Source organism: Microchirus variegatus (assembly GCF_963457635.1).
Source record: "Microchirus variegatus genome assembly, chromosome: 10".
Lineage (NCBI taxonomy): Eukaryota > Metazoa > Chordata > Actinopteri > Pleuronectiformes > Soleidae > Microchirus > Microchirus variegatus.
In genome coordinates this window covers 14727839-14870046 of record NC_139811.1, presented here as the reverse complement: position 1 = coordinate 14870046, position 142208 = coordinate 14727839, and the positions used below count along the sequence as shown (strand labels likewise).

The 142208-nt window shown below is 40.3% G+C and overlaps 14 protein-coding genes across 15 annotated transcripts; 5 read left to right on the top strand and 9 right to left on the bottom strand.

Annotated features, from left to right (window-relative positions):
- Positions 1-155: 155 nt before the first annotated feature.
- LOC310932966 (transmembrane protein 180-like) lies at positions 156-4363 on the bottom strand. Its single transcript, XM_083896382.1, has 7 exons — positions 4082-4363; positions 2469-2783; positions 1948-2376; positions 1633-1787; positions 1398-1481; positions 1120-1263; positions 156-602 (listed from the first exon to the last, which is right to left on the bottom strand). The coding sequence occupies exons 1-7, from the start codon at positions 4238-4240 to the stop codon at positions 461-463; spliced, it is 1428 nt and encodes a 475-aa protein (XP_083752508.1). The 5' UTR covers positions 4241-4363; the 3' UTR covers positions 156-460.
- Positions 4364-6193: 1830 nt separating this feature from the next.
- On the bottom strand, positions 6194-9363 carry LOC310932923 (transmembrane protein 180-like; the record flags this gene model as incomplete). Its single annotated transcript, XM_083896327.1, has 7 exons — positions 6194-6335; positions 6685-6828; positions 7024-7107; positions 7192-7346; positions 7415-7837; positions 7932-8246; positions 9205-9363. The coding sequence occupies 7 exons, from the start codon at positions 9361-9363 to the stop codon at positions 6194-6196; spliced, it is 1422 nt and encodes a 473-aa protein (XP_083752453.1).
- Positions 9364-9767: 404 nt separating this feature from the next.
- Positions 9768-15615, top strand: cdr2a (cerebellar degeneration-related protein 2a; the record flags this gene model as incomplete). Its single annotated transcript, XM_083895815.1, has 7 exons — positions 9768-9849; positions 10860-10972; positions 12453-12601; positions 12955-13131; positions 13983-14291; positions 14390-14666; positions 15334-15615. The coding sequence occupies 7 exons, from the start codon at positions 9768-9770 to the stop codon at positions 15613-15615; spliced, it is 1389 nt and encodes a 462-aa protein (XP_083751941.1).
- Positions 15616-19430: 3815 nt separating this feature from the next.
- Positions 19431-30640, bottom strand: sdr42e2 (short chain dehydrogenase/reductase family 42E, member 2; the record flags this gene model as incomplete). The annotated part of the gene is made up of 11 exons (XM_083896849.1): positions 19431-19670; positions 22898-22971; positions 23083-23146; positions 23348-23413; positions 23823-23960; positions 24503-24585; positions 25878-25953; positions 27490-27608; positions 27691-27748; positions 28648-28743; positions 30212-30640. 11 exons carry the CDS (start codon positions 30638-30640, stop codon positions 19431-19433), a joined length of 1443 nt encoding a protein of 480 aa, XP_083752975.1.
- A 12527-nt stretch (positions 30641-43167) lies between these two features.
- On the bottom strand, positions 43168-57414 carry mosmoa (modulator of smoothened a). The gene is made up of 3 exons (XM_083897064.1): positions 56821-57414; positions 50509-50721; positions 43168-44554 (listed from the first exon to the last, which is right to left on the bottom strand). Exons 1-3 carry the CDS (start codon positions 56924-56926, stop codon positions 44370-44372), a joined length of 504 nt encoding a protein of 167 aa, XP_083753190.1. The 5' UTR covers positions 56927-57414; the 3' UTR covers positions 43168-44369.
- A 1190-nt stretch (positions 57415-58604) lies between these two features.
- Positions 58605-63315, bottom strand: uqcrc2a (ubiquinol-cytochrome c reductase core protein 2a). Its single transcript, XM_083896374.1, has 14 exons — positions 63212-63315; positions 61757-61858; positions 61489-61638; positions 61322-61386; positions 61152-61208; positions 60938-61062; positions 60749-60846; positions 60588-60645; positions 60286-60381; positions 59996-60195; positions 59830-59910; positions 59650-59726; positions 59422-59575; positions 58605-59027 (listed from the first exon to the last, which is right to left on the bottom strand). Exons 1-14 carry the CDS (start codon positions 63242-63244, stop codon positions 58944-58946), a joined length of 1380 nt encoding a protein of 459 aa, XP_083752500.1. The 5' UTR covers positions 63245-63315; the 3' UTR covers positions 58605-58943.
- Positions 63316-63946: 631 nt separating this feature from the next.
- LOC310933402 (kelch-like protein 24) lies at positions 63947-69951 on the bottom strand. The gene is made up of 12 exons (XM_083896884.1): positions 69940-69951; positions 69302-69603; positions 68337-68471; positions 68047-68238; positions 67530-67673; positions 66575-66761; positions 66235-66381; positions 66021-66149; positions 65600-65776; positions 65187-65333; positions 64914-65079; positions 63947-64717 (listed from the first exon to the last, which is right to left on the bottom strand). Exons 2-12 carry the CDS (start codon positions 69581-69583, stop codon positions 64561-64563), a joined length of 1863 nt encoding a protein of 620 aa, XP_083753010.1. The 5' UTR covers positions 69584-69603; positions 69940-69951; the 3' UTR covers positions 63947-64560.
- Positions 69952-71347: 1396 nt separating this feature from the next.
- On the bottom strand, positions 71348-74239 carry anks4b (ankyrin repeat and sterile alpha motif domain containing 4B; the record flags this gene model as incomplete). Its single annotated transcript, XM_083896160.1, has 2 exons — positions 71348-72470; positions 74079-74239. The coding sequence occupies 2 exons, from the start codon at positions 74237-74239 to the stop codon at positions 71348-71350; spliced, it is 1284 nt and encodes a 427-aa protein (XP_083752286.1).
- A 1486-nt stretch (positions 74240-75725) lies between these two features.
- slc25a17l (solute carrier family 25 member 17-like) lies at positions 75726-80800 on the top strand (the record flags this gene model as incomplete). Its single annotated transcript, XM_083896159.1, has 9 exons — positions 75726-75800; positions 76540-76600; positions 77279-77345; positions 77591-77745; positions 78466-78582; positions 78675-78820; positions 79510-79605; positions 80490-80572; positions 80653-80800. The coding sequence occupies 9 exons, from the start codon at positions 75726-75728 to the stop codon at positions 80798-80800; spliced, it is 948 nt and encodes a 315-aa protein (XP_083752285.1).
- Positions 80801-82641: 1841 nt separating this feature from the next.
- Positions 82642-89121, bottom strand: dxo (decapping exoribonuclease). The gene is made up of 7 exons (XM_083896384.1): positions 89025-89121; positions 86626-87089; positions 85585-85811; positions 85275-85494; positions 84054-84189; positions 83498-83592; positions 82642-83425 (listed from the first exon to the last, which is right to left on the bottom strand). The coding sequence occupies exons 2-7, from the start codon at positions 87081-87083 to the stop codon at positions 83290-83292; spliced, it is 1272 nt and encodes a 423-aa protein (XP_083752510.1). The 5' UTR covers positions 87084-87089; positions 89025-89121; the 3' UTR covers positions 82642-83289.
- A 451-nt stretch (positions 89122-89572) lies between these two features.
- On the top strand, positions 89573-91482 carry LOC310932600 (inactive serine/threonine-protein kinase 19-like). Its single transcript, XM_083895927.1, has 7 exons — positions 89573-89667; positions 90014-90112; positions 90203-90345; positions 90437-90675; positions 90801-90898; positions 90992-91139; positions 91365-91482. Exons 2-7 carry the CDS (start codon positions 90016-90018, stop codon positions 91408-91410), a joined length of 771 nt encoding a protein of 256 aa, XP_083752053.1. The 5' UTR covers positions 89573-89667; positions 90014-90015; the 3' UTR covers positions 91411-91482.
- Positions 91483-92070: 588 nt separating this feature from the next.
- On the bottom strand, positions 92071-98262 carry rac1b (Rac family small GTPase 1b). The gene is made up of 6 exons (XM_083896977.1): positions 97978-98262; positions 95675-95746; positions 95104-95221; positions 94762-94824; positions 93665-93824; positions 92071-93556 (listed from the first exon to the last, which is right to left on the bottom strand). Exons 1-6 carry the CDS (start codon positions 98010-98012, stop codon positions 93426-93428), a joined length of 579 nt encoding a protein of 192 aa, XP_083753103.1. The 5' UTR covers positions 98013-98262; the 3' UTR covers positions 92071-93425.
- A 957-nt stretch (positions 98263-99219) lies between these two features.
- On the top strand, positions 99220-101142 carry smim10l3 (small integral membrane protein 10 like 3). Its single transcript, XM_083896897.1, has 2 exons — positions 99220-99605; positions 100446-101142. The coding sequence occupies exons 1-2, from the start codon at positions 99426-99428 to the stop codon at positions 100464-100466; spliced, it is 201 nt and encodes a 66-aa protein (XP_083753023.1). The 5' UTR covers positions 99220-99425; the 3' UTR covers positions 100467-101142.
- A 9237-nt stretch (positions 101143-110379) lies between these two features.
- Positions 110380-142003, top strand: cyth3b (cytohesin 3b; the record flags this gene model as incomplete). 2 transcript variants are annotated; one of them, XM_083896086.1, is made up of 13 exons in its annotated part: positions 110380-110511; positions 130635-130717; positions 131044-131108; positions 131487-131553; positions 131643-131761; positions 132135-132215; positions 132724-132836; positions 134261-134409; positions 135094-135205; positions 137732-137808; positions 138327-138398; positions 138544-138698; positions 140883-142003. In XM_083896086.1, 13 exons carry the CDS (start codon positions 110493-110495, stop codon positions 140953-140955), a joined length of 1185 nt encoding a protein of 394 aa, XP_083752212.1. In that variant the 3' UTR covers positions 140956-142003. The 2 variants fall into 2 exon arrangements, with proteins under 2 accessions (XP_083752212.1, XP_083752213.1); XM_083896087.1 differs by lacking the exon at positions 110380-110511 and adding an exon at positions 122981-123011.
- Between the last annotated feature and the right edge of the window lie 205 nt (positions 142004-142208).

Genomic DNA, 142208 nt, shown 5'->3' with positions numbered 1-142208 from the left:
CAAGAGCTGATGTATAGGCCATAAAGACATATCATTTACATTAATAAAGTAAAATAACAGTTTATATCACTTCAGTTCCATTTGAAGATTGTGCCACAGTGTGTTTTGGTCCACTAAGGATTAAACAGCATGAGCATATAAAGTGCTTGTCAAAAGCTTAATAGTTGGCTTTTGGAATCCACAGAATTACTTGCAATGATCATCAACATTCATTTCTCCATTTTTGTTTCCCCTCATGTCAAAATGTACATTTACATTTAATTTAGATAGTGACCCACAAGCCCACAGAGAGGAATATTTATCTGCATGAAAACATACATTCATAAACACCATTACAACCCAGGATTCTGCAAACATTACTTTCAACATGGTCTCTGAAAAGTACTTGAGAATTTTCCCAAATGCTGGTTTAGGGATTGTAGAACAGCTCAGCTGCCTCCGAGAGTTGAGTGCACAGAAGTTAGCCATCGATATACTTTGCTTCGACTGTGTGACTTTGCCTGATAGAGAAAGGCTTCCAAGCCAGGACTTGTGCTCCGGCGATAAACATTGGCACCACACACACCAAGTAGAACATCACACTATGGAGGCTTTCCAAGTCACTGGAAAGAAGAAAAGACTCAGTGTTGGTATGTTTACTTTGTAGCTGCACTGATTTAGACATCACAGTTGTAGTTACTACCTCTGCCAAGGCCTGGGTTTATCTATAAGTTTGTTCCTCTGTTAGCAACTTCCTGTCCATAGTTTTTGATGGATCAATTTGCCTTTTTGTGATAGGTTGGCGATCACCCAAGTATGCTTCCATTAAATTTAGGTAAGAATCTACCCACTGATGATGTCACAAAGAGGGCAATAACATTTAGTATTTGTAAGTAGGACCAGACTAAGTTTAATTTGATAAGATCCAGACAACAGATGACTCCCATTACAAGTTCATATGCATACAGTATATCTCAGCAACATCTTAACACATCAGGATTCATATCAATGGATCCATATGTAAACATTTCAGGTGCAAGTAAGTAAAACTCTTACTTGTTTAAGTCTTGGCGGAGGTCCGTTTGAAACTGTAAGTGTGACCTCTATTTGGACATTTAAAAAGCAATAAAGTGTCAGTACCTTGGATTTGCATCCTTTGCTAAGTCCTTCAGCTTTTCATATCCAAACTGATTGACGATACTGAGCACCAACATAGGAGCCAGAGAATGACCTGGCTTAGTGAAGAGAGCATTTGTCCCAAACACCATAGAGGAGAGAGGGGCACTGCAGAAAAAAGAAACGTCGGATTAGACATGTTTTAATTTATCAGATAACCACTGTTCAATTTATCTTTAAATAGGCAGAAAATGCTATAATCATAATCATGCATTGTGTGTTGATGAGCCAGTTTTCTTTACCTCCGCTTGTACTGCTGCATGTCCTTGTCAATGATGTCAGCCAAAGGCAGCCCAAAGAGACTGAAGGCTGCTTGGATTAGGACCCTGCATACAGTAGAAGATGAGGGCGAAAGAGCAAATATGATTCAAGTGAAGTGACACAGTGAACATATATATATATATATATATATATATATGTTATTTTTATTTAATTATTTATTTATTTTTAAATGGACCTATGTCAATAAAGTCTTACATGTTGGTGGTGAGAAAAAATGCCAGAATGTAGTAGTGCTGATGGCCAAGCACTAGCATGACAGCTGCCATCCCTGCTTCAATGTAGAAGGTGTAGAGGATAATCTGGTAGTAGCCAATGCTATGCAGCAGTCTCTGACAGCTCAACACTAACAACTAAAAACAAAAATCAGAGACAACAACGTGAGTGAAGGACATGCAACACGGATGGAATTAGCCATGTGAAATTGTCAGTATAGACACATAATTATTATTATAGTTATTACTGCAGCACCAGCGCTATAACTCCTATTATTAGTGATTGGCAGCACAATACCTGTGGACAGATGAATCCTGCTCCATACATGATGCTCTTGGCCAAGGGCGGAAGCACATCTGGAGGAATCAAGTGCTCAGCAAATATCATTGTGAAGTTGTTAAAGAAAGACAGCATGAAGACCTGGAAGAAGTTCATGAGCACAAATAGCTGAAAGTCCCGATTGGTCAGGATTTGCCAGATTTGTGTTCTTAACATGGAGATGGACAACACTGATTTATGGGATGTCTCATCAACACACCCAGAAACATCGGACTCTGATCCTTTGTCGTCATAGCGGCTGTCACTGTGGAAGCCCGTGTAGAGCATGCAGACGCAGCTTAGGACAGCAACTAGCACTGTGAAGGCTTTGAAGGATTTGAAGTCCTCCATGTTATTGGACAGCACACCACAGAAAAGGACACTGGAGGAACCAATGAGCGATGCCACCTGGAGAGAGGGCATAAAAGAAGGCTGAAAAGTCATACTTTGCTGGTAAGCGGGGCCACACAGACGGAAAAGGACATAAACAAAGTCCTTACCTGGCTGTACTTTATTAGTCTTAGTCGGTTGTTATGGTTGCTGGAAATCTCTGCGAATAGTGCACATTGTGCCAACAGCACAAAAGTCAGCATGCCATCAAAAGCACAGAGCGTCACCATCAAATGTAGGCCACTCATCCAGTCCCCAGGGGTGTAGGCCCGCCATGGGAACCAGGCTATAAGAAAGGCCAGTGAGTAGAAGGGAGCCCCGTACAGGATGGACAGGCGTCGCTGAGAGCAGCAAGGCACTTTGGAGTTATCTTGCAGATATCCGAAGAGAGGGTCATTGAACGCATTCCACACCATGTACACCACCTGTGGAGAGGACGTGCAAAACATGACTTGAGATAAATTTGAATATTGTTAAAATAATCAATCAATAAATTAATAGTTTATAAGGGGTCATACTAACCTCTATATCAACAACAATTAACCCTAACTTCATTCACAGAGAGCCGCTTTGCAATTTCCACATGTGCGTACAGTTGTGTCCATATTTAAAGCCCAAACTCTGCTCAATGTCTGATTTTGAAAAAAAGGCAGATGAAGTGGGCCGAGACCTGCTTAAGATAGAGCGGGAAAGAGGGAGAGTGGCGCAGTGAGGGGACGTCGTCTGGTAGTGGAATCAGACACCGAGTTGCAGCCTTCTTATGAGGTGCTGCTCACACCTTGCTTCCCATGGTGGAAAGAGAAAGGTGACAAAGCAAGAGCACCTGCGGTTAAAAAACAGGGAGGAGTCTCAGACAATGAGCCTCATGCTTTTTTTAGACAAGAGAGTGATGAAAGAGAGCATCAGTAAACTAGTCGGTGGCAACATTTGAATGCAGTAGCTGGTGTATGACCACAGAGGCAATAGATGTGCCGTTTTTTTGTGTGTATGTGTATAAGTTATAATTTCAATACCTTACACAGTCATATGACAAGTGGTTTTAACATTTAATCATAGACAGGATATTCACTACTGATATCTGCACCGTCAAAAATACAGTTTCAGATATCTGCAATTCAGAGTCAAAATTATGCCACTTTTGCCGTTGATGTGTATGGGGTTTGTCATTATAGATATCTGCAATTCAGTTGCGGATATCGGTGACTGAATTGTAGATATCTCTTATTCCGATATCTTGAATGTCATTGTGACTTATTCACATTCAAAATATCTACAACTTCCTTCTGACCATCTGAAACTTAATTCAAGATATCTAAAAAGGACAATGTAGATATCTGAAAGTGGAATTAGAGATATCTACGATTCATTTACAGATATCCACAACTGAATTGTAGCTGTCCATAATGACCAACCCCAGGTACATGAATGGCAAAAGTAAGTGACGTCATTTACACTAGTAAAAAAAAAAGTAACTGCAGATATCTGAAACTGTAATCTCGACTATTTATGACGTCACAGATATTTACAACAACAGTACTCGTCACAATGAAATGACGACTAGTCAAAATGACGTCACATATACAGTATGGAGGTGTGCACGGATTCGTTGCAATGTTCATGTTGTGTTTCTTGTGCTTTTATGAAACAGCCCTCGCTTTTTTTCCATCTCACTCAATTCATTTACCAAAAAAACACAACAACAGTACATCAGAAAACTACTCACTTGTGATTGGTGGAAAGCTCCCTCTGAGATTTGGTACTTGTTGAGGAAGAGTTTGACATAGTAGAAGCTGAATATATTGTTTATCATGCTTGCTCCCAGTGTGGTCATGGCATAGGCCAGAGCCGCATGATTGATCCCGAAGTGTCTGAGTGCCTTCATTTTTGCACAGTGCACACCTGAGGTTGGTTTCCCTCCACGGCCACAGCAGCTCAGGTGATTTTATAAACAGTCTTGGAAGCAGGAAGTGTTGTCGCTGCACGCAGATGTTGCTTAGCATCACTGTTTAAAGCTATCCACAAAAAAAACAGAGAGTTTGCTCGTTAATCCTAATAAAAATATGTTGCAGCTGCCTTGTTTCTTTGAATATCCACGCATTAAAAGGAGAACGTTCGAAATAACCTCGTCCTAACCTGTTAAACTCGATTTGTATGTGTGTGTGTGTGTGTGTGTCGTGCAGCAGGGCGGAACCCATATCGTAAAAGCAAACACTTGATTGGCCCGAGCCGCAATGACGTTGCACTACTGCTTTGTGATTGGCTGATAGAAAATGCCAATGAAATGAAAACAGGAAGTAAAGAAAACAACCGACAAAAAGTATTTAACGATGTTTTTTCAGACTTCGGGGTAAGTGGTGGTAAAATTTACGTTGGTTAAAATTTAGAAATAATCCAAGATTCATTCATATAATAACAATAATGATAATTACTATAATAATTTCTCACGGCTGCCACCTACCGGATGTTGTCGTGTGTTAGGTTCTTGCCACGTTGCTGTAGAGACTTAACGCCCCTCTCTCACCGGTAGGCTGCAGTTTTTCTACACACAGGGCAGGCTGTCGGGCAACCACACACTCACACACACACACACACACACCTGTGTGTCAGGTTTCAGTCAGGTGGAGTCCTCACTTCAACCCGAGGCTGTATTTGGAGGAATAGTTTGACACGGATGGAGGATCCTGCTGACACTACCCACAAGATCACGGTACACGGTAGGAGCTGCATGTGTGTGTGTGTTTGTGTGAGTGTGTGTTTGTGTGAGTGTGTGTGGTCGCACCCTGTCTCACACTGACCATGTCAACAGCTGCATATTAATAATATAGAGGAAAACACACCAGTTATCAGCTGTGTGCTATTTAAACAGCACACATATATATATATGTATGTAGGATGGGGTTACAAGCCAATGAAGCAAAACTAATAAAGTGATTTATGTCCATATCCAAACAACTAGAAGAATAAACTAAGAAGAAAGAAAATAACAACTACAATGTTTAAGTAAACATCAGCTGCTGTATTGTGTTGAAGTGTATTTGATTAAATTAGTAACAACGTGTCTTATTGTAGTTGAGTTTGTCAGTGAGGGATGGTTATTACTGAAGTCATCCAATGATGCATACGCACAATAACAAAGGGGGGAGAATAAAATAACTAAAGTTTTGCTACACACCATATTGTGGCCTTTAATTTGAACTTTTCTGGCATTATTTATTTATGGATACTTTCTCCAACCTGGCCTGTGTAGACAGGAAATCTAAAACATCCAGTTCAACCACGCACTGATTTTTCAAACCAGCTGCAAAGGAAGTGAAATAATTATCCCTCCGTTCTTCTTATACTGCTTTATCCTACACATGAGGGTCACACGTACAGTATTAGTCCAATTTACCTAATCCCCAAACCTGCAATCTGTGGGAGGAGACCGGAGAACTTAAACTTACAGTGCAAAATTTTCCTCTGAATTCAAACAAAACTACTCAACAACGACAAATGAACACAGTTCTGTGATGTGCTGCTGGAAATTGACAAATTGATCACGAATCAGTCACAGAGTGACAGGTGTTACATTATTGATGAAACACAAAGAACGTCCAAATGGACAGATTAGCGATCCACAGTACATTTACTTTTAATTTAGATAGTGGTGCACTTGTCCATAAACCCACAGAGAGGATCATTTATCTGATTGAAAACATTATACATTCATAAACACCATTACAACCCAGGATTCTACAAACATCACTTTCACCATGGTCTCTGTAAAGCAATTATCAATATTCCCAAATCCCAGCTTTTAAGAATTGTAGAATTTTGAGAGCACTGAGCACAAAAACTAGCCATCAATACACTTTGGTTCGACTGAGTGACTTTGGCGGATAGAGAAAGGCTTCCAAGCCAGGACTTGGACAGCAGCGATACATATTGGCACCACACACACTAAGCAGAACATCACATTATGGAGGCTTTCCAAGTCACTGGAAAGAAGAAAACACAAAGTGTTGGTATGTTTACTTTGTAACTGCACTGAGTTTGACATCACAGTTGTAGTTACTAATTATATATATATATCATTAGATTCAAATGAAATTTGGTGTATGCATGATCTGACTCTGTTTCATTCATATATGATCCAGATAACAGATGTGGTGGCAATTTAATTTTAACATTTATTTCTCCTGGATTTAGTGGATCAAAATGTAGACTTTTCAGGTGCTGGTAAGTAAAACACAGGTGACACAGAATGTTTACGCCTTTGCAGAGGTCTGCACTCTTTGAATGCTCTTCCTTGAAATGGTAAATGTTACAACAAGAAAGTGTCAGTACCTTGGATTTGCATCCTGTCTGAGGTCCTTCAGCTTTTCATATCCAAACTGATTGACGATACTGAGCACCAACATGGGAGCCAGAGAATTAGCTGGCTTAGTGAAGAGAGCGTTTGTCCCAAACACCATAGAGGAGAGAGGGGCACTGCAGAAAAAAGAAAATTCAGATAAAACTTATTTTCATTTATCAAGTAACTTGTAACTTACTTGCAATGATCATCAACAGCAAGGTACCCAGTCCCCCATTGCTGCCCGGACAGACAATGCTACATCACATTGTATGTGAGTGTGAGCGATGGCTGTGCTTTTGTAAGTGTGCTGATGAGCAAGTTTACTTTACCTGCGCTTGTACTCCTGCATGTCCTTGTCAATGATGTCAGCCAAAGGCAGCCCAAAGAGACTGCAGGATGCTTGGCGTAAGACCCTGCATAGAAGATAAGGAATGAAGTGATACAGTGATTTTTTTTATTTATTTTTTTTTTAATGGAGAGTTTTATGAAAGTCTTACAGGTTGATGGTGAGGAAAAATGCCACAATATAGTAGTGCTGACGACCAAGCACTAGCATGACAACTGCCATTCCCGCTTCTATGTAGAAGCTGTAGAGGATAATTTTGTAGTAGCCTACGCCTTGCAGCAGTCGCCGACAGCTCAACACTAACAACTAGGAAGAAGAAAATGTTGTCAGATTAATACATTAAATGCAGGTGTTAGTGATTGGCAGCACAATACCTGTGGACAGATGTGTCCGGCTCCGTACATGATGCTCTTGGCCAAGGACGGAAGCACATCTGGAGGAATCAAGTGCTCAACAAAGATCATCATAAAGTTGTTAAAGAAAGACAGCATGAAAACGTGGAAGAAGTTCATGAGCACAAATATCTGAAAGTCCCGATTGGTCAAGATTTGCCAGATTAGTGTTCTTAACATGTAGATGGACAACACTGATTGATGGGATGTGTGATCACACCCAGAAACTGAATCTGATCCTTTGTTGTCATAGCGGCTGCCACTGTGGAAGCCCGTGTAGAGCATGCAGACACAGCTTAGGACGGCAATTAGCAATGTGAAGGATTGGAAGGATGTAAAGTCCTCCATGTTATTGGACACCATGCCACAGAAAAGGACACTGGAGGAACCAATAAGAGATGCAACCTGGAGAGAGGGCATAAAAGAAGGCTGAAAATTCATGCTTTGTTGGTAAGGGGGGCAGAAAGAAGAAAAAGAAGGACATAAACAAAGTCCTTACCTGGCTGTACTTTATTAGTCTTAGTCGGTTGTTATGGTTGCTGGAAATCTCCGTGAATAGTGCACATTGTGCCAACAGCACAAAAGTCAGCAAGCCATCAAAAGCACACAGCGTCACCATCAAATGTAGGCCACTCATCCAGTCCCCAGGGGTGTAGGCCCGCCATGGGAACCAGGCTATAAGAAAGGTCAGTGAGTAGAAGGGAGCCCCGTACAGGATGGACAGGCGTCGCTGAGAGCAGCAAGGCACTTTGGAGTTATCTTGCAGATATCCGAAGAGAGGGTCATTGACCGCATTCCACACCATGTACACCACCTGTGGAGAGGATGTGCAAAACATGACTTGTGATAAATTGTAGTATTGTTAAAATAATCAACCAGTAAATGAATAATTTGTTTTAAAAATCTATTCTAAATCAACCTCATTCACGGAGAGCCGCTTTGCAATTTCCACATGCGCGTACAAGCCAGCAATTGTGTAACTAAACCGACTCTCTACAGCTAACTCCGCCCAATGTCTGATTTAGAAAAATGCCAAATAAGTGGGCTGAGAGCTGAGTGAGAGAGAGAGGGGAGCAGTGATTGAACATAGTCTTGTCGTGAAATCGGACATCGAGCTGCTCGCACCGTGTTTAGGGATTTAGTTGCACTTTACACAAGGGTCCATGTCGGAGGTCAGTCAGTTGTTCAAAGTATGTGTATTCAATCTCATAATTCCAGTTGTGGTGACGTATCACAAGGAAAATTGCTAACTTAATTATTAGTATTTGAGCGATGACTTGCGCTACCTGTGTGGGAACTGGCAAACTTCAACATACAAGCTAAAGCAAGGGCGTGACACCAACTGAACTGGAGGGTGTTCTGCAATAGGAGGCGGGGCCAGCTCCTCACATGGCCAAGAGTCGAATCGAGTGTCTTGCCCCCTCAACTGGGCTGCTACCCCAAATCAAAATTTGGGGAATTACCAAAAGTGGAGAAAGAAAAAAGAAAAAAATAATCTTTAAAAAAAATTCAAAGTCTATACTATACATATTGTTGAGCCATGCAGAAAGCAGCCTGTATGTTACATAAAAGAAAGAGCAGTTTGTTGATCTTGGTCCGTGGTTGTATTTGTATTGACATTTTGCAAAGGTAAACAGGAGACTGTTGATATAGAGAGTCCCGATCATGCACACGGAATTTTAAAAAGTTAGAAAATGATGTTTTGCATATTTAAATGTATTCATTGTTCACCGGTTTGACCTCCAAAAAACAAAATCCAGAAAACTACTCACTTGTGATTGGTGGAAAGCTCCCTCTGAGATTTGGTACTTGTTGAGGAAGAGTTTGACATAGTAGAAGCCAAATACATTGTTTATCATGCTTGCTCCCAGTGTGGTCATGGCATAGGCCAGAGCTGAAGGATTGATCCCGAAGTTTCTGAATGCGTTCATTTTTGCAAAGTGCACACCTGAGGTTGGTTTCCCTCCACGGCCACAGCAGATCAGGTGATTGTTATCAACAGTCTTGGAAGCAGGAAGTGTTGTCGCTGCACACTGATGTTCCTTAGCATCACTGTTTAAATCTATCACAAAAAACAGAGAGTTTGCTCATTAATCCTTTTCCGTTCCTCCCCGTTTAAGGCTACAAGAGAACTGTGCATGTGCAGGGTGAGACCCACAGCTTATAAGTAAACACTTGCCACGTTGCTTCAGAGACTTAACACACCTCTCTCACCGGCAGGTTGCAGTTTGCTCTTCCTGTTCACACGGCAGGCGGTCCAGCAACCACGCAACACACCTGTGTTTCAGGTTTCAGCCAGGTGGAGTCCTCACTTCAACCCGTGGCTATAAAAACAATGTTGACTGACATGATTTTGGAGGAAGAGTTTGAAACGGATGGAGAATCCGGTTGGCACAACCCACAAGACCTTGAACACGGTAGGAGCTGCACTGCTCTGTGAGTGTGTGTGAGTGTGTTTGTGTGCGTGTGTGTGGTCTCGCATTGACCCCACAAACAGCTGCATAATAATATAGAGAATACATGTACATAATAACAAATGGACTCACACAAACAAATGTAGAGTGGAAGTAAAAGGAAACTAAATTGCATTTAAGCTGGGTACTTTGTCACTCTCTAGTGAGAATTTACTATCATGATTATCCTGCTTAACATAATTAGTGATTGTGTATGTGGTTGCAAAAATTGTAAAAGCATGTACTAATATAGTTTTGTTTTTCTTAGATTCTGAAACCTTCATTTGGTTTGTCAGATTGTTAACAAAGGAAAAGAGATTATCTATAATGCTTCTAATGTCAAGTACATCAACAGTAACAGTGACTTAAATAAGGTGATTGTATTCATGAAGTCACAACCGGAATGATTGGAAATATGATAATAATATATAAATAAATAATGATATACGATATACTAGCTGCTGTTCACAGATGAACTAAGTTCATGGTTGCACAGACTCACAGTGGTCATGTGGTAAGAGCCGAGACATCCTGAGAGCTCTATGTAGCCAGGATTTCCTGAGGCTCTCACTGGTTCTGTGTGGATTGTTTTCCATGAATTGTGAGCTAGACACGCAGATGGTGCACTTCATCAGCGACAAATGTAAGTAACACAAGTTGGACACAATAACAAAGACACACGGCGCTCTAATGTGCATTGAATGTAGCAGAAAATATGAATTCACACACTCTCCCTGAGAGAGAGTATTGGGGGGGAAGGGTCACACAGAGATCCCAAGACATGCCTCAGATTCCCCTGTGATTCACCAGTGTCAAATACGAACAGCATGAGAACAATTGCTTGGGTGTTTTATTGGAAAGTCGTTATACACGTCATTTATAATCACCTACTTCTATTAGTTGCCTGTGTTTGGGCATCGAAGCTGTCTTATGTGTCTCATGTTTACATTTCCCCCCCTCTGGTGCTCTGTCAGATCTCCACCTGGCAGCAGAGCTGGGAAAAACCCTGCTCGACAGGAACCATGAGCTGGAGCAGGCTCTGCAGCAGATGTACTCCACCAACCAGGAGCAGCTACAGGAGATCGAGGTGATAAACGTTAGGAAAGGAATTAATCATTGATGAGAGAGAGAGAGGCATATGCACTTAACAGGATTTATATTTGTGGTTACACTTTCCCCTGTCTAAGTCTGTGGATACATGTTTTAATTAGTCATTTAGTAGAACTAGAAAATATATTATTGTGAGTTTTGTTGTTTCTTGAGTCCACCTTTCAAACAACAGGGCCCAGTTCTTGGTTCGCTCATGGGTTGTCAGTTATAGCTTCTACATAAATACTATTATGCTTCATATTTCAGTCTAAGACATTCCAAGGACGTAGCATTGAGTGGGTCAGCGATGATAAGAGCCTTAATTTGTTTGCATCAGTGAGAGGGCCGGTGGCTTCGGGATTTATTGAGGTTGATATGGTAATCCCCATATGTGTCTCTGACCTTCATCCTCATTCGCTGCTGGTCTTAGTCACTTCACTAATGACTATGTGTCAAAGCCGTGCACACACCTGAACATGGTAATGTGACATAGGGCTGAGCTTCTCTCTGTGTACGTCGGACAAAATGGTTGTATTGATCTCCAACCAGACAAAAGTAATTTAGCCTCTGCCATGAACTCGGCACGTACAAAAACAATTACAAATCAAACTAGATAGATAGATTTTGTAGCATTGGTGCAAATTCGCCAAAAACGTGTCCGTTTTCGCGCTCAATACAAAATGGCGGCCTTCCTGTAGGATTCACAGGACAGTTGTCGCCGACTTTTTTTTATGGCCCAACCTAATGAATGTGTGTACCAAGTTTCGTTCATGTACGTTAAACCTGTCATTTTTTTTTGCCCCTCCCACTTCTAATTTTGCACATTTTTTTTACTGAATCTTTTAAAGACGTACATTTTCACCAGGATTGATGTGGTCGCAAAAATCCATGAGTTTTGGGGTATGTTCAGGCCCTCAAAAATGCGATTAATTTGCCGGAATAAAAAGAATAATAGTAATTCCTTCAGTTTCAAGAGGGTTCTACACACCCTTGGTGCTCGAACCCTAATAACAGGCAAATGTAACCCAGACCTGTGTTTTCTTTCCCTTATGATTTGCCTTTGACTGTTTGGTGATAAAACAAATCTGTCTGGAATGCAAAAACTAACCTTTCAGGTTAATATTTTGTCATGTGTGTGAGGCTACAACTAATGCTAAAGTTTCATCATCAGTTAACCTGTAGATTGTTTCAAATACTTTTATTTATTTATTTTACAAATAAATAAAAATAAATGATATGGCATATGATAACAAAATATAAAATTTTCAGCATTTTAGAGCTCAAGTTAGTGTATTCTAATGACAAATTTTCCCTTACGTTTGTCCAAAAATCCCCTCCAAAAGGCTCAGTCTACAACTATTTAGATCCCAGAAACCCAGTTAAACATGAAATTAGTGGGAACATTTATTTATGCCACAGAGTCATTTAGTCAGGATACCATAACTAAACCTTTGCTACTTCCATCTCTTGTGCTCCAGTACCTCACCAAGCAGGTGGACCTGCTGCGTCAGATGAATGACCAGCACGCCAAAGTATATGAGCAGCTGGACATGGCCGCCAGGGATCTGGAGCAGGGCAACAGGAGACTAGTGCAGGACAACCGACTGTCTCAGCAGAAGATCCTCAGGTCAGTTTATTTGTTAAATTAGATAAAATGACCCTTTTATCTAAATCAGAATTAGAAATCCTTTTGTTTGGTTTCCAGCTACTCCTAATGTCTCACCATCAGCTCCACGTGACTCTCAGTCTGCGGTTTTCTCAGTATCGTATATAGTATATAGCAGTGTTTTGTCGCCCGTGACATTAACATGATACATGCATTTTGTGTCAGCATCTACACATGTGAAGCGAGACTGCTGCAGATATACAGTAACTGATGCTTAAAATGACAAGAAACAGTTTTCAAAAGGTTAAAAAAAAGAAAGATAAACCTAGATGTTCAGGATGACTTCACAGTCATTTCTCTGCTTTTCATCGCAGTCTAACAGAGACCATCGATGGACTTCAGACCCACATGGACGACCTGCAGACAGAGGTGGATGAGCTCAAGGTCGCACAGGCAGAGAGACAAAAGAGAGAGCTGTCAGAGCAACGACGCAACCTCGGAGCACAGAGTGTGTCCTGTCTCAAAGAGCTGTATGATTTACACAATGACAGGTATTTTTGCTTGTGTATGTGTTGTTGTTACTCACCTTGAAATGGTTGTCATGTAGAAATACAGTTTCTGCTGACAACAGGAGCCGTTTTCTTCCTTTATAATAGACCAAATAAGCAAAGGATATTTGAAAGCAGCTCAATACTAAAAGCCTTTTTTAATTATACATACACTACTGTTCAAAAGTTTGGGGTCACCTATACCATTTTTGTGTGTTTTCCATTAAAAGTCACACTTTTATTCATCCAAAGAGTTGCAAAATTAATAGAAAATATAGTCAAGACATTGCACAAGGGTTTTCTAATCATCCAATATAGCAAACCCAATGTACCATGTACCACTGGAGAGATGGTTGCTGGAAATGGGCCTCTATACACCTATGTACATATTCCATTAAAAACCAGACGTTTGCAGCTAGAATAGTCGTTTACCACATTAACAATGTATAGAGTGTATTTCTGATTCATTTAAAGTTATATTAATTGAAAAAAATATAAGCAAATTTCTAAGTGGCCCCAAACTTTTGAACAGTAGTGTATACATTGTTGCTTTAGCTGACTGCCTTTCAAGCCATATACAGTATTTTGGTGTGCTGTGGAAACAATGGTCCACCTAAGATCACACTTTGATGTTGTTTGTTAGGATTATTGTATTAGTAGTAGTATAACAAAAAGGATTTTCAAATGCAGTTTAAATGTTTTCATCATAAATACAATAACACTATATTCAAACTTCCATCATACTATTACCATTGTTACTGTACTTTGACATAAAGTGTTTCCAACGTGATGTCGTTTTTTCTCTTTTTCAAATGTTGGCATTACTTGTCCGTGACCTACCTGTCCTGTCTCAGGTCAGACGCTCTGCGTGTGGACAGTCTCTGGTCACCTCGGGGGTTTTTCCACGACCGAGACGTGGCCTGCCTAAACCCAGAGGAGGAGAACGCAGCTCTCCAGCGCTCCATCCAGACCCTTCAGGCTCAGTTAGCGGTGGAGCGGAGCCGCAGGGACTCGGCAGAGCGGGAAAGTGAGTTGACAATCAGGGAGAACATGAGTCTGGAGCAGCGGCTGTCTCTGATGTCGGGCTGCTGGGCCCGGCAGAAGGAGCTGGAGGGCGAAGTGGAACAGCTGCGGCTTCTGTGGCGCACCGACTGTGCCAAGAGGTCAGGACTGAATTAATTTGTGGACTGTCTCGACTCTCTTTCAGTTTATTTTACAATGTAATGCCACCTTATTTTCTGTTATCTATGTTCTGTGTCAGAATACCAGACCAACTTCTGCTGCCAGACACGGTTTTCTTTGCCTCAGAAGAAAAGCCCAGCCCAATGCAGAGTGACGCAGAGGAGAGGGCGGAAAACGACGAGGAGCGGAGGAGATTGAGTCGACAGAGGTGCAACAGTGACGGCGTTTTGCGAGCTGCAAACCCGGACGACATCCGCCGGGGTCATGAGCAGCTGTGTATAAGGCGAGCGGAGGCAGTGAAACAGAGGGGCATCTCTCTGCTCAATGAGGTGGATGCACAGTACAGTGCCCTGAAGGTGATGTATGCAAGTCATAATAAGATGGTGTGTTGTACAGCATGAGCCTTTTATTATGTCATTCTTCTGCTGCAGACTATGGTTTAAACTAGGGCTGAAGAAAAATGTGAAATTAATTTATTGGAGAGGGGTTTTTTTTAATGGTGATTTGAAAACATATCGTGATATTCTGAAGAAGAAGTTAAAAGTAGCAGTTTTATTTGAAGCACGTTAATTTAATGCCAAAGCTCACATTTGTGGTGTTCTATTCATTTTGGCCCAGGATTTTATTTCATTTTCTTACAGCACCAGTTGGCAAAGCTAAAAATAGACAATTTATTTTGTACTTGGACCTCATTTGTATTTATTTCACCAAAATGTAGCAGTCGACAAAAAACAACAAAAACAACAGTTGTACCTGTTATATGTCACTGTTCCATTCAATGTAGATAAATGTCAGACTATTGATTTTGGAACTATAACTTGTGGGTTTATCGTCTCAAAAAATGTATAATTTAATTGTGATTTAAGGTGGAAAAGAAAATAGAAAATTGCAAAATCAGCACCTTGGTATCCTTTTACATTTGAATTGTGAATCCTCTCAGCTCTAGTTTACAACGGTTACAAAAAATAGAAAGAAAACCACTTCCCTAATATATGAATGTGTGTGTGTGTGTGTGTTTTCTAGGTGAAATATGATGAGCTGCTGCTGAGATGCCATCAGGCTACAGACGGACTCAGCCATAAAGCTGTGCAGACATCCCATATTCCCTTTGCAAGCACCCGGACACGCCGCCGCCTGTCCAGTTCGACCGTGTTGTCTGATCTGACGGTGGCTCTGGAAGACGGCCAGCAGCCCGAGTACAAGGCCCTCTTCAAGGAGATCTTCACGTGCATCCAAAAGACCAAAGAGGACCTCGGCGAGAACAGACGTGCAGACGGGGATAGTATTTATCAAAGCTGTGCCTAGCGATCGCATTTGTTGTTTGTGTCTGTCGACGTTCTTAACGCAGGAAAAACCGCTTTGTGCAGCACAGTGCAGATGCATTAATCGCAGTCGGTGCTTGTGCGTCTTTGACACGCCGCAGTCCTCTTATCTGCTGTCATGTCGATGCACCTATACTTTTGTTAGTCAGCACTGTTCCTTTAATTCCGTCCTTGTGAAACAAACAAAAAAAAAACTCAGTGTTATACAAAGCAGCTGTATGTGTGATGCAAGAATGCAGTCCAGAGTACAAAAAATATCAGAAAGCTATAGAGAGTAAAGAAAAGTATTGCACAGGGAGAAATTTAAGCTTGGATTAACACGTACTAACAGAACTACTTGAATAACTTGATCTCTCTGTATTTGCAAGTCTTACGCTCAACGACGACAGTGTTTAGAGTTTATATAATGTAATGTAACACTTAACCCTTATGTAAACGGAAAATGTTGTAATAGGATAAGAAAAAAATGTGTGTAATAACTAACAGTTTACAGTTAAGTACAGCTTAACAATTGGTGTGAGTTGGGTTTTGTACGTTGGTTCACCAGTTTGAGGGTCATTGGTATGTAAACAGAAAAAATGTTGGTGGACACTGGTGTATTGTTTGCCTGTGTGTGCACTACTTAGGCTCATATGACTGTCAGTAGTACACTGAACAACCCTGCACTTTCATGACTGAAACACAGTTTGTTTTATTTATTTTTACGAGGAAAAATTAAATGTTATTTATTTTCTTTATTGCTTAATCTTTAGAGCAGAGCGTTCAGCTGAGATTAAATGTACACTGAGGTGCTTTTTTTTTCTTCTGTGGTTGTAAATATCCACTCACACAGGTGATTGATAAAAAAAAAATAACAGAGGTAAATGGAACGGCAGACAAAGGTTCACGTGTTATAAATGATTCCTTTTGCCTCAAATTGTTGTCATATTCATTCATTCATTCATTGTTTACTGCTTTATCATCCACATGAAGGTCGCGGAGCCACTGGAGCCAATACCAGCTGACATAGGGTGAAAGTTTGGGGGTCACACGGATAATTCACCAGTCCATCACACAGTCAACGCACAGACAACAACCACTCACTCTCACATTCGCACCTACTGTGTCTTGGGCAAGCCATTTTAACTTTTAATAGCTAGACTGGATATGTATTGAATGAATGGCAAAAATTACGTAATTTGTCCAAGGAAGAATGACCTTGTGGATAGGAAGAATTGAATTACAGATATCTGTAATATATATCCAGTCTGGCTATTAAATGTTAAAACGGCTTGCCATACTGTGTCCACTTAACCCCTGCATGTTTTTGGACCATAGGAGACCAACGAACAGGGAGAACATGGTTGTTGTAATAAAGTTATGTTACCAATAGCCACAAACAAACACATGACTCAGCCTTTTTTGCTGAGCTCGTCCACAGTAATATAGACATTTCATAGTATTTTTATTTCACTCTCACTATTACCGTAATGCGACGCTCATAAGAGGGCGAACCGTTAATGGTCAGTGCTGATGTGGCATCAGAGAAAATCACAGTGATGTTTCAACCTGTTCTGTTTCGGCCTTCCAGCTGTTTTGTATGCTGCAGTGTGAGACTTGCATAACAACTTACATAAACCCAACCTACTTCCAAATAAGTCCATTAAACCTGACAACAAGGCAATTGCATACCCTGCATCAGCTAACCATAGTACAACTTGCCTTCATATGCATTATGGATTCATGAGAAATTATACAACATGGAATCGTGTAAAACACAGAAAAGGTGCAATTATTATCGACCTGCTTTTGGTTGAATATAAGTTAAGACCGAGTTTATTTGGCGGCACTGAAAACAAATCAATTTATAGCAAGCTTTCACTGACACATCTTTTTTGGTTTGTGAACACATTCTGCTGCGATCACAGTCTCAATCTCAATTTCACCCGTCACATGATGCATATACAATGACACACTGCGATCTAGTGGTGGGAAATGTATGTATGTATTTATGGTCAACGCACCGCCCAAGGCATAAGCGAACTAAGGCACTGCTTAGGGCCCCGTGACCACTGGAGGGCCCCCAAGAGCAATTAACTCACAAAAAAAAAAAAAGAATTAGAATTTTTCTCCCCATTTTTACCAAAGCATTTTCACAGTTTTTACATAGTTGTCAGATGTGATTATTTAACTTTATATTTTATTCATAAACCATTATTATTACCTTGTTCCAGGTGCCTCTGTTGATTTACATTATTATTTAAGTATTTGTTTGATATGTATTTATTTGTTTATTTTATTTAATGCTGGGTTTTTTACATATAAAAGAATCTTTGTATTACAGGAGTGTATTTTGAATCCCCCCCCTCATCTGGCCCCCGGGCCTTGAGTTTGACACATGTGGTTTAGGGTCTATTTGTGTCCATAAAAAAGGAGTCTGAGCAGTTAATAAAAAGAAAGTCTCTATCAAACAAGTGTAGGAGCCAATGTGGGGTTTAGTTGATGATTAGCTTCGTTGCTAATTTTGCCCTTTGGCTAAAAGGCACCATGGGCACTTTGATGTCTTTGATGTCTATGATATAAAGATGCACTGAGATATGTGTACTGAGAATACCTAGCAGGTCATGTTTTATGTGTCCGTGTTAGCTCACTAAGTTAGGTGTAATAAGGTTTTTTGACCGTGATATTGGATTACGTTGTCTTACTGTTTGAACCAATTGATCGTCATTCACAACCTGGAGCATCAAAGGAATATTTCCATTCATTGGTGATCCTGGACATTATGGACAGGCTTGGATACATGTGAACAGGAATATAACTTGGATGTACGGCAAGTGGAAAATAAATGGGGCAACTCCGTCCACAAAGCCTCTGTTATTTCTATAACTATGAACGTCGTTTATCGACTTAATGACGTATACGACTTCATGCGCACGTGGGTAGCGTGGCCGAGTGGTCTAAGGCGCTGGATTTAGGCTCCAGTCATTTCGATGGCGTGGGTTCGAATCCCACCGCTGCCAGAATGTTTTTGTCTTTTAAAAAACGACATTAGTGTACAGTACATTCACATAAAGTACACACACACACATACGCACAGGCTTTGTGAAAGCAACAACCTAATTCGCTGAGTATGTTTATCTGCATCTCACCAAAAAAATAGGCATTGGCGGTACAACAGCGCCCCTCTGTGGTGAAACGTATCTGTCATATATTGTATGCCATGTTCACAAAAACAACTCCTCAAAGACGCCATGCTGTTCAAAATGTCATGACAAATAAATAGCACAGTCTTTCCTTAGAAAATGCTTCCTTTTCAATCACACGTTGTAATCCAATTCGCTTGTTATGGACATAGAATGGTCATTGGCATTCATTGCTCATGCTTTTATTTCTAAAAGTGTACAAAATTGCCAGTTTAAATATTAATGAAACTCCAGAGACAAAATCCCAACAAAATGTTTGCATAAAATCAGAGCATGCGGCACTTTAATATAACAGTCTCAATTTAAATATTTGTATTTAAAATACAAACGTGCCTTAGTAAAATCACAGTAATTTAAATTCTTGATAATAGAACTCAGATTAAATACTTTTTAGCAGCCTGAAACTCGGACACACACACACACACACACACACACTATATATAACAGCTCATGTACTTAAATCAAAGGGAATTACGTTACAACCTGACATTCTAAAAAAAAAAAGAATGAAGCAAAATTATGAATAAACTAACAAACAAGTCAAGTATCTAATTTGAAAGTACAATGCACAGGGACAGCCTGGAATAAAATCCCTCAAGTTAGAGCATGGACTGCTTTAAAGTATGCAGGAGAACATGAGGAGCAGCAGACCGAGACCCATCAGCATCAGCAGCAGAAGATGCTGGGGCAGCTGGGAGGTCCAGCAGGCGCTGAAAGCAGATGAGGTGGAGCGAGGTTGTTGGGACCTCAGATACTGTTCCACACAGTCCACCAGGCAGTACGGCTTCGGGCAGTAACCCAGCTCGTGATGGGCCTTGTCAATTCTGAAAGTGTGGCTCACCGCTATGTTCCTCACCTACAGGTGGAAGACGAGAGCTTTTTATTTATAGATGAAGACAAGAATCATGTCTAGAATCTCATTTAGGTGTTGCAGACCCCAGAGGTGCAGCTTGTGAACAGGCAAGGCAGGCAACTGCTTGGGGCCCCCGAGCTGATAGGGGACCCCTGACACTCGGAGTCTGAGGGCTGTTTTTACTGAAATGTGCAGTGACCAGCCGCCTCACCGTCCCCCTTAAAAAACAATGGGCAATTTGCAATGACATCTCAGTAGGAAACCTCCCTAAAGGGGCCCCACCTCACGTTAACCTGTGTGAAGTTATCGTTCTGCAAGTTGGAAAATGAAGAGGATTATTTGCAGTGTAATGCATTTTTTTAACTAAGTTTATATCGTTTTTAAAAGCTATTTAGAGTATTTTTTATTATTCTTTACACATACTTTTTAATTTAATTTTCACATACTTTTTAATCATAAGGTTTTTCCATGTTATTTCATTCATTTCCCAAAAAAATATTTTTTTGGAAATCATACATTTTTCGTTGGTCAGATTATTTATAACATAATGGTGGAAGGGCCCCCTGGGAATTTTTGCTTAGGGCCCCTACAGACTCTAGAATGGCCTCTGGCAGACCCAAATACCACGTCAAAAGTTGGTTCTGAAAGTCTAATGGTTCAGGTTAACGTCAGCTGTGACTGATGGGTGTCTCTGGTTATCTTACGAGCCGTGGGATTAGGTGTCGCATGTGAAGTGGACACCGTGAAACATGAAGAGTTTTCAGCTTTTGGGCTTCCCATCTTCTAAACACCTCTTCCTTATTCATGTTTTAAAAACAAAAAAACAACTGTATCAGATTCCCTCTCCGTGACTCATTCCTGCCTGTCGTATGACAACCTGCGAGCATGAAATCACGCTTAGGAACGCCGACGCTGGTCCTGCTCATCCTGTCTGACCTGACGATCATGCAAACACGACTATATTTATCTCCCCGTGGCTTGTGATGCTTCACACTGCCCAGATAATCACACAGACACAGTATATTCTTTAAAAAGCTAATGTACCTGTTGATAAACTATTCTGTTAAGCAATTTAACTGATAAATGTAGAGTTACTGTAATCAAATCTGTGCCGCGTTATTATTAATGCATCACTGCTGCATTGGTGTGATGCAATTGTGCACGTGTTTATTTCAGTGTCCAGTGTGTGCTGCTGCTGCTGTGTTATCTCTTTAGAATGTTGTCTCGCAGCTGATTATCTCTCCGTGCTCAGTCTTGCAGAGCAGCAGGTGTAGGGTAGAATCTATAGGAGAGCTATAGGGCTCTTGCACAGGCAGCCTAACGGCCAGAATGTCATCTCTAATTTAAAAAAAAAAAAAAAAAAACGAATGCATATGGAGAAATACAAACGCAACACTCTTGCATCCAGTGCCCAGCGCTTCAGTGACGTGTATTTCACAAACTATAGTGAAAATTGGAATTCTGTGGTCATTTCAATCAGGGTTTCACAAGCATTATACATAGTGACTCCCTTTTTTTAAAGATGACAAACTAACTTTCCTTAACTTGTGTTAACTAGAGCACTCTCTACTCCTGACTTTCCGCCTTAAACTAAACAAGTACTTATTCTACTATTCTTTCTATTTCTAGTCTCCCTCAAATGTACATAGTGTATTCCTATTGTCACCTCTGTAGCACCTCATATTATTTTGAACTTCATTTTGTGCACGTGCATTTACGTGCATTGTGCACGTACACATACATTTACAATATGGAACCAATGTGCATTGTTCCTTTTTTAATGAACATAAACAAATAAATGTAAACAGCTTGGTACAACACAGCAGTTCATTTATGTTTTAGAGACACAGAACATCGCCAAACATTATTATTTAAGCTTATAGAACTCCAAAAAGGAAAATGCAGTAATACTTTTAAACTACATCGCCCGAGGAAAACCTCCTCTGCCTGTCACGCAATTGTACAACCTGAGAGTTAGCAGCAGGATCATTTGAGCCCGGCCAAAAGGTTTGCCCGGCTCACCTCACCTCTGTAACAGAGCCAGTGTACTGAGGTCACTTCCTGTAAACGCTGTCTCTGCACTTCCTGTTCTGAGCCGCAGCAGTTTATGTTTTATTCACAGGACAATCATCGATCCCCCATGGAAGCAAGCAGCTGTCTGACAGAATGAGCTCCAGGTGCAGGCCCACGGCACTCGGCTTTTGTTTCTGCCTCATCACACATTCATGACGACCTTACGGGCCACAGTGACGGCTCCTTAAGATGCACCGAGAAGGCTCTCACCTCGACGCAGTCTAATCGCTGTATATTTGAACAGTGCTACAGACTGACAGATTCAATTACAGGGCCTTCCTTTGAACGTGGCAACTCTGAGATAACTCTCTTAACTTTTCTGCCAATTATTATTTAGTTTCACTTTGGTTTTCCATAATTCATAATGAAGAGACAGCAACAGACACAAGGGGGGGGGGGGGCAGCAGAGGGCAGATGGGAAAATACCTGCCCTTCACTGCTGTAGGAGACTTAAACAAAGATCTTCTGATTAGGAAGCAGGTAACATGCTCTCCCACACACAAGACACATACTTTCATTTAGGCATGCATGCATATACACAATCGTTCAAAAGTTTGGGGTCACTTAGAAATGTCCTTATTTCTGAAGGAAAAGCACTTTTTTTCAATGAATATAACATTAAATGAATCAGAAATACACTCTATACATTGTTAATGTGGTAAACGACTATTCTAGCTGCAAACGCCTGGTTTGGTTTTTAATGTAATTTGTACATAGGTGTATAGAGGCCCATTTCCAGCAACCATCTCTCCAGTGTTCTAATGGTACATTGTGTTAGAAGACTATTGGATGATTAGAAAACCCTTTAAAACCCTTGTGCAATTATGTTAGCGCAGCTGAAAACAGTTTTGCTGGTTCTGTGACGAAAGCAAAGTTTGAAGGGCAAAATGATTCTAATCTTGTCAATGTCTTGACTTTATTTTCTATTCATTTTGCAACTCTTTTGATGAATTAAAGTGTGAGTTTTAGGGGAAAACACAAAAACATTGTATAGGTGACCCCAAACTTTTGAACGGTAGTGTATGTTGACATTTTCATCAGGACACCTTCATCTAAAGTGTATCTCAAGCAGGTCACCGAGGTCACACAACTAGTAGACATCTATGATATAAAAGTCACGAGAGGCAAGAGAAAGTATAAACAAACAACATAATTACCTCACTTCTGGTAAAAAGGAGAGGGACTTTTATCGCCGGTCTTAGAGCGACATGCAAGTATTCCACCAGGATGGCTTGAAATCAAAGATAAGCACAGATGGACACATGGATTTTAGTGATGTTAAGGAACTTGACACATTTTGGAACATCTGGAAAAGGACAGAGATTTAGAGAGATAGTGCTACCTGCTGAGTAGACCAGTGAAACAGGCAGATTTATCAGAGGCCTGCTGTAGCCCAGCTTTTCAAACTGCAACGCAGAGAGCAAGACAAGACAAGAGGAAGTCAAACCTTTCAGCTCTTTTTTGAGTGATTTTGTGAGGAAACTAACAAACATTTCATCGTTCTGTATTTTTTACAAAGTGTTGGGTGCTGGTGTCTCCATGAGATCTGTGGACAACAAGAGAAGACATGCAATAGATCATCACCATCATCCTTTGACTCGACTCACCAAAGGCGTCAGCCACTCAAACAAATTGACCGAGACTCCGTCGTTAATGAAATAGGCCTGTCCGCTCTGTGAAAGAGGAGTAAAAAAAACGTTTTTGTTAGTCAAGATCACAGTGGACACAAGACAAAAACATTTAGAGAGGGAGACTGAGACAAGAAGAGTTCACAAGGTCATCTGCTTCACGCTTTGACGTGTTGTTAGTTCAGAGATGTAAGTAAACTCTGTCTTCTCCATCATTTTGAACCTGTCAGGCCATTCTCCTCTGACCTCTAGCATTAACAAAGCATTTTCATCCCTCATTAAAACTGGGAGTTCATATTCTAATAGTGAAATCACTACCAGTTGCCACTTGTCCCCATTATGACATATAAAAGATTTAGGGAGAATCTGTTCGGCCTAATTTACTCCGTGTGTTTGTTGAGTTCAACATTTTCTAAACACGTGAATCTCGCAGCCGAACAACAGTGCGACTCACAGCGACGCCGCTCCTCTTCACGGTGAGAGCGTCAGCCGCCAGCGTGTGAGCCAGCACCAGGTTATCAACGTGCACCCAGTTCATCCTGGCCTGTGGGTCGCCGAACCGGAAACTGAACAAGCGACGCTCCACGTTCACCTGAGAGAGGAAGAAACAAGTTTTTTTTATCTCATTATTTCTTCTTGATATTATTTCAGTTTTGGGTTTTTTTTCCCTAAGTGAGAAATGTGATGTGAATAAACTGAACTATTGTTTACAGCGAAACTAGGATTTCAACATGTTTCTTTAATCTCCGATGGCATCTCAAGGTCATTTTATGACTTAACACAGTACATTTGTTATTGTAGTACTGTAATAAACTGAAATTACAAGCCTTAGCCGTTTTAAAACCTCTGATTTTGTGGTAAAACGAATGAGACTGAAGGCGGAAAATTCAAATTCAGCTCACTCTGCCGACAGTCAGCCCTGTAGTGCCGAGCAAAGACTGGAAGAAAAGGTGGTTGTAAGTGGACACCTGGAGAGCTCCATCAATAATGTAAACACTTGAGGCTGCATTCTGCCACAGAGGCTTCAGACACTGCAAGTATACGTATATTTCTTTTTTTCTTTTTCCAGTGCCAACACAAAAGGAATGAATCTTTGTGATGAAAGAGTTTTTGTTTTCCCTGAGTGTCCCTCACCATCACTCTGTGGAGATGTCGCCTCTCCTCAGGTCCATAGATGCCGCAGGGTCGCAGGACACAGGTTCGCAGCAGTTCTCCGCCTTCACAGGGCAAAACACAAGCCTTCAACATGCACAGCTCAGACAGTTTGTACCACAACCATCTCTATGCTGACGACATTCAGCTGTACTGCTCATTCAAAGCCGCAGAGCTCCATAAACTGTCCTCTTAATCGACCGCTTGACTAGAATCAAACGGTGGTTAAGTGACAACTATTAAGACAGAGACACTAATTATTGCGCCCGATGATAAAATCCCTCGGATTAAACAGCAAATTGGAGCTTTAGGCTCATTGCTCCAGCAGAACCTCAGGAACTTAGGTGTTATTTTTGACCCAGCAATGGTTTTTTTTGAAAATGACTCAAGACAACTAGAGAAATTGCTTCTTCCAGCTGATGAACATTGCCAAATTAAGATCCCTGGTGTCTAAGGCCGAACTTGAAATGACTATCCATCCATCCATCCATCCATCTTCTACCGCTTTTATTTTTATCCTCCACACGAGTTTTGCGGAGGAAACTGCCGACATAGATAGGCGGGTACAAACAACCATTCACTTTCACACCAACTGTAATTTTTAGAGTGTCCAATTTGCCTAATCCTAATCCCCATATTGCATGTTTTGGACTGTGGGCCGTAGAACCTGGAGAAAACCCATGCACACACAGGGAGAACGTGTAAACTCCATACAGAAAGGCCCTTGTATCTAAGTGGGGCTTCTTGCTGCAAATTTGAACATGATTATTCATGCTTTTAATTCCTCTCATTTGGATTACTGTAACAGCCTTTTTACCCGTTTTATTAAGAAAGAGCTCCACCGTCTCCAGGCAGTTCAGAACTATGCTGCAATGGTCCTTACTTTTAGAGCCTTACAGGGACAAGCTCCTTCTTACATCTCTGATGCTACGTCACAAACCCGCCCGCACCCTGAGGTCTTCAGGTCAGAGGCTGTAAGTTGTCCCCAAAACAACCTTATTATTTATTAATCAGGCTGCATTTACACATGGCAGCAGCACACAAGTAAGTGCAATCCACTGAATACCCTTAATGTTTAAAAGTAAATGATTTTGTTCTAAATTAACTCTTATTGAACTTGGATTCTTATGGATCTTATTGTGTGTGTGCCTTTTTTTTTGTTGTTGTCGAGTTCTAAATTTAAACCAGTGTCAGTTTTGTATTGGACTGCACACCACAGGTTTCCATGGCTACCGTGGCCTCAGTTTTTCTCTGCTGCTATTTCAAACAACAACAACAACAACAACAACAACAACAAAAAGGGTGTTTTACACAGAAACACACGTGATCCTGTGGTAACGCCGTCATTGCTTCACACCTTTCAGGGAGCATCCGTTGGCTGAGAGGATCATCTGCTCTGCAATCGCTTTAGTTCTGGAGTAGTGGTCAATGTGCTGGGGGAAAAAAAGAAAAAGAAACATACAGTTCATCTCTGCTCTTTTTTTTGGTTGTTTGTTAATTTATGTACAAATTAGTGGAAGACACTTAACGCTGCAGTGCAGTGAGGTTTGCTTGATTCTGTTCGTCTGCTGCGTCCTGCATCTGATAACAGGCTTTTGTCAAAGAATTCTATCAGAGAGCCTTTGTGTGCAAACACCACAGCAGTGCAGGGGCGAGTCGGGGGCATCTTAGTCTCCATCTTTCTTGTCGTATAACAAATCTGTGTGTGTGTGTGTGTGTGTGTGTGTGCAGTGCAGGAATGTCACCAGGCAACACAAGATCTAAATGCCGCAAGACCGAGATACACAGACATAGACACCGTGAGAAGCTGACAGTCGGGCCGAATTTTCAAAAGCAAGACATCTAGCGGGGCCAGACATTTTCTGCAGCCAGTAAGCAGCAGCAGGTGGAGACCACCTGGAAATTTGAAGAATACATCAAAAAAGTGCATTAAAAATATCATAAAATTAAATTATTTGGCTCATACCTCAAAGTGCATAAAAAAGGAGCACAGTATTAGCTGTTATGTCAACTCACGTGCAAATTGAAGGTGCACAATATTAGCATAAATATGTCATATATGACCCACAAACATCTCAAAGTGCCTTCGACAGAATACAAAACAACTACCACTGCCATCAAACCTCATCAGACGACTGTAGGGATGTATGTACACTCTTAGAAATAAGGGTTCCAAAAGGGTCCTTCTACAAGGGCTGAGGTTCTACCTGGAACCATTTGCTTCTTTTCAAGGCTTCTTGGTAACACTAATGGTTCCAGTAAGAACGATTTTGATCCAGAGAACCCTTTAAGACTCCTTTCCTGAATAAAGGGTTTTAAAAGGGTTCTTAGGGTTCCAGGTGGAACCTTTGGACAAGCCAAAGAACCTTATATGGTTCTACTTAGCACTTTTATTAAGACTGTACAATGCACATTCTGCCAAGGCAAATATTAATATTTTAATGAACAAATGAAGGCTCTCTAATGTGAACTCAAATGTGCTGCTCAAATCAATGAGATTAAACTTAGGTGGAAGTCAGAACCATATAAGGTTCTTTGGCTTGTCCTTATAGGAGAACCCTTTTTGGTTCCACGTGGAACCCTTTATTCAGGATAGGAGTTCTATTCGACAGAATACAAAACAACTCACACTGCCATCAAACCTCATCAGACGACTGTATGGAGGTATGTACACTCTTAGAAATAAGGGTTCCAAAAGGGTCCTTCTACAAGGGATGAGGTTCTACCTGGAACCATTTGCTTCTGAAAAACCCTTTCTTCGAGAAAGTCAAAGAACCTTATATGGTTCTACTTAGCACTTTTATTTTTAAGAGTGTAGGAATCTTTGAGAGACAGTGAAAAGTGTCTAAATGGAGTTATTACACAGTTATCTCTGGTGGAGCCACAGGTTGTGCCATGAAGAAGTTGATTATGGGCCGCCATTTGAATAGACTTGCGTCAGTTAAGTCGCTCTGATTCCTTTCACCTACCACGTCAGGAGACACGTACGGCACCGAAGCCTCGTCACCGTCTTCAATCGGTTTCCCAGCAAACACCACGTTGATGGTGCTCGTGTACACGAGGCGGGGAATGCTCCTCTCCTTACACACTGAAGCAGAGCACAGTGGATTTAATGTGATGCTGCTTCAGTAAAGGAGAGTGTTAGAGGATTCAGCTGCATGTATTCTTACCATTTATAACATTATTTGTCCCTCCAACGTTGACAGACTCCACCTGCTCTTTCTTCAGCTGGAGATAATAAAAACAAACAAAAAAGTCACTTTTTGTTTTATTAAAGCTGCTGCTTGAGCGGAACTGACTTGGCCTGAAAATGTATCAAACATCTTAATCAAAATAATCTCATCTTATCATTGTGGTGGATTGTCACAACAACATACACTCTTAGAAATAAGGGTTCCAAAAGGGTCCTTCTACAAGGGCTGAGGTTCTACCTGGAACAATTTGCTTCTGAAAAACCCTTCAAGGGTTCTTGGTAACACTAATGGTTCCAGTAAGAACCATTTTGATCCAGAGAACCCTTTAAAACCCCTTTCCTGAATAAAGAGTTTTAAAAAGCTTCTTGGTGGAACCCTCCAAAGGAAAGAACCATTTGCTTCTGAAAAACCCTTTGTTCAGTAAAGGGGTTTTAAAGGGTTCTCTGGATCAAAATGGTTCTTACTGGAACCATTAGTGTTACCAAGAACCCTTGAAAAACCCTTTCCCCAACCATTTAATGGTTCCAGGTAGAACCTCAGCCCTTGTAGAAGAACCCTTTTGGAACCCTTATTTCTAAGAGTGTACTGCATGAGGATGGAAGATGATATAGCGACAAATCGATACTTTGACCCACTTCCTAGTTGGAATATTTGCATAAAGTGTTTTGATTGGCTCATACTGTTGAACATATCTCAACTTCTCGGCCGAGAAGAAATTTACTTTCCTCATTGGAAAAAAAAAATTAAGGTTAAACTCTGTCATAAACAAAAAAACAGGACCCACAATGCAGTATGGCAATGCTTGATGCTCTTGTGTTACAAGCAATAACAGTTGAATTAACACAATAGACTTCATATCATATTCAATTCCATAAAATGTGTGAAAGGACTTATCTTATCTTATGATTAAGATGATTAATGAAAGGAAGTCACCTGTTCTGGTCCAGACATGCCATACGACGCCGTGTGAAATATACAGTCAACACCTTCGCACACTTTATAGAGGGCAGGATAGTCTCGAATGTCACTCTGTAAGAGAGAAAGAGAGAAAGAGAGAGAGGGAGAGGGGGAGGAATTCATTTCAATCTCGAGTTAGTTCTTTCTACTGACGAGGAGCAGGAAGTTTGTGCTCGCACTTTTTCACACCAGCTGTTATTGTTCTTACTACGAATATCACTAGCGAACAGGTTGGAAGCAGTGCACAGTGATCTCCAATAACTATCTCATTAAGGGACACTTATAATTAAGGTAAGTGTGCCATGAGGCCTGTCGGTGAAACCCGAATCATGTCTCCACCCTCTGCGACTCAGTCAGCAGCTGGCATTCTGGGTCAGATCACTCACCTGTGTCTGTTTCCACCCGGCACGCAGGCGAACCAGGGAGGCGCAGTGACGCAAGGAAACGCTGGAGTTGGAGTTGGCATGCTGTTGTATTTCATGCCATTTATATACCAAAGCAAATGCACCTGCACAGGTTAATATTCAATTAAAGGCTTAAAGAAACCCCTAATGACGGATGGATTTTAAGACTGTATTGACTTCTCTCATGGTTCTCCATGAGTACAGTGTATCGCTGATATTTGAGTACCACATGTGTAAGAAATTCTCACATATTCTTTCTTCACAAACGGGAACCTTCAAAGGCACCAAAGGCTGGGTGCCTTTGAATGTTCCTTTGATTCCATCTCATGTCCTGTATTGCTTTTCATGTACCCAATTCTTAGTTATTATTATCTATATTCGTTATTCCATGATGTCACATATAAAACCGACAGAGACCAAGATTAGAAAACAAAAAAATAGTCCTTTTGGACACTGTAAAGTGTTTGAACAATTCTGTATTATTCTGACTAGAGGTTGGTTAAAGGACGTGTTTATGATGACCTGAACCTGGGACAAAAATGGTCTGCCTGAGAGGGAAAACAAAAAGCTGTTTCAACACCCTGATCCTCTGCAGCACAGTCAGCCACAGGCTCATGCAGCCAAACTTGTATGTGAGTAAAAGCCACGTGATAATCGCACCACATAATAAAAGGAAGTATACAGATGCACACTAATTGAATACATTTAAATAGCTCTCAAGTTAAACTGGGATTAAAGGCTAAAAATCATAAATAATCTTCAAAGTAACATGAAGAACCTCCTTTCCAGGACTGGGTCACTGAATTAGGCAAAGTAGTGGCATATGAAAGAATGTCATATAGAATAAAATGTGGAGTTGTGATGGACAAGATTTAGCTATTTGTTCTGGAGTTATTTGGCCAAACATATTTATTATTCAGTGTTTATAATATAGTACCACTTTTGGAATTTATTGAAGATATTCAGCCAACATACCCAAAGGAGCGACCCCTCTTTGTTGTGGTTGGATGGGGGAATTGTTACTTGGTATCTTTCCTTTTCTTTTCTTTATTCACTGTTCAGACTATTTGGCTGACATGAATCAAATCTGTTAGCATGTGCCCTCAAAGGTCAGGTGTCTTTGCCCTGTTCCATACCTGATAGAAGGTTGTTCCGTCAGGGACCTCAGAAGGAGGCTTGTTCATGTCCAGGAGGATCACTGACATTCCCTGGCGGGCCAGCTCCTTCCCCAGCCTGAAGCCGAAATATCCTCCTCCTCCCGTCACCAACACCTTGCCCGTGGAGGCGCCCCGTGCCAGCGCTGCCTCCTCTCCCAGTCTGGAGGCGGCGCACTCCGGGCTGCTGCAGCTGGCAGCCATGGCTCCATTGACCCTGTGTCTGAGGGCCACCGCCGCACTGGAGACGAGGGCCGGGGTCGTGTGGTTGACCCAGGGCTGGTGGGGGAGGTTGTGCGCGTGGTGTCCACTGGCCTGCAGGCGACACAGGGGGACACTGTGACTGGGCAGCCGCTTCACCTGGCACAGAGAGCCTCCACTCTCACTCATGTTGGGGCCACACAGCTCCATCGGTGTCCTGATGAGCAGAAGATGTAGGGGGAAAATAATGGTCATTCATTTGGTGTCATTAGGGTTGGCAGCAAGTCTCGTCTTGTTTTTAAGGGACATTTGTGTCACCGAGAAAGAAACAATTCATTAACCACAGCAGTGAACAAAATCAAGATGTCTTTTTAGGAATCTAGATATTTGTATTATAAATGATGATAGGCAGAAGTGCAAACATAGACTGTATGACTGTGTGATCACTGGGGCTGCAACAAAAGGTTATTTTCATCATTAATCTGTCGATTCTTTTCTAAAACTAATTGTTTGGTCCATAAAGTGTCACAAAACATGAAATCTGTAAATGATGATGATGATGATGATGTGCTCAAATGTTTTTGCCCACAAACCAAAATGATTCAGTTTTAATGATTTATTTGTTATGTGGAGAAAAGAAACCTGAAAACATTTAAGAAGCTGAAAAAGCAGAGAAACAGAAAAAAAAAACCCACAAACAATAAATCTATGATCAAAATAGTTCACGTTTCATTTAGTAAGTCAATGAATAACTGATTAATCGAGTAATGGTTTCAGTCTTAATGATCAATACATGTTGCTTTTCTTCTTCTAGCTTTCACCTTAATTTTGTTCATTTTGACTCAATACCCTCTGGATTATACACTGGTGTTATTCACCAGAGAATAACCAGTCCTAGAATAATCTGTACTATCATGTGCACATCATTGCACAGTTTTGTTTTTTCCTTAGAATTTTAACTTTAAAAGTGACCTTAAGTGTTCAATGTTCAGCCTGTGAGTCACTGTAGGACAACACATGACAAATTGGAACAGGAACTCATCTGTTTTTTTTCTTCCGAAACTAAAAGCGCTGAAGAGACGATCATAAGTCAGAGAGATGATCTAACGATACGAGGATCCGTCTGCCATCACGTGCCATAGAGAAAAAAAAAAAAAAAAAGGAAAACAAAGAAAAAAAATTTTTTTGAGGCTTTAATTTAAATTGTTCATTTTCTTACCTCTAAAACGCTTTCGGATCGCTCTCATCCACGCCTGTACCGGCTGACTCGTGAAATAATCCTGCGTAAACCTTCCCTTTGTGCCCGTGGTTCCTCCCGACGCGTCACCTCGCTCACCTGTCAATCACCTGCACCTGAAGACTCCACTCACGATCCTCTGGATTTTACGCACCAGCCGCACGCGCAATGGATACATCCAAAAAAAACTGGGCCGGCTGATTTGTCCTCATGAGCAGCTCTAAAAACAAAACAAAAACGCTTGTATGGAGTTATTAATAATCTCACACATAGAAGAAGTCACATTATTACAAATTTACAAAGTCTATGTCAGCCTCATCTCTTCGACTACTTTAAAGGTCCATTGTGTGTAACATTTAGCAGCAGTCTGAGTAGCTTTAGTTGACATAGTTTGCATTTTCAGCAGGGTGCGACAATGTTTGAATCACTTGATGTATGAACAAGATACACGAGAGGACAATGTCTGTGACGTTTTTGTGACACGGACCCAAAAGTAATGTGTATGTAAAGGTCGTCATCGTCAAAGAATGAAAGAATTGGATCTCAACTGACTTACCTGGTTAAATGAAGGTAAAATAAATGAGCGACAGGTGATAATAGAAACTACTAGAGACTATAGACCATTTTCTAATGCAACCACAACTATATGCATCTATAAAGCAGATATGATCTTTCTTATCCACAGACTAGATTCTTTGCTATTCTTTGCCTCCACAGAGGCTTGGGTCACGTTGCATACCTATAATGCTGATCAAATAATTTGATAATATAAAAAAAAAAAAATGGGAAGTTGGTCTTGGGTATAGTTTTAGTGTTAGTATAATGTTTCTCTAAGCTTTTGTTCTGTTGGTTTTTTTTCCCAGTGTATTGTTTTTATTATTATTATTACTTTTTGTATTTTTGATTGTCTAATTAGGCAATTGTGGTATGTATATTGTTCTTTGTTTTGTTGGTCTTGTTGTTAACGACTGTGTAATCCTCAACAATCCTTGGCAAGTGTACAATCCCAAATATAACATACACATTTCTATAGAGGACACTGTGATATTTATATTAGAACTCCTTTTTACAAATTAATACATTGAAATGACACAGTCATTAATCCACACTAGGGCATCAAATTATGTAACAGATGTATCGTTGGCATGGCGACGGGCAGTTAAGCAGCAGCAGCAGCAGCAGCAGCAGCAGCCACCTCCTGAGCACATGTGTTTTTGGTGAAGGCAGAAATAGATGCTTCATATTTTATTTAGGACACAACAGACAGACTGACACACCTGAGCTGACACGCAAACACATCGCACATATCAGCTAATTAAAGAGAGAGCCAGAGGTGGAGGTTTCTTTGGAGTGAAAGCAATTTCACCAACAACAACATCAAAAAATCAATCTCCTCTTCTTTCTTTCTTTTGAAAAGTACATGATGTGTTCACTCAATTCAGATTACATTTAAACCTCATTTGGCTTTAATGGCAATTCTGGCAGTGAGCGCTGTTGTGGGACACCTTTTGGGGACACCTAGTGTCTCTTTGAGTATTTTTGTTTGTAGATACACTTATATTAAACCAATGTTAATTTTCATAAACTAATAAAGGTCCAGTGTGTAATATTTGGGAGGCTTTTTAGGCATACAAATCATATGAATGTTAGGATAGTTGTACATTTACTTATATAATAAAACCTGTTTGGTTTTTGTAGCCTTAGAATATGTCTTTTATATGGACATTGATTTACAGACATGTTTCTACTGCAGCCTGACAGGTGTGCATTTTGCATTTATAGATTCAAAACTATACTTGGAAATACATGTTGCAGTCTCACCATTAGATGTCACTAATTTTTACACACTGGATCATTAAGTCATTGGTCACATTAGGTCTTTTCTAATAAGCAGTAATTGTGATGATTAGGATTTTATCAGACACATAACGTATGGTCTAATTCACGTGTCAAACTCAAGACCCGGGGGCCAGATGTGGCCCACCACATCATTTTATATGGCCCGCGGGTGATTAATTGGTCTTAAAAATCTGTGTTAAAATAGGTCTATGCTACCATAAACTATATTTCCCACAATGCAAGAACCCTTGAAAAACCCTTTCTTGGGAAAAGGGTTTTTCAGAAGCAAATGGTTCCAGGTAGAACCTCAGCCCTTGTAGAACCCTTTTGGAACCCTTATTTCTAAGAGTGTACCCACAAAGTGACGGCACCGCCACTGGATCACAGTGTATCATTGTATATGCATCATGTGACGAGTGAAATAAGTAATAAATACAGAAAGGTATTTATCAATATGTTATGGAGTAGTTACCTTTATTTTAAAGTATTTTATTATTTATTATATTTGGTGACATTAAGTTACATTTATTCTGTATGACAGTTTCATCTGGCCCTTTGAGGGTAACCATTATGCTGATGTGGCCCTCTGTGAAAATGAGTTTGACACCCCTGTATCTAATTCATGAATTTAACATTGTACAAGCACAGACTTAAAAAATAAACACAACCGTCTGAGGATAATCAGAAGATAAGAAATATTTGAATAAAAAAATAGTTTGGAAGCAATAATAAAAGTCTTTAGAGTCTTAAGAGGCAGTCCATACATTATAAGTGGAAGCTCGTAGACACTTAAAAATACTAAGCCATTTTTCTAAACTTGCCTGCTGAGAGTAAAATGTATTTCAGCAGGGGGCGCCAGACAACTGCATTTAAAATGAGTGAGTGTGGGTGAGTGAGTATGCATCCACTCTTTAAACTCAAATTTTGAAATCATCTTTGTGAAATGGTGTGTAGGCACCATGAATGTCAGCGGTGTAATAAAATAAAGTTGCCAGTGATTCCTGGTGTCATAGACAACTGACCACCTTTACTGCACAAACCCCACCGTCTCCCTGCAGGACTCCCATTCCCCCTCAAAGCAGTGGTATTTTCAGGGTAGTTGGTACAATCAACCAAAAAATGGACTTGCAAACTGCTCCAGCAGCTGATAAAAAAAAATAAACAAACAAAAAAAGCATTAGTTAAACATGAATAAAACAGTTATACATGTTTTACTTGTCCCATCAGCTGAGGAACAGTGTCCAAATAGCTGCTGTACTCAAGCAGCCAATCAGCATCCACCTCCAACAAACAAGCTCTTTGATTGGCACGTGAGTAAAACTTTTATAACTGTGATTATAAACTACATGCTAATGAGTATTCATGCATTGTAAATGATGAATTCAATATTTATTCATGCTTAAAGGTGCATTATGTAATAAATCTAAATCAACTGGCCATAAAATCCTCCTAATATGTCACAAAGACTCAGGAATAATGTTCATAAAACAAACTGAACTCACCAACAACAACACTTCAGCCAAAATATTTGCATTAAAAGAAACATTTTGCAGACTTCAAATCATGTTTCTGTTTTGAAATCATGTTTTGGCATGTGGCGCCACCTACCGCCGTCTACCAATCATTGCAGTCAGCAGAGTCTCAGCTGCCGAGCAACCACGGGTTGCCAGTTACGTCAGAAGACGAAACCTAAAAGACCTCGGTATTTTGAATTTGAATGCAGTAACCGTTTTTGGACACATTTTTACATAAATCACCTTTAACTAATGCTAATAGTGTGTACTTATTACAAAGTGTTACCATGGGACCTCATTCCCAGAATGTAAACAGTGTCCGCCATCTTTGCAAACAGTTACGCTAACAGGGCCAAGTGTCACTGGTGGGCAAGTAAAAAAAAAAAGGAATGAAGGTATTTCTCAACTTGGGGGAAACTGAGGTCGCGAATCACAATTTAAAAAAAATTTGACCTATATTCTAGTATATACAAAGTTAAATGCAAATCGGCGAAGTACTCCTTTAAAGCGAGCTGCTCCAAAAGTAGCTGATTGGCCTACGAGAGAGGGAAAGACACCATTCACTTTAAATAAGCTTAAAACATCAAAGTAAAATACACTGGAGAAAGTATCGTTGTGAACAAAGGGTTAGAAAAGGGTTGAACGGCAAAAACAGACCACTCACAGAGGCTATCAGCATGGCTCCAGGGAGGCCCCGTCCCATCCTTTTATCTTCACCGCTTGATTGTTGAATTGGAGGCACCTGTGGAACAAGCAGAGTGGGCGGAGCCACGAAGCAAACACAGAGGACAGGGACGTCCCACACACAGCAGCACGACAAGTGATGAGCGTATGGACGAGGAATCTGTGGAATCTCTGGGCTGTCTGCTCACTGTCTGTCTCTCTCTCTCAGAGATAAAGGAAATTGACAAGACAAGCACATCAGCCCTTGGAAGACAAAATGAGAGGCTTTTGACAGAGATGATGGCACTGCTGCTGCTGCTGCAAATACACATGCAATGAGTGGGCGAGGGGAAAATATCTACTTCTGTTATACAAAGGTTTGTACAACCTACTTATAGTAGCTGAGTAGCAGAGAGTATGATGGAAACCTACTGAGAGAGAGATGAAAACCTTTATTAGGCAAATAAACATCTTCCAAAACCAACACCGCTCGTCTCCATTCGATCTGGAGTTTGTTATTTCAGCCTCTTCCTGCCATTCAGTGTGATTCAGATGTTGCTGGCTTAATCGCCCAAAGTCAATATTTTACAAAATCTCACCATAAGGCAGCAGCAGCAGCAGCGAGACAAATAATACCTTTTTTTTGGGGAGATTGTGACAAACAGCAAAAACAACAAAGTCTGCTCCCTTTCAGGTCAGAGACGAGCAGCCAATCGATATCTGGCAGGTCGTTACCTCTCGCTCCGTTGCCTCGGAGCCCAATCGGCTGAGTAGCTGTCCTGATGCACCTGATGGCACCAAAGGGGGAGGATGGAGATGTACAGCCTCAAACTTTAATCTTATCTTTTACTGCAGCTGAGGATAAGGCATGACATAAGTTAGATAAATAAATAAAAAAAGAGAAGAAGACAGGAAAGATTATCTGGCCATAGACAGAAATTATTGTACAGCTGTCTAAAGAGAGTTTTGTAACAAATGAATGGTTATAGAACTTATTACAACATTAAAATGTGGTTAAAATATGATAAATGTGATGTTTTAAAGGGGTGAATATTGATGAAAATGTCTTGAATATGTACACGTTTTCAAATGTTGTACAATTTATGTTTGTTGTCACACACTCTTAGAAATAAAAGTGCTAAGTAGAACCATATAAGGTCCTTCGGCTTGTCCTCATAGGAGAACCCTTTTTGGCTTCAGGTAGAACCTTTTTATAAAGGTTCCACCTGGAACCCTTTTGGAGGGTTCCACCAAGAACCCTTTTAAAACCCTTTATTCAGTAAAGGGGTTTTAAAGGGTTCTCTGGATGAAAATGGTTCTTACCGGAACCATTAGTGTTACCAAGAACCATTGAAAAACCCTTTCCCGAAGAAAGGGTTTTTCAGAAGCAAATGGTTCCAGGTAGAACCTCAGCCCTTGTAGAAGGACGCTTTTGGAACCCTTATTTCTAAGAGTGTACTTCAGTTAAGTTTATGTTGTCATAAACAAGTCACATTGTGGGTTAGGGTGAAATTAATTTATAAATAATTAAAATCATAATTATGTGAATGAGCCGTGAACGGATGGACCGTATATTGACGTTGTGGTTCATTTTAATTTCCTTGCATTTTTTTTTACGATAAAACAAGTTTGATGAGCAAAAGAGAAATAAACTACCACAGACATCAGTGGCGATAGCGATAAGCAGGTAAACAGAAACACAAAATCTTCTGGATCCAATGGATCAAAATGTCAAAAACGTCAGGTGACAAACAGGCGTGTGCTCTTCTGAGCGCTCTTGTTTTCCTGCGTGACTGAGGAAAAAACCCAGTGGGATCAATTAAGTGTCGCGACCACATGCTGAGAATCATTGCAGTCATTTTCTTTCCCCTTCCCTTGAACATGCTGTGATGTTCTGTTCAGCGTTCCATGAAGTCACTGCTCTCATGATTCTAATCTATTATGATTATCATCTCAATCATTAGATTTACATTTCCATCAGGCATATGGCCAAACAATACTTTTAGACGGCTCGCAGCTTGCAGTACGGTGTTATAATGTATTATTTATAGCCAGGGACAGACTAGGACAGAATATCAGAATTTTTCTGCATACGACACATTTTAAACACCACAACAACAACAACAACAGCAGAGACATGTCCTGAAACCAGAGTCCAGGGTTGGGAGACAGATGCATGCATTCACCATCTGCAAAATTGTTATTGTGAAAGTAATGTCCTGTATGACTTGGATATGGTTGCATTGCAAGGGATGTAGCAGTTTATATATTGCAGATATAAGTAGGTGAAGATTTAATTACGTGAGTGTGGCTAAAATAATTTTTTCCTCAGTGTCCAAGACTCAGGCTGGTCACTCAACATAGCCTGTGTTAATAATGTGTCAATATCTCTATTAACCGCATTTCAGAAAACCTTTAAATCATTTTAAAAGAACACCGACGTCAATCAGAAGCTTAATTCCACATCAACCAGTGACGTAGCGATGTCTTCACAGCTGCAGGACACAGGGTCCCTTCAGATCACAGCTAAAAATACCATGTTCCCTTTCACTATGAATGTACATCATGAGATTGCACCGTGATGCAGATTCTGAATCACGTCGAGTGTTTTATTTAATTTAATTTTTTCTACCGAACAGCTAAAATGTTACGTAATATAACGAGCCGTTGTTTGTGATTCATATTCTTGTTTTCATGGATTTTCTTTTTGGCATGAACACAAACCCCCTCCCCCCCCAAAAAAAAATCCATGTAACACCTTTGGTTATTCAGCATGCTATGATGGAGAGGAAAAATCACTCTGCTGAAAAAGCAGCATACAGTCAGTTAACACAGTATGTGAACAACCACTGATAACTGAGTTTAAACAGATATTTAAAGTTAACAGAGGTTTCCTTTGAAAAATGGTTCACTCAAATAGACGATGGTGCATTTACACTGAGCTATGATGATGATGAATGTAGCACAGGTGGAAAGAGTACTGAAATATTCTACTCAAGTTAAAAGTACCACTAGTTTTATACAGTTTTACTTAAGTACAAGTAAACATCCTGGTCTAAAAATGTACTCAAGTTAAAGTAAAAGTTAATGTTTTAACAAGGCTGGGGTTCTTTCTTACAAGGGGATACACATCTTTTTAAAAAACCTTTTCAAATTAAAGTGCTGGCAAGATAAAATATGTAAACACATAATGTATAGAATTGGGACACCACTATATATATATATATATATATACAAATTAGCATCGTGAATGTAACAAACGTGCTAACCTACGTCACAATTCCACCGGTGGAGCGTGCTACTATTTTCATTCAGGAAAATAGCCTCTGCAATAACTCGGCAAATAGACGCTAGCTAGCTAGCTAGTTAGCTAGCTGCTTTCATAAAGCGTTAGTTAATTTCTGACATTAGTGTTCAAAGCTCAACGGTCCTTTGGATACACATCAAACCAACATATTCCAACACATTTTGACATTGTAACGTGTTTGTTTTGCGAAAAAATATACCGACAACGAAATTGTTGCTCTGCAGATGTGGCCGCCATCTTTGCACAAAAAAAAAATCAGCCGGCTCACTGAATTCGCAAAGCATCATGGGTAATTTCATCTTCCACTTCGTTTTAAGCCTGCATCAGCACTCACTACATTTTGAGGGTTGATTATAATATATTATATACACTCCCCGTGCAACATTTAGGGCTCGGGCAAAAATTAACGGTTAGGGGACGGGGTCTTTGTTTTTTTCTGTAGCTGATAAATAGAAGTTAAACATTGACTCTCACCTTTGCTATGTTTCCGTCTCCACCTCTCTTCTCCCTACACTGCTTCTGAGGGAAAAGTCATATTTTTAAGCAGCTAAAAGCTCCATTATGATCTGTACATGAGAAAAGCAACAGCAGAAGGAAAAACATTGAGGTAAAGATTCTTCCTTACGTTTCTTGAGGCCTCAGCGGGAGCGCGTGACAGATGCTGAAGAGCAGCCGTGAGTCTGGAAGGAAACTTCGGTGCATTTCCGGCTGCTGCACCTATATTTACCACCTACGGCGGGATCAATACTGAGGGCAGCATAAAAGCACTTCACAGCAGGTGCTGACCTTTCTAACAACGTTAAAAAGAAGCAGCTAAACACAATTCATTCAACACTGGTGAAGTTCTCTGACCAATTCGAACACAAATAAAGGTTTCCTTCCTTTCATTCATGTTTAGTTGTTGACATCGTAGACACATTTTCAAGAGTATCCACATCCAGTATTATGTGGATGTTGGTTACAATATTGCAGCAGGGCGAGAGCTGAAAGGTGTAACAGTTAACATATTTTAAACTGGGAACACAAATTAAAAATATCATTAAAAACTATCAAATTACATCTTGTATTTAAAGTCAGCTGATTAGAATACAAAATGATGGGCGTGGTGTAACTACAGGGAGGGATTTTACACTTACACTCAAGATCCATCACTGCATGTAACTGAAATACTGTAAAGGATTTTAATGATGAAAGTGTGCACTTTCTCTTTTCCGTTCCAATTGCAAGAAGGAATTATTCACCTCGTGTAAAAATGTAGGCAGATAAAATTGGCAGCGATCAGCTGGTGCTGCAGCGAATTATTCATACTGTTTTGTATTATTTGCCAGACTGATGATTAAACAGCCTTTCCTACCTGGTACTGATTGACCACTTTTCAGTTATCAAAGTTAGATTTTTTATATATTATATATATTATTTATATAATATATATATATATATATATATATAGGCCATTATTTATTTAAAGCTCACAAATTAATGTTGCCAGTTCATACACCTGACTATTTTCCTCCTTGTTTTGATGGAAACATAGCGAAGATTGAGTTCGAGTCTGCACAATTGCAAAGACCTTGTCTGAAATTAAACATTAATCAAACCAATTTCCCCTCATTATTCTGTGCGTATACATCCCATACACATCAGAATCACTGGTGCATGTGTATAAAGTAAAGTAAATATCAAGCCTTTCAAAACCAAAGTAAGAAGAACTGTTTAAATGACTAAAAACTGACATTTTGAAGGTCAAGCTGCCACAATGTTATGACAGATGATGTTTTTTGTTTTTACAGCTAAAACTGCTTTGGCAGCCGAGCAAGGTCACTGCATGTCCTCTAAGCAAGCATTAGGATATTATTCTGAGGGAAAACGTTAGCTGTACGCATCGAAAGTCTCAAAATCACTTCATTAAATGTCACATTTCGACCAGGCAACACCAGTCTGAGAACGGATATCAAGGTCAATGTGAGATGTTGACAGTGTTCTAGCACAGGAGGATGCTGCTTTAAAAAAAAAAAAAAAAAAAACACTGATCAATCCTTGACTGCTGCTGTTAGTTGGTGTTGTTTTCTCAGATTTAAATGTCAGATTAGAAGGACTTTGGGCCACATCCTGGAGAGGATAGCGTGATAGAACAGTATTTTTTTTAATATTTTTTTTTTAAACACAGTAGGCTGGGTGTGGACTGTGCCCGATGGCTCCGTCAGCAAGACACTTCCATCAAACGGAACAACACTGCGGACAGCAAAGGGGGACTTCCAGCAGCTTGTTTTTGAGCTTCAGATCATAACTGCTGATGAACTATCAGAAAAATACCCTAAGTGTTAAACACCACAGCTTTAATTCATTAATATACAAATGTAGCACACTGACGCGTTTGTCCTTAAACACTAGTAGTATAAACTGTATGATATATATGCCAATAAACCCTCCTAAATGTTGCAAACCGGAGTTTTAAGGTGAATTTCCTGTATTAATAACCTGACGTTGCTACCACATCCTTTCAAATAAACCCAATAAACCACTCAGACTTTGTTTAAGTCACACACCCATTTTTATCTCTTTTTATTCAGTGATAAATAATTTCCTATGATCATAGGCTTTATGTGTAGACATCCGATCAAGGTAAGAGACAAACTGGAGGGCACACCATTGCCACCATTAGAAAATAATAGCAGAAACAAAAACAATGAGGTAAGAAGTTTCTCTTTTTCTTTATACATTTGTGGTGCTTCTACTTCTGTTACCTATACTGCTTAATGCACAGTGCTTTCTAATACAGAAACTCTGCCTTTTGTGTCTGTACATTATTAAACAAACAAAAACAAAACATGTCAGGGCACAACACTGAACCACCCAGAGACAGGGCGCTGCAGAGCGTACAGCTCATCAGGAAACGTCATCAGACCGGAGAGGAAGAAAAGCCAAGCAGGAAACAGAAATACCAAAAAAAAAAAAGTCTTAAGACTTTGCAACTGAACTTAGAGACCGATTCAAAACACACACACACACGCGCAAGTATCAGTAGTGTGTAAATTTGTATTGTCTCAATACTTAATGTGAGACTATTTTGATAATCTGTTGATCACTGATTTAATGCTTTTCTGTCTCTAAATTGTACGTGACACTAAACTGAATATTTTTGGATTTCACTCGTTCAAGAGAACATCTGGAGATATTAAAGGGGACATATTATAGCCCATTTCTCCAAGTTAACCTAGTTCCCTGGTGTCCTAATGAACATGTCTGTGACATGCTTTGGTCAAAATACCTTAAGGATGAAGCACCAAAGCAGTTCTATCCTATGAGGCTGGAAGTTTGTGTTGGACTCTGTGCTGCACTGTGGAGCCAAGAATAGAACTTTTCTCGCGGGTTTTACGGACACAGCGGAGCTCCGCGAGACAACAATTCCAGGAATTTAGTTCATTGTGACATAGCAATGAGCGTGGAAGTCAACATCATGTGCTTCATCTCCTGTACTTGGACTGAGGAGGACCACAAAAACATGACGGAGTCATCTTTTTTTCACAAATATAAGAATTTAAATGATTAAAAAGTTGATTTTGCATAATATGTCCCCTTTAAATCAATCGTTTAATGGACACATTAAAGCTATCCAGGAAGTGTGTTGTTGTTTTTTACCTCATTATGATGGTGTGAATGTCTTACAGAGAGGGTTACAGGGAGATTGGGAGGGGCTGTCTCCGCTCACTCCTCCGACCGCCTGTTAGCAGAAAGCCAGCCTGGCAAGATCAGAACTGCTGACCAGGAATCCTCAGAATCAGGGAGGCCTCACGTCACGACGTCTGGGGAGACACACATATTGCTTCACGGCACATAAATATGACAACTGCGAACAACTTTGTCAAATCTGGCCACGAGTGCATCAGACATTTGGATAAGACCACTTATATCTGGTCAAATTTGAGTTGACAGGCTTTATAATTTTGTATAATTAGACTATAGCATATACATGTGTGGCACGTGTGTGTGTGTGTGTGTGTGTGTGTTACATTCACAGGCCTCATGAGCACTGAGGCCCAGCCCCTCACATGGGCCTGACCTGCAGTCCCAGTGACATCACCGTTTTCTTCAAAAAAAGAAAAGACAAACACAAAGATACTCCTGGCTCGGTTCTTTCGCGTCATACATTAAAGGAGAATTCCACCAACTCTGAGCATTAACATGTTATTTATTTTTTTTATACACCGATCAGAACTTAATCTTCTCTATGTGGCAAAGTAATACTGTTTGCAGTAATGTTATGAGTTCAGCTTAATGCAACACCACAGAGATGTATGTACATCTTTGAAAATACTTTGCAGGTCACTGAGCTGTTCGTACTACGAATACAAAAAGTTTACGTTTGGATGATTATTCTCTAAATTCACAGTCATCTAGTTACTGGCAAAAACATGTGCATCAGTACTGTGGGTTTAGCTGTCTTTGATACATTATTGCTGTCTATATAAATAACATTATGCAAGGTCTTAGATTGAGTGGCATTCTCCTTAATGGTACTTGATCTGTTCTGTTTGCCCGCGTGGTCATCCCTCACCGCCACCTGCTCCTGAGCAGGAGGTGGGTGAAGACAAAGAGGCGGCACACCTGCACTGACCTCTTGCCCGCGGCCGCTCGTGCGTCGGCCCGGACAGCTGGGATTACAGCTGCGCTCTCCGACCACACATCTGAACAAGAACATACCTCTGCACTGAGACCCTGCCCCCAAATATCCCTCAATAGGGTTTAGTTCAGTGGACCTCAATTACACTCACACTACTTCAGTGGAAAGGTGGCAAGGGGTGAAAAAAAAAAAAAAAAAAAGAACCCCGAAATGTACAACAACAGAAAAACACACAACTGAAATAGCTAAGAGGAGCCAAAAATAGCAACAAGAGCGGACGTGACGGTGCAAATGTGTGCTGAGGGCAGCAGAGCGGGCAGTAGGGAATCAGAAAGAGTGGCTGTAGTGGTCCTCAAGAAATGTGCGCCAGCACTGTGGCCACGGACGCCATGACAACGGCACAGTAAGCACCCTTTCAGAAAGAACAGGGACAGAGAGAGACAGCCATATTTTAAATCAAAAGTGACAGGGTGCTTTGACAGCCTCTGCTGCCCTCTCTTCAACTTCACTCTCCACCTCATTGCGCCCATAACCCCCCCCCATTAGTGTTTTGTTCATTTATTTGTTTTCATCTTTTGGTAGTTGGATACTCCATGGTGCTGCCGCCTCTTAACACATGAGCAGAAAACTTCCCCCCTGTATCAGGCTTCTGGACAAAAGTTCATTGTCTTTCATTTTCAGTCTTTGCGTGTTTCTGTAAATCCCATGAAATTTTCAGAGCCTCTCGTGCCAGTCCGGAGGCGAGCGCAGTCAAGTCCTCAGCCTGGGAGGCACACTTTGCCTGCAAACAGCAGTCCCACTATGGTGAAGAAGATGGAGAGGACGAAAAGTACATACGAAGAGCCGACCACCGTGTTGTTGGGCAGCTTGTACGGTTGGCCTCCCACCTCGTTGATATAGAAGCCTATAGGGAAGATGAGCGCTGCCATACAGAAGAGGATCACTGGAAGGAAGGAGCAAGAGAAAAACTATTAATCTTTGGTTTACACATACAGATCATTCTGTACAAACACCTCTTAAAGGTCTCATATTATATCCTATTTCTTCAAGTTAAAGTAGTGAAAGGATGAAGCACCACAGCAGTTCAATCACCCTGCCAAAACAGCCCTGTTCAGAACGCTCTGGGACAGGAAATGACATCAGCCACAGAGGTTATTGGGAGCTAACAACAGTTAGCATTTGGAAAAGTGATCATTTGCAGGCTCGAGCAGGCACATTGCCGTCATATATAACATGTATGCACTGGGCAGATAAATCCTCTGAGGCTGGAAGTTTGTGAAGGACTCTGGGCTGCACTGTGGAGCCAAGAATAGAACTTTTCCCGGACACAGGTATGCTGGTTATTTGTTGCGCTGCTCTTTTCGTTCAATAAACAGACCGCCCCACTTCAACTGTAGGCTAATGGCGCTAAAGGAGCTAACTGGTAAACGGTGCCTGGACTCCAGTGCCGCGGCACTTAAACATGACGAAACACACGTCTTTTTCCGGTCAGCGGTAATGGAAACGCGCCATTTGCTAACGTGCGTTAACGTCGACACCATTAACCTGCCCAGCACTAGTTGAAATCCAATACGCAAACTATATCAGATGGATTTTTTAATAATGACATAATGTTTGTAATACACAATAATATAGTTGTTTGTGAATAAGCGGTATTAAACTTTGTATTAGTCACTAACAAAAAAGCTGTGATGATGCATAAGGGGAAATAAATAAAATTGTGCGTAAATGAATGTCCGTCACTGTCTTTATATGTTTTTCTATTAAAAATAATGTTATTTTTATGCTCGTCTGTGACAAAATCAGGGAAAAAGGGTTACTAAATTGAGATTCAGCATATGACTCAGCTTTGCACACAATGCAGGAAAATTAAGCATGAACACAGGCAGCTCGGATTGAATTAAATTGTTATAACGTAGAATACAATAGAGCCTTTCAAACTGCTTTGAAGCAGCAGTTTTCCAAAGGCAGATACACAGAATGGATGAACAACAGTGTGACAGTCAGCGACAAGAGCTGTCCTGTAACTTTAAATCATTTGTCAGACTATACAACCTTACAAATGTACACAAATCTTGCTTTGTGCAGCTGCTGAAATGACAGCTCATGGGCTTTTTCCCTCATTATAGCAGCAGATTAGTTTTGTAAGACTTCTCGATGTTGACTTAATTATCGCGGCAGAAGCTCGGGAAACCCAAACATCTGGCACCGTCTGCCAACAGAGCTGCACAATATCTCCTCGAAATAATGATGAACCTTATGTGTGAACACATTTCCCCAAAGGCGATAGTTGTGTTAAATTAAAACTTTAGTCACCGTGTTCTTTCATGTCAGTCACAGAACATTAGATAACACCAAGCACCAACTAAAGACACACTGGAACAATGACTGTGATTACTACAAAATAGGGCTGAACAATTCATTCAAATTTGATTGAAATATTTTAGATTCATCTTGATCTATACACATCTTATGCAAGAGACTGAAAAGAACCTCATGAATCTGCACAAATATCACACAGTAATCATTTTTAAAATGTGTATTTTTTGAATAAAAATTAGAAAAATTATGTAAAAATTACCATTCCCTCTGATATGGAGAATCATATCGCAGTCGCAATTCCTGTCAAAATAATCGAAATTATTCAAAATGGTTCAGCCCTATTACAAAATTATCAAACTGAAAAAGCTAAGAGATAAACCACAGATGCAATGGTGCATGGTATTGGTTAACATCCTTTGGTGGATAAAACCCTTTCACATGAAGAAACCACTCTGCCTTGCAAATGGTACGATCCACAGTGATAGAGTGATGCTTACACTTCTGGTGGAAGATAATTCCCACAGAGCTTGTAATTGCAGATATATAGTCATTTTTGAGCAGGGGCTCCCAAAAAGAGGGTTAGGGATGAAGAGGTTAACAGGTCTTTTTTTGTTTGTTTTTTTGCAACCTTAAAGCTCTGATCTTATAATCACCCCTGGTTTACACTAGGAGGGGGAATCACCAAAGTCACCACGATATTATCACAATATTTAAGTCACAATTACGATAATGAAATGTCAATAGATTTTTTTTTATGCTCATCCATAAAAGGTTTATTGAATGTTTATTCGTGAACATGAGTAAAAACATATTATATTTAAAAAAAAACAAAAAAAAAACAATACTTGGTGTCTGAAAAGCGATTCAATATCACCATGTGTTTATGTTCACTACTGCAATGCTGGATGGAAATGTTGAACCCTTGCTGTCAGATGACGTGTCTGCACACATATCAAGTGTTTGCTCCTGTGGAGCTACCTTTGCGTGCAGCATTGTTGAGCATCATCGTCTCTTCTACTAGCTGCTGTTTCTGGCTGAAATATAGTGTGTATATATCATGTTACCTGCAAAATCTATCAAAGATGGTGTGTGGTTAAAAACAAAATGCAAGGATATGAGGATATACAGTGTCACATAATTTTGTAACAGGTTTCCAGCTAGCAGCATCACTAAAAGCAAAAACATGGGGAAAAAAAGTACTTCTTGGAATTGGACATGTACTACATCAGAAACTGACAAACTGGGACCTCTCACTTACAAATGATAACTGGGTTATTACAGCACATACTACTCATACTCCCCCATCCCTTTTAAAAAAAGTGAACACACTGTGAAGTTCTGACTCAGTGCGTCTTAGTTTATATGTTTACGTCACTGGTCTCAGGATTCTAATCAAACATGATCATCATCTCAATCATTAGATTAATTTTTATCCTGAATGCTCCAGACGAACATGGCTACTTTTTCATAAATCAATATAAGCGGTCAGACAAACATGTACTTAAATATTGATCGTAACATTTCTTTTCAAATGAAATTAAAAAAAAAAAAAAAAAAATGGTGTTGCATTTTTTTAACACACTTTACATTAGCATCATCGGAGCGACAAAGATCAGGGCGGTTGGTAAACAAAGACGTCTTCAAAGTTAAACGTGGCTGCTTCTATTTTTCGCTGACCTCATCTCTGTTGTAATCTATGGAGTAACAACTCATGACGGCCATTTTTAGCTTCACATTACTATCCATCTTGCAAAACTGTTCAGTACCTGATATAGCACAGCCATTTGAACACTGGGCAGAAAGTACTTTCCCCCGCCTGTATCCTGCTGCTGTTAATCGGCTAGAATTCAGACCAGAGATGATCTATTTCATAAGAACTGAGAGATAAAAATGTAAACATGTAGCTTTTGATAAATCCAGTTATTTAAATTACTGTAAAATCGAAACGGTTTAACAGTATGGGTGTGAGACTACATTACAGAATACACCACTGACGTGATACTGTATCAATTCTTTGAAGTGCGATATATCGCACATAATCTAGTTAGTGGGTTTGTTTTGGATTTAAGCCTCTGGCTGCTCGTCGGCACCAAGTTTTCCGCCATTTCTCCCCCCTCCTTAAACTCGACAAAGAAAACGGTGTACTTTGTGTACTATATTGTTATATTTTTACCACGAGTGCTTTTCTCACAACATATATATATATATATATCTCTCATATCATAACCCATGTATCAGCATACGTATCGTATCGCCAAATGTGTCTCGTCATCCAGATTTTGTCGAGCGATGAAGTGAAATGAGGACAGTTTCTAAAACGGTCTAAACTCCAGAGTAGTAGAGTTATTTTGGGCAGTTACTGTAAACTTTTACTTATTACCTCAATAACACTCCACTCCCACATTTAACAGTTGCACCTTGGGGAAACGCTGCTGCTGCTGCTGGTGCTGGTGTGTGTATATAGACATACACACAGAGGCAGGCTGTGCTGTCATACAAAGATGCCCATTCAGATGCCAGAATCCTGGAGCCAAATACACTACAGACGGTTCACCCTCTTCACCTGTTTGCCCCAAATGAACCACCTTGTTCTTCCTCTCTGCTCTTTTATTCGAGTCTAAACTTGCATCCAGCTCTTTCTTACTAACCCCCTGAGCAGTTGACCTTAACCCACATGATTGTTCATTCAGCTCGTCTTCCTCACTCAACTCTTCAAGAGCCCCCGCACACTACCTCACTTAACCTCTTGCCCTCTCCCTCTGCCCGTGTATCCCACAGAGCAGAGAGTTGTTCACTGAAGCTCAGGTTCACCAAAACCAGGGAAAAAAGCCTCAGCTTTGTTCCATTTTTGACTAAAACAAGAGGATTTCTAGCTGACCACAAGTCACTGAAGTGTTTAGCGATCCACACAGCCATAAAATACACACATAATATGTGCACCATATCCATCACATCCAATAGCAGTTTTTCATAAACCAGTCTTGCGATGTAGACTACCGATCAAAAGTTTGGGGTCACTTAGAAATGTCCTTATTTTTGAGGGAAAAGCACTTTTTTTCAATGAATCTAATATTAAATCAATCAGAAATACACTCTATACATTTGTTAATGTGGTAAACGACTATTCTAGCTGCAAACGTCTGGTTTTTAATGGAATATGTGCATAGGTGTATAGAGGCCCATTTCCAGCAACCCTATCTCCAGTGTTCTAATGGTACATTGTGTTAGAAGACTATTGGATTAGAAAACCCTCATACAATTATGTTACGACAGCTGAAAACAGTTTTGCTAGTTCTTTGACGAAAGGGCAAAATTATTATTTTGAATAAAAATATTTTTTTCTAATCTTGTCAATGTCAATTTTGCAACTCTTTTGGTGAATAAAAGTGTGAGTTTTAATGGAAAACACAAAAAAATGTATAGGTGACCCCAAACTTTTGAACGGTGTACCGGTCTTCTGTATGAACCCATTTGCCACCCAGCACTAAACGTCTCTAAGAAATGCATTAAAACTGTAGGCGGCTAAAAGCGGAGAGGAATTTGAAGACAGGTGTTGGTGTGGGTAATTTTCTCCTGGAGAGGTAAACAACTCAGCTTCAGCCAAGGTCTCTCTCTTACACAGTGTTAGTATTTTTAACGTATGGTGTGTTTTTACGATTTCTCATTGTCGCTCATCTCTTCTCAATGTCTTTCAAACTTGTGAGACAGATTTACAAATGAGTTAGCCGAGGGGTTTGGGATATTGTCAAGTCGTGATTCACTGGGCATTTGCAAGTGATTAAAGCAAGCTACAAAACATCATGAATCTGCATTTGGTCCAACGAGAAAACAACTTGGGTGCTTGTTCAAATCCTTGGGCTATGTTTCCTCCACAGAACAAAGAAGTCACAGTGTCATGAAAAATGCACCAAGCTTTGAAACAATAAAACTGCACAGAGCATTGTGGCTTCACATGCCACTGCTCCATCTGTACAAGTGTGCTTGAGGCCATCTTTTCCCTTAACTAACCAATCAAACTCAGCCACAAAGCCTGAGATGGTTTCTGAGAGTTATTAAAGGTGTTGGAAGCGCATCAATAGAGAAAATCTTGTTTGGAAGAAAAAATAAGGGTGCAAAAATGCTCAAGGTTAAAGAGGGAGAGGAGAGAAAAGCTGTAGCACACACGCCGCCCACTCAGGTAACAGACGAGCTGCATTACTTAATAAATTAGCTTCAGGGATCATGAGAAGTCAGCAGCATGGGAGAAAAAAAAAACACTCATTAACATGCACACACCACACACATGTCCTCAAGTCAGAAAAACAAAAATCAAATACAGATGTATGCTTGTAAATTATCAGTGCACAACTGCACTGAACCCAATATGTCACACTGATTCGTCCTAATCTCTTCTACCGTTTTCTGCCCCTAAGAGAAAATGTTTATGGGTAAACTAATGTAGCAAAGGAGACTTCCAAAAGGTTATGTAAAGAAAGATGCAGTGGGACATGGAAACCGTGAGAAAGCTCCAGGGGAAATGTACCGACAGCACTTCCAGTAAAGCACAACTCTTTCCATGCGGGGCGATTCACTTACTGCCAGTAAAGGCAATCCAGCGGGCGTATTTGGTAGCCTCTCTGCGCCAGTGTGATGCCACCAGCAGTCCACAGGTGACTGTGAGGGAGATGATGCCCATGATGATGAAGAAAAGTGTCGTGACCCACTCTGGAGGCAGCCGTGGTGGAATACAGGTCCTGTCTCGTCCGTGGATGGTCTGACATTGCCGAACTAGACCGACTGTAAGGGCACCTGCAGAGAGAAAGAGAGAGACTTAACATTAATGAGGTGTGTTTTATAAAGTTTAGGGTCCAGACACGTCAAATATTTGGATTTTTAAACAGAGATTAGGCCTTCGATCTAGCTTTAACAGGAAAGGCTGAAGTCCAATAATCAAGACAAACAAAGCAGCTATGAGTGTGTGCATTAATCAATGACACTGTCCAGAGAGGGAAGACCACAGCATAGCAACTCATCTCCTGCGTAGGAGGGAAAGGAGGTGAAGGAAAAAGTGTCCTTTAATTTGTCACCTATTCAAAGCCTGCTAAACTGGGCCAAAACGTGCAAGCAGCCAACATTTTTTTCCCTGCACTGCAACACTCGCTAAAAGACAGCACGCACTATATCACTCCTGCCAATTAGTGAATCCATCCCACGTAGTCATGGCACTCAGACACACTTCAGATATCAAGCAAATGTGCAGCATTAAAGGTATAATAATCTCCATAGATGTACTGTGTGATTAAGCCTCCTCACATACCCAGCTATCACCACCAGCTCTTTTATAATCTTCTCACTTGGTCTCCCAACCTCCACGTATTCTCTCGAAGTATTCTGTAAATGCATAGCTTTGCACATCTGCTTTCACAAAACAAAAAATGACATGACTTAATGTGCTTATCCCTCACTGATCAGACAAATGGACTCATGCCTCACACCGAGTCATGGAAGCCAGTACTGACACCAGAAATATGCTCTGGTGGTGCAACCTCTCTGGAGGGAAGTGATTCAATTAGAGCACATATACTTGAGGGAAATTTCACCCTGAGTAAGCAGAACAGTGCCACATCACTCAGGACTCTGCTGATCACAGAATGTAAGGAAGATGGACCCTGAGCAATAGATGCAATAGGACGGGACATCTTAAAGTGAAAAATGGGCAGGGTTGTTTTTCACATTAGGGTGAGATGAGCTAACATATGTTGATGCGCAGTTTCTTGAATAGTACATCACTGTCACACACCCTGGTGCCTTTTAGTTGTCCACAAATAATAAGAGACATTGGACGTTTTGGAGTAGAGCAGCGACACCTCTTTATGTTTTTTTGGTGTTTTATAAGTCTTTAATGTTTTAAATCAAACTGAGCACTCACAATTTGTTGTGTATTATAACCGATTTTAGTCTGAGTGCTCAAATTAGACCGTTGAACCGATCACGGTTAGTGAAATGGCACCAATTACAAGCATCAGTCATAATACCGGTAAATAGGAGTGACGCATGCGAGAGACTCGTATGCCATTAAATCAAATGCTTGCTCAAAGGGTCTCAATAGGATCTGCTTTAATCTCCATTTAGAAACCAAATGCTGACATGGCGTAAAGAAACCAATATACTCGCTTGGCACACAGGTCCACACAAAATATTGTGTCCCCATCTGAAAACTTCTGGAACCTACAGTTTCTATAGTACCATATTTTTGTGGACCTGTGAAGACAGAGTGTTGGGATGGGGAGGCTAAGCTAATTCTAAAACTGATGTTTAAATAACTCCTCTCTGCTTGAGCTATAAAATGAAAAAAAGAGAGCAACTGATACACCTTCATTCTACAGCCAAAAAGTAACAAATTGTTTAAATTACAAGCCTACGTGCTGTGGGCAACATTATAAAGGTTAAACAGTGGCCTAAGCAAGACAAAAGTAAGCAAGCTGGAGTTTCAGAAGGTAAAGTATGTTATTAGGTATTCATCACAACCCGAGTACAGACAATTATTACCCGTCTGTAACAACCTTTGTATATTCAAACAACGATTATGCCATGCAGTGAATAGCCCCACTGAATATCAAACCTCTGAAACAAAAAGAAAGCAAAGCTTGTGTGAGAAATGTGCTCCAGGGGTGCGGTGGGTTGTGCAGGTTGTCCAGAGGAAATCCTGTCCCATTTATAACAGGCAGCGAGAGCGATAACCAAACACACACTCAACCCTTCCAAATCCACACAAGTAATGCCAGAGGTTCAAAGAGAAGTCACTCAAGAGCATACGTTAAAGGTAAGCTTCATAAGCCACGGAAGCTGCAGACCCTATGGCTTAAGAGTTCCTGCATAAAAGCTACCTCAATAAGAACCACTTACACCCCACACATGAAGATATACTGACATTTGAGGAAACCGTCTTCAGTTTTCACGTTAGGGTCTTTAATATTATCTTGACTCATCTCATGACAAAAATACAAACACTTTGTACCTGCAGATATTACAAAGCAACCTTGAACAAAGGTAATAACAGGAGATAAGTGATGGTTAAAAAGCAGGGATTGGTTCTGGGAACAGGGAAATAATAGGATAAAGTTTAATAGCGTTGGTTAATGGCACAGGTTTAAGACCATTTTCCCTGGATCATCTTGTCTCCTGTGGATAAGCTGTAGCTCATAAATGCAGGTTAAAAACTGAACAGGCAGGGAAGCAGCGACAGAGCGAGTGAAAATCTGAGTCAATATTCAAACATGCGAGATGCTGAGTCACGTCAGCATTAACTAGGACTAGCTCACCAAATATTGAAGAAGAATACATATAAGAAACAGTCTGGTAAAGAACAGATTATACCACTCGTGTATCTGTTAAATGGCAGTGCAGGCAATTTACACATCATAAAAAGCTGTTTTTGTTATTGTTGGCATATTTGTGAGAATTAAACACAGACAGCCACGCTAGGTGTATCTCGCTGTCAGTTCTTTTTGCTAAGCTCTGATAACTTTTTTCAGCTGAGCTTGCCTCCTCATTTTTAGTGAGAGCAATATTATGACTGACAATGACTGAATCTTAATGAATCCAAATAAGCTGTGGGTGCTTTATAAAGAAAAAGGTCAGTTGCTACACAATGCAACAAGTTGGTGTATCACAATTCAGTTGTGCGTAAAAAAGACATTTGGTTAAGTGATATAGCATTTATCTTTATAATGGCCCTTATTTGCAGTTGCAAACACAGTGCATCCATTTATTACATGTACTGCATGTCTGCACACATTCATATAGTGAAAGCTGAACAAAGACGACAACAAAAACAGGCCAGTTCCCTTTTTACGCCTCCATCATGCCGTTAGCCTGCAGTCAGCTCTTTGCTCTCCATGATCAAAACACTCCTCTCACCATGCATTGGCTCAATTTGAGGAAATGAGGCCAGTGTCTGTCTGCTCATCATCAGCATGGTGATGCTGTCATTAGTGGAGCATAGTGGTGCTGCTATTTGAAAGCTCCTGAGGGATGACTCACACAGGACTCTGGACTTCGGTGGACACAAGTAAGTAAGCAAGCTACAGCAGCCAACAACAGCTTACGCCGCTGGTGGTGATGCTGTAGGATGTAATGTTTTAAACATTAATAATGATGTGTGGGGGAAGAAAAATTCAACCATTCACCTGCCAACAAAATTTTCCTCAAAACCGATTAAATAATGTGGCAGTCCAGCAACATGCTCCCATGTTTGTTGGGCCATTAGACTGAACCAGCCAGTAAATGTAACAATCAATTGAGAGTGTGATAACCTGCAGCAAAAAGCAGATTTCATTGCAAAAGAAGCTGTTGAAATGCCTCCAACTATGGCAAAAAAAACATTTACAATATCTATACTACAATGTTAACACTGCTCACACCCATCGGTTCTTTATAACCCAACTCTTTTTCGATATCAAAACTACATATTCTATGGCAGCTACATCTATATCGACATATATCTATGAACTGGTGCTGTGGTTTTTGTCATTGCCTGTTGGTGGAAGAGGCTAGATCTTGGTTAAAACTGCTGGCTCTGCAGCTGTGTCACTGGATAATATTGTATAGTGTGGGCCTGGTTTCACTTGCTTTGTATCAATGACACGACGTGTCCTTGTGCTTTGAAAGGGGATACCAAAAATAACCACACTTAACATTCTCCTATTTTGTCTTATTTGAATGTTGTCAAACTAAAAAAAAAACAGTAGCAGTTCCTGAGCTGCAGTGATTATGAAATAAACATTTATTTCCACCCATTTCATCGTTTTTGATTAACACAGTCCAAAGCTATTATCCACGACTAATACGTTAAGTGTGTCCACTCCACTGTCTGAGATTGTGATTACATTTGCCATTAAAATACAGTCAAAAAACAAGCCTACAAGTAATAGTACATCAAGAGCTATCAGAGCTTGTGCTTTTATGTTGTTAAACACTTTTCTATCTCGGGTTGGGCAATGCGAAGCGGCTTTCCAGGGATGCAAAACACAGTAAGTATGACCAGGCACATTGAATTGTTAGGGGGATGTGTGCAGGATGTGCACATCCTGCAACTGAGTAGCGGTTTGTAAACGTGTTCACTTACTTATAGTCACTACTAGAAAATGTATATAAATGAGCATTACATGAGTATACAGCATTTTTAGAAGTTATTCAGGCTGTAGAAAACGACATCAAAGGTGGGAAAAAGTGTCTGTGAAGAGGGACAATCATGGGCAGAGCTGCGAAGAATCTCAGTCTTTGTCTGACTGTTGCAACAATGGCTTTTGTCTTGAACAGTGGCACAGGAAATCAGCTTTTGCATCGACTGCCTGAGGATATCACACTGAAGTCAGGAAAAAGTCATAGATGCTGTCATTAGCACAGGGTGACATCAGCGTGACATTTCCTTCTTCAAGTAGTAGTATCTACAGCAATTTGACTGTGTGTAAAAACATGACTGCTCGTTTCACTTCTTAAGCGATACAGACCAAATTAAAAAATCTGTGCAAAAAACTGAGCAGATATAAATCGGAGTGGCATTGATGGAGGTTTGCACCCAAGTCAGTACGTTTCCATGTTCCACTTTAGTCAATTGGACTGCTGCCCTTGTCCCAGTGTGCAAGCATTAGAGGGGAAACAATTTATTGAATGAAGTGTGACCGCCTCGGCTAAGCAAGGGGCACTACACCCCCGTTAAGCTTGTTGGAGTTAGGCAGTTATCTGTTTAGGTAGTTTGCAACTAGACTTTAGCATGTTAGACACCATCCCAACCATCCATATCCAATTATTTAAACTGACAGAGCATAAACTCACTCTCTCACTCCTCATAAGTCCAAAAAATATGCCATCCTGAATTAAAACCTGCTTTCGTTGCTATTTCATTCGTCCACATATCGGCTTCTTCTATCATTTTTTGAGGGTGGAAACTGTGGCGCATGCACAGAGAGTCCAGGCCAGCTTGAATTTGACTGAACAAATAAATACAGTAATTATTCAACTCCCAATCACATTATCTGGGTGTGGTAGTCCAACTTGAAGACATTTGATTTAATACAATTTCAGCCACTGCCACGTTTACGAATGTATTTTTTCTAATGCAGTTTAGTTGGAATAAGACAATTATTGTTAGAATTGTAAATTACTGTTTTTTAATAATGAAATCCACTGTTTTCTGCATCGATTAATTTAATCAGAGCACATCACTGCTTTACAATTTAATCAAGAGTTGAGCCACCAAAATATTTCACCCATCCTCAAACCCAGTGCAAGCCCATGTTGTTGTTGTTTCTATTTCTGTTGGATTCATTGAACATTTCAATCATGAATTTGCTGGGAAAAGCTGTTACCACTTCGTTTCCAAGAAATGTATTCATGAACCAACTACTTCAGCCATATGGCAATTATGCAATTCACTGTTGCTTTTCAGCTTCTCGTGAGTTTTCGTTGGTTTTCTCTCTCTGTTTTACATAACTGAAAAATGAGATGCCTGTGTTCTTGACAGCTGTTTCAACAAATTAAACAACATGAGGGCACCACTTTGGGATCTAAAATATTGAATCAGTCCTTTGTGTCTATTTTTAACTATTTATCTGTTGAAAATCTCCAATGGATAGCATTCCTAGGACCAACAGAGAGCCACAGAGAGAGAGAACTTTGAGAGGTTTCGTTATCAATAATTAGAAGCAAAACAGACATACAATGGAAACATCTGCTACGGAGGGCAAAGGCTGCAGATGAGAGCATCCACAGACAAAATAGGACATAGCTTTGTTGTGGAGATTATCTGCTGTGCTTCTTTGACAGATGATTCAGACAAAAAAAACCTGCTAAACACACAAAACAAAACAACAGATGTGAAGGGCAGTTGTGGCCTGCTTTATTTACCTGCTGATTCACCCGTGTTGATCCAGTCTGGGTTTGCAATGCTGGCTATTGCAAAGATATCTGCTGCCAGAAACAGGCACCCTGAAATTATTGTTAGTTTATCCATATCGCCAGCTGATAAAGCGGTGAAAGATGTGGCGGTCGATGTCCAAACGTGACCCCGAGAGTCGGGAGACACAGGGTGGGCTGTTATCTGTCTAACCTCGCCCCCGTCAACAGAAGCCTGCTGTTGTGGTTCCGCTGTGCATTTTGCAGCAACGTTAGCTCCTTCGTATCGTGCAAGTGAGAGCCTCCACCTACGAAAGGCTCAAATGCAAGGCACAAACGCATCACATCTCAAACACCCACTGTAGTCCAGGAAGGTAAAACAAACGCTCACTGAGTCCCTGAACCGCGCGTGTTGTCTGTGGGATCCGTGTAGCAGCAGCAGCAGCAACAGCCGCAGCGACAGGCAGCAGCATCGGGTACAGCTGCGGCTAGCGGGTAGCTAGCTAGCTACTCCCCAGATTCGGACTCGGCGAGCCGAGCTGCGGCCCAGAAGCTGCTCGACGGCCGAGACCGCGGCAGCAATACCATTTCAGACAAAACGCAACTGAAGGGAAGATGCGGAAAAGGCTTAACAAGTCCCCCCACAAAGCGTTATCCGTGTTTTCAGTCACCAGTCAGGAAAAAGAGCACCCATCCCCGTCCCGTGCTTTATCCGTCTCCCTTCCCTTCTGGAATAGCATCTGGTACTTTGAATCCGTTAGCTTCACCTCATCCTCCTCCACCTCCTCCTCTTCTACGGAGCACGGTGAGAAGCTCGTCAGGCTGCGTACCTTAACCCGAAAGCGACCATACAAATCCCGCTGAGGACGGTAAAGCTGAAACGTTATTGTTGTGCTTTTCTGTCGTGTGCCCCACCGTTAGCTCAGCCTCCTTGTCTACCACCAAATGACATCAGGCGAACACCCCCACGCAGCGCCGTGCGCGCGCACGCACCCATGCACATACACAACTCACGTTCTGGGGTGAGCGTTGTCTCCTCGCGATACTATGTTAAAAACTGGGGGGTCGGTTTGTCCTGTGTCCTGAGTTTTATGATGCACTGATATTTATGTTTTCTCTGCAGATTGTCCTTCATTTGTCTTGGTTTGTTTCTTTCTTTCTTTTTTGTGTTTGATTATTTTACAAGCAATTAATGTTGATTTTTACACTGCTGTGTAAAAACCTAAATTAAGTGATGTTTAAAAAAATCACAGAGGCCTCCAGATAGAACAAGATGGGCAAAATTATTGAGAAAAATCTATTTCAGCACATTGTTTTTGTGTTCTCTGCTTCCTTGACGTTTTTTTCTTAAATGTTTTTGATTTCTGTGATGAGCATTTCTCAACAGAGTAATGTAGACATTAAGTGACAAAAAGTACTTTCATTTCACTTATGAATAATTCTTTGCTATCAAAGTATCTCCATTATTTTTGCTTTATGTGTTCCACTTTGTTATGCATACAGCGCCAATCAGCAGATTAATATTTGATTTAGTATCAGTTAATAAAATATGATGCAGGGCTCTAGTGCAAGTACTACAACTTCACATGCTGCAGTGTGGTCATTTACTTTGATACAACTTAAGCATTTATATTTGAAATGCATATATTTACTTTAAACATTGTGGTCTTTTTAAACGGACTCAATTGAAATAACATATTGTACTGCTGTTTTATTGATGTACACCAGATGAATTCATGTTTGTGTTTTTGTGTCCCCCTACCGACAGAGGAGGGGAACAATTCAGTATCTTCTGTAAGGTGCTGAAAATGCTTGCTGGCAACAAAGACCATCTTGAGACAAAAAAAAATCTACAGGAGTACAATTCTAAAGTCATCCCAGCATACACAGCATTCACCACCAACCATCTGTTATTACTGTCAACTTTAATTTACACAGATGTACAGTTAAACCGACAAAACAAAACAAAACAAAATTGCATTGAGCTTCTCTGGCTCCTTCTTTGATCTCATTCATTCTGCAGAGCAGAAAACCCATGATTGGTAATTTGTTGCAGGAAGAGTGTTGTTTTTCCTTTTCAGGCATCCAGGCACAGCATGCCCGAATATAAAATCAACAGTTTTTGAATTTTATTTTCATACTTCATCCACAAATGGTGTATTAACGAGGTGTCCACTTGCTGCCATTGTCTTCTTGCCATCCATAAATTTCTTTGCAGCCTGGAAAGAGAGGAGAGTCACTCTGATTTGATTTTTTTTTTTTTTTACTTCAATTCACTGCTAATTTCCTATTGTTACACAAAACTCAATATTCCCTTCCTTTTAAAGTTGTGTTTCCAATTCCAGTAACATACAATGCTCACTATGTATAATGTATACATATTTAAAATAATCACTTTCAGTCATAATCCCGGAGGAAATGCTTAGATAGACTCACAAAACCCCATAAACACTGATTAAAAACCTCAACATTTATCTTTTTTGAGCAACACAACTGATTTAGTGCTGTAATGTTTCACACAAAGAGCATAGTATGAAATAAAACATACAACGTAATTTTGATTGATTTAAAGAAAGTCCCACTATCACAAACATCAACAGTGAAATCACTCACTTTGACCACATCATCGTGGCTGACAGCATCTATAGTCTGGAGAACGCCATCAGGTGGCTGGTAAGCTGCAGTGGTCAGAGCCTGAGCACCGATCTCTTCCATCAGGGTCTCAGAGCTCTCTATTGACATCAGGTACTCTGCTTTCACCTGGTTTCTGCACCACACAAAAATACACAAATCTGTCAAATATGCATTAACAATAACATGCATAAAAAAAAGTGCACTTACTTTGCTATGGTGATGTCAGCCTCTGACACATTTCCCTCAGCTACACCACAGACTTGAGCAATAGCAGCTTTGATCACCTGTGCAGAGGATAAAAACAAGCAGTGATATGCACGTTATGGTCTCCAAGCACATTTGAGATGTGGTTATATTTGTCTTCGAGGCAGTGTATCTGACTGTCACCTCTCCTGTAGAATCAGCTTGTGCAACTGTATATAGACCAAACAGGCCAGAGTCAGAGTAAGAGACATTGAAGGCTGTGGCCTGAAAGACATTAGATCCCATCTGACATTAGGGTACACAACTCTCTGTAAAGTAAAAACAAATTCCCAAAAAATATTTATCTTACATCAAAGGGCTGTGCGGTAGCTTTGGCAATACCCTGACTCAGTTGGCTAGTGAGGTTGGAGCCTCGTTTTACATGTGGACCAGCTCCCAGGATCCTTTGCAGCACAGTGAAGGCATTAGCCTCTGTACTACCTGTCACACCACCCTCGCTGGCAATCAGTGCGTGGACCAGAGCATCGTTGTTCTGCATTCTCAGCTCACCTACACACACGTGCATAGCAACACAATAACAACAATGCATTTGTCAGGCTTAAAATGTGTGTATTGTGAGATTCCATTGCATGTTTTTACCTCCACGGTACACAGATTTGACCACAGGTCCTCCTGCCCCGCTGTGGACACTCAGGAGCCTCTCACCCACCTGCCTCAAGACAGAGTGCTTCACACCTCAATACAGAAATCAAAGAGTACAGACATTAACATACAAGTGAAGTGGAACAAAAAGCAAAAGGAAAAAAAAGCCATATAGTCCTAGCATTTAAACTGCTATTGGCATGATGTGTCATCACACAGGCATGATAAGCTTGATGTGTCATGAAAGCTGCTGCAATGAAGGGACACAACCAGGCCGGATGCCTCAAGCAGACACTCACCTAATCCTACAAGAGCCATTCTGCCAGTGGTGAAGTTTTCTTTAACAAACGACTGCAGCTACATGGAAAAAATGAGGAGGAGAGGCGAGTAAGAGCCACAAACAATCTCACAAATGTCCAATTTTCCTGTATAGAAAAAGAGAACACTACTAAGGCGCTACCTGTTTAGGGGAGACACGGCCAACCATATAGTCAGGGCAGTACAGAGAGTTGGAAAGAGTGTTTTTGTATGCTGCTTCATGTAACTTCTCTATAACACCTGTGGTACAAAACAGAGAAGACCTGACTTTCATAAGCTGGGCTTCCAAAAGGTAAACACAAGAGACTCAAAGATTGCTGCTGTTACTGACTTATTTGAGGACACTGCTGAGCCAGAGCATTGTCAATCTTCACCCTGGACGTCAGGTCGTCTACTTCCCACGGGCGAAACTCCTGTGCTGTGGTCACATTGACCAGAAACTCCAATAAAGTATCTCTGAACACAGACACAAGACTGATTAGGACTGTTTGTTATTTATGTAAGATCTTAGATGTTTTTTAATTAAACACACATAGAACACATACAGGTGATCTCTGGGACAGTCTGCAGTGTAGACCATGGTCTCTCGTGATGATGTCACACTGCAGGTAAACAAAAAAAACAGTTGGTTCTAGGGTTACACTGGTATTCTGCTACTCAGTGGATTTATAGCAGGACTGTCAACGTAAACATGGGCAGAAGAACCCTCACTAACCTCAGGCTGCCTCCAAGTGCTTCCACACCACGACAGATCTTAAAGGCAGATACATTCTTGGTAGTCTATAGTAGGGGAAAATTATTGATGAAACAACTTCATGTAAGAAATACAACCTTAAATAAATGTGATTAAAAATGCTTGAAACAAAATGATTTTAAAGTTACCAGGTTGGCTGCCAGTCGTAGCACATGAGAAACACCCTGGTTTTCCACAGTCTCATAACGACTCCCAGCTTTCACAAACAGACCCACGCTGCATAAGGGGGAGTAGTTCTCAAGTGATGCTATCACCAGTCCATTTGGGAGTTTGGAGACCTGAGGCAGTAAATACAAAAATGGTACACAACAATCAATCTTTTTCTGATTAAAATTAGCCAACTCCGTATTACAGTATGCAGTATTGTTGTCACGTGTAAATAAAAGCAGCATATACCTGAACACTTTGAGGATGGGGTGTTGCAGCTGTGGAGGATTTCAGGCCTGCAAGGGGTTCAGTCAGAGCTTCACTCCTCCTTGCAGCTGCATAGCAACGTTTCTGTGGGAAGAGTTTGAAGATCATAAGCAACTATTCATCTGAAAGTGTCCTGTTTGTTGTTAAAGGACATTAAGAACAAGACAGCAATGAAACATACAGCAAGTCCTAGAATGTGGTTGATCTGCAAAACAATAGTAACAGCCAGTTTTGAGTCAAAAACGAGTTTCCTGTGGTGCAACCTAAAATTATAATAGACGTGTTAATTAAAAAATAATCTCTGTAATTAAGACTCTACTTAAAAACAATGACTTGATTTTGTTGTTGTTTAACAGACATTTCAGTAAATAAACAATGATGATTTAATTGCATCTAAGTTAGTCAGTCTTAATTGCAGTCGATTATTCTTCTTCAGTCTCTCAAACATCATAGCATAATGCTGTCAGACACATGCACACATCCTGTATATAGAAGCTACTTTAAATCGAAACAACTTCATGCCAGGTGAATGCTATATTTTCTATCACCATAACCTTTGCAACTTTGTTATCTAACTCTGAGTAGCACAATGAACATGTGTTGCTCTTTTGACATGAATCAAGAAAATACATGTGATCTAATCAATTCGCTGCTATTTCAGTGTAAAATTCTGCTCTTCTCTATATTGTAACTGGTCACAATAGGGAAGTATTGAAAATAAAAACGGTGGCATTACCTATTGGGTTAGCTCATGAAGTAAACAAAGTAAAGTGCATATTTTGTTTGTTTGTTTCTCTCCATTGATCCTGATATGTTTGATCCTGCAACTGAGCAGCACCTGAACATGTTTTGTCACTAAATAAATAGAAAAAGTGTTGTGAGCAACAGATATCATACAGTCGAAATCAGTAGGTTGAGAGTATAGCTCCTCATACAGATAAAGAATGTAGGACCTGAGATGACCCCTGCCATTTACTACACTTAAACATGACCACATTTCATGTGTCCTGTGAACAAAAACGGTGTGTGTTTCCTGTGAGAGTGTCAAAATCTCAGGCCACCCCCCCCCCCCACATTATTTATGGTACATTCTGAGGAGTTATTGGTTTAAAGGGGCACACACCTTCAGTGGTGACCTTCAGTGGATACAAACACAAAGATACGACAAACGGAACGAAACAACATGGGACTTCACTGCATGCAACATTCGCACCGTGACACTCTCAGTGAATGTGTGCGTAGAAAGTGTTACTTAACGACACTGTAAAGCAGTGTAAAGCTTTCGTCAACTAGCCACCTAGTTGGCTAACTAGCAACCGTAGTAACTACGGCTAAATGCGGGCTTATTTATCCAAGCTGTTCGAGAATAAGAAAAGGGAGGTTTCGGTCCTGTTAGTGGCGAAGCGCACTCCAAACTGGTAAATAAACAGGACTCACGGGAAGACTGTAAAGAGAGCGGATTCCTCTCATGACTGTTTCTCCTTCAGCCGGTGACAGCTATGGCGGCGCTGTTGACGTCTTACCCACAATCCCCTGCTCCGTGTGCTGTGAGATGTTTTTGTACATCAAAGTGATATTAAGGTGTTGTAGCATTAAAATTCTTAAAGAAGTATTTTTGAAAACCATTGTTTAGGGGAGTCCAACTTATTCTTTTTCTTGATAATATGAATATAGATAGTCCTTGCTCGTAATGCCACACAAAGAGAAACTCAGACAACTGGGAAAAAAATATAATCACTTAGTCACGCAAATTAATCAGTTGTCTAAAGTGTGAAATAACTTGATTGCTTACAGTAAATCCATCAATTATATCAATAGATAGTTCAGTAGGCTTACCTAGAATACGAAAATAAACAGACCAATAAAAACAGGTAAGGCTTCAACATACAATAAGTTAATCAATCAAAGGCAACCAGTGGAAGCAATTACTTGGTCAAATGTCAATTTAAAAAGCACATGAAGAGGTTTAAACTGGAGAAAGCATCTAGAGAGCACAAACAGCCACCAAGGCTGCTCAGTGTCCGACAGTGGCAATACATGCTACTATCTCACATCAAAAAACAAAACGCACACAAATAAATAAGTGGACATCTTTATTCAAACATAGCTCCATTTATATTCACTGAAATGCATGACGCACAATACATTACAAAAATATACTCAACAGGTTGCAGCTCGTAAAGACTCATTTAAAACGTACAAAGTTAAATTACAAAAAACACTGCTCACATAAAAGCTCACACAAACACATCATTTACGCAGGTAACCTTTGACATTTCCACAAATCAATTATTTGGCCCTCAGAGTTTCTTTTAATAGAGCAAAATGTTGACCTTTCTTTTTTCTTCTTGTTTTTAAAAAGGTATTTTCACAGCTTGTCACGCCTCAATAAATACATCCAATAATAATGATACAAAAATACACTATATTGGCTGAGACAATCTTCACAGATTTGAGGTGATTGGACATAAAGACAACATTCTACTGTTCACATCATACAGAAAATGAGCTCAGTTTGCTGACTGAGCTGTCCATCACAGTAACTTGGAGATCATGTGTGTAAACAGTATCTTTTATCCACGCCAATGGAGGGACTCGGGTTATGAGATTCCCTCCAACAGCTCTCACAAATCGACTACTTCGCCATCAGTAACAGCTCAAAGGGCGCTGTGCAAATCCAGGCATAAACTTCTCAGTTTGCTGGTCTCTGCAGCTCTGAGCTTTGTAGTGCTATGATCCCTGAAGAGGGTGCAAATAGAAACCAAGAGATTCCTCCATGTCCTGCTTCAGTTGTCATTTGGTGTCCCAGGACAGCTGTTTATGTGAATGTCCTTCCTCAGCTGGAGAGAGACGCAGCTGAGCCAGCTGCGACTGGTGGGCATCTCCCCAACAATCTCCCACGTGTCTGTCTCATCACAGTACCTCTCAATGGTGTCGTGATATCTGCGTGTAAAATTGTTAAGTATTAAACTGCTGCTAATTCAAACACATGAACATTGTTGTTCTGTAAGAAAAGAGACCAATTAAATATTGTATCTACAGAAACTGAACACACAAATCAAAAGCCCTTTTCGCAAATGGTCCCTGAGGTTCTGGAAAAACTATTACAAATTGATGCATTTTCTGTATTTTCACTTACCTGTCCCAGCCTTCTTCTCCTCCCAGGACATAAATCTTTCCATCCACCACAGAGGCACCGGGTCGGTACCTTCGTTCTTTCATTGGGGCACACATGGTCCACTGGTTGGTCTTGGGATTATAACACTCCACCTTATCCGTGTTCTCTGTCGAGGCATGCCATCCACCTGGAAGAAGGAATGAGAGATTAAACAACAGAAACACACCTTTTTTTGATCAATATAAATCAGATGTAAATCTAGAAAAGGTAGAGGTGAGTGCAGAAACACCATACCTATAACATAGATCTTTCCTTTGAGTGTACACGCTGCCGAACCAGAGCGTGCAATCTGCATTGGGGTGATATCTGTCCATACTGCCGTTTTAGGATTGTACACTTGGGCAAGGTCTGTACCATCACCATCCTCTAGAACTGCACCACCTACCAAGACACAATGAGAAGCATGAACACATTTAAAACCAGATAAAGCATGCAGAGAGTGCAAACCTTCACCAAAGCCACTCAAGTTTTCCTGTGTCTCAATATCTGAATAAATATAATCTCCTTACTTCTGTGGACATTAACCTACATCCTCTAAAAAGCATCATCCAAAATCTTCAGACAATCAGGTGGACAAAAGAATAATCTCCTTGGCAGAAGCAAAATAAATAAATAGCACTCCCTCTAGAATAAACTTTATTTTATACCAGTAACATAGAGGAGTCCATCCAGGGCAACCACGGCAGGACTCGTGACGGCCATTTTGACAGACTCTGTGAACTGCCAGGAGTTGGTGTGAGGGTTGTAACACTCCACCGAGTCCAGACGAGAACCACCCTCCCACCCTCCTACTGCATAAATGAAGCCATCCAGCATCACCAGGCCTGAGAAGAGAAAGAGAGGTGGGACATAAATTGTCACTAATGGTTAAGACATTTCATGTAAGCACAAAATACATAAAAATCTACATATTTAATTAGATTCAATTTGCTTTGTTTTTTACTGACCCCTGCTGTGCTGATATTTGTGACCCAAATGAAGACTGTAAAGCTAAATTCCAGCTATAATATGACAAAACATTCAATAAGACGCAGTTGAGGGAAAAATAATAAGAGCAGGCAGCCTAACCTAACTCAGATCGAGATACATTCATCGGGGCCATCTCCATCCAGTAGTTGAAGCAGGGGTCATAGCGCCACATCTCTCTGCTGGCTGAGCCGTCGGGAAACTCCCCTCCGGCCAAATACAGGGTCGAGTCTACAGAGGTAGGTGGAGAAGAGCAAGGAGTGGATAGAAAGAAAGGGGAGCTGGTAATGAGTTTGAATTAAAAGCGTTTCCTCACCTGACACGACCAGCCCATGTTTGCTCACAGCAAAAGTCAGGAAGGCCAGATTCTTCCAATGATTCGTTACAGGATCGAAGCTCTCGACACTACGCAGCACCACCTTGTCGTCCTCCCCTCCAACTGTCACTATCACTTCAGCTGTCCCTGTTGCCATGGCAACATGAGAAGAGGAAAAGAGAGGAGTGAGGTGAGGCATGCCCCTGTAGGATACAATGCATGCAATGATGTGTAGGACCTGAACGACTAGCTTCTTCAATAATCAGTCTACTACTTTGGCTCTCAAAATGTCTGAAAAATTCTCAGTTGTTCCGATCATGCTGGTGTTAGGTGTGTTTACCTGTGGACCTGCGGGGTCTGGCTCTGGGGCAGTAGAGTTCTCCTCGGCGGTCCTTCAGCAGCAAGTAGTCCTTGGCCTCAGAGATAAGCCTCTGGCAGCCCTGGTTTTCTTTCACCACATCCAGAGACTCAATCACATCATGGAGGTAGTAGGGGCTGATGAGCGGAAGTCGGATATGCTCGAGGACCTTTGAAGAACAAATGAAAGGAATGCAAATCTTCAGTGTTGAAATTATACATTTAAAAAAATGTAAGTGTATACTTCCTCTGGTCAAACACCAGCTACTGCATTCAAGTTTTGCAATTAGCTTTCTCAGTACACGTCACTGGGACAAAAAGTCCCATAATCATTTACGTCGACTACAAAAATTTGTTGATGCTAAAATGTAAGCGTCTATGCATCGTGTTGTTGTAAATCACACACCCAACAACAGCTGTTGAATTGAGGACTTGAACATTGGCAGATCATTCACCTCTACAGGTTATGTTTGGATTTTAGTCAACTCAAACAATGAATGCTAATAGTAAGTTAACTAGTAATAGATGGGGCAGGTGTCTCAGTTTCTTTACCCATTGCCAAATGTAATAATTTATCCCTTGGGCAATAGCCTAAAAAGTAATCTTAGTCTGTTGTTTACTTTTTGAAAACCACTGGCAAAAACACAACTTAGTAATAACCAGTCTCAAAATAGATGATGACCCTCAGAGGTCAAATACCTGGGATTTCTGAAGAGTCGGTTAAAACTGAAGAGGCTTCATGGAAAAGACGAGCCATTGCTTCAAGAAACTTTAAAAGTCCAGTTGCCAACAGCTGCATACAACTTTTACTTTTATGAAATGAACAAAAAAACGTTCTGAATATTTACACAACACATTTATGATATAGTTAACAGCACCATCTCTACTAGCGTGCAAACAAAAAAGTATGTTTAAGCTTGTGTTGAGAAATGTCTGACCTTTTCAAAGCTCTGTTTTCGAGAGGGGCACTTATTCAACCACAGCATGGCGGCCTCAAACACCAGCTCTTCTTTGGGCACATTGAGGTGGTCACTACCAATGATTTCTGTCAGTTTGTCCACACACAGAGACAGGAACTCCTCCTGGGGGAGAAAATAGAAGAAAAAGAATAGGGTTATTGATTTACTCTCAGCGATGACTTCATAAACACACTAATGGTAATTGAAGTTAACTAGTTATAGGCCTTTGACTTTCCGCTGACTTTGTATGTACTGTATGTGGCTAGTGCTAAAAAATTAAAAGCCTAAGCTGATTTGTGTTCTGCAGTCGATCAGAACCTCTCTCCACCCAGTTAATAAATACTCCAGTGTGGCTACTTAATCTATAAACTAGTTCTCATTCGACTCAACAGAAGTCTCTTTAGTTGCAACTTTATCACAATATAAAACATATTGCAACACAGGAATCAACTCTGAAGGACTAAAATGACAATATATGGCTCCGTCAGCCTCTCACCTGCTGATAAACACTACTGAAGTGCTCAAGGACATAGTCCATGCTGCGTTTCTCCAGCACCTTACAAGAGTGGGCCTCGGCGAAGCAGTGAATCCCCACACAGTTCATCTCATCCATCTGACGCTCCATGAAACGACAGCAGGCCTCTCTGACAGCCATCACGTCCAGCAGGTTGGCTGCTGCCAACAGAGCCTAAGATAAATCGATAGTGTTCAGCACAAACGTCGTTCAGGGGAGATTAAAAAAAAGAAAAAAAGTAGGCACTGGCTGGGGATGAGAGTTTTCTCTACCTGCACATTAGCTTTCGAGATGTAGACCTCTGACGTGTAGGCATAGCTCACCAGCATGCCAATCATCTGAGGTTCAACTCCATTGATGGCAACTCGGTCCTGTTTGGACTCTATCAGGTCAGTTGAAAACATCGCCTGTGGGGACACATTATTCGATTCACAGCTGTTTACATGTTAAAGTAGTAAGTAAGTAAAAAATAAATTTTGTATTTATAATACTACAACACATGTACAATATTTATATATCTACAACTTCCTTCTGTCCATCTTAAACATAATTCAAGATATCTAAAAAAACATTGTAGATGGATATCTTCAATTGATGATAATTATAAATATCTTGAATTTGAATTGTAGATACCAATAATAACAAACCCCATACACAGGAATCACAAAAGGAAGCCATCATGAGAAGTAAAAACTGAATTACAGATATCTGTAACTGTAAGAATGACATCGAGTGAATATCCTGTCTATCGATTAAATGTTAAAACTGCCATATCTGTCTGCATAGGGCAGAGGTCTCAAACTTGCAGCCTTACATATGATTTCATGTGGCCTGCCACTTAATGTCAAGTTGTAATGAAGTATTTCTGCATGTGCAGTTAACTTTACAGATTCATTTTGCATCGTAAATGGGAACTATATCGTTCCAATTGAAATGCAGACTTTCATTTTGAAATTCTGGGAAATATTGCAACAAATATCATTATTGCAATATCACGATGGAATATCGTGAAGCAATTCTAATCTTATATCTTCTATTAAATGTCAGACTGTTTATCACTTGACTGAACTCCTGACCAGACTGGACATTCAGTGGCCTCATGGTCATTTGAGTTTGGCCATAGGGTCAGCGTTGACCAATGCAGACACGGCCGAATGACACAGTGTATGTCCTTTTGGGACACTCAATATCGCATTGGCTCCTACCAAGTATCTAATCCCCCCTCCCCCGTGTTTACCTGAAAGTAAGAGCTGAAAGAGGCCAGCACGATGCGGTGACACGGGAACTCATGTCCTCCGCAGCACAGCGTCACGTCACAGAAGGCGTTGTTGAGCCGCAGGCTGTTGAGGCCCTGCAGGACAGTGTTGGGGTGCCTGGCCTCCACAAACAGGTAGTCCTCGCTGTTCAGGGTGGCTGGAGGAGCGGTGGCAGCGGCGCCGGCGTCCTCTGGAACCCGGAATGTGACGTTCACAGCGGAGAGAGACTGCAAACCGGCGTTAACGGAAATAGTTACAGCCATGTCTCCCTCGTCATATGAGCCTGAGAGTCAAAACAGAGGCAGTTGATACACTTTGGCGCCCGTTTTTCAAATCAAAGTACTTTAGTAACCGGACACTTCACTTTCGGCAAACTATCTCCTGCGAATGCAAACTTAGTAGTGAGAAATTACAACAATAAAAGTCTTAAAACAGACAAGGAGGCAAAGACAGAGAGAGAGAGCGAGTCCGAGATTGTCTCTGAGCTCACTAATGAGGCTTAGTGCAGATTAAGTGGCTCAAACGAACCGTTCTACACCGAGTCGCTCTAGTGAGCTGTTCGAGGAGAACAAACACGGTGGTCTGAAACATTCAATAGCTTTAAAACGGACACACACACCTGTTTGACATAATCGTGACTTCCCCACAGCGAACACACTCTCCCACGATTAAAAAACAGCAAGCCCCGCCTACCGTAGCAGCACAACAGGGTTGCCAGGTTTGCCACCCAACAACAACAAAAGCACACACAAAGGAGAGTTTATTAGCAGACATAAAATTTACTACCCATAACAATATTTTATTAAACGTATGATCACGCTGAAGTAAAAATCCTCTGGTTTATGCAGCCTTAGAATTATCCTTTGTTTTTTTTTAGCTAATACAAAGGCAGCATTCTTGCTCCATCATGTTTCTACAGAAGCCCAAATGGACAAACCTGAGCATCTAGCCTGGTCAGAAGGGGGCTGGTCAAGCAAAAAAAAAAAAAAAAAAAATTTTGTTTGGGGAAGGGAGATTAAAAAGCTTAGAAGCTTAAAATTATACAATGATATTCCATTGTGATATTGCAGTAATGATATTCATGACGATATTTCACATAATTTCAAAATAAGTTGGAAAAAAGGGGTTTGTTTTGATATGGAAGAATGCATAGTTCATCATAAAAAGATATATTTGTGAGGCAAAATGATTCTGGAAATAACAAAAACACACACATCACTATAAATTGCATCTTATAGAGGGCTGGATTCAATCCTTTTTTATTATTATTGTTGTTGTTGTTTACATCACTTGGTTATTTCATGTATGCAAAACAGGTTTACGCAAACTGCAAACAAAAAAATCCCCATGTAATCATGTCAAAAGTAGAAGTGACGAAAAAACTGCGGACATGGCAACCCGAAGCATAGAATGAGATAATTCAGCCCTCACACTTCCTGCTTTGCCTTGGGTTGCAAAATTCAGCCAGATTTCAGGTTTCCAAGTTGATCAGGCAAATATACAGTATCAACACAACAAGCAGACATGGAGAAACTCTCAAGTAAAGCAACAGTCTCTGTCTCTTACTCATATTTTTTTTAACTTTCTACAAAATCAATGTGTTGTGTTCTTCTGACCATTATATCTAAATCAAAACTGTTTTGTTGGAAGTGATTTATTTTAAACTTATAATAATAATAAAACCATGTTGTCTTGATAATGGATACTTTCTGTATTAGTGATATTGCTGATTTAAAATCAAGCATCCTGTCAAGCATAAGATTATTTTATTTTAGATACTTTTTATTCCATACCTTTTCTACCAGACATACAGACAGTGGCCTATCACTGACACTTCAGGTTCCGACTGTGGACATTACAAACAAAGCAGTGCACACGCCTCTATAAACAACTTTATATGCTTTTGGTGCAATGATTTGCTGAATGATTTTAAACAGAAAATCAAAAATCTCTCTTTACAAAACATACAGATGAAAATTTTAAGATAAATGCAAGAATAAAATTCTCTGTTCATGCTTATTTTTGGATCACAAGCAGCTGTCCTTCATGAGTCCAGGAGATTTCAGCGTGTTCTTTCTGCGAGCAGCAGCTTCCAGGATCTTCTTCCTGGGGCCAAGCTGGATGCGAATGCTTTTCAGGTCTTCATCAGAGCAGAGCATGAGCGCCTCCAGGTCCAGGTGCTCTCTGTGAAATGCGAGGGCAAACTCCGGGCAGGAAACAGCAGACAAGAAAACATCCAGAGGAGAAGTTTCATCGTTTTCATCATCATCCAGACCCAGATCTTCCTGATCCCAAGGCAGATTAGTGTCACCGTTCTCCTCGTAGCCATCGGCAACTTCCTCTGTCTCAAACAATGTGTTCTGAACGAGGTAGCCAAGGTTCTCATTGTTCTCTCTGGCCACATCATCTGACTCCAACTCCATCTTATTCATGAAAATCAGACCTCCAAGACCAGGACGGTTGAAGATCGACTGTTTGACTTCACCTGGTTCTTCACCATCACCATATTCCTCCATTCCTTCCTCATCAAACATGTTCTCATCATGCTCACTGAAGACACCCAGAAACTCAGGCTTCTCCGATGTTCTGTTATCCGGCTTGAGGAAAATAACATTCCCATCCCCTTCTGGTCTCTGCAGCGTGCCTTTATCTTTCCTTCCAAGCTTCTTTTGGAGGGTGCCTATCACCAAGCTTTTAACTGAGCCAGATTTAACCTTAAGCTCAGAGAACTGTTCACCGATGCCAGACATGGTACCACCGTTTGAGAAGGATGACGCCATGCTGGCCTCTGACACAGTCCCAGCGTTGCCTGCGCCATGTTGCAATTTCTCCATCTTGCTCTGGTGTTTCTTCTGCACCTTCTCACAGAGTTTAACTTGTTTCTCTGCTTCCTTCACAGCCTCCTTCTTCAGAGTGGCGACCTTCCTGGGATTCTGGTTGGTCTGCTGTGACGCAGCAGCGTCTAAGAAGCGCACGCAGTCCATGCGGTCGCGAGAGGCTGCCACGTCCATTGCTGTGTGGAATTCATTGTCCAGGGCAAAAACGTTGGCACCAAAGTTGACCAGAAAACTCAGGATGTGCATGTGGCCGTTCGCTGCAGCGTGGTGCAACGGCGAGTTTCCCCAGATGTCGCTCTTGTTGGGGTCTCCTCTGTTAAACAAAAGCAAAAAGATTCATTGAAAATAACAGAATGCAACTTTATCATTGTTTAACTACTTTCTGTCACCTATAGTCATTTAAAACAGGTTTGTGAGAGACTCAAAGCCTTTATTGCAGTGATAACCAAGTAAATGTGGTCAAGGGACAATATCTTTGGAAGCATTTTAATATTGGGACAAAACATCGTATCTTCAGCTGTCAAAGAGCCTTAAAACACCTTCAGTCAGTAACAAAAACTCATGTTTGCTGCCTCAAGCTAACAATAATGTGGATGTTGTCTTTAATCACCAGCTTGTTACAAAGCCTCCTGCAAACTACAAGCCTAACATATGCAGGTAGTTATTTTTATGGACATTTACTTCCCAAAACCTCGCAACAGCAGTTTTTTTTTTTTTTTTTTTTTTAAACTAAACATTTAGTTTCAGTTCACTGTCAATTTGAGCAACAAAATCTATTTGAATCAGTTCATTTGTTTTCAGGATAAAAGCTCTGAACTCAATATGACATTTCAGACACGACAAGATCAGATTTGTTTTGGTTTGAAAAATGAAAATGAAAACACTGCTGTTGTCATGGACAGCCAGGTTTGGGGAGTAAATGTAAAATAACTATTATCATATGTTAGGTTCAAAGAAGAAACAGTAATTCTTAAAATTGAAATGATGCACAATAAATATTAAACGTACTCATATGTATCTCACACACATTTGTCTCTGTAACAAGCTGCTGATTAAAGACAACATTTAAAGGTTGTTTTAAGGCACTTTGCCTGATAAAGATGTTTTGGCCCAGTATTCAATTGCTTACAAAAAAAAAAGACCATCGGCCACATTTACTTGCTGATCCCTGCCTTAAGTGATACTTATGGTGCTTATTTTGCTGTTTATCTTTCCTGTGATATCAATCCTCTTTTGAAAATCAATGAAAAGTGTCCATCCATTATTTCATTTTGGCCCAAATACAAAATATAACAAACACAGTTTGAAGATAATTAGTAAACTATTAAGAATTAAAGTCCTCCTCTGCTGTGTCTCATTGTCACAGCTATAAAAGTCTCGATTGCTGTAAAAACCTTGCCATAAATCCCAAAGGTAATGAAAGCGGAAATGCCTCACTTATTATGTTAGGCCTCACTCTTACTGTATTTTTCCCAGACAATGTCATTTTTAGTTGCAATGCTGTGCTATGTTTTAGTCTCTTGTTGACTGAGGTCGGGGGTGGGGGGTAGAGATAAAGGGCTTTTTGTTTCATGGTATGGTTGATTAAACATTTGGCTCAGTTCATTGAAGAGGGGAAATAAAGTTTCATCTCATTAGGGTGCAACATATGCTTTGAAAACATAAAAAAAAAATCATATAAACCATTGTTTTCCGGCAATTACATAACATTCACAGTGGCCTCAATAGAGATGACTTTACTTTAGAGAATTTTACATGAAATATCAGATATTAAATGAGATCACAATGTCAACATGTGTATGTCTGAGTGTCACATTGTCTAACATACTTTGAGAAGCAGTTAAATGAAATACAGGATATTAAATTAAACTTGTTATAAGTGGTTATAGGGATAGAGAGGACTGTATTACACACTGCTTACCCTCTGCTGCAAATCAGCTGGAGAGCATCAACATGTCCATGGAAAGCAGCCAGTAAAGTGGGAGTCATGCCGTCTTCGTCCGCAATGTTCAGGTCCCTCCGCGTGGCCTCCTTCAGCAGGTCTAAGTAGCCGTCGACCGCCGCTTTGTGGTACCGAGACATCTCGAACAAGAACCTTCTCCGGGCAGACGCACAGACTGACACAAAAGCAGACCCAGAGCAAACAAAGTGCTCACAGGGCGTCAACGTATCAGCAGCTCAGAGCCATAAAACAAAAGCAAAGTCCAGAGCGGAGCTGTCAGCCGCAGCATTTCCTTTGAAACACCACTGCTGCCATCACTTACTTACAGAGCCTTTAATAATGTAAAGTGACATTCACAAAACCACATTTACTCATGTAGCAAATTATGAAGGAACAAATGCATCCTTTACTTTTTACACCTATAAACACTATATGTAACACGAACAAGTTACATATGTATAAGAAACAGCCGAAAAATGACTATTAATATGATTTAAATTACCCAAAGGTCAAATATGTCAAACAATTAAATGGTATGTTAACACACTATATGAGTATTCAGAATAATAAAGTAATGAATACATGAATACAATTTTTAATCAGGGACTCATTTGGTGAAGTATTTTTGCATGGATTTATTAAATTAAATTAAGGGCTAAAGGCATTTAAAAACACACATACCAATGTCTTTGGTAACCATCTGTAAGTGGCTTGATTTTGATGAAAAAAGTTTTATTTTTTATTTTATTTACCTTTATTTAACCAGGAAGTTCCAAGTGAAGTGAGACCTGGCCATACAAAATCAAAACTATATAAAACTAATTTAATAGACCACCGCCCTATGTAAATTAAAAGCATTGGTAATTATCAGAATAGTGTAATGGTTAAATCACCAGTATGTAGAAGCACTTTAACTTTAAACAATATATATTTATTTTTATTTTATTATTATTATTATTATTATTATTATTATTATCCATTCATTTTCAAATGATCTATTTTACAGAAATGGATTAAGATGTCAAATTATAGTTATTTACTTAGCATTCCTGAAGAGAATAATTAGTTTCAATGTGATGCTAGATTAATTTGTGTCTTTTCAGAGAAGAAGCCCAGTGAGCCGGCTCAAATTTGGGTATAAAAAGGTGAATTCAGTTTATTTGCCAAATTAATAACAATAACATTCTAAAATAGTTATGTGTTCATGGTCTAAGAAATGTATTATATTTGTGTACATGATACAATAAAACAGAAAACAGGTTGTGTTAAAGAGTTTTGAGAAAAAGTGGAAAAGTTAGTGCTTTCGCTTCCAGACCAGTAGGTGGCAGCAGTCCGGTTTGGGTAGGGTTTCCTTAGCTGAAGAAGTTACTGTCAACCTCTGACCCACTAACAAATGGGATCAAGTTACTCTTCAGTTTGTCTCTCATTAGTTGTATCCTGTCTTTCTGCCTCGAAACTTGTATAAACATGGATGTGTAGCTGTTGACATTGGCTCAGTCGTTTGTTTTTTGACCTTTTCCACAGCCTGCTTTTCTTCTTCCACCCACATTTCTTCCTTCAACGGGTGAAAGCGCTCTCACTTCCCGGGACTTTGGTGTGAGGCTGTGCAAGGCAGACGGAGCAGAGATGTCGGGGAGCGGCGGTTCGACTGTCGGTCTCCTCTCTTACGAAACGCTGGTTCATGCCGTGGCAGGTGCAGCGGTGAGCACAGATAAAGCCTGTATCTTAACATTATCACGATAAAAAGATACTGATAATTATCGTGAAGAATATGGTTTTGTACGTAAATACATAGTTTCTCCAGAGTGGCAAGTTAACTGCTTTTTCAGCATCTTAAATGTGATCCTTTGCTCCATATAACAAATAAATAATTAAAAAATGTTTTTGGATTTTGGGCAGAACAAGTTAATCATTTCCAGGTATAACAGTCGAGAAAGTCATTGACAGATTAATCGATTATGAAAATAATAATTAGTTGTAGCCCTACCGATGATCTTCTGAAGGAACCAGAACTTTGTAGTTATTAACTTATCCCTTTAAATAAATGTATTGTGGTCATTTTCCATTAAAACCAATAATATTTCACCTGAATGACTTAAAAACGTACCTCAACAACACACAGCCCTAGTGATTTATTTTCAAATGCCACAAGGGGGAGCCTGTGTCTTATCATTTTTGGTTTTCACTTCAAAATATTCATGTTTTTGTAACAGTAATGTTTTTTTTATGAGATTGCAAAAACCTAGGTATTATATCACAATTATCACATAATATTCCGAATTATTTTTGGTCACGATAATGGAATTATATTATTCATCTGTATCTAAATACTGTTGACGTAAACACCTTAATCCAAGTTATGTCTTATTCAGAATGAAGTCAGGAGTTTGGATTATTTTTGTCCATGTAAACACAGACATATTTTTGCTTTGTCCTTAAGGGGAGCGTGACCGCCATGACCGTCTTTTTCCCTTTGGACACGGCCAAAAGCAGACTGCAGGGTGAGTCTTATCATCTCGGACAGAGGTTACCTGATAGCAGCGGCTTTAAACACATGGTTATGGAGGGTGATACTTGACAAACATAACATGAAATCACTGGAACTGCAGTTCGTTATATATCATTCTAAAAGTTTAAGGTGTAGTCATATTGCGTATAGTGTCATGATTGAGATGAGATAAGACCAAGATTACCTCCATACACATAACAATCTGATTTGTCACAGATTGGATTGGATCTCACAGATGTTTTTTGCAGCAGATGAGTGCAAAAATAATGATGATGATTTATCTCAAAGAAGCAGTTTAACTCTGACTGGTCTGTGTATTTTTTCCCCATTTTTCCAAGATCAAACGAAAATCTGTGTCTTTATGACAGATTAGATAGATTGGTTAGTTTTAATGTGAAGCACTTGTTGATATTCTGCTCCTGAAATGTGGTACGTCTTGTTCTGTAGTGTAGAGATCTCCAGATTAGCCTGAGGGCTATAAATGATGATGATGTCTCAACACTCAGGCTGAGATAACCTTGAAGGCATCACCAGTGTTATTTATTCAGACCTTATAGACATTAGTATAAGCCAAAGTAAACTTCATTTGCATGTTTTCCATAATCATGACAGTTTAAATTGAACATTTGAACATTTAGCTTGTTTTCTTTTCTTCTCCCCAACCCTGTAGTGGATGAGAAGCGAAAGGCAAAGACCACACCCATCATCCTGGCTGAAATAGTGAGAGAAGAAGGCCTGTAAGTAGAGATTTGTGCTGCACTTTAAAGGAACCTGCTTTGCTGCATTTCTGCTTTAAATTGTTTGATTGTGTGTAATAATTTGCAGCAGATATTCATGACGATTAAGATCTGCCAGCGTTTTCCTCTGCAAATGAATTGGCAACAGTGATGAAGCCTTATTTTCTGACATTATCGTTGTCGCATGATGATGTTCCTGCAGTGAAATTCTCCTGATTCAAATGGCCCTTCACCACTTCTCTCAGTCAGTCTCTGTACAGAGGCTGGTTCCCAGTCATCTCCAGCCTTTGCTGCTCCAACTTTGTCTACTTCTACACCTTCAACACGCTGAAGAAGCTGATGGCTGCTGGTGCAGTAAAGTCCAGACCTGGCAAAGACCTGCTCATGGGGATTGTAGCAGGTAAACACAAATACAGTCACACAACAGTTGCACTGTAAGTTCACTGTAAGGTCCCAAATTATGCAAAATCAACTTTTTAATCATTTACATCCTTATACGTATATATATCAGTCTGCAAAGTGTGAAAAAAGATGACTCACTCATTTTGTGATCCTCCTCAGTCAAGTACACGCAATGTTGACTTCCGCACAATGTGCAAAATTCCTGGAGCTCCAATTTGTCACTATAAAACATGCGAGAGTGCTGGCGAGGGCAACAGTATCCGAAAACCGGTAGTCCGCGAAAAGTTCTATTCTTGGCTCCACAGTGCAGCACAGAGTTCTACGCAAACTTCCAGCCTCAGAGGATTTATCTGTCCAGTGGATACATGTTATATATGACTGTAATGTGCCTGCTAGAGCCTGCAAATGATCACTTTTCCAAATGCTAACTGCTGTTAGCTCCCAGTAGCCTCTGTGGCTGACATCATTTCCTGTCCCTTAAGTTTCATTTTACTTTTTTTTAAGGTGGACCTAAAGAGATACTACTAAACCGGGTGTTCTGAACAGGGCTGTTTTGGCAGGGTGATTGAACTGCTGTGGTGCTTCATTCTTATGGTATTTTGACCACAGCATGTCACAGACATGTTCATTAGGACACCAGGGAACTAGGTTAACTTGGAGAAATAGGGTATAATATGAGACCTTTAGACTTTTACTGATAATCTGTTGTTTACCACAGGAGTGGTGAACGTGGTCCTGACCACTCCCATGTGGGTGGTCAACACTCGACTGAAGCTGCAAGGGGTGAAGTTCAGAAATGAAGATCTCCACCAGACGCACTACAGGGGCATATTTGGTGCGTGTGATGTAAACACTCACTTTTACCTGTGTTAGTTTGTTCTTTTGTGCAACTGTGGAAGTCTAACGTGTTTGCCGTTTCCCTCTCAGATGCGTTCTCGCAGATCATTTCCAACGAGGGAGTAAGAACTCTGTGGAACGGCACTCTGCCCTCGCTCATCCTCGTCCTCAACCCCGCTGTGCAGTTCATGTTCTACGAAGCCATGAAGAGGAAAGCGGGCAGAGGAGGGAGAAAGGTGAAAGCGGCAAATCGATGACATAGTTGATTGTGTCTGCGGTCTCCCATGTTTTTAAAATCAAGTCAGATTTGAAAATCCTCTAGTGTGGGGCAGGCTTTAGACGGAAGCATATAATAGCTGTGTGTATTGTTTTGCTGGAAAGGAATCCGTTTTGAGATGAGACAACATGGTTTTGAATTGAAAATTGAGCCACAGCTTCTGAAAATGTGTTTCATTTAGGGCCGCCACATTCAATCTGTTAGGTTTTCTTTGCCCCACATAACAAAGAAATCATTAAAACTGAATAATGTTGGGTTTGTGGACAAAAACAAGACATTTGAGAAGATCAATCAACCATCATTAAATAAATGAACTGATTAATGGAAAACAAAAAGAGAGATATGGCAACATATGTTTATATTATATATATATTACTACATCTACATATTCCGCAGTCGGATCAGAAACAAATAGTGGCTAAAGAAGCATTAACATAACATACATCAATTGATATTTTAAGGGATAAATCCATGTATTTACACAGACAATTATCAAATGTGTGTGTCATTGCTTTTTTTAAACTGCCTCTCACTTTGCCAAGAGAACAACCACTTTCGTTTTAAATCGAAAAACAATCATTGTCCTATCAAACAACCGTTTAAAAGGGTGCACCACAAGTGAATAAAGTCTCTCGTCTCTTACCGCAGATCTCCTCGGCGCAGATCTTTCTCATCGGAGCTATCGCCAAGGCCGTTGCCACGACAGCAACGTATCCTCTTCAGACCATTCAAGCCATCCTGAGGGTAAATATTGTCTTGTGTCAAAGGTCACCTTTTTGTTTACGCTACCAAGAGATCTCATACATTATAAATATATATCGATATATCTATCTATCTATATAGGAATAGATAGATATAGATATTACTGGTTTACATTCTTGTGGTTATATAAAACATGTTAGAATTAGATTCAAGAGTTCAGGGTTAGATTAGGGCAGTCGTTCTCAAATAGTGGGGTGGGGTGGGGCCCCCTGAGGGGGGTGTGTGGGTGTGGGTGTGGTGTGACCCCGGGGAACATGCCGTTTTTGCCGTACTAGAATAAAGTGTAATGGCACATCCACATCCACAAATTGATGCACTTTAAATATTTTCTGTTACCGACTAAAAAACAATGTTAATAAAGTTATTCTTTGTTGTAAGTTGACCTATATTTTGTTTTCTTTAATGTTAATAAGCATACAATGTAATGCAGAGGTGTACTTAGCAATTTTATAGACAAATTATACTATTTATAGCCTTGGGGGAGAGTTGGGGGGAGGTGCGAAATGTGTTCTTCATCCTAAAGGGGGCATAACAGAAAATAATTAAGAAGCACTGGATTAGGGTTAGGATCATGGCAGTAGCAGTTATGGATTAGGGTTAAGGTTAGAGTAAATCTCCAGGAAATATATGTAAATCAATGCAATGTTGTCATGGAAACGCGTGTGCATGTACCACACAGTACCAGTGTGTTGTTGACAGACTGTAACGGATTCATAGTATTTGGTTTACTGAAAATAACAAAATGATAGTTTTGAAGCGCTTTTTAGCTTTTTGTGTAAGCTACATCATAAGTCTATTTGAGAGCAGGCAGATGTGACAGAAGCTGTGAAATAAGAGTGTATTTGTGCCGTGTGTTTTGTCCTCAGTTCGGTCAGTACAAAGGCGACGGAGAGGGCAGTGTGACCGGAAGCCTCTCAAACATCGTCTCCATGTTCATGGAGAAGCTCAAGTGAGTCGCAGCCGCACTGACAAATCCACATCCACTGACAGTGACGACAATGAGACATGAACGTGTTCTCTTCTCTGCAGGAGGAACGGCGTCCTCGGTTTGTACAAAGGCCTGGAGGCCAAGCTGCTGCAGACGGTGCTGACGGCCGCGCTCATGTTCGTCGTGTACGAGAAGATCACTGCGGCTACGTTCAAAGTCATGGGTCTGAGTAAGAAACTGAAGCAGTGAACACGCACACCGATTCCAGCACCAGTGCACTGGTGTGGCATTTGACGGCGGTGAGCTTTTCATAATGCAGTCGTGTAAAATGGATGGAATCGGTGCCTTTAGTGCAACATACCTCCCTTTCTCTTCCTCTCTCTTGGTTTTTAACCTTTAACTTAGCTCATATCTCCTAACATCGTGTTCTCACAGGAGCTGAAATTCACTGTAGCTTTTCAAGTTTTGATGCCTAAACCAAATACATACTGAGAATGTCTTTAATTCCTGTCTGTGTCTGCTAAACCTTTAAAGGAGAAGCGGTGCTGCTAATAGCTAATGATTAATTTGCACAATTTTACAGAGATGAATTCACCTATGATCGTTTAAGTAGATAAACATTCTGCCATATGTGCCATTCCATGTTTTGTAAAGGAAAAGTTGGGTATTTGGGGTCCAGATCGCAACTCTCTATGCATCCTGAACGTGTCCTCGGATCAGCTCACAGGAACCACACAGGGACGTGGTTTGAGGACACGTTTGTCCACATTCGTGAGCTGCATGGAAGCAATCTGTCCTGAATTAGAGGCCCCAGCTCCTCAGCTGATGTCATGTGATCAGCTGTAGTTTTTTTTTTTTTAACGCTAATTAGCAAAGTTTATATCACATTACAGTGTGAAAATACTGGTAATTTGGTGCTTCAAAATGTGACGCATCCACTTTTCTTATTTTTTTGCAATATATGTGTATGTGTGTACATGTGTATATATATATGTGTGTGTATATATATATATATATATATATATATATATATACATATACATTTTTCTGGTAGATAAACGTTGTAGCCATGTGACACTTATCAAAATATGAATTGCTGTGTATCCAATCACAAGCATAAGGAATTCAAATGCGTGTAAAGCGACACCATTGTACCTTCAAGGCCAAGCAAATTAAAGTCAAAGTACTTTGTTAAACTTGGTCGTTTCACAGAAAACAAGGGAAATGACGACGTCTGTTTTATAAAGTGTCAAAACAAAAATCAGTTAAGTGTCAACATAAAAAATGCTGGAGAGACTCCGGGGATTTTTTGGGGAGAGAACCAAGAAAACATTCTGGTTTACAACCGTATTTAAACGCACAATAACTAATAAATAACCTGCAAATGTGCTCGTCAGGGGATTTTGTGACTTTTTGGACAGAGTCGCGCTCTGCCTCGTTCCCTCGAATGCGAATGAGATGTGACCAATAAGGCACCCGCTTGACCATTTCTCATACACTCCGTGGAAAAAGGGATCATTTGGATTAAATGTGTGTTAAATCTGCATTTTTTTCCAGGATAAAAATTTAAATTGTTTTAATGATTATATTAAGGTTAATATAAATGTAACTAGGAATGATACTGCAGTAAGTGTATCTTACAAAATGGTATCACAAAAACAGTACTATGAACTGTGATTATTGATGGTTTACACTGTTGTTTTCATCATTGTACTGGTCAGTATTCTTCCTCACTAGTGTCTTGTTCACTGTTTATCGCATTGTCCCATTGATTTACAGTATTTACTAATCACTGTCCTCTTTCTGAGTCAGTGAGTGGATGTTTACTCAGCCACAGTTGATCCACTCGTGCTGCTGCTGTGGTCTCATCATTTGTTCGTTAATGAAGCTGTCAGTCGGTGTACGGCGTGTTTGGTTCATGACGAGAGCCGCTGCCCTCAACCCCACTTTAAATATCACGTGTAGGAGCTTCAGTCTTTTTGACAATACTTTATTGCATTAATCAGTGACATTGCTGCAAAAATTGACCAAAAACGTATGTTATTTGTTTACTTGATTTAAAATCCTTTGCCATTACATATTAAATGAGCCTGGTTTTGAGTCAAGCATCTCCCCTCCTGCTACCAAACAACTGTACACTGACTAAAAGATGAAATGTAAAGTGTAAATGTTACTTTTTCTAATTCAATTCATCAACTAAAACCTTCCCTAACCTCTGTTTGTATTACTTTTATTTCTTGAGGAGTTGTGAATGAGAAGCCACTGTCATCGCTTTCATGTTTTACTTGAAGTCGTCTTCCATTTATGTACAATACATTTTTAAACTATTTCTAAAATTGACAGATTACGGAGCCCCAGACATGGACAAAAAAACTCTGTGTGGCTTTGAAATATTAATTTGTGGAAATAATACTAAAATTAAAAAATAATCATTATTACACAAATTAGTATTTCGTGCACACATAAGCCCTTTCATATTCATGTCTGGGGCTCTGTAAAATCACTGTTTGGTAGGTAGATTGAAATGAATGTAATAACCAGGGAATAATAAAGTTTGAGAAACTACTGATGTCTTGACTGTGATTTTTTCCCCCCTCCTTAAAAGACTTGATTGGTGAGCGTGCGAGTCACACAGGTAAAATTAAAAAGTCAAAAGCTTGGTAATATTTTGGTAAAGAAGCCTCCATTGGAGGAAACGTACAGTATATCAACAGTCCTCGTTGACCACATATTGTAAATCAGGTCTGATGGCGCGAGTCTCCACTACTGGTCATCTCCTCAATGTACCACTGCGGCAGGAATGAATAGTGGGAGTCTCTGTGGACGGAGAAGGTCACATCTCTGCGTGGCTCCCAGGAGAACAGGTACACCACACTGGAAGAGGACACGGTGACTCATTCATTAACAACATCAGGGTAAGTAACCACTCATGTACACACAACTCACCCTGGATTGTCTTCGGTAGCCACATGCTTCACAAAAGACAAGAAATCACAGCAAAAGTTCATACAGACGGTCGGCTTCCAGCAGTTGTATTCGTTCTGTTTAGAGGGAAAACGGAAGTACAAACCACAGAAAAAATCGAATAATTCCTTCCAAATCCAAAACCTAAAAATTGGACATTTACTGCTCACAAACAAACATGGGTGAAAACAAACCCTTCCTTGGCAGATGTAATTTGTGTGATCTTACATTTCCTAGGGTTAGTTTCTTTACTCTATAAACTACTTGACCACTGAGTCTAAAGTCATGCTTAATTTTGAGATTGTAGGCTCTACTGTATGGTGCTGTGAGTGAAATGCTAATACATCTTATTTAAGCTCGCTACCATGGCAGCATTGACTGACGATAATGGTTTAGAATGCAGTTGGAGGCACTGAAAGAAAAGAGTAGTAAGATATTTGCTGATTATCTTCACTCGTGACATGATCATCCCTAAAGCCACACCAGAGACGCGACCAACATAGATCAAATATTAAATGAGATAGATCAGTTCTTGCACCTTGATGAGATGAGAAATCTTGGAGATGTGAAAAGTCTCCAGAGAGACGACGACTCCTTCGTGATCGCGAAAACCCGCAACGACTCGAGGGACTCCGGGAAGGAAGGACTGCGCCCACCACTTCAGCAGCTTGAACCTATGAAAACCACACAAATGAGAAACATTCGCTTGTAGAAGAAATCTCGAGTTTAGGTTTTTTTTTTTTTTTCACATGCAGTATTTAAGTTGCTGTAAAATATACATAGATTAATATTACTAAAGAATAAAACAAATCCATTGCGCTTAAATTATGTTTTATTTTGGTATTTAACAATTGATAATTATACACTTTGAGAGTCAGCACTTTTTAGCCACATGCTTGGGTTGAAAGATATGCAGAAAAAAAGTGAAGTGGACTGATTATTAATCTGTACTGATAATAATAATAATATATATATGGAAATTATTGATCCTAGTCTCATGTGTTGATTAGAGTTGTTATTTAGGGTTTGGTTGTCGATCTCAGAGGACTTTCAGATTTCAAATTGGGGCTCCTGGCACTCTCAAGTTTGGTAATGGCTGCATTGGGTAAAGGTAGAGTGTTTAAAATTAAGCAACATTTACTGGTGTAGTTGCATGTTGCAGGTAAATATCCCTCACCTTACCCTTCCCTTCCAAGTGGAGCAAGCAATGTAGCCTTCAGTTGGTGTCAAAACTGAAAATAGGTTTCCTTTCTCAATTGTGGGCTATGGAGGTGATGTATAAAATATATAAATATATAAAAGTTTCATGTGATAAAACACAACAATTCATACCATCAGATGATTGTACACTTGTAAAAACTATAATTATTTTATTTTCAATTTCTGCCAAATTAAAAATAATTTCATCTAAATTTTACACACTGGACATTTAATTCAGTGGCTGCAGGAACTTCACCGTCATCTCAGCAGCTCCCAGGTTTTTGTTGCTTAATAACAAGAGCACAACTCCACAAGCTTCAATTGTTTTCCCAAGCATTTTTTGTACGATGCATCATGTGAATGACTCTTGAAAGTACATAATATATCCAACATTTTCTTTGACCTTTGCCCTGTTTTCCACTGAAATAGTTTGGGAAAACGATTCTATGTCCATATATGGATCACAACAAAAATTTCTTCCCTGGGATGGAATCGACATGCAGACAGATTACGTCCTCTGTGGCAGAGGTAACCTGAATTTTACTGCGTCATGCTTCACCTGTGGAAGTTGCTGCGCTGTTTGGGCGTGCAGATCTCCGCAGACGTCTTCAGCTCAACGTAGCAGGCGGGAGGCGCTGGGGCGTCGGGGTCTTTGTCCCGACAGTCCACCTCACCAGAGAACAGCAGTCTGTGATCTGCGAGCCGAGTCTGCACCACCGTGCAGAAGGCCTCGTTGGTGTTGACCACTCCACTTGGGTCAGGTAAACTGTGCGGGTCATCTGCGCAGGATGAATAAAGATTATCAGATTATCACCTGCAACAGAAGTGAATATATATGGAACAATGAAATGATGTATAAATATGTATACCTGCACATGTGTACTGTTCAAACTTGTAGCCCCAGTACATCATCTCTTCATGCCTCTCAGTCCGGTTCTCTCGTTCCCTGCGAGCAGCTTCCGTTTCCAGCTCACTGATGTAAAGCGTGCCTCTAAACCTGGTGACGGCCAACAGCCAGCCCTCTCGTGTCTCGTATGGAGTGGTGAGCAGCTTGGTCAGATGACCCCGCCATGTCACAAAGTCAGCATCTAAAGCACTGGTGAGAGGAAGAGTGGTTACAGAATACAAAAAGAGTGAATGGTGGGAAATTCATAATTGGAATTATCATGAGCAAGTGATTTGAAAATGCTGTCCAGCTCATAAACATCCAGTCCAAAGGAGTTTGTGTTACATCACACCATTTTCAAACATGTTTTATAACATAAGCAATACTAGATTTTGTAAAACTTAAGACATATTGTTGTAACGTTTTTTTTGTAAAACTGATTCTGTGACACCATATCATTCTGTAACATGTTTTTGTAGGGATACACAAGATTATGGGTAGATATTGGCTTTAAAATGTATTATCAGATATATCGACAAACACACTCCACGATCTACCGACATGACTAAATAGGCAGCTACCTCTTTGACTTTGATGTTGGTGCCTTCTACAACTATTTTAATTACGTTTATTTATTTTGCTCAATAAAGAAAATGTATATCGTACATCTGCTGCAACATCAATATGAAAAATATTACTTTGATTTCATGACAGAAGAATTAATGACCTCTGCAGTTGGATGCAGGGAAAAACATATAAATCAGTATTGGTATTGGTTATCAGCCCAAGCACTCCTGATATATCAGCATTTTGGATATCGTCAAAAAGTCCAATATCGTGCATCCCTCCACATCTTTTTATGTGTGTTTTAGTAGTTGATCTGCTTCCTCTTTATCCATAAGAGAAAATAACATCTTATCAACACTAATGATACAAACCAAATGAAGGTAGCAAGACTATGGACAATCATCCCAATAATATTGCACTTCATTTGTTGAAGATAATCATTACAGGAAACACTTACCGAGATGAGGCTGTGGTCGCACTAGAGTTGCGCTTTGATCTGTTGGCTGTGATCCAGCGCAGGATGTGATCCAACTTCTCTTTAACGCCGTCGTCTCTCTTCATGTAACGGTGCTTGTATCCGTCCCTCAGGTCAAAGTTAGGAGTTCTGTCGGGTTCCACATAGTACCTCATCTGTCTTCTGTCGTTGAAGAATCTCCGCTCAGAGTCGAGGGAAAAACATCCTACCTCGACAGGCTGTTTGTACACAGGAAAGTCTCTTTCATAAAGCTCCCGTCTGGTGCTCAAACTCCGGGAGCTGACGGGGTTTTGAGTCGACCCAGACTGATGGTGGTGGGGGTTTAATTTTATGTGTTTGTTTTCATCGGTACTTCTCCAGCTGTCATCTCTTTCTCTCTTATATGAAGACTGGTGGTGGCGATAGCTGGAGGTGGGATTGTGAAGTCGGTGGTGGTCCATAGTTTCCTTATGTGCAGAAGAGCAATGAAAAAAAGTGATAATTCAGTTGTTTTTCGATTGTCTTAAGGGACTCATATTATACCCTATTTCCCAAATATAAGGATTTAAATGATTAAAATTTTGATTTAGCATATTATGTATATCATTTAAAGAGAGCCACAAAGTACAGAGGTAGTTTGCAAAATTGCACTGTGGTCCATTTTAAGTGATCTTTCAGGTTTGTGTTCAGGTAAGTGCAGTTCTATAAGGTATTGACAGTCTATCAACAGTGACAAGACAACAAAAGGTCACCTAACAAAAACCTAAGCCTGCTCGAGTCACTTTTCCTCACATTTTGACAGCCTTTTCTCACTTGCAAATAAAGATTGTGAAGCGCTCACTTCACTTCCCACACCAAAGAAAATCTGTGACTTTGTGATCATGGCACACAATAGTTGTCATCTTGTGAATAATAATCTTGTAATAACACCTGATACAAATCCAACTAAAAAAGGCAGCAGTAGAGTAGTGCCTACCCTGTGAGCTAAAAGAAGAATTTACAGTGAAATAAAATGGCAACAATATCCTTAAGATATTTCAGTTGGAAAACAGTAGTGAGCAACTTCTAAATATAAATAAACATAATTTTCAAACAAACAATTGTCAAATGAGTTCACAAAGTTCTGATTCAGCCTATCAGCTTCATACGACTCTGTTTCTCAGTACAGCATGTTTTGTTCTTTTGTCACCAGGCAACATTCCAATGCTGCATACGATTATGGTTATTTTGTCAGGAAATAATGAGGCAACAGTAACATTGCACTCGTAAAGTGAGGCAGACGCAAACAGGTTAGTGTAACACAAGAAGATAAACTCTTCTTGCTCCCCCACTCAGATCTGATAGTATTACTAAGGGTAATGAAACCCATTCGTAAAGGACACAGCATACAAATAATGTCATACCATTGATGTTCAAGAAGACCAAACAAAGGTAGAATAACAACAAAAATCACCAAAGGTTACACACTTGACGTCTCGCTCTCTTGATGATGTGTCGATACCTCATTCAATCATACTTAAGTGTCCATTCTTTATCTGCCTTCCTCCCTGTGCCAAAGGGTGAGCCCCAGGGTTCCATTTTGGGACCACTGCTGTTTTCAATATATGTAAACAATCTCTGCAACGATTTATCAAGTGCTATTTCTATGAAGAGGACAGTCATCTACTGTTCCTCCTCTTCAATATACCAAACTGTGGAATACCTGCAATCTGCCTTTGAAGTTGTTCAGACCCACCTAACTGAACTTACATTGGTATTAAATGCAAAAAATAATAATTATTGAAGTAAATTACAGTATCTTCCTCTGATTAAGAAACATTCCCAAGATCTCAACACGATCTGGTTACATTTTATAAACAGGTATCATCATAATCAAAACCTGTCTTTCAGAACACACACTTAAAACTTCAAGATAAAGGTTAAATTGTGATTCTTTGAGGCTTTTTTTTACCAATCAAGTCGACTATGTGATTATGCATGTAAATAAGCAGTATACACAGTACGTGGTACAATATTGGGCTAGTTAATATGTATTTTGTTTGAGTTATTTTAACCTCTTCTTGTATGTAATAGATGCTCATAGTGATATTGTATTGCAGTAGTAGATACCTAATTTAATATGTTGTGGAAATTACATTTTACTGATCTTTGTGCTGCAGTGGCACTGGTATTTATCTGCATATGGTGAACTACAGATGGTTTTATTTAGCTTTGCATTAATTAAAACATTACATGGTAGCCTGTTAAATACATGTCAACATGCAAGCGTTGTTTGTCGTGTATAAATGTGCGTGTTTGGTGTATAAACAGATGTGTATGCAACTTTACAATTAAAGTAATATTTACAAATCCAAAGGTTAAGCTTTTAAACGTACATTACTTGTAAATAAATGAAACCCTACCTTCTTCGACCAACAGACGCAGCTAAGCTAACCTCAAGTTAACCACATCGCAAAGTTAGCAACAACCGCACACAGGGCTTCGTGAAATGGCTAATACGAAAGGTTTCTGCGTAGATTTTGATAGGAATGGAACCGCAAACGAGTTGACAGCCTGTCAATTTCTGTTTTGTTTCCTAAAAGTAAGGCTTAATAGCATGTTATGCTATCACAAAACACTAACGTTGTTTCCGGAAGCAGATTCTCATCCGGTCCGCAGGATGGCAGCCGTGGCAACTTCTACTACCAATAATCATCAACAAGTAGTGAGTCTACTATAAAAACTCAACCCCAAAGCCATTTCTATCACGTCACATAGAGATCCAAGGGTATCGTCACATACAACGATAAAGGGTTTATTCGATTGTATTATTTTACGGAGGAGTTTTGATGTTCCCACTCCAACTTGGCGGGTGGCGATGATGCATTTTTCTACCAGCTGTGAAACAGGAAGTCGGTGGAAGAGTAGAAGAAGAAGAAGCGACAGACAAGAAGTAGAAGAAGAAGAAGAAGAAGAAGAAGGGTTGAATAATCAGCTGTTTTGTCTGTTGGATTTCGACCAAAAACATGACTAAAAGGTGCTATTGTTGCCGCAAGTAGCAATCAGGTAAGAGTATGAACTAGTCTGACTGGATAAATATCTGCGTATGTGTTCGGTGTTGTGTTATTTAGTAGTTAACCGCGTAATAAGCAAACACAAAATGACTGAACTAGTGACATATTTTGTATCACGGATGGAGCTTTCAAAACGTCACAGGTTTGAGCCCCTTTAAGTTAAGGGTTTTTAGGCAAAATCTCCACAGTGAATCATATCAAAAAGGATGTTCCCTTAAGTATCTTATAATGAAAGTCGACACGGTTCGTAAAAGTATCTCAAAGTGAGAGTTCATTTTTGGTTTTTCTGTTGGTCACAATATTTAGTTTGATCATCTGTCTTTCTATTCGTCTTCCAGTTATGAACAGGAAACGGGCTTTGATTTCAGACACTTTCAAAGTGAAGAAAAGAAGAAATGGCCCAGAGAGGTTTGGAGTCGTCAGTAATGGCTGTGGTGGTATGTGTGGCTGTATTTATCTTTCTCATTGGAGGATTACGTTCCTCTTTCAATTCACTTAAGTTACCATTCATACCGTCATCTCCAAAGGTCCAGTTGACGTCAAATCCAGCCTGGTGTACCTCATGACACTGTTTCCCAGGAGGCTCTTCAATGACGCTTTACCTACAGTTGTACTGAAGCATCAACTCTACAGCCTACACCATGACAAGACCTTAGTGGATAAGGAATTGGTAAGATGGCTCTTAAGTCTCTTCAGAAAAAGCATATTCTTGTAATTGTTGTTGTCGTCACGGTACCATTGCCATTTCTCGCGCTTCACAGAACAAACTGCGAGAACAAGCGGAACTGCTGATGTTCCAGCTCGGCTTCGATACAGAAGCTTTTGGGCTGACTTTCACTTCAGACTACAAGGCCAAAGTGCTGGCGGGACAAGAGGGCAAGGTGACACAAGCAACGGTGGAAAGGTTCTTGGAGAAACTGGTGACTTCGTCGTGCACTGACCTGAGCTTCAGCAAAGAAAAAATGCTCCGGGAGTTCCTTTTCACCGACTCAGAGATAACGTATGTTTTTTTTGTTTCAGTTGAAAATTATCACCACAATCACAACACAAACCGTTCACTATTGACGTCAGGGTTTGAAAGTCTTAAAAAAGCTTGAGCAAATGCTTTATTTTCTCACCACCTAGGCAGCTGGTGAAGTCGGGCGTCCTGACAGTGAGGGACGCAGGCAGCTGGTGGCTCTCCATTCCCAACTCTGGAAAATTCACCAAGTACTTCATACAAGGTGAGTGTCAACAGTGCTTTATCTTGATCAGAATGATTTTTTTTGACAATTCTGTATTAAATGGTGGACAACCTCTTTGCCTTTTCCCATTAGGCCGTAAAGCTGTGCTCAGTATGGTGAAGAAGTCCAAATATAGCGAAGTCCTGCAGGCAGAGTTGGAAGAGCGGCGGACCGTCGCACAAGTGAAATTTAACATGAAATATCATGTCCATGATATTGTTGGTGCAGATCTGGTGGAAAGGTAACATCTGTTTGTTTATAGGCCGGATGCTCATGAACCTGTAACGTGTTGGATTTATTTGTTTCCGAATTTGAGGTTTTTCCAGTTAGGGTTATGATTCTGATTTGGTTCTGATTTATGATCCTCTCACCTTATTGAGGGGTTCTCTGTTACATGTTTCGACACAAAAACAAACCAGCTCTTTTTGCATCTTATTATACTCAATAAACTCTGTTTTCTTTGCAGCATACCGACAACCTCAGGGGCAATGTTGCGATTTGTTGAATCCTGAGGAAGTGTGACCAGTCTGTTGTCAGTGGACCAGATTTCAAAGGGTGCTCGTTGAACAAGGCGTGTGTATGAGGACAGAGTAAATGAATGTAAGATTTTACATTTCTGTTCTTTGCCAAATGGTGTATAAAAACCTTGTAGGTTTATGAATTGGCATTCATTTTTGACATGACATTGTCAAGTTTTGATTTATGTTGAAATAAATAATATTTCTTTCATTTATTTGTGACTTGTGATTTTTTTTGGAAGCATCATAACATCTGACCTCTGTGTCAGGTTTGAAAGAAGGCGGTACCTATTGCTTAGCTACACAGATACTGTATAAAAATAAGAGAAGTGGGCGCTGTAGAGACATTTAACTGTGTATTTTGCGGAATTGTACTTCTTTACACATAGGCGAGAAAAAAATGGAAACCCCAAAATATAAGGAAGTTCAACACTAGTGAAAGTGATAGCATCAGTGATTAACAGTTCCATGAATGAGAACACATAAAGTGAACTGTATTCAATGCTGACAATAATTAAACATAAAATCCAACACCTCTTTAAGATAAAAGGTGATAATTCATAATTTGGAGACCAAAACAACGGCATCATTTCCTACTTTGCTAAAGACCAAAGTGATGTTTTTTAAATGTTATTCTGAAGATATTCTGTTTACATGTCTGACACATAACATTTTGTGTTGGTGTTAATCTTATCAAGAAAAACACCCTGGTTGGTTCGCCCAAAAGTCTGTTTCTTCTCGAATTTATTGGCTTTTTATTTTTTTTAAAAGTGACAATAGTTTTTATCCAGAGTCCCACAACATTGGCTTGAATTAAAGCACAGCTTGACGTCTGAATGCAATGGTGACAAACATCATGTACCCCCCGATCTTGTAGTTCAAATGCATTTTGTGAATCGGCAAATATATATATGTATATATATACACAGTATATATATAACTGCAGCAATTCTAACCATAGTTTTCAGTTTATGTTGCGCATAGAGGCCGTCGGCATTAAATACAAAAAGCGAGGCTTGCAGAGCGATTAAGGTCTTACTGAGTGTAGAGGTAATAAACAAAAGATATTCATAGTGTTAGTTAAACAATACAGTGAGTGAAATGTAACTTCTGTGAAGGAAGATACACAACGGTCTATGACATGATTATAACATAGATGAGTACAACGCATACTACACTGTAAGCGACAGGTGCTTTGTTACTGTTAAAAGGCATGAATGCTTTTAAGTGACACTTAGTAGTGTTGCTGTTAGAAATCAAACGACCCACCACCAGTCTATACGGATATAAGCCAATAATCTAAAGTTTTCAGCTGTTTCTAGGGGAATATTTCAGAAGAAAGAAAATACACTTGACAAGCCCAAAACGTCAAATACTGGATCATTTTTGGTTTTTCAGACATTATTAGCAGTGTTAGTCAGGAGACATTTCCACAGAGTAAATTTTCAGCATGTGCTATGCAACCTTTCACCATGAAATTGGAATTAAAATAATCCATGAACAAAGACTGAAAACAACTCTCGACACTTACAATAACATGAGGTGTGCGAGCTTCGCAGACGCTACCATAACTTCCTTGTTGACAGTGCAAAGACACAAAAGTCCTCGCAAGAGGAAATGAAAATGAATGGAATGCCATCTGCTATGAAGCTGAATGAACAGCAGCAAGCCATCGTCTGTTTTTGTTTGTTTTGTAGGTTTCAAACACTAGAGCAATGGTTTTGTGTGTTTTTTGCTAAAATACAGAATGTGTGCAGAACATATTTGGCAAGAGTGTAAACAAAAAAAGTGGAACAACAAATTGAAAACATTCCATGGTACATTTCTCCAATTATCCAATTATGGACTCTTTATCAAAGTCTTCTAGGAAACGGTTGGTATAACTGCTGTACTGTAGGTATATTCATGGAAGGAAAGAAACTGAAGTACATTGCTTTGTGTGTATACTGGTGTGATTAGCCACCCACAGCAGTCATGTTCCCCTGTAACTGGCTCAAATGGTGGAAGTCTTAGAGAAGAAGGCATTTCTTTGATTTCTTAGGGGCAGGTAAAGGGCAGAGAACAGCCCGAATCGCCTCGTCAAACACAGTTTTAAGGCCACGCTGAGTCAAAGCCGAGCACTCCAGATACTTGACAGCAACTGAGGGAAGAGCACAGACAAGACCGGTGGTTTAACACATCTAATAAACATCAATGTTTCAACACAAAACACCTGAGACAGTTTACGGTCACAAGACGGGGCTGTTACCTATGTCTTTGGCCATGGCCAGTCCTTGAGGATAGGTAATCGGGGCAAGTTTCTTCTCCCTCAGCTTCTCTATGGTGTCCTTTTCATCTCTAAGATCCAGCTTGGTGCCCACCAAGAGGATGGGAGTGGTGGGACAATGGTGGTTCACCTCAGGGTGCCACTGCACAGAGAACACGACACAGATAAGAGATTTAACTTTTCAAACCCTTTGCACATGGATCTATAGATACACTACTAAGCAGGTAAATACATAACACTGTCACTGACTTGCCACTACTTGTATTAAAAAAAACAAAAAAACAATGACTGAACAACAGGGGTGGGGAAAAAAATAGAGACAGGAATCGCGATTCTAATCATCCACAATTCTGAATCGATTCATAAACTTCAAAAATCGATTAAAAAAAAAATAATAATAATAATTATTAAGTTTGTATTTTGAAAAAAAACACACAAAACACCAGCTTGTGTTATTTGTGTACAGTTTATTTTTGTAACTTCTGGGAGAAAAGGGCAGCTAGCCTAAGCTTTTATTTATGCAAGTTATTATTTTGTACAGTAAGTAAGTTTTTATTTGTTTTGAATAAATAAATGTTAACTTTTGTCTTAAGTTTCCCTTTGTGTGATCACATTATCACATTATCTTATACAAACTATATTGTTTTTATGCCATAATTTGCTTCAACAGACTATGCATTGTATCAATTTTTTAATCGAATCATGACCCTAAGAATCGGAATCGAATCGAGAGCCACCCAAAGATTCACATCCCTACTGAGCAACTTCACAGACTTGAAGGCAGGTCCAGCAAGTTACTGTGAAAAAATATTATAATGAGTTTGGTACACATCAGTGCCACCTATCAACAAGATCAGTGCATCTTAACAGCAGACCAAAGTAAATGAATAGTTTTAGGTATTGACTGATAAATACAGTACAATTCTAATTGTATAATGTCACATGGCTGAAAATACCTGAATTTGAATTGTTTGCAGAAACTCAAAATGCATCTCTATCATCATGCACTAAAACAGATTGATGTCACTCACTGTAAATTCATTTACAGCCTTCCACTCACAGGCACGACATCAACTCACCTTGGCACGGACGTTTTCAAAAGACGCAGGACTCACAAGCGAAAAGCAGATGATGAACACATCCTGAAAAGTATGCAAACAAACGATGCAATCAGTGTCCATAACTCTTAATTCCTGGTAGGAAAAGAATACATAATCTCTTCCTCAAGTCACATGAAGGCGTTGTGTTTTTCTTTCTCTCCAATTTCCTAATTCATTTTAAGCACCTTGTTTTTTTTTCTCAAGTGGATTGTGTAAGGGCAGTGCCAGCATCAAAACATACTCCAAGGGCAAATGGCACATGTCAAATAGAAGGATAGGTTATATTATAATACAGCATTGTCAAACAGTTGTTTATTGTACCGTCTGAGGGTAGGAAAGTGGGCGGAGTCTGTCGTAATCTTCCTGTCCTGCTGTATCCCAAAGGCCCAGGTTTACAGGCTTCCCGTCAACCATAACATTGGCAGAATAGTTGTCGAACCTGATAGAAGGGACGATGTGAGAATAAGATGTGTTTTCAATATAAACAGTTAAAAAAACATGCCACAGCAAATAAAAAAAAGATTTATGGAGCTGCCATGCCTCTTCGGTTCCCAACTCATTGACTTTTAAATGCTGCTCTGGCCAACCCAGAAACTTGTTTATTAACTTCCTGCTATGCCAGTCCATGTAGCGCAATTAGACAGATACAGATCAACACTTTCTATGGCTGGTCAAGAATCAACTGGGGAGCAGGTTTTTATTTTTAACATCACACAACATCCATTTGCATGAATCTCAGCTGCAGTCAACAACAGTGATTAACCTGTTTTACAAGCAAAAAAAGATGTCAACATAATAATGCAACAGGAAACTGGGTGGACAAACAATGGGTTGAAGGTCTTGAGCGACTTCTTGTCTGATATAGATGAATGAATAATTCAGATATACTCACACTGTGGGGATGTACTCTCCAGGAAAGGCATTGGTGGTATAGCTGATGAGCAGGCAGGTCTTACCCACAGCTCTGAATGGAGAGTGAAAATGTTAATGTGTTAATATTTTCACTCCAGAGATACAGGCCTGCGTGGATTAAGCCACTCGGAATAGATACGGACATAGTTCCCTCTTTTATACACCTGAACATTTGAGGTTGAATGTCTCCTCCAACATCCATCATGTTCAGATTCATTAGTTTGGCTAATCCGTGATCCAGAACCCAAAGAGCCACACAAGGTAACACATAACATATATTTGAGAAGCTTCAACCTGGGAATTTAAGCATTTTCCACTAATAAATTCTGTTAGGTTACTTTAATTTTTGTAAAACTGAAAACACCATTTAACACCATTAAAAACAACCTTGATCTTCCCTTACGTTGAAAAAAAACCCCACAACACTGTCCTGTTTGGTTTTTGAAAGATATGCTCTCACACAAGATCAATATAGAACGTAAGTGCTGTGCCATTTAGTGTGAATCTCATCTATGCTGCAGTTCCTGTTGCTCAATTTAAATATAAAACTTAAAAGAGTCATCAGTTCCATCAGTGACTCTGCTGCTGTGGTATTCACCACACCCTAACCAATATAACCGAGATAATCGCAAACATATTGCTTTATATCAGATAGTGAGTTTATTCTCATGTTTTAATCTTTTACCAATCTTAAACTGTCACAGGCAAAGCCATTGTATTTCTTTTTTTTAATTTTCAAGATGATAAAAACATGTAGTCTGTGGAATTTAAGAGAATAGCATGTGGAATTTAAGCATTACATAACAACGATATGAAGCAAGTGCTTAACTCTACACCAGTCATTCCCAAACTGAAAAAAGGCATTTTAAATTCTGAAAATTGTTTGCAGATGACCACAACCATTCATCAAAACTCGATGCTGATGTTTCGCCACCTCAAAGCCAGCAATCTATTGTGGCTGACCAGAACATAATATTATCATCAGCTATGACCCCTCACCACTTACAAGAGATTTGTTAAATATCATGTTTAACACACACGTTTAAGTAATTTATGTCAATGTGGGTCTCTAAATGAAAACAATAGCAAAATACCTACTTTAATGACATTTAAAAACAGCATGGAATATTGAGAATCAACGCAGTAATGTGCAGCTAATGCTGTTCTAGCAAAAACAGGTTATTATTACATTGTTAATATAAAAGGCGATCAAAATGAAACAGTTTGTTACCTTGAATAGAAACATGCATTTCTAGGGTTAAGACATTAGTCTTTTCAATTTTCAATATATCCATATCTATATCTATATCTTTTTTTAAACAATTTATTTACACATTTAAAACATCTGGGTGTGCGGGATGATTTTATTTGGAGTAGCAGAAAATGAACAATTATGTTTTAATAGAACAACGTTGTTGGAATGGAAAATATATTTTTTCCCCCAGTGGATCTGGATATACTTCTCATCATCTGGTTCTGGTTCTACGCAGTGAATCCAAATCAGAAAGTCATTAACTCCATAATGTATCAAAAGTTATAACATTGATGCAGTTTTCAACACTATTACATATTGCAATTTTACCCAATATAAAAAGATTTTAAAAATGTATTTTAAATGCACATTATGAAGCTTTGGGTTGGTGTTGTAGTTAAATAATGTTAACAGTAAACATTTTGGCTAATGCAAGTACACTACTGAATAAAAGACACCATTGGTCATAGTTATATACATATGAATGCAGAAATGTTACACATTATATATATTTTAATCCTACTACTAGTGAATGTAAATATTTTGCAGTGATTTGAAATTACTAACACAGCCAAATAAAACGAAAAACTTTTAGGTGTGTTGATGACCTCTCACTGCCCATATCTTGGGAATCACTTCTCTTCACATTTCCTCCATAACTAATGAGTAACTAGTGACACATTTAAACAAAGGTCTTAAGGAACAGATAACCTGCCCTGTGGTGTCAGTATGACTCATGTAAATGTTTACCCAATCACTTGCATACTGCATTATTTTATAATGCAATAGACATATATATTATTATTATATAGTACAGTGTGTGTGTGTGTGTGTGTGTGTGTGTTGGGGTGTGTGTGAAAGATACGTAACATGAAAGATACGTAACATACGCAGGTAACGTTAAAGAAATCTGCAGCAAAACCCCTTAACCTGAGCCAGTCTCGTGACAACTCTTCCAGCTTCTGTTCCATTTGGTCATTTATGTTTAAAAAAAAAAAAAAACTAAACACACAAACGAACAGTTTACTCACCCATCTCCGACAACGACACACTTTATGGCTTGCATTGTGGCGCAGGAATGAGGAATGCTAAGTTAGCCCAGAGCTCCAGCAGCTAACCTTAGCTCGTACGTCTGGTTTTCTTTGTCCGGGTTTGCTCGCTGCTGCTCAAACGTCCCAAACAACGTCTCTTTTACCGGCCTTTGGTTTCACAGCGGAGCTTCTGGGAGGTGGAAGAGCTTTTTAACAAACTTATAGTAACTTATCCGGAAGTTTTTACCTAAGTTTGCTCAAAAATCCCCTCTCAACACGCCCATGCTTTCATAGGCTCACCGGGAAGTCCTGGAGCAAAACAGCGGCCACCACCCCGAAGTGAAAAAATGAAGCTCGACACCACAAGCCTGTGTTCGCCGAAGATGACACGCCCACTGAGGCGTCCTCAGAGCAAACACTGGGGGTTTAATTCAGAGAACGTATAAAGGTACACATGTATTTTGTTTTCCCTTTTCTTTTCGTATTATGGTTTTAAATTAAAATCCCAACTCGGATCAAACTCGCCGGTCAAAATATATAATTGGAAATAGAGAGCAAGACGGACTAGTTAAAGTGTAACACGGAATGTGGAACTGAAGTAAGCGCAACAAAACTGCTAGAGGCTTTCGTTCCCCGATTTAGACTTACAGGTAATACACCGTCAACAACAAGAATACTACTACTACAAATAATAATGTTGCAATTAACATTAAATGTTGTATTAGAAATGAGATAGTACAATAAGTGTAAGCCAAAGTGATACCTTGACAATTAGATTAGAAGCCAGTGGGAAAAACTATTCCTTCATGTAGGGGTAAGGATGACGGAATCACTGAATGACAGCACAAAAACAAAAACAGTGTGTGCTGTTCAGAGTAAAGTTATTTATATCCAATCTCTTTTTATCATGAACCCTGTTGTGCTTTGGAATCTTATTATTTGTGTTGTTTTGGACTGATTTGTATACTTTACTGGACTATGACTCAGTTAAAATGTGTACATTGAATTCATTAATTAATTTTAATTCGGTGTATGCGTAATGCTGTTCATATTTAGTCGATTATTTGTGTAAGGTTTATTCAAAAGGACTATATGTATATATATGACAATATAATACAAATATTATACACACAAGACAACACAAAATGCAAAGATAACCTGACAGTCTAAACTCAGGGCGTAAAGTACTCTGAATTTTGACTTCCATGTGTCACACCGTCATTCATCCGGGTGAACATCAGCAGAGAGGAGCTGTCGGGGTGGAGCACAACATCAGATCAACCAACACAGCAGTCGTAGTCGGTGTTAAAGGAAAAATGGAGCCCGGAGGCAGACAGCAATAGAAAGATGAAATTTCACACGTCAATCTCCGCTTCTGTCTCTTGTCCTCCTCCTCACTCCCTGACCCAGCAGTCACCGTAGAGAGCGCCGGGGCAGACCTCGCCTTTATGGCGGGTCTGACTCACTTGGTGCTCCGGTTTTCGGGCTCCGCTGGTCGCTCTTACGGAGTGTTTACCAAAGGCTTGACGAGGACTTTGTTGATATTTTTCGATCTGGCATGGCGACTGCGAATCAGATTCCCTTACATCTACCTCGTCGCCTCGATGATGTTTAATGTCAGATTACAGGTAATTATGAACACTTCTCCTTCGTTTACTGAAAGGCAGTGAGGAAATAGTAGGTGCGGATGTAAATAGATGTGAATTAAACATAACAAAGCAAACTGCCCTTTTTCTGTGTATAATGACGCTGCACATTCTGCTTGGTTTTGTCTTGTTTCAGTGTATTTATCTCTTCTTTTGCTACGTCACATGACCTGTCATACACTATGTTCATGTTTGTACATTTTTTGTACATACCAAACTAGTGAATGGAATTGGAAAGTTAGTTAAGGTTTTACTTATTTTTTGTCCACAAAGTCAAAGAAAAAAAAGGTATTTTCCTTAGTTTTAATACAACAAAGGTTCAGTATTTATCTATGTAATGTTTAACATGCACATTACTACACTACAACATTGTTTTGCCTCGGATGTGTGAAAGACTTTATTTGTTTAACAAATGTGTGTTTGTTCTGTCCATAAAGGAGTAACAGTTACCTTTCAGTGTCATCCGGGAGCAAAACCTTGTCTGAAAAGAAAAGTTATCTGACCTTTATCTCAAAAGGATTGCTATTAATTAAACAATCAAAGACTTAATAGAAGGAAATGGCAACTGGAGTTATTTTTAAACTGACACTTCTTTTAGTTCCTGCGTCTATTTACATAACTAACTGACTCTTACATCTGAACTGTCAAATCTACAGTATCTAAGTGATTATTTTCATTGATTATCAAAATAAAAAAAATTGTAGCTGGCAATTTTTATGTAGAGCAACTAATTCAGGAAGTGGGTTTAAAGCCTCCAAATTGTACATTGCTGCTCATTTATTGTTTTCCAGGAGTAGATAACCGATCCTCATCTCTTCACAGGTCCACATCGAAATCCACTGACCTGCTGTCAACGTTTGGAGTCAAAACAACAAAAAGTTGCGTGCCATGTTTCAGTCCAGGCTGACGCTGGAGAGGGATTTTGATGCTGCACGTCGGTGTGTGGCGGTGCAATAATGTGACAGCTTGTTGTGTGGTCAGCTGTCATCACACGAGCCTTTTGCAGAGGGAGCAGAACAGTGAGCTGAGGTCAAGTCAGCAGTGACGCGTGCAGGTGGAGCGGTGAAAAGATGATTCACGACCTTTGTAACTCGCCACCTAAGACCCGGGAGCGTCTCATCCTCTCTGTGAATGTGTCATGGTTAAGATGCGGCCTTTTCTCTGGATGGTGACGACTGCCCGCGTGGATTGTAGCTGTGTCGCTTCTGCTCATTGTCTGATGTGTGTGTGTGTGTGTGAAGATCTCACACACACAAAGCTGGAACAATTTCTGGATCAGTGGTACAGGTTGTTTTTTGTTTTGGGAATTTCTAGTCTGTTAATACGTGCAGTCTCAAAGGGAACGACTGCATGTCTTCTTTGTGGTTGCACACACACTCATGTTTCATCACCGGCACTGGAAAAATGAAAAAAAAAAAGGTCCCATCAGAATTGTTATTTATGTAGCTGCATTTGTTGCACATGTTTATTTCTGTGTTAACTGTGTATGTTGGCCTTTGACGTGACAGAGCTGAGGATAAGGATGATTGAATTAAAAAAGTAATAAATGAATGAAATCACTATTCCCAGTATGTTTTTTGTGTATTTCTTCAGAACTTGACATTTATCCCATAATGTAATTTTATCTCTGACCATAAAAGCAGCACATCCTGGAAAACCCCTTCCCCCTTACTGTGTTTTTTTGTCGTACTTTAATCACTGGCAATGTGTTCAGTGTTTTTAAAAAAGAAAAAAATAACACAGACAATAATAATATCATGCAATATATACTTTATTGCCTTTTTTTTTTTAACAACATTGCTTGTGTGTGACTGACTATGATCCAAAACACAACTTTCTTTTGTTCTATATTATATTTCTCTATCTTTTATTGTGATGAAAAAGACTGAAATTGAGGTTTACTCGAGAAGTGCTTGAAGGTGTATGAACCTCGTCTCTTATTTGCTTATCAAATTACAGATTAAAAAAAAAAAAAAAATCATAAAAACAGATGTACTGGAGGGTAAAAGTGAGAGAAGTACCTCATATTAATTATATTTATTAAACCTTGCGTTTACAGGGGTTAAATATATCCAGAGGTGGAAATTGAAGTTGTATCAAAATCATTTTCACTTGTTTCAAGAAAAAAAAAAACTAGAAAGAAAAGAAAATGTCAGCCTCACATTGACTGCTCGTTGCCATGGAAACCACTGCAGTAAACGATGAGCAGGAAAACAGTTTGTTGTTCCTTTTTGCTATCCACCGCTCTCCCTTGTTATAAAATAACTAATATAATTAAATGAACAACTTTTACTAATATACTACTTAATTACTTAAAACTTACTTAAATACATTTACTTGTAAACAAATAAAACTTGAAGTTAAAAGTTTTTTTTTTCTTGTCACATTCAGTCCGCAAGCTTTAAGTTTTAATAAAAGTTAAGCAAAACAATGTCCCTGTACTGTATAATCTTTCAAAGTTGTTCTTTTTCGATTGAATTTCAGTTACATTCAAATATAAAATTGATGAAGCATTTCCCCGGAAGAGACTTCAATTATTAATTGATAACTAAATTGTCAACTACTTTAATGATCGATTCATGTTGAAATCATTAAAACTGAATCACTTTGATTTTTATGGAAACAAAAACAAAAAGATTCAAGAACATCATCATTTCCAGGTTTTGTAAACACTGATTTTCTTACACTTTATGGAACTCAACAATCAAGAAAACAATCAACAGGTTAATCGATTATGAAAATAATTTAATGTGTTTTTAATATCATTTGATAATGTGCTGCAGTACCACATCTGCCCACGTGGAGGAAGCAGCCTATCACTTATCCCATCTTACAGTCTATTGTTGAGTGACTATTTCTAATGTTTCATTTGACAATATAATCACAATTTTAACACAGTTATGGTCTGTATTTTATGTAGCACAGTTTTGCCATTCACCCGTTCACTCACACTTTCATACAGCACATCTATGTGTAGCACATGTCTTTCTATCACTCATCTTTCATCATCATTCATCCCATAAGGAGCAACATGGGGGTTAAGTGTCTTGCTCAAGGACACATCAGTATGTAGACTAGTGGGGCATGGAATCAAACCCACAACCTTCAAGTTGAAAGACAACTCCACCACTTAGCACTGTGTATGAGCATATTTAAAAAAAAAAAAAAAAAAAACAAAAGATATTCTCCAAAAGTCCTCAAATCGAGAAGTCCTTTGGAAATGTTCATGACACACACATTTTTGCATGCACTGTGATGCGTATTTGCTTTTTTTCCCCTCTGATCCACAATCAATAAAGAAAAGAAATCTGAGCGAGTGCTTGCCCTGAATGAGCCTCAGCCAACAGAATAGCTTGGCACTTCCCTTGAATGTGCACTTCCTTTAAGTAGATTTCCAAATTGCTGACACCCTTGCAAAAAAAATAAATAATAAAAAATGTCCCCAGCAAACTTATTCTAACCAGCTGCTCTGATGCCAGGCTGCTGTGTTAAAAAAAAAAAAAAAAAAAAACACCGGGCGTTGCCACGGCAACTGACTTTTCCATGTGACAGACAAATGCTCCTGCCTTTTCTGGTCGGAGAAATAAGATTTATTTATTTCTCTGGGTCAGAGGATAAAGTTTTAATAAGGTTATCACAGAGGAGTGGCAGAGTGCATGAGAGAGATTTGTACATGACAGACACCCAGTTTTTTTTTCTTTTTTTCTTGTTACCAAACTGCTTTTGTACCCACTGGTCGTGCTGTTAAAGATTACAGAGTTTTAGCCTTTGGCATCTGCAGCGGCTCACGTGTGTTTAAGCGAGATAATGCTGCGAATGGAAATGGCTGGGATTCAATTAAAGCTGCAATGCAGCGTGTTTGAAGTCGTTCATATAATATTCATACTTCATTCATACCCTTTTCTGTATCTTAGTAGTATAAGCTGCGCTGACCCTTTTTTTTTAAATTTTGTGTCCATAGAGATGAGTTTTCATTTATCTAACGTTCACCTTTTTTTTTTTAACTCTCAAGCTCCAGTTCTTCAAAGCCAGCAGTAGGTTTGATTAAAGACAGTATTTCATATCATATCATATCATATCATATCATATATGATGGCAGTAACATACCTTAAAGGGATACTTTAGTGAAACTACAAGTATGTTACCAGAAAATGACTTACATTTACTGTACTTTAGCTTTAGAAGTAAAATTTTAAGTATTAAATGAGTGAGGAGTACACTCTTAGAAATAAAAGTGCCAAGTAGAACCATATTTACGTTCCACCTGGAACCCTTTTGGAGGGTTCCACCAAGAACCCCTTTAAACCCCTTTATTCAGGACAGTTAAAGGGTTCTCTGGATCAAAATGGTTCTTACTGGAACCATTAGTGTTACCAAGAACCCTTGAAAAACCCTTTCTTCTGGAAATAGTTTTTCAGAAGCAAATGGTTCCAGGTAGAACCTCAGCCCTTGTAGAAGGACCCTTTTGGAACCCTTATTTCTAAGAGTGCAGGGTTTGAGCGGTAAGGCGAGTTGTCTTTCGACGGGAAGGTTGTGGGTTCAATATCTGGCCCTGCTAGTCTATATCTGCCCTTGAGCAAGACACCATGATGATAAATGAAGGAATGTCAAAACTATAGTGTAAAGCAGTTCATCAAGACTAGAAAAGCTCTATATAAATACAGACCATTACCGACTCTTCTTCTCCTGATTTTATTTGGTAGTAACGAGTAACAAAGATAGTTAGAGGAAATGTAGTGGAGTAAAAGTTGGGAGAAATATAAGTACAGTAAGTATTTGTACTTTTTTGCCATCTGCATAGCTGCATGTATGCTTAACACGAATATACGTGTATTTCCCAAAATGAAACACAGTACATTTTCATCCTTGAGACGATCGTCAAGCTCAGAAGGTTTAAAAACAACCTTCTGCCCAAAAGACAACACAATGCCAAACACACAAAAGTAAACATCTGTTCACACTTTACAGAAACTCTTGTAGGAAAGTCTTGAACTCATATTTATTTTGACTGTAATAACTTTGGTTTCATCAGTTTTCTTTCAACTCCCCCTAGAAAATCGGGACCAATCATAATGCAATTTTCCACACCACATATTTTAAACTTCAGATCTGGGCTCTGTCACACTTGATTTTAAGCATTCCAAACTGTTTTTTTTTAAATAATTTTATTTTATTACCGTCTACCTTTAACGTTTGTGCTCGTCAAGCCAACAGGAAATGAGGTCTGATTTGACTTTGTTTGGAATCAGAACAAAACTGTCTGAGAGGCAGATCACAACAGTTTACATGCAGCGTGAGCAGATATTAATGACACACATGAATAATACACCACATCCATGCATAGAGAATGGATTACCGATGCCAAATGTAATCAAACATTAATCCACATGATTGTAGCTCTGATGCATTAGTCTTTAAACCCCCCAGTTTGAGGTTTTGCTTCAAGAGGAGGATTTGCAGTTGCCGTTGTCATGTCGTCAAACTGAAATAGGTCAGAAAAGCTTTGCTTTAAAGGCCCAGTGTGTAAAATCAATCAATTTCCATATAGGAGTTTCAATTTGTATCATATTTGATACAGCGGGTCACAATGCTCAAAGATTCTTTTTTTTCTTCAACAAAACATACAAAAAAAAATTCAACAAATCCAACAAAAACAATGCAGCAATGGAACTGGCAGGGTGGAAGTCTGGAAGACATAACATTTCAGATATTTTTTACTCATTTTGAGGGTCACAACCTTTTTAGTTTGAGTGGTAGGCTTGAAAACAGTTGTTCAGACAAAAATGCACTCTGAATTTCTTACAGTACACATGGGCAAAGTGGCCTAAGCAGTGCTTGCATCTCTGTCGGGTTTCCCATAATTTTATACATCGGGTTTTTCAGGGGGAAAAAATTGTCACACTGCTCATGTGAAGGGCTCAAAAACTCATGTATCACATATGATACATTTATGTTTTGGGGACTTGATTTTTGTCCCTATAAGGAAGACAAGTCCCCATAATGTGACTGTGTAAACCAGGGTTTCTCACTCCTGGTCCTGGAGAGCCACTTTCCTCAGGTGTGTTGGAGCAGGAAAACCCCTAAAACATGCAGGACGGTGGCTCCCCAGGACCAGGAGTGAGAAACCCAGATTTAGGTCCCCACAGCATAGGGAATACCAGGTACACACACATGTGCACGCACACACACACACACACACACACACACACACACACACACACACACACACACACACACACACACACACACACACACACACACACACACACACACACACACACACACACACACACACACACACATTGCTCTCTGTTGAATTTCTCAGGCACACACACACTGCCGCCTTTGTGCTCAGCGAGCAGACGCCAGATAAAGACTCTACTCATACGTCGTATATCGCTGAATCCTGAAAAAAAATCACCTCAACTCTGACCTTTTGATCAGGTGACGACGGCGGGGCGGCAGGAAAGAAGTGGTCCAGACAGAGAGTTGGACTTTTTAACCCAGAGAGGGAAGGAGGAAATCCTGCCTCCATCCATGACCTCCTAAACAGGAAGATGGTGTAAAACCCTGTCACGTCCACTCGTCGTAGTTTAGATTTACTATTTTCTATGCTATACCACAACTTTCTCTCTACCTTGCAACACGTGAGCTCCTCAAATCCACTTGATATTCAGATATATATAGAAATGGGCCTTATGTTATGTCAGGTGATGTTGGGGGGGACTGCTTACCTGTCTGTATTAACATTAACATTATTTATATATTTTTTTGCCTTTTGGCTTCGGCATCTCTAGGGGTTGCCACAGCGGATGATCCCCGTATTTGAGTTGGCAGAGTTTTGTATGTCGGATGGCCTTCCTGATGCAACCCTCCCATTTGTCCTGGGCTTGGGACCAGCACAAGGAGTCCACTGGAAGTGCCCCCACCCCCCTGTGGCTGGGGTCAATTTAGAGCGTCCATTTCACAGTGAACGATGGGGATTGGGTACCTTGCTCCGGGGCACTTGACCTGACCTGACAGGGACTTGAATCAGCAACTAATGAACTTTATTTTTTACAGCACCCTTCAAAACACAGCTACAAAAGCATAATAAAAATAAGCATGAATAAAATAAGATTCAAAAAGATCAATATCATGACAGACATTTCACCATGAAAGGTTTTGAATGGTGAAATTTAGACACAGAGTCCTATAAAAGAGCACTAGTAAAAGTGTGTCTTTAACGGGGGATTTAAAGGAGGAGAGTGAGAATAATCTACCTGACAGGGCCTGGTCACCCTTGGACCTCAGCTGAGTGTGAGGAATAACAAGAAAGCCTCTCACTGAGGACTGGGGCCTTAAAATGAACCATTAAATCATCTCTTAAATGTATTGGAAGCCAACTGGGTAAAGTTAAAATAGGGAGAAGTGTGTTCTCTTTCAGTGGTAAGAAGTCTTTCGGACAAGCTGCCGTTTATGAAGACTCCGCTGGTTCAGTCATGTCAATAGGAGTTCGCATTAAAGTCCAAACATAAAGAAATGACAGTTTTCTTGGTTTCTGAGCTGGAACAAACATGGTCATACAAAAGAAATGACATTTTAATGAGATTAAGGGTATTATGGTTTCTACTGTTGTATGTGTGGAGTTATGGGTTGGGGGCATCAGGAGGTGATCGCTCTGTGGAGCAACTGAAGTGGCATGACTGCTCAATCAGGTCACGTGAAGTCGGTCAGGAGGAGAACCACAGACGTTTCTCATGATGGCCGGGTTAATCTGCCAGCCGTGCGACTGCCTGAGGGTGTGTACCCTTATTTGCACAAGAGTCACGGAGTCAGAAAGCTTGAAATCCCCCCCACTTGTTGGGAATTTCAGGTCTTTGTTCTGTGGTTTGAATACACTCTAAAATGACTTGTGCCTAATTGATCATTTGTTGATTTGAAGCCTGAATTACCTCAAACCTGCATCTCCTCACATTCACTCTGATATCTGGGCCACACTAAGGTTTATTCTATGACTCATAAGCACATTATGACATGTGTTTGCCTCTAATGGATCTTGCGCTGACTCAGCGAGGACTTGATCAGATCCAGTGCTGACATAAATTAACATTGACCGTGAGCCATATTCCAAAAGCTATCACCAAAACAATTCATATGACCTATTTTCCCTCTTAGGGAATATTCAAATAATGGCTCTCTCTGTGTCCTGACTGCTTTGCATGGAGCCATGGATTTAACCGTGTGTGACTAAAGTGACTCCAACTGCAGGGTCTTCCTCAAGATTCCCCCTTTACTATACTCTCTGTTTGTTCCTCCTATAATTACCCAACCAAATTGAAATTTAACCAACCATTCTCATTCTCTCTGTTGACTTTTTCCCTTTGTTTCCCCCCCCCCCGCTCAACTAATGCCACACACCTCTAGGGAATGAAGTTTCCTCTAACGCACATGGTTAGGTCATCACATCTGCCTACGCTTTCATGCCACAGAGTGTAGAGAAAACAAACATCGTTTGAATGCATGCAGCCAGTGCTGTATTCACACGTTTACCCAGGTGTGACTTTAGGATCCTCCTGCACGAATCCAGTTTCTCTTTTTCTTGTCATCTGGCACCACACTGCACCTGACTGGATCGTGCTAGATCAAGGTCTATTGGTTTGTACTTTGGTGTCATTGCTTTGTTGGTACATTTGAAAGCAAATTTAAAGGTGCATTATGTAATAAATTTACTAGCAACTGGCCATAAAATCCTCCTAATATGTCACAGACTCAGAAATAATGTTCATATAACAAACTGAACTCACCAACAACAACAGTACAGCCAAAATATTTGCATTAAAAAAAATATCTTTTGCAGACTGCAAATCATGTTTATGTTTTGAAATCATGTTTTGGCATGTGGCGCCACCTACCGCCGTCTACCAATCATTGCAGTCAGTAGAGTCTCAGCTGCCGAGCAACCACGGGTTGCCAGTTACGTCAGAAAACAACACGTAAAAGACTTCGGTATTTTGAATTTGAATGTAATAACTGTTTTTGGCCACATTCTTACATATGGCGCCTTTAATGAAATTGTGATGCGATATAACACATCACTTTGACTGCGCATGAGGGAAATCGCTTGCTTCTCCGTGCTTAAATAAAACAGATATTTGTGTTTAGTCTGGCGGACATCACTTTGTTTAGACGAAAGTACTCCGAGTGAAACATCTGTCCATGTATGAATAAACAAATGAATGAATACATTAAAACATCTGTTCATGCTTGACCATTAGAGTAATGCACACAGGAAGTGAGACCCCTTCCTTCTCTTTGGAGGCAGGAATGTTATAATTGAAACCACGTGTGAGACAAGCTCTCTCTCTCTGTGTGTGTGTGTGTGTGTGTAATATCCTCCAGTATTTCTAAACCTGGTGGTTCTAGGAGCTTACATAAGAGTTGAGTGGACTTTCATATTTTGGATTCTTCACACACAACATACTACATGCAGCTGTGTCAGTCACTCGCTCCGCCATTTGATTCCATTGATCATCGTTTTGCTCTTGCACTCCATTGACCACGCATCAACCTTTCTGTATAGAATGTGTTGCATGTTTAATGCTCCCCCCTCTGTTGAGTTTTTGCTGCCCTGCATGACAAAGAACTCATCACTCAACTGAAGAGATGGGACTGGATTGCACAGCTGAAACCCTGCAGGATAATTTCATTATCTGTGACTAACTGTGGAAGATCTGTACTTCAGACACATAATAAACACTTTTATTTGTACTTCAAAAAGTACTGCACTTTTTATGAGTTACTTCTAGAATTCTAATGATAATTCTTGGTAATTCTAATTAGATATTGCACACAATTTTAAAGAACCTAATGAAAAATACTAGAAATAAAGTATAATAATGGATCATAATTTATACATTTTATTTGAAATATCTGACTCTCAAAAAATGTAGACTGGAAGGTTAAATATATATAGTAATTTACTTCATACATTTGTTCATATTGTAGGACACTTAAAAATAAAGTAGTTTTAGTAGTAAAAAGTAGATATTAAACCAAATGAAGAAGTACCCAGAGTCACCCGGTTAAGAATAAAACATATAAATTAGAAGAATATATAAAAGTACTAGTTATACAAGTACCTTAAGTTATTAGAGTTGATTAAAACACATGAATGTACTATGCACACGCTTAAAATGTATAAAAGTACTAGATATTGGTCATAGGGTAAACATAAAAACACACAAACACAGACATCTGAACAACTGTAGCGACAATAGCTACAGGATCGATACATGTGATTGGTATAATCCCAGGTGGAGTCACGTGAGAGTTGAGTAAAAGATGAATGCTGACGCGCCGTTCAGGCCGTTTAGCGGAGCTGGGATGAGATTAACCACAAGTGTCAAGTTTGACAAAAACCTCACGCCATTCCTCCGTTTGCACTTTCAAAATAAAAGACGCGGCTTTACTGCGGGCTCCCCAGAGCCGCGAACACGAGCGTCCCTCTTTTATTTTGAAGGTACATTTGACCCCACCGTGGCGTGTGTGTGTTCACCACATTGACGCAGCCATGTCAACTACTCCGTCCGCCGCCGACACACTGCTGCTGCTGCTGCTGCTGCTGTGGGCAAATGTGGAGCGATAACGACAACACGCCGGGCCACAGTGGGCGAAGACACGCCGCCGTCACGGAAAGACACACCGCACAGTGACTGCCCTCGCGACCGTGGGACGTCAATGTTCCCTACAAAGGAGACTCTGCGCGCGAGACAACCTGTGCGTCCTGGAAATCAGGTTTACGTGAATTAGACGTTTTTCGCTTAACGGAAGTTTCCCTGACCGATATTTTTTTTAGGGGGGGGGGATCTTGATATATCGGTTACCGGCATGGACGAGGACAACCAAGGTATGGAACAGTCTGTGCCATTCGTAACAGTGATATGTATGAGCTGTATCCACTGTATCCACTGCCTGCTGCCTGAGTGTGATGATAACGATCATGTTCTCATTAATGTCGTGAACACAGACTGTAGTTTCAGTCATTTTTAGTCTTGACATGGCGTTAATTCTGTTTCAAACCAGTTTGTCATCGCTCTAATATCAGCCTCTCGTGGTGCTGACATAAAAGTTACCTTTGTGGCTCAATGTTGCTGTTAGAATGGTTTCAGGAGCAGTTTAAAGGGCTTGTGCTGCACGTGCTGAGGTCTTCCAAAGACTGACCTACACTTAGGTTGATGACGAAGACGCAGGGAATTTAAAATGGATCAGCGCACACGGGACTGACATCATTGACATCAGTGTTGGGTTTTAGGGATTGGGTTATTGTTGAATTTCCAATATAAAGGGAACATAGTTTCATATAAGCGACTTAAAAATTCTGTCTCGCTCGCCAATTTAAAGGTCATATAGGTAAAATATGTATGATGACGTTTAGCGTTTTTTAAATGGTTGCTGCTTTCCCAGTTCGAACACATTCAGTACGTTTACATGCACACTTTAATCAAGCTACCATAGTCCGACTAAGACAGGCAATCAGACTACTTGCCGAGTCTGAGTATACATGGAAGTCAATGTATTGGCCCTGTATGTCTGACTCCGCCTCTGTAGGTGGCGCTGTATCTCTCTGTAAGCTAGCACGTGTTGACTCAGTTTCCTGTTGACATTTTGCATCCCAGAAAAACAAACAGTGAATGGTGAGATGGATCGTGCTGTGTTTCCAGTCCTACTAAGCATGTACATGCAGGAGTAATCGGACTATGGATCACATTATCCAGGTAGTGTTAGTCCGACTAAGACTAGCTCGATTTTAGTCAGACTAAAGTGTTTATTATGAAAAACATCTTAGTCTGACTAAAACTGGACTTTTAACATTGCCAGTTTCCGAAAACAAGGAATTGCAATTATACGCAGCAGTACACTGAGTTAATGCACATACACATACATAACTGTTTTATTTTATCCTTAAATGTGTAAAATTTCCACTGACGAGCTGCAGTTCATTCCGTGTCCAGGAGGAATCCATAGTCGACATACTCGTCTTCAACTTCCTCTCCACTTTCAGCCACCTGTGTTGTTTTTCTTCTCCTCTGGTCAAGATGTTTTTGAGAAAAGTTTTGGGGTCTGGTAAAGTTTGGTATTTCTGAACCAAAACTGCAACTTGCTGTGTTCTCTGTTTGCAACCTGGGTGTTGAAGTGCTACGAGCCGCGTTATTGGGGATGTTGCACAATCGACGAAAACGGCAAAACATAAACAGAGTTTGCAGCCGGGCCTGCAAATTAAAATTTCAATTGTGAAATATACCACTGTTATTAGTGAAGGCAGTATCTCAAGTTAACATGTTCCATCTCTTATGACACATGACTGGAATAGAAGGAACAGGGATAGGGAATGTATGGATTGTGGTTCTTGGGATTAATTTACTCTTAACCAGTTTATTCAGTGTAATAAAAGAATATGGAACTATATCAACAGCTGCTGTTTGAAACTCATAGTCGACACTTATGAGCAGAAATTGGATGCAGGCATTCGGATGTCCCCTGGCTACTGAAAGTGATGCTAAAGTGTTGTCCCTTTGAGTCTCTTTGTGGTTAGTTTAAATCATTTTTGTTGTTTTGACTCTCCTTGTGGTAATTTTGTGCAAACTATCTCTCTGGGTTTGTCTGACTAGACAAGTGGCAAGTTCTAGTGTTGGGCCTGTACCGACTTGTTGCCTGCTGATTCTGATTGGTCACTCACCTGGGATCCCACTGGTCCCACATTTTATTTTCAGAGCTTCTTGATAAACTGCACAAACTCACTCTCTTAATGTTTGTCAGGATTTATCCAAGGGGCGACCAGGCCGTGACATCACCCGTAAGAATCTGAACTCCCGCTGTTAAAGAAGACCCAAAACTAACAATGTGACGATTAAACCCAAATGTCCTGATTGGCTTCACTGAGAAAACAGAGACTCATACACTTACATGGAAACTCACATACAGTTTATTGATTCACCATCGCTGTCTCACGTCTGAATGTCAGCGTTTGTCAGCTCCACATGTTTGGCTGCGTGTGGAGCTGCAGGATGTGACTCTTGGCCTGTGAAGTGCATGCACGGTGTGTGTTCGGGCATAAAGCTGTCATTGTGCAGTGTGTACAGTCAGACTGGCCTCCAGCGGTGGCACACGTCAGCACAGGCGCACAGACGGACATATGGTCCAGTGATAGCTGACAACAGCCAGCAGCATTAAAACACACACACACACACACACACACACACACACACACACACACACACACACACACACACACACACACACACACACACACACACACACACACACACACTTCAACTCACAAACATCCGTGGCTGCACAGTGATACAGACACAAATTAAATTTCCCTTCTCCCTTATGGCACTGTTTGCCAGATAGATTGTATGTTGATGGATGGATGAATGGATGATGACCTAGACTTGTGTGTGTGTGTGTGTGTGCCCCTGTGTTTGCTCATGTGAGCAGGTGTGAGTGTGTTTGTGATTTATGCCACAGTCGTCTGGAAGGAATAGAGTCCTGGACGCTGCAGAAAGGAGGCTGATTTGTTTTAATTTGTTTGTTTTAGGACGCGAGCGGCCTATGAAATTTGTACAATTTGAGAGCATTGGAACACACAAATCAGAGGGAGAGCAAGGACAGAATGAAACAGCGAGACGGTGATTATAAAGGCGTGAGGAATGAGAAGAAAGTGTTGCAGCAAGAAGAGCGAGACACAGTCGTAGTAGCAGCGATGGTGTGATGTCTGAAAGGGAATGAGAGATGGAATGTTTGTTTGGAGGAACTAAGGGGGTGCAACGAAGTGCTGGACCAGAGTTGGTCGCTGTCCAACCCTGTATGGAGCAATACCAAGGACAGGCACGGAGGGATAAGAGTGCTGAACTAGATATTATTATTGTATGGGTTTCACTCTGTGAATCCTCATTTATTGTCCGTAGAAGAAGAAGCTTAAATCATCATTTGGATGACTAATAATCACTTCCACCTTTTTACCATTGAGATTTGACAGTAATTAGGTTCCCAACAGCGAACTGTCCAGGGTGTACCCCGCCTATCGCCCTATGTCAGCTGAGATAGGCACAGCACCCCACGCGACCCTCCGGTGGAGGATAAGGTGGTAATGGATGGATGGATGGATGGATGGATAGGTTCCTAACAATTCAAGCTTGACCTCATGTTTATGGTGTGGGAAATTAGGCTAGCTTTACAAGACAATGATCTGAACACAAACCGCAAAAGTGGCGTTGCGTTCCCACTTTTTATTTCGCGTTTAGACGAGCGTCTTTGGGTGGAAATCTGCATGCACACGGTGACGCTAAAGTGTGTGATGTATTTGATGTAGTATGCATGCCAGGTGGCTAGGTGGCACTGTGAAGCACTGCCATATAACAACACCAGGAGCGCGCGCATGCGTTAAAACTTCTTTCTACTTCTCTCTAGTAGCGCGAAGCAGCCCACAGTCGAAAACCAAAACATTAACTCGTTTTAATTGCTGAAATGACTCCTGGACAGGCATCAGAGCAGCTAAGGCAACTTAAATGTCCGACTGATGGATATAATCCGACATGTTTGTTGTTGTTTGGCTGTACTGCACATGGATCTGACATCAACACGTACGGGAGGATAGCCAGCGTGAGCAGCTCAGAGCACACTTTTGCGTTTTCAACCCTTTAGACGGGAATGCGACGGTGGAGCGTTTTTAAGAGTTACACTCTGGAGGGTGGGTTCATTTTTTTGTGTTTTTAAGCCCCAAAAACGCAGTCTCCGTCTAAATGAAGGGCACATTTGATAAAATAATTTGTTGTCGGGAGCATTGTCGTGTAAAGCCAGCCTTAGTATACATTTGCACTTTCCTCCAGCTTATATCTAAGAATACTTGGACATGGCTTTGCACAGTTGGCCTCACTGTGTGAGACTCTGAAGTCCATCTGACATGCATGAGAGTTAACAATACAATGCCTTCTGCCACAGCATTCATTCAGCAGACAATGGACCAATGAGCGTCCACAGTGCTTTCGTTCAGTTCAGCTTTATCATTCAGCTGACACATTCTACATTTCCATGCAAAGTCAAGTCGAGCCACAGTTGTAGCTATGGCCGTAGCACGGCTGCGCCTTTTGAATTGGACTGCTGTCCTTGTCCCCAGTGTGCCTCCACTACACCAGGTGACCATGTCCCCTTTCAGCTTGATTGCACTTGGCAGTTTTCAGTTGAGCTGGCAGGTAGTTTCTGAGTCTTCCTTCCTGCCGTCCATGAACTTTAAAATATTAAAACCTTGAAGGTGACGGAGCAAAATCTGTCTCATCATCAGCTCAACAAATGAGTTTTGCCACTTTGTTTTGTCACAGTTCTTCTTCAGTGTATCCTCTTCTTTCATTATTTACAGGTGAATGTGGGGAATGAGATTTAGACGCAGAACAGCACGGTCAGCTTTTGTCTTAATCTTGTCTCCCAAACACATTATCTGGGTGTGTTTTCTAAGGACATTTAAACGTACGGCCCATGAGATGCACACCTACAGTATCTCTACTTCAGTGTCGAGTGCAATTGTAGTTAGCTGGTGAACTATTTACACCTCTAAACTGATATTGATGTAAATTAGACTGCGGTAGCAGGTACAACAAGCTCCCTCTAATTACAGTAAATGTTTCGGGCCGGGCTCGGTCACAACGTGCACGGGTTCGGGTCGGGTCGGGCTTGATTTTTTTGGGCCCGATCTAAACTCTAATGGCTGGTGATTGTGGCCGTTCTCTTTCTGCGATTATGCCACAGCACAGCAAAAATTAGCCGTGGAGAGACTCGCGCGATGCGTTTGCTGTCAGAGATTCATCAGACAAATGTTGGACAGCACCAGCAGCTTCCTGCTATGTTCAGGCTCTGTGTTTTTGTCTTTGGAGTAGATTTGCAGCTGCTGTCTTTTCCCCCCACAGCCCACACGTTGTCTAGTGACTAAGAGAGGAGCGACATGGAGCGTAGGAACAAATCCTGCTTTATTAAGACATACCTCTTAGGGATACCCAGACTGAATACCTTCCTTTCTGATTTGACTTTTTGAGTGGGGTCACCTCGCTCTGTACCGGTCATATCTCACTAAAGTGGAGCTCTCAGAAAAAACCACTTGGTTGTTGATGTTGTACTTCCAGCCTGAGGAGGCTTGAGCAGGCTCTAAGGGTCTGTATGCAGCCTTTGTGACTGTGAAGCACCTGAGGGCTTTGCAGGAAGTTAGGGGCCAGTGGAGGGATGGTGCAATAAAGGCCAAAAACTCTTCAAACTTTAAAGCACTGGATAACTCCGTGTACAGTCTGCTGTTCTGCTTGTAGATGGACATGAGTTAAAAAACCTCTGTATTCATCTTCTTAACTGATGAACTTGACACTTAAAGGAGCGTGTGAGGTTACACAGCTCGCCATGGCTCAGTTTCTTTTCTGAAGTCAACACAGAGATAAATTTGACAATTAGATAGACCGTGGAACACAGAGGACACTTGTTGAGATTGCCTTCCCAGAATATCGGATAGTTCATCACATTTACCAATGACTTCCTTTCCATGGTTTAAGTTGGACGCTGCACATCATCGTCAACTTTCTGGATTTGGATTGCTGCTTGCATCAATAAGTTTCAAGTGAGCATGAGTCATGTGTGCACATTCTCTTGGACCTCCACTCTGTTTTCTCAGCCTTAAAAACATGTGGGGTTAAAGTAGTTTTATAAGTGCCTCCATAGCTGACGGCAAGACTTAATTTTTGCCAGGAGCAGAGCTGGGAAAAGCACACACACACACACACGGGGCTTTTCAAGAAAGTATCCAGTTTCCTCTTCATCTAAGAGACAGCGCTATGTGCAGTTCAACGGAGTCACAGATTGGGATCTGTCTTTGTAGCATTAAGAGTGTCAAGGGGCTCGTGGAGGGGAGACATGAGGCAAATCAAGCTATTTTTCTCCTCCTTTGGAAAGAAAAATCGTGAGCGTGCCAAATGTCCCGGGAGTCTAAACAGCCATGTGCTGAAGTGAATTTCAGTCAAAAGAACGTCCTGCTCCACTTGGGCCTTTGTGGGGAGTCTGGGTTCATGGTTTCCCTGAACACAGTGTGGGTGTGTGTGTGTGTTCGTTGTGAGTGGTGGTGGTGTCAGGTCTGTCGGAAAAGGACGGGAAGAGAAGGGGAAAGGGAGGGTTGGAACAATTATATAAGTGCACAAAGATTGTTTGACCTGGTGCAGATGCAGGAAAAAGGTGTATCCCCCTCCGGCTGCCAGTACGTCCAGTACTTCACTCTCTGAAAACACAACACACTTCACTTTACAGTGGTTTGTAGTTGCCTCTTCTGAAGTATGAGAGTATTACTTCAAGCACCGCATCACATGATGAATTGATTTGAAGTGATTTTTCAGCTTCTCAAATGTGAATATTGTCTGGTTTCATTGCTCCGTTTGACATAGAAACTATTAAAGCAGACAGCATTTGGTTTGCGGACAAAAGAAGAACATCTGAGAACATCATCATTTCCAGGAAAGACCAATCAACATTTTTTTTTTTTTTTTGACATTTTCTGGACCAAACAAATACTCCTTTCATTGCTTTTATCTTGGCACATGACAGCAGCACAAATAGAACTGCAGCAGTTAAACCAATTCGCTGGTTTACTACCTTTTACCCTTTAAAGGCTAACCCACAAAACGGGCAAAAACATCCTGTAATCGCAGCTTTGTTACATAATGTGATGTTTTAAAGCAGGGTTTCTCACTCCTGGTCAGGTGTGTATGAGCAGGGAAACACCTGAAACATGCAGGACAGTGGCTCCCCAGGACCAGGAGTGAGTGACCCTGTTCTAAAGCTTTAGTTTTAATAATTAACTTTTTTTAAATACAACTTTGACCTCTGAGTCTCTACGTTTGGTTTGATTGATTACAAAGGAACTGCAAGGACATAAAAATACCCAGTTCATGTTAACTGAATTCAGATTCAGGTTTGATTGTGTGCACATTGAGCATCTGGCCAGCATCCAGTCTCCTTACATCCTTCTTAATCCCCCCCCACCGGCTCACGGCACTGCCACTTCAGTGCCAGGCCTGATTTTGAGAAGGCATTTGTAACACTCAGTGAGGCACTGCAGGGGTCAATATGTCATGAAACTAGACTACAGCACGTCCTCCAGTTTTTGCTGTCTTTTTTTCGTGTCAATATTTCTACCCCCTTCCCCCCCCCCCCTTTGTCCCCCTTTTTTTTTCTGTGAGATGCTGCTGCATCATGCAAAATTAATTTTCCCATAGAGAGAGAGAGAGGGGGATCTGAGCTCTTACTGCTTCTCTGGTGCCCTAAAAAAGGCTAAGGTTGTTGCAGTCGCGTCATCTTTTTATTTTCATGTTCCTCATCAGTTGATATTCAGAAAGGTCACACACGCTCCTGTGTGTATACTGTATGCATTTGTGTGTGTGTACAGTAAGTAAGTTTTTGTATATGTTCAGGAGTGAGAGATGAAGACACGCAGCCGCGGCGGGGCATATTCAAAGAGCGACTGATAGGGGAGCAAATATTGCAGTTGTGTCAGATGCTTAAAGTAGGTTAGTAGTGACAGGCTCAGCTGTGTATATATACCTCATGCTTGTCTACTTCCACTGTTTCACTTGTGGAGGCACGTGCGTGTTGATTATGTGTATTATGTCAGTGAGTGTATCTCTTTATACAGAGCATTAGTGTGAGCCATGTAGACAAATGTGGGGAGGGATATGGCTGACAGTCAGGGGATTGTAAAAAACACACACATATTCAGTATTCTGTACAGCACATGCTGTATATCAACAGGATTTTCTGCTCCTCACTTTTTAGACTCTCTCCTTCACCCTGACCCTTTAATGGGTTAATTGTTTCCAGACATAGAAGGCCTATTGTTGCCTCTGTGACGACTGTGAAATATAAAATGAACGGCCTTGACGGCAGGTCACCGTGACAGGATCCAGAGGACTCGACAGGGTAGCAGTGGGAAATGGTTCGCTTGGAACATGGCTGTACTTTGAGGTGCTTTCACCCGTACTGTTGTGAATGCACACGCACAAAAACACAGGTTCGGCCCTGACTTCCGTTCATTTGGACAGCCTAAACGAAGTGTTATTCCTAACCTTAACCATAACCCAGTTAAATGGTCAGAAGATGATTGATTTGCAATGGATCTGGGCTAAAACTTCCTTCACTGATGCATTTAATCTCCCCAGACTTGTGTCGGTGTATACGTAGACTACAGCTGAGTTGTCTCTCTCTTATGTATTGTGGCTAGAGGGAAATGATGCAAATCATCAACATCCTCCTAAATGGACTCAGTCAATCTGTCACTAAACTGAAGCAATAGTCCGTCAGTGTCACTGAAGACGCGAGCAGCTCTCATGTGCCGATGCTCTGTGGAGTTGTCTTACAGTACATGCCTGCAGGAGGAAGAGGGAGAGGAAATCAATCTGTTTCAGTTTGATCATGGCTCCAGATATTCAAACGTGTGACATTGGAAAACACTGTGTAATTGTATTGAGGAAGTGCAGGGTGCTGATAAGTGTTCTGAGCAGTCGCATCGTTTGGGACCAGGCATCATTTTCACATCTATTTCATGTCATATCTTTCATGTAAATCTAAGTGAACTCCACCCACTTAAAAACCTCAACTATGGTCTTTTGGATCATTTGGATCATTGTTGTTTAAGTAAAAAAAAAAAAGTGGGACCAATATATTTCCATATCATGATATTATCTATAAGCCAAAGAAAATGCTCATGATGTGGAAAACCCCTTTGCTTGAAACCTGGTAAAGATTGATGATTAGACCTGAACCACCCACATTCTGTGTAATAAAGAAATCCTGGCTCAGGTTTTAACTCTGTTATGAACAGATCCGCCTCCTCCACATCCGCCTTTTTTCTTGACTTCCTGCTGTCTTGGAACAACAAAAGGAGAAGTGAAGTCCCATCTGGAGCATCTCTTCAATGCCCCGTCTCCTCTTTCGTTTTTTCTCTTTCTCGGTGAGCCTGATATAAACAGTCGGTGCTGTTGCCTCCTCTTTTATGTATTTATCAAACTGTACAACTTCACTGTTGAATAGCTTGGTTTATTATCCACCACATGTTTTTTGATATTAGGGGTGCAGTTCAACCTCTTAAACCCTTTTACTGACAGACATAGAAAATTAAAAAAAAAAGAAAGATATACTGTACCTACTTTATGACATGTTACAGCTTACTTACATAAGCTGTTGAGCAGTATAGTCAGTAGGGATGTAACGGAGGCCAGTGTCATGGTAAGAACTGTATTTAATGTTCATTTTGCAGTATTTCGTTATTTATTTATGAATAGCAGTGCATCCACCGTTCCAGAGGGGGAGCTGCGCGTCTGAGAGCTTGTGTGCTAATTGCGTCACTTCCGGGTATCGGCCAATCACAAGACAGTAGGGAAGGCTCTACGCTGGCTGGCCAATCACAACACAGTCTGTCTTCTGGGGGTGAGATTTATGTCTGAAACAGCGTGGCTGACGAGAGCTTCAGTGAGGAGAGATTTCTATCTGCTCGTTTGCAGCAACTAGGAGGTGTTTAACAATAACAACAAGTTAATGTATGCAAGTAGACCTCCATAACTCGCATATATGTGCCATAGGACCACTTTATTGGAGCTTTCATATCACTTGCGGTACTTGTTATTATCGGCGCTGTCCCTGCACATGTCGGGCTGTGGAGGCAGAGTAATTTTTTGCTTCCTGTTTAGTGCGGTCCACTTCCTGTTGGATTGCTTGATATAGGGCTACATTCATTATTTTTTATGATATTGAAGAAAAACAAATTTTTCAGCCCAGATTTACGGACAACGCAGGCACTTAACTTCAGAAGCTCGGTGGATCCAGTAGATACTATTCAATCAAGCTAATATTCCACAGATTTTCTTTTATTTGGCATTTTAAAATTGGGTACAAGTTGGATTTCTCACATTTGGCCAAATGATGCACCCTAATGCATACATAATTTAATGTATAAGTTAATGTCTTGCACAAAAAGATCTTCTTGTTTCAGGTCTATGGCGTTTAATAACCGTGATGCCCTGTGATTACTTGTTCGTGCTGGTAGGAAATAGTGTGCAGAGCGATTGCAGCCATTTCACCAGATCCGACTGTAAACCGAGTAAACATAAAATTCCTGAGGGCTTAGCTTTGGTCCCACACATGCAGGGTTCATGACTTGAGTGTAGGGGTTATTGCGTAACAGTTGAATCCTTGGTCAATTAGGAAAGATCTTGTCTAGACAAAGAGTGAGATTACAAGGAAACACTGTGTGTGCAGCAGGATTTAGAGACAAAGCAAACCTTTACCATAACTGCTAGTTTATAGATCTTTTAGGTTAAATAGCAGGTAATAGTGGTGATCACCGAGTCTGGGCAGGATGGAAACAGTTGAGATAAGAAAATGTCTTGGTTTCTGTGGAAAAACAAAGGGCTGACAGGCAGTCGGCCCCGTTGTTTGTCAGTTGCAGAGCGCGTGAAGAAACCAGTTTTAGTGAAACATGCTGTATATTCAGAAAGAATAATCCAGTATTTTATTTTGGAGGTGACAACACAATCAACAGGCATAATGAAAGACCATCTCTACAGATAAAAAAAAACATGGGAATCCTCCTGTCAAAACCACTTCAGAGGCACTTATTCAAATCCAAAGGGAACACAGAATGTTTCCCTGTGAGTGTCATAGTCTTCAATAGTTTGAGTATTCAAACGCCTGTGTTTGATGTAACCTCTGATTTCTATTCAGGCATTGTTTTCTTTGTCTCTTCTGAGATGAGCGTTAACAACAAACGACTGTGGCAGTGTCTGAAAATGTTTTCATAAAGGTTTATTCACATACTTAAAACAAAACGTTCCTCATTTTCCCACATTTATTAATATTTCTATTATTAATTATTATGTTTCATGTACTCCAGTCATTCTTTATCAGACAGTGCTATGTCCAATAGCAAGACCAGGCCTATTTACATCATATATATTCACAAAACTAAAAGACTATGTCGTATTTGTCACTGCTAAAGATATGAGATCAATATCAAGTTGCCACCGACTGAAAATCCCATTAAACTGTCATTTTGCGACGACTGTATCATGCTAATATTAGCCTTTAGCTCTCTCTTGTACTCTCTTTGTTAGCATACACCATTGGACCTATTTTGCACCTGGCGCAAACATCGTCAAGCGCGATGCAAATGTTTGTTTTCAGATTAATGGAGTTGACACTTCCCTTTCAGTGTCCTGTGTTTGAATGGGGAAACTTTTAAAATTAGCTTTTGGAGTCGCATAATCGGGAGGCAGTGAGTAGAGACTGTTTGGAAGACCAACAAAAACCTATATGTGAAGTGAATGGCGCAATATTTCACTGTCATTTTAGTAATAGTATGTATAATAGTAATATATATATGCCTAAAGACACACACACATATATATACACACACAAGTAATTAATGCACCTGGTGTGGTGCTAGCTAATTAGCTAAATTGGATTCTCTACGAAATTGTTCTCTACGCTTTATTTTATAATATTAGACCATTAAATTGGTTGCCTTAAACTTGTTTTCCCTCCGTCTTCCACATTAATTACAAATTTCCTCTGCTGATGTGCCAAAAGACCTCCACTGACCTTTTGAAAAAGTGCAATAGCAAGAGAATATATATCATCTGAAGAGTTTGTTTGGTGAGTAAATTAGAATTAGTAATTTTGCAAACACACACGCCAATTAAAGATAGTGAATTTGGCCTCTGCCTTCAATTCATCTTTATTCTGAGCAGTGGGCAGCACTTGGGGATCAATGGGGGATTGGGTGCCTTGCTCACGGGCACCTTTCACCCTTCCCAGGACTTGAACTGGCAACCTTCAAGCCCAATTCTTTTCCTCTTTAAAGATGTAAATAACATGTTTTTATACTTGTTTGAAATGGACTGTACGTATTATTGTCGATAGATTGGTTAGATAAAGAAAAGAAAAAAGAAGTGATTAGACCAGAGCTGGTTTGACCAGACTGGGTGGTTGGAGCAGGAGGAATGTGGGCAGTTTTCTTGTTTCTGTTGTCATCTGTCAAGAGGCAGAAACTGTCAGAGGCTGTCGGTGTGTATGTTTGTGCTTCTGTCTGCGTGTTCCTGTGTGTCTGTGCAAGCTGAGAGTGGTGAGTAGGAGTAACACCGCGGGGAAAAAACAATTACCACTCGCCTACAAGGCACAATTGCAGCTAACATGAGCAGGAAACTCACACGGTGCCAACACGGTGAAGCTCAACTACGGCGCTGACACGACACACGTCTGACGAGGACAGAGACATCTCTGCTGATGGCATGTCAGTCATCATGGGAACTGGAGGGAGAGAGAAGAGATGTGGTGCGTATGTGTTTCAATCAGGAAATGAAGTTTATTTTGTAAAAGGATGATCAGATATAGATCTTTAATTTTGAACATGATGGCATCATGTGGACAGTCGGGAGGCAAGGGAGGTATCTGTTACTTGGCGTGTCCCTGATTGACACTCTTGCCAGCTTTCTTGCATCATTCTTATCTCAGCTGGGTTGCACGTATTTGCAGCAGCCTTGCCTGTGTTGCACACTCACATAAGTGCTCCCAAATTAGTTTGTGGTGGAAATGGCCAAGACCTGTTTACATGGTTGCTATTGTTACGGGAAGGGTGGTCCTAATTACATCAGACGCCCCCTCCTTTGTCTCACTCTGCCTGGTGAAAGTGAGGAAGTTTGTCGCTGACTTTGTTTGTTGACTTGAGTGGAGTTTTAAACTTGGGTCATTTAGTTTTACTCTCGTTTGATTGGTACAAATGCTTTAATCTGCGTACTGGTGGTGCATGTACATACATTTAAGTGGATGGCTATGCACGTTTTTGATACTTTCATTTAGATTTAGTGAATTTCATTGAATTATGTTGATTATCTGCATGGGACCCATGGTTGGTGTAGTGTTTAGCGCTCTCACCTTTGCAGCAAGAAGACCCAGGTTCCCAGGTTCGACCTCCGGTTGGAACAAGGGCCTTTCTGCAAGGATTTTGCATGTTCTCCCTGTGTGTGTGGGGGTTTTCGCCGGGTTCTCTGGCTTCCTCCCACAGTCCAAAAACATGCAATATGGGGATTAGGTAGATTGGGCACTCTAAATTGACCGTAGAAGTGAGAGAATGGTTGTTTGTCTCTATGTGTGGCCCTGCGATGGACTGGCGAGAGCTGTCCAGGGTCTACCCCGCTTATCGCCCTATGTCAGCTGAGGCACAGAACCCCCCGCGACCCTCCGGTGGAGGATAAAGCGGTAGATAATGGATGGATGGATGGATTATCTGCATGTCTAAATTGTGTGAAAGATGACTATTTAAATACCAGTAATCTTTCATCAGCTGTTTGTGTACAGTTTTTTACTTTAATGACAAAACAGGACTAGCTTTGCTGTTTAAATGCCCTTGTATGTCTTGGTGTATTACTGTAGATATAGCCTTATACTACATGCAGCATCTCATGGCAGTTCCTTGGCCCTCTAAGCTGACTGTTCAGCAAAAATCATTCAATAAAACTTGGGGGATCGATATGAAAGTCCCGTCTGCTTGGCTTCCCTTCGTGCCACAGATGCTGGAAAGATGTGACTATCTGGTGTTTCGTCATCTAACCTTGTGATCTGCTAATCAAGAGCAGACAGTCACATGAATCAGATTCCGATCTGTCCTGAATCTTCACTCGCGTCAGATAATGAACTGAACTGTGTGCAGACTGGAGTCTTTCCTTCTTTGATGCCCGCACTAACTGGAAATCAGAGCGGGACGGTAAAAGAATGGTCAGCTATCAGTTGATTGGAATGTACTTCAGTCCTACACTCTTAGAAATAAAAGTGCTAAGTAGAACCTTATAAGGTTCTTCTGCTTGTCCTCATAGGAGAACCCTTTTTGGCTCCAGGTAGAAACTTTTTTAACCCTTTTGGAGGATACCACTGAGTACCATTTCAATACCCTTTATTCAGGAAAGGGGTTGGCTGTTTAGAGCAGGGCAAGTCATGTATTACATTTAGAATGGAGTCATGAGACGTCGCCACCAATTAGAACTAATTATACTGTTAACCATGCTGCGACCATGTCTGAAAATGACCTGAATCCTATAAGCTGATCTAATTTTAGTTTTGCTTTGGATTTCAGAAATAAAGCATACATTATTTTAATCTATGTACGCTGTTCATCTTGTCTTAATGTCATTTTAGAGCTGTCACCTGCAGCTTCCCATCTATTGGTTCTGCGTGACCATTTCTTGTTTCGCAGACACATATAGTATGCAATAATCCTGGCAACAGTGAGTGACTTGATTTCCTGTCTCTGCTTTACAATCTGAGACCAATCTCTGTTATATTGAGAGAGAGAGAGAGAGAGAGCAGGAGCAGGCTGTAGAAGCTTTGATCCCACATTAATTTTCGAACACTTTCACTGCCACTACAACTGTTTCCTGTTGTTTGTGTTGGGGTGAGAATGTCTGTCGAAATGTGAACACACTGAATGACTTGCAGATGGCACGCTCATCAACATTATCATAAATCAGGTTGTAGTGTTGTAGTGAAAATCCAGAGGATTATCACTGAGACTGTGTGTCGTTACACTAACTCAGTCTGTGTCCCATCTGTCTCACTTGGACCACAGAGTGTCTCAGAATACTGTCGCTTAATGCTGCAGTGTTCTTGCTCTCCTCGTGGTTGGATTTTGTTCAGGACTTTTTTTTTCTCCCTTGACCCCCCCAAAAGATCGCATTGACCAGATTACGAGTCGTGTTTGTAAAATGTGTCTGTGATTGCTTTTTCCAAGAGAGGTCTGAACATCAGGTTTCGGCGCATTATCAGGTACTCGTCCATGCATGCTTGCAGACCAAGAGTGGGGAGGCTGTTATGATGATGTATTGATCATACCTGGGAACAGCGGCATCCTAAGTCATACGAAAAAGAGTGTTATTGCATTGGTAATCTATGTGGCTGTGCTTGGGGTTAAGCATGTATATAGCTTTTTATGGATTTTTCTTATGCATACATTCACACATGTTCATGTATAATGCATCAGATGTCCAGTCCGTAGTAGTAGCCCTCACTACGATATCTGATTACTCTGCTTTTCCCACATTGCTACAGTGGCGGAACTGTTGCCCAAAACAGATGTTGTCCTCGCAAGACAATTTGTCCCATTCTCTGGTCCAGTTAAGCTCTTCCAGTCGGAGTAAGAGGTAGGGACGAGTTTTGCTTTGTGCATTACAAACGTAGCTTGCCTGCAGGGTTTCATTGCTTTACAATTACTGCTTTATGAGGTTGCTAAACTGAAGCCAAGAGAGAGAGCAAAGGAGTCAGGGAGTGTGGAGATGTGTGGTGCGCCGGTATCTGTCCCTACATCACTGTTGAGTTCTGCATTTGCAATGCACCCTTTTGTGTCCTTGTTCCTCTGACACGCACACCAAGTTTTCTTCGCTTTTTTTCTTCTTTATCTTCTTTTCCTCAGCCTCACATACCCTCTGCCAGGAGTCTGTCATTATTTTGTATTATCCAGTCATAATGATTTATAAAAGAGGACAAGTAACAAAGAAAGAAAAAGAGAGGGATATACACTACCGTTCAAATGTTTGGGGTCACTTAGAAATGTCCTTATTTTTTGAAGGAAAAGCACTTTTTTTCAATGAATATAACATTAAATGAATCAGAAATACACTCTATACTTTGGTAATGTGGTAAATGAGTGTTTTTTTAATGGAATATGTACATAGGTGTATAGAGGCCCATTTCCAGCAACCATCTCTCCAGTGTTCTAATGGTACTTTGTGTTTGCTAATTGCGTTAGAAGGCTATTGGATGATTAGAAAACCCTTGTGCAATGATGTTAGCACAGCTGAAAACAGTTTTGCTGGTTCTTTATGACAAAAGTAAAGTTTAAAGGGCAAAATTATTATTTTGAATAAAAATCATTATATCTAGTTATTGTAATTTGTATTGACTATATTTTCACAACAAAGTTGTACAGGTGACCCCAAACTTTTAAACGGTAGTGTAACTCTCCAAGTCCTAGAGGCTGGCATTCATGTGCATGTTCCACTTTGATTGGCCAGTTACACAGAGCTTCCTCCACAACCTGCCGCTCCTCTCACATGCAGAGTAGAGTTCTATTCTATGAAAGACTGATTCTGATTCTAAGAAATGCTATTTTCCCACTTTTCAGATGATATCTGTTCTTTTCACTCTATGATGGCCAGATTTGTGCTCCTGTGGCATCATGTGTTTGGAACAACTACAAGCACTTTCAGTTGTGCAGTGTGGTGAGGCAGCACGAACAGCTACGAACCTCGTTTCTGAAAGGCTATAATGCTGCTCTTGTGCTATCGGTCCTTTCATCTTCGGGCCTGGATCATAATTTCCACATTGTGTCCGCGGAGAGCAGCGTTGCATTCTCGCATGCGTGCACATGCCTGCGGTTCCCGCTTTTAATAAAACGAGGGTCGATCTCAGATTTCATTCCAGAAAATTATATTTCTCTCGTGTCTGTTTTGACTGAAGGAAGAGTGCGCCACCGACTGGAAAGCGTTTTTTGCGCAGTTGGCACGTACAGTCTCAGTATTATTGTGATGTAGGGCTGAAAGAATTACTCGATTCATCGAGTATTAATCCATCAATAAATGAATCATCAACTATTTTGATAATCGATGAATCCGTTTGAGTGTTTTTCTTTTTTTTAAATTAGAATTAAAACCATTTTCTTTGATTTTTCAGCATCTTAAATGTGAATATTTTCTGGTTTCTTTGCTTCATTTAACAAAGAAATCATTAAAACTGAATGATTTTGGTTTGCGGACAAAACGAGACATTTGAGAACATCCTCATTTCCAGGTTTGATCAACATTTTTCAGTATTCTATGGACCAAACGATTGCTCAATTGATCGTGTAATATAATCGTTAGTTGCAGCCCTTTTGTGATGAGTGAATGTGTGATTTCATGAGATCATAGACGATGAATGAATGAATGAATGAATGAATGAATGAATGAATGAATGAATGAATGAATGAATGAATGAATAATAAGTCATGAGGAAGGATGCAGCTCCCCATAGGCACATTAAGAAATAGTGGTGGTCACATGCTGGTGATTTAGACAGGAACTCGATATTGAAATATTGATGTTTTTCTTAGAAGTTCACCACTCTTTACTTACTGTAAGTGCTTTTTATCCCCATAAGCGATAATTATTGTATATTTTCATTACTACTCAAACTGGAGGTGTGCTCTTTGTCTATGTGGGGTCAACTTGGACCACTGTGGACACGGAGAGAGAATGACGGCATAAGCATCCAACTGTGAATGAACGAAACCACCAAATTTATAATTTTAAAGTGACACTATGTGCACTTCAGTTTTTTTCGATTTAGATTGTGTCTTTTACAATGGAACATGCTTAGAGAACTCATTTGCATACACATTAAATGTAGGAAAAACCTCAGAAGAAGAATATTGGGAAATCCAGACATCAGAGTCACTTAAAACTTACATCATATAATAAATACCTACTGTGTGTCCTCATTAGCATGTATGATACATATTACTTATTAAAAATTGATTATATAGACTATGATCCCTGATCTCTCTTTATTTCCTCTTTTGTTTAGTCAGATCGTCTGACTGAAACTCACACATTAAAAAAACATCTCCCACCATCATCAGTTTCCCGCGCTCTTTTGACTGGCTGCTGTCTGCCCCCAGAACATTATAACCTAATGATCCACGCTGTGTCTGTCACTGTCTTTCACAGAGATGGAGAGAGGAGAAATAACTTTATGTAACAAAAAAAAAACAATAATTTCCACATAGTTAGCTTAGGGGGAGGGAGGGAGGGAGAAAAAAAAAAAAAAAAAAGAAGCTGCTTAGTGATACGATTCAGCTGAGGGGTTTTTCGAATCTGCTTTCACCCTCTCACTTCCAGCACTGGGGTGGAGGCGGACACAGAGAGACAGAGTGAGATAGAGGGGGAGTATGCTTGTGTGTGTGTGTGTGTGTGTGTGTGTGTGTGTGTGTGTGTGAGAGAGAGACAGCGTAGGAGCTCCATGTGAAAATGACCTACTTCCTGTCAGCCTGCTCTCAAATGGATTGCTGTTTTCTGATGTGTGGAGGAGAAGTGGGGGAGGTCCTCCAATGGGTAGGAGGGGGGGGGGATTTTTTGACATGGCCTGGGTAAATAAAGGATAAGTAGGTGGCTCTGGGGAGATCCTTGGCGTAGAATTAAATACATTTCAGTTGTGTAATTTCTGCACATGTGTATAATGTATTGTGTGTGCATACCTGTGAGCTCGTGCAGTGATGCACCGTCTCTGCGGAGGTAATTACCTGAAATGAGGCCTCGGCGAGAGTTGACTATCTGAAAGCCAATATTTGAGGGGGTGGGTCATGCCAGATGCTGAGTGCGTTTGTGTGTCAGACCACACTGGATGTTATTCATGGAAGTCGTCTTGTTTTCTGAACTGGGAAGTTGCTGCGGTTTGAAAGAAAATTCTCGTGCGACGCTTCCATTTCATATGTGGCTTCTTTGCACTCCTCTGCTGTGTTTCAGCATATGCCCCACACATGCCCGGTCACTTAGTCAGATTCACCTGCTCCATCCATGGTTGTAGTGGTTTTCATGGTGAACTTCACGGTGGTTATAATACGACAGCTACTTGGCTTTTCTTACTGATATATTGGGCCAATTTTCTTTTTGTCCCCTTGATCTGGTAAAATATAACACTGTTAACTGAATTGCTTAAATGGACCATACTATATACATAATGGAATTATATATGTGTGTGTGTGTGTATGTATGTATATATATACATATATATGTACATATATGTGTGTATATGTATGTATGTATGTGTGTGTGTGTGTGTGTGTGTGTGTGTAAATGTACATTTGCAGTGATTTTGGATTCTGATTTAAAAATGTAAATAAATGCAGTGTACTGCAGTAAGTAAGTATTAACAACACAAACAGGGCTATGAACAAAGTCATTTTGAAAAGAAATTGTTAAAGTTTTATTTTATTGACTTGGCAACATAACTGTGTTAACTCCCATACAATTTGTAATAATGATCATGAATACGAATGAACGTACACATTAGCTGCCTGTTGGCTGGTGATTCTTCCATCATTATTCTCATTTTCATTAGAAAAACACATTTACAAATGATTATTGCGTGATATTTGTGCAGATCTGTGAGAAAGAATATGTCTCTTCAGTATGTTGGCTTTAAAAAAAATGTGCAATGTTTCGATTAATTGTTCAGAGAGATTGTCAAGAGCTATTGGGAACTGTTTCAATATCATATTTTATCAACTCACAGAGAATACACTTGGTCTCCTTGTCAGTCCAACAAATGTACTGACATTAATGCTGCCATGTTTTTGTCGCTATTGTCTAATTCTCCTTCTGTGTACCAGCTTCTTTGATTATTTCTGGGGTGGGAACAGTGAGATATTTGCCAAATGCACACGCCAGCTTGACTCCCAATCACATTATCTGGGTGTGTTAGTCTCATTTTGATTTGTTAGAAGAAACCGCAAACCACAACTATTGGAACGTCCATTTGCCAATAAAAAAAACCCTTTTATTAAAAATGACATCACTTCCTTTCGCTTCATGATTTTCTCCTCAGTGCGTGAGCTGCCTCATTTGACAGTTTAAACTATGGGGTGCAACTAAAGGCCTCTTCTGTATTCCTCGCCTCTTTGTGACTTATTGTGTTTAATCCAAGGTGTTAAAAAATGAAACGGCACTTCTGTCTGTTACTCCATTAATTTAGGTCACGAGTTATGTCATTGGATTTATTGAATAGGAATGCACTCTGGAGCTTAATCCCTGTGACTGGGTGGTTGGAAGGTGAATTAACTTAATCCATCCTCACAACCCTGCCCCTCTTCCTCTTCCTCCCCCGTCTCTCACACGTACTCATAATTCATTTTCTCTTCTCTCTGTTTCCCAGTACCTGAGGACCTGTCGCTGGACGAAAGAGATGAGCTGTCGAACATACGACGAAGGAAAAAAGAGCTTCTGGATGATATTGAAGTGAGTTATAGTGCGTGAGTGGTAGTTTGTTTGTTCCAATAGAGACGGATAATTTTAAACGACAGACAGTCGGAGCGTATCATTAAAATTGCATATCAATCAGAGAAGTGATTGGAATCTGACGTTGATTTGAATGTATTTCTAGTTTGATCTAAACCACATCATTCCAGGAATGCCTGGAATCAAATCAAATTAGGATTCTCCATGTACTGCTGGTTCCATGTTTTCCTTTTCTGTCTCTTTTTATTAGATGGAGAAAAATAACACATAATTCTGGTACAGGAAATGAGTAACTGACTCATTTTCCATGTTTTTCTTCTTCGCAGCGGCTGAAGTTTGAGATTGCAGAGGTAATGACTGAGATTGAGCAGCTAACCTGTGTGGGGGAGAGGTGAGTTTTCACTGCATTTAAGTTTTTATTATTTCTCAGGGTTTTTTTTTTCTTCACTGCAATCCCAAAACTCAAAGGAGCTCAATGAAAAATCAGTACAACTGTGGTCAGTAGAGTTTAAGATGGAGACTGTAAACCGATTCAAACGATTAGAGAGCATTGGCTCTAGTAAAGTAAAGTCAGAGTTTTTCATTTTTCCCTAATCTGTGTCCCAAAGTTTAATCACTTGTTCCTGGTCCCATTGCGGACATTTCCTGAAGATTTTATACAAATCTGTCTGTAACTTTTCGAGTTATGTTGCTAACAGGGTTACTCCGGCGAAAACGTGTTCCTTGTGTTTTATTTAGTTTTGTTGTGTTGTTTTTTTTCTCCCTGCAGCAAAACCACACAAAGAAACAAGCAGATCGCCATGGGGAGGAAGAAGTTCAACATGGACCCTAAAAAGGTCAGAACCATGACTTCATTTTACTTTCAAGGTTATTAAAACCATAACCAACAAGAGGCAACTAAAGTCTTAAGTGTGTATTTTAACAGGGGATCCTGTTTCTTTTGGAGAATGATCTTCTCCAAAACACCCCAGAAGACATTGCACAGTTCCTTTACAAAGGCGAGGGGCTCAACAAAACAGTCATTGGGGACTACTTGGGAGAACGGTGAGCTCTTTCCATCTTTCTTTTTCCCCCCCTGTCTAATTTTTCTGTCAGATCTGCTCTGCATGTGCTCAGATGTGGGCATGAAGCCCTAGGAAATTGGTAGTCTGGATTTATAGAGCAACGCATCGATATGAGACAGTGACACTAAAATAACGGAGTGGACATGTGGTTTTGATCAAAGATTGGTCTGTGAAAACAAGATGGGTCTTCGCCGAGCGCACACCGGGACTGTCTGTGTGAAACTGCTGCACCGTTTTAGTTTCCACCTTGACCCCACACAACAGCATATTTCCAGAGAATTTGAGGCCAGTGTCTGTTTCTGTTTGGGAAGAGTCTTTAAAATGTGTCACACGTGTCCGTTCTCTTACTCCAGGGATGACTTCAACATCAAGGTTCTCCAGGCGTTTGTGGAGCTCCATGAGTTTGCAGACCTCAACCTTGTTCAAGCTTTAAGGTGAGTAATACTGCAAAAAACAAACAAACAAACAAAAAAACAGATTTAATCCCAGGTTTAAACTGTTTTTTTCCACTGTGGGAATGTCTTAAATCTGCATTATCGGCTTGGAACATAAGACCAGGGTGAACTTTTTTCTTTCGTCTGCTATATTTTTTCCAGGGATGCATCCTTTTCCATTGCAACGCTACGAGATGCATTCATGTGCTTAGCATTAATGTTTGTAGGGATCTTTGCGTTTAGAAAAATTGGGACAAATAGTAAGTGAATGAACTATTTCATAACTCAGATCATCTAAACGATTGAAGTTAAAGATGCAAAATATTTTTTTTCTCACATAATAAAAACAGCAAACTGAATGCCTTTTATTCAGGAAAGCTGTTTTATTCTACAGGTTCTCTCATTTATTCCATCGTATGATTTGATTTACACTGAATGTTTGTGTGCTATATAATGTGTTTTACAACGTGTCATTAAATGATTGTCTCGCTCTCTCTTGCTGTTGCAGGCAGTTTCTGTGGAGCTTCAGACTTCCTGGCGAAGCCCAGAAGATCGATCGTATGATGGAGGCATTTGCCTCCAGGTACTGCCAATGTAATCCTGGCGTCTTCCAGTCCACAGGTACGACGCCTTCACACACACACACACACACACACACACACACACACACACACACACACACACACACACACACACACACACACACACACACACACACACACACACACACACACACACAGAAGAAGCTGATACATGAGACATGAGACAGTCCAGGACAGTAAACACCGGACACCTCAGATCAATGCTGTCTGTCTTACTTCACAAGACAGATAGACATGTTTGTAAAGTGTTTGTCCATAAATGTAAAGAAATGAACGCTGCTGACTTGTTTTTTTTATTCTCTTAGATCACAAAACAGCCCATTTACTTCTTTTTTTTTTTTTCCCTGTAGTTTAAAGCTCGGTCACTAATTGCTCTGTGATCAGTATCCGTGTCTCCAGCAGAGTAATGAAATTGATCACTCGTCAATAGAGTTCGTTAGCATAGTCTTGGCCCATTTCTTAGCTGCTGCTGCTGCTGCTGTTAACCGAGTGAATGTTGAGGACACAGGTGACAGCTCAGGTCATGAATATTGATGTCGTGCAGTGGAGACACACCCAGACTTAGTTATTGGTCATCTCCCAGAAGTGGTGATTCACTCGGGATCATAAATTACAGTACAGAGGATGTTGACTGGAGCAGTTAGTCTGCGGGATGGATGATGTGGAGGATGGTTTCCAGGAGTTATGACGTGTGTGTGCGTGCGTGCGTGCGTGCGTGTGTGTGTTTTCATGACTGCAGGGACACTCTGACTTCGATGTGTGATGGCCTTGGAGTGCAGTGTGTGTGTGTGTGTCAGTATATGAGGCTTTATCTTGATTGAATTCTCTGTTTTATTAGAATTTTGGAGTAGTGGGGAGACTCTATTGACATATTGATATATTGCTCTCTAATTAATCACAAATAATTGATGCTGTCATGTAGAAATTGAGTGGAATACCTGCCACATGTTTTGAAATGATTTTTCAGATTTTTAGACTTTTATTAGTAAAAAAAAAAAAAATCCCTTTCCCAAACTAAAAAAAACTGGAAAAGTTATTTCCCAGCAGGAATGAAAACTGGTTTGTCCACAGTGGTGTGTGTCAGTGTAAACGAGGAAGAAGGAGCACATACCGGTGATAAAGCAATAAAGGAAGTGAAGGAATCATTCAGTATTTGGTGTAATCCTGATTGACGGATACACACACATTCCTGAATTAAGAGCTCACAGAAAGCTCGTGTTTCCACCGTCGCGTTTACTTCCTTCATGCTGTGCATTGACCATGGCACGCCATCGATGATGCCACCAGAACGGAGCTAGATCCAGTGTGAAAGTGCGGCGAGGGATCGATATTTTGAATCATTTCCTCACAAAATGTCTAGCAAGAAAAGAAATGTGCTCGCACAGATTTGACTGTGCTGTATTTGAGGCTATTGAGTCACACTCTGTGTCGTTTCCTCCACAGACACCTGCTATGTCCTGTCATTTGCCATAATTATGCTGAACACCAGCCTGCACAATCCCAATGTCAGGGACAAGCCCCCCGTGGAGCGCTTCATCTCCATGAACAGAGGCATCAATGAGGGGGGAGACCTCCCAGAGGAGCTGCTCAGGGTGAGAGCTTTGTCTTTATTAGTTCATTAAGCTTTGACAAATGTGTCCAATGAAGCGCACGTGTTGGTAAAACATCGGTAAATGAGATTTGGACCATTTAAAGTGTAAAAGACGTGTGTTTTATAGGATGTAGCACATAAACGAGGGACCTATAAGAGAGCTTTCCATGAGGTTCATCTGATTACTCTTTTTTTAACTCGGAAAGATAAAAATAGAAAATGTTTTTAGAAGATTGAAGTACAGAGTTTCTGTACAAAAGTATTCTTGGCTTCATTCACAGAAGCAACAGACAGATTTTTGTCTTGCTTTTTGTTTATTTTTGTCTGTTTTCTGTTTGGTAACTGTTGAAATAAGACATGCACCAAAGTCACATGACCAAAATGTGAGGGAGGAATGTTTTTGTGCCACACTGTAGTGATCATGTGAGTTATGTGGACTTATTTTAAGGACAATGATGAAGATAAAAGCAAAACGGATGAATGTAATTATGTTAAAAGACTGTCAGACATAAAGTACATTTGTATTTGTAGTTAGGACATAGTGACCATGGTTGTTTTTTTCTGTGAAAGTCTCACACAGATTGTCAAAGAAAGGTATCGTGAAATCAAGACTTCTAGTGAGCCAATATAAACATGTTCAACAAGATCTTTTTTCCCCCTTTCCTTTCTCTCACTCTCTCTGCAGAATCTATACGACAGCATCAAGAGCGAACCCTTTAAGATCCCGGAGGATGATGGGAATGACCTGACGCACACGTTCTTCAACCCAGACAGAGAGGGCTGGCTGCTCAAATTAGGTTAGTGTGTGCGTGTCTGCACATTCTCCTGCTCAGTTAAATCAAAACATCCTGGATTCATTTAGCTTTATTCGATTAGTTCTGCATTTTTAAAAAAAAATCTCCCTACAACTGTGGCCTTATTCTCACTGTGGCGCAAGAATTTAGATCGCAGGATACAGGCTGAGGCCTGAACCTCATACCACTCTGAACAACTAGACATAAAATGGTGACGTTTCATTCATTGAATACCTGACTAAAAACAATTTAACTGAATCTTAATTTAGCGATTATTTGCAGCTTCAGATTCTGTATTTCTGTTTTTTATTTATTCATCAACACTACTGTTCAAAAGTTTGGGGTCACCTATAAATTTTTTTTGTGTTTTCCATTAAAAGTCACACTTTTATTCATCAAAAGACTTGCAAAATGTATAGAAAATATAGTGAATACATTGACAAGATTATAAATAAAGATTTTTATTCAAAATAATAATTTTGCCCTTTCGTCAAAGAACCAGCAAAACTGTTTTCAGCTGTGCTAACATCATTGCACAAGTGTTTTCAAGGGTTTTCTAATCATCCAATAGCCTTTTAATGCGATTAGCAAACACAATGTACCATTAGAACACTGGAGAGATGGTTGCTGGAAATGGGCCTCTATACACCTATGTACATATTCCATTAAAAACCAGACGTTTGCAGCTAGAATAGTCGTTTGTCGAGTGTATTTATGATTAATTTAATGTTATATTCATTGAAAAAAAGTGATTTTCCTTAAAAAATAAGGGCATTTCTAAGTGACCCCAAACTTTTGAATGGTACTGTATCTGTAAACCATCTGCCGTTTTTGCTCAATCATTACTAAAGACAAAGTTTGAAATATCAAAGTAGACCTTACAGAGTGCCTCATACATGCAAACACGCACGCACGCACACTCACTCGCACACACCATCATCTTTCATTTAAATTCTTCCAATGATTTACTCGTATTCAGATATCATTAGTTATTATTAAACATAAAACTGGGCAGTGTACCAAATGTTGTTTTTCAAATGTTAAAGTGCAAAATAACTGGAGATGATTAAGTTTATTACTGTGTTTACACACACACACACACACACATACACGCACACCTACCAGGCTTTGACCTGCACATTCCTCTAACTCTGTGTAATGTCTCTCTGGACTCACTAAACTTGTGAGCGTGACTGTAAATAGCTCCATTGTGGCTCACGGTACTAACATGATTATATTTTAGTACAGTTCCTCCCTGGAGCCCACGTCCCTCACCAGTGATCAGAATACCATAATATTGTTGACGCTCTAAAAATAAATCCTCACTGATGTGCAGGAAAAAATGCCCTTTATTTTTAGCAAATCTATTTGGCCAAAGCCCAGGGCTTTTATTAATTATGTGTGACCCATATATTATTGCTCGTGTGAGGCGCCACAAAAGCAGGGAAGGAAATGCTGCTGTGATGCTGTGATGTTGTCGTGACCTTAAGGAATTCTCATAACAGAGAGGAACTAAGCAGGAGTGTTGGGTCCGAGCACTCACATGTGTGGGAAAATCATTAGCGAATGCTTGTGCACGCCCATGTGTACATGTCCATGTTGTGATTCATGATTGGGCCGGGGTTTTTGTACGTGCCTGCTTTACATCTCTGAAGCAAGCGGTGGCTTCAAACCAACACACACTCATTATGTCTTTGTTTATTTTTTGGATGTAGTTTGCTCAAGTTAAAGCTCCCATAGAGTGGTCCTATCGCATATATATGTGAGTTAGGGAGGTCTACTTACATACATTAACTTGTTTTTATGGTCAAAAACCTCCTAATTGCTGCAAACGAGCCGATAGAAATCTCTCCTCACTGAAGCTCTCGTCAGTCGTGCTATTTCAGACTGAAATTTCACACCCAGAAGACAGACTGTGTTGTGATTGGCCAGCCAACGACAGCTTTCCCAACTGTCTTGTGATTGGCCAATACCTGGAAGTGACACAGATACACACTAAAAAACAGCGTTAAACTTCTGTTCTATGGGAGCTTTAACATCTCGTTAACTTGAATCTGTTGTGTGTGTGATAGTTTGTGCTACGTTTGGTTGATATATGGTTGATTTTCTGAGAGCCTAAGATGTTTTTATCCTGTTGCTTCAAAATGAATGGGCACAGTCATTAATAATTGATCAGTTGTATGTGTTAGTGACTGTAATCACCTGCTGAGTTTGCTTTAGTTTGTCTCAGAACGTCTTCTAAGTGGATTTCTCTTCATGTGATTAACTGCAACACCAAAAAAAGAGCATATTCATCCAAAACATGATTTATTAATAATAAAAAAAACATTCAAAAGTATTAATTCAGTACAACTACTGTATATTCTATACACAGTAATGACATTTTAACAATACAGAAGAGCAAGACAACACTGGTTGCTGGTCAGAGTCATTAGTGGGCGTCACATCCCTGATGGGAGACGGCCGTCACTGTGTCACTGTGTGTTCTTTGTGTCACTTCCTTCCTCCCTCTTGTTTTTTTTCTACCAGGCGGCCGAGTCAAAACCTGGAAGAGAAGGTGGTTCATTCTGACGGACAACTGCCTCTACTACTTTGAATACACAACAGTGAGTCTCGCTCTCACGATGACGCTGTTTCCATTAATAAAAATTACCCTTTTTTTGCTGGTTTGAGAGTTTTGAGAGAAAATGTGGCCTATTTGTTGCTAGATGATGTCATGATGACATGTGATTGTGCTTATGGATCTGAGCTTCTCACTGTAAGACTATACTTTTATTTGTTTGTACTCTTTATCAGTGCTTCTCTGTCCCTGCTGCATCAGCACTGTCCCCTTTACCCTGGCATTATCCTTGAGGACACTATCATTATGTCCTGTCCTCTGGTCTGACTGCTCTGTGAAAGAGCTGCAACGATGAGAGAAAGGGGGGGAGTTGATTTCCAGCATTTGCAAAGTGTCACAGTGGAATTGAACGTCTCTATGTCTCTCTTTTCTTTTCCTTTCATCTCCCCTATCCTTGCCTATTTCTCTGCGTTTGAACTTTCCTCTCATGTCATGTTGTCTTGTGTTAAGCTCGGCTGTTTTTCATCCTCTAATGTTTCTCGTTCTCATCCCTCTCTCCTTCAGGATAAGGAGCCCCGTGGGATCATCCCACTGGAGAATCTGAGCATCAGGGAGGTGGAGGAGCCCAGGAAACCTGTGAGTGTGGCGACAGTAGAGACCTCACCCCCTTAAGTTACTGTGTTTATCACAAGTTCCACATGTAAATCCATTTCTCGCTCAAGGGTGAATGATGTGACGGCGTCACGTTATTGATGCTTGTGTGTTTTGTCCCCCTCTGTAGAACTGTTTTGAGCTCTACAACCCCAATCACAAGGGCCAGGTCATTAAAGCCTGCAAGACGGAGGCAGATGGACGAGTTGTCGAGGGAAACCATGTTGTGTACAGGATATCAGCCCCCACGCCGGAGGAGAAGGAAGAGTGGATTAAATCAATCAAGTAAGACCCATAACTCCCACCTTCTTGTTGTGTAAAAAGCAAAAATGATTGTTCTTGTTTTTGTGTGAATGCTGCCAGTCTGTATACTAAGCTGTAGCGTCACAATTACAATATAGACATGATAGTGTTATCAGTACTTTCATCCAGCTCTCAGCAAGCATGGAAATAATAATAATTTAAAGGGGACATATTATGCAAAATCGACTTTTTAATCATTTTAATTCTAATATTTGGGTCTCTGGAGGCCCTATGAGTAGGCAAAGTGTGAAAAAAGATGACTCACTCATGTTTTTGTGGTCCACCTCAGTCTAAGTACAGGAGATATTACACGCAATGTTGACGTTGTTGTCTCACTGAGCTCCGCTTTGTCCTAAAGAAACGCGAGAGTGCAGATGAGGGCAATAGTATACGGAAGAGAGGAAGTCCGGAAGTGTTCTATTCTTGGCTGCACAGTGCAGCACAGAGTTCTACACAAACTTCCAGCCTCAGAGTATTTACTTTTCCAGTGGATAAATGTTATATATGACGGCAATGTCTGCTAGTTTGTACTCTTTATCACGGCTAGAGTCTGCAAATGATGGCTTTTCCAAATGCTAACAGCTGTTAGCATTTATTTTCCTCCCTGTGTTTGTAAAAAACAGCGATGCGAAGACATGCTCGCCCTGCAAGATCGGCTCGGGGTCGTGCGCGTACAAGTGGTGTTACGCATCTTGCGACAAACAAGCTCCTCCTGGCGTGAAATCATATCTGAAATTTCACAAACTAAACTTCGATCGTCCTTTTCAGCTTATGAGTTCTTGAAGCTTGAAGTGAATATATCAATACCGTATTAAAAGGTTTTAATCAATATTCTGCCCTTCACCTACCAAGTATCAGACCACAGACCAGGTCAAGACTAAACATGGTTTGTGTCAATGGACAGCCGGAGCTTATGAGGACTTCTGACGCTGTGCTTTAACCCTGACAACAACAACATGTGTTCTTTAAGGAGAAGATGTTGACTCTATGAGGAAAACCTAACCAGGTGCCTAATAACAGCATTCATAACCAGATGCTGCAAGCTGTTAATACACTGTCGCACGATTACATATAAATAATTCATGTCATTCCCATTCACAAAAAATTTGAGAATGCAGTGTAGTTGTGTGCAAATGTCGTTTTTAGGAGACAAGGTTACTAACAACTTTGCCGTTTGTGACCTAAATGCCGGATGCGTTGTGTTCGGCCGCATAAAAGATGGTGCAATGTCAAAGAGAATTGGCTCAGCAGAACAGTGCGCTTGTATATGTATATATAGATATATATGTATATCTATATATATGTTCCTTCCCTCCATACTCTAAATGAGTATTCACAGGGGAAATGATGTAGGATTAGTCATTGCTTAAAAACACCCCGGGGGTGAACCAGTAAACCCATCAAACACAGGAGATACAGGTCCTCGATACACAGGTTGATATGTTCATAGTTACTAACATGTATTTTTACCAGAGGGGGTCCAAGAGGACTGGTGGTCTCGAAAGATAAAAGGCTTTATATGGAAATGATGATTTTCACCCTCTTCTAAAGTAAAGAGGAATGAGTTTATTTTGAAGGACAGAAAAGGGGATGAAATGATATATCCTGCCTGGGTTCGGGTGACTGCGGGAGGTTTTTTGTTTCATGACATCAGGGTTGTTGACGTGGGACAATGAGCAGAGTGAAAGAGTCATCGTGTACAGATGCTTTCTTCAGTGCGGCGCGGCGTTATAAAGGGAATCAGAGATATATCCGCAGTGGGGGGTTGAGCCTCTTCGTTTTCTTTGTGCCGGCGCTAACAGGATTTTAGCAGCCGTGAAACTGGGCTCCTCAGTTGTAGCCCATCATGGCTTCCTGACTCACTCAGTCATACTCTATGTTGAGAACGATGAAACTGTGAGTGGTGATTGTGTGTTTTACCTAATTTCTCATTGGAAGAGGGAAATCAATGAGAGAAAAAAAAACTTGGGTATAGGGAGGGTTTCTCCTCAGAAACCATGGAAACCAAAGTAGGTCATTGCTCAAACTTTTTTTTTCTGATCTAGTTAAGGCTGGTGTTTATATCAATGAGTCCACATTTCCAAATCAAAGATGCTGGAGACGACTCTCCTCCCATGTGATGATGTTTATTTCATCTGTGTCCTTTTGACTGGCTTCTTCTTCCAGGGCCAGCATTAGCAGAGACCCCTTCTACGACATGCTGGCCACCAGGAAGAGACGCATCGCTAACAAGAAGTGAGGACGGACAATCCTTCATCCTTCAAATCTCCCCATCGTTCTCTCCCTTCAGTTCATGAACACATAACTCAAAAGTCACTGACCCTGAAGACAAACCTTGGTTTTTCCTCCTGGACATTTGTACAGGAGACATCACACACTACTGAGGAGACCGTAGAGCTGCAGGAAACTCTGATATGGACTTGCACGGAGCAGCAAAGGAAACACACAACTCATCCGTTTTCTCCCCTACCTCCCTCTCTTTGTCTTTCTAGGTTTTGATAAAGCACAACTGCCATGTTTAAGGTGCACATGCATTTATGTGGGCTATTTAAGTCCAATGTGTTTGTTTGTGTGTGTGTGTGTATGAATGTGTGTGTGTTGTCCCTCCGTGTTGCTTTTTCAGGAAGAAGTTTTACTAATTCAGAATCGAGTTCAGGTGGGGCACAAAGCTCGGTGAGGGGGAGAGGAAAAGAAGAAGGGTTTTAGAGCGTGGTGTTTGATTCCGTAGAACCTCACCTGAAGCGCGTCGTCGTCTCACTGTGGTGCTGAATCATTCTCTCCAGGTGCGGTGCAGCTGAAGCTCCTGCTCAGAGAAACCTCAGAAAACAGTGCTGACTTTTCATTTAGGTTTCCTTGCAACACACGTTTGCAGTGCAGTCTGGAGTCAGCTGGGCTGATTTCATTTATTTTGTGTGGATCTAAGATTTGTGAGATGTGCATACTTTTTTATTGTTTAGTTAAATGGTAAAAGAGCATGAGATGAAACTTAGTTTATGGATGTTTGAACTTATCTTTTTTTTTTTTGATTTTAGGATCTTTATTTAACTGTTCACTGTAGCTGGTCCTTCTGGTTCTATTATGTTAAAAAAAATGATTTGCTGGCAAAAAAAATATATCTTATGTTAACCGATCTCCGTCAGCCCATATTATGTCTTCATCACATTAAACAGTTTTTGCAGATTGTTGCCAATATTGCAGTTATTTTATAGGTAAAATAAAAAAAATAAAAAAACAGTTAAGGTGCAGCCAGATTGAATTTCCTCTTAATTAGATTACGATAAGATTTTGTAGCCTGATCCATGTTATGTTGTAGAAACACTACAGTGATCACACTGATGCATGATGCACCATGATGCTGATTGAGCAGATTCACACGGTCAAAGCCAAACTTACGTGAACTTGGAGGTGGAAAGAGGACTGAAATATTCGACTTGAGTAAAAGTACCACTGTTTTCACAAAATTTTACTTAAGTAGAAGTACTGGTCTAAAAA

What these genes read in the sequence shown, in the direction of transcription:
- LOC310932966 (XM_083896382.1), bottom strand. Translation starts at nt 4,240, where the DNA reads ATGAAGGCACTCAGACACTTCGGGATCAATCATGCGGCTCTGGCCTAT. An exon ending in GACTAATAAAGTACAGCCAG is followed by an intron (nt 2,377 to 2,468) that starts GTAAGGACTTTG and finishes CCCTCTCTCCAG; the next exon opens with GTGGCATCGCTCATTGGTTC. An exon ending in ATGCAGCAGTACAAGCGGAG is followed by an intron (nt 1,264 to 1,397) that starts GTAAAGAAAACT and finishes TTTTTTCTGCAG; the next exon opens with TGCCCCTCTCTCCTCTATGG.
- mosmoa (XM_083897064.1), bottom strand. Translation starts at nt 56,926, where the DNA reads ATGGATAAACTAACAATAATTTCAGGGTGCCTGTTTCTGGCAGCAGAT. An exon ending in CAACACGGGTGAATCAGCAG is followed by an intron (nt 50,722 to 56,820) that starts GTAAATAAAGCA and finishes TTCTCTCTGCAG; the next exon opens with GTGCCCTTACAGTCGGTCTA. An exon ending in CTGGATTGCCTTTACTGGCA is followed by an intron (nt 44,555 to 50,508) that starts GTAAGTGAATCG and finishes CCTTCCTTCCAG; the next exon opens with TGATCCTCTTCTGTATGGCA.
- uqcrc2a (XM_083896374.1), bottom strand. Translation starts at nt 63,244, where the DNA reads ATGAGAGGAATCCGCTCTCTTTACAGTCTTCCC. An exon ending in TACGACTGGCAGCCAACCTG is followed by an intron (nt 61,387 to 61,488) that starts GTAACTTTAAAA and finishes CCCCTACTATAG; the next exon opens with ACTACCAAGAATGTATCTGC. An exon ending in CTACCGCACAGCCCTTTGAT is followed by an intron (nt 59,911 to 59,995) that starts GTAAGATAAATA and finishes AATGTCTTTCAG; the next exon opens with GCCACAGCCTTCAATGTCTC.
- LOC310933402 (XM_083896884.1), bottom strand. Translation starts at nt 69,583, where the DNA reads ATGGCTGTAACTATTTCCGTTAACGCCGGTTTGCAGTCTCTCTCCGCT. An exon ending in CTTTCAGCTCTTACTTTCAG is followed by an intron (nt 68,472 to 69,301) that starts GTAAACACGGGG and finishes GTGTCCCCACAG; the next exon opens with GCGATGTTTTCAACTGACCT. An exon ending in AGGAAAGATCTATGTTATAG is followed by an intron (nt 65,080 to 65,186) that starts GTATGGTGTTTC and finishes TCCTTCTTCCAG; the next exon opens with GTGGATGGCATGCCTCGACA.
- dxo (XM_083896384.1), bottom strand. Translation starts at nt 87,083, where the DNA reads ATGGACCACCACCGACTTCACAATCCCACCTCCAGCTATCGCCACCAC. An exon ending in TGAACAGTACACATGTGCAG is followed by an intron (nt 85,495 to 85,584) that starts GTATACATATTT and finishes CATCCTGCGCAG; the next exon opens with ATGACCCGCACAGTTTACCT. An exon ending in GCTACCGAAGACAATCCAGG is followed by an intron (nt 83,426 to 83,497) that starts GTGAGTTGTGTG and finishes GTCCTCTTCCAG; the next exon opens with TGTGGTGTACCTGTTCTCCT.
- LOC310932600 (XM_083895927.1), top strand. Translation starts at nt 90,016, where the DNA reads ATGAACAGGAAACGGGCTTTGATTTCAGACACTTTCAAAGTGAAGAAA. An exon ending in CACCAAGTACTTCATACAAG is followed by an intron (nt 90,899 to 90,991) that starts GTGAGTGTCAAC and finishes TTTTCCCATTAG; the next exon opens with GCCGTAAAGCTGTGCTCAGT. An exon ending in GGTGCAGATCTGGTGGAAAG is followed by an intron (nt 91,140 to 91,364) that starts GTAACATCTGTT and finishes TTTTCTTTGCAG; the next exon opens with CATACCGACAACCTCAGGGG.
- rac1b (XM_083896977.1), bottom strand. Translation starts at nt 98,012, where the DNA reads ATGCAAGCCATAAAGTGTGTCGTTGTCGGAGATGG. An exon ending in GGAGAGTACATCCCCACAGT is followed by an intron (nt 95,222 to 95,674) that starts GTGAGTATATCT and finishes CCCTTCTATCAG; the next exon opens with GTTCGACAACTATTCTGCCA. An exon ending in CACTTTCCTACCCTCAGACG is followed by an intron (nt 94,825 to 95,103) that starts GTACAATAAACA and finishes CATACTTTTCAG; the next exon opens with GATGTGTTCATCATCTGCTT.
- smim10l3 (XM_083896897.1), top strand. Translation starts at nt 99,426, where the DNA reads ATGGCGGGTCTGACTCACTTGGTGCTCCGGTTTTCGGGCTCCGCTGGT. An exon ending in TGTTTAATGTCAGATTACAG is followed by an intron (nt 99,606 to 100,445) that starts GTAATTATGAAC and finishes ATCTCTTCACAG; the next exon opens with GTCCACATCGAAATCCACTG.